We start from the raw sequence: 117,889 nt of genomic DNA, 5'->3' as shown, positions 1-117,889 counted from the left end.
GTAGTACCATTTGGGGTGTTATTCCTGGCCGCATAACTGCTAAACCTCTTTCTGATATATCCTTTTAATCCTTTCAATATATTCCGTTTCTAACTACTGTACCCAGAAGCCATTTCTTTTGCTTACACCTGAGTCAGAAGACTGACACAGCCTGCTCCAGCCTTGCCTTAATCCTGTGAGCTGGCCTGTATCCTTCCAAAACATTTTCTTTTGGTTTGAGTTGGCAGCATGAGGTTCCATTACTTGTGTAGGTGGCAAATGTGATGGCGAAGAGTCTGAGCTTCAAGTCTACCTTTTTCTTGCTCTGTGACCTTCAGCCAGTTACCCAGCTTCTGTGGGTCTCAGTAACCAACTCTAAGACATAAGAGGGCACTTCCCACTCTGACCTGCTCTGAAAAAGGGCTCATCAAGGAAGTGAGGCTTCTGCCAACGACCATTTGAGTGAGCTTGGAGGTGGATCTTCCAGCCCAATCAAGCCTTCAGACGGCTGTAGTTCTGGTCAATACTTTGACTTTAACCTCAGGAGAGACCCTGAGCCAGTACTACTGAGCTAAGCTGCTCTAGATTCCTCACCTTCAGAAATGGTGTGAGATAATAGATGTTGTTTTAAGCTACTAAATGTTGGGGCAATTTGTTATGCAGAATTGATAACTAATACAGTAGGCAACAAGCCCCAGAACATTAGATTATCTGTCTTTGCCATCAATAGAAACCACAGCTATTTTCATATCACATTAAAGTTGCTGTGGATATTTAAAAATATTTCTACTCATCCTTCAGAATTTAAGTATTATTAGATTTACTACTAGATAATACATGACTATGGTCTTCCATGTTTGTGTTATGTAGCTGGCCAGCCACTGGGCAATTCTGTACTGAGTGATCAGTGTGTTTCTCACATTGATATCTTTGCTGCTTTCGAGGAATTTCTATCGAAATTCCTCGAGGAATTTTTGTTGATCAAACAAAAACAAACAGAAGTACATTGTTTCCATTTTTGGTCCAGGTTTTGCAAACTAGACAGTTCAAATGAGAATTCTTAACTCTCCATAAGGCAGCTTGGCCTTGTGTAACATGAGCAAGTGTGCAGTCTAGAAGTGTGGACTAGGAATTTTCAAACCTAACAGTTGAGGTAACTGTTACAGGATATTATTTAAGATAATTTATTATTGCTGACACATAATACAGGCCATGTATAGAGTAACAAGTTATGCAAGTAGCAGAGGTTCTTGCTTTTACTTTTCCCTTTGAACTCTTTTTGCACATTATCTGTGTTTTGAAGTAAAGGCATGAATGAACACACAGTACTTGTACAGGCTATATTTGCATATTATTTTTCCTTAGAAAATACTGAGCATTTAAAATAAGAAAACTGGAGGCAGGACTTTCAGGTATGGCCAAGTGAAGAGATCAGCATATCATTTACCCCAAAAGAAACTAGGACAAAAGGAATAGTTGACATAAAGAAAAATTGACAAAACCATTTCAGTTCCCCAGAAACGAAACAAAATCATACAACAATCTGAGAAGCATTTATGCTTGAAAAACTGCTGAACTTCAGGTAAGAATAGTGAGCATCTGTGATGTTCTGGCCTGGGCCTGCTCCATCACACTCTCCCTCTGGTTATCTGACACAGAGGTTCTGAATTTTAGGACAGTCAGGACCAGCACCTTCTCTGCTGTGGTCAATGGGGGCTCACTCAATTTGGAGCAGAGGACAGTGGCCACACCCAACAGTGTTTTTGGTGAAAGTGACAATCTCAGAGGTAGAAGTGAGGAGGGCCAGTGGCACTGCTAGCTTGAGGTTGTAGTCTTGGGTGGGGCAAGCATGTTCCAGGCTGAGGCTGCATGCATGCACAGAGATCAGAGAGGGCCCAAGTCAGCGACACACTCCTGGCCACCCCTGAGGCTTTATGTATGTGCAGAGGAAATACAAAAGGATGTGGCAGAAAGTAAAAGCTGGATAAGACTGAAAATGGCCTAAACTATGAATACACTCCCCACCCATACACAGATCTGTCAGTAGAGAACAGAAGATTTACTGGCTTGAGGTGGCTGTAGACAAGCTCTGTTTGATCAGGATCATTGGCTGGCCACTAAGCTACACAATACACGAGGCAATCCTCAGGAAGACAGAAATAAAAATAAGAATAAAAAATAACAGGGACTTCACTGGTGGTCAGTGGTTAAGAATCGATTGCCTGCCAATGCAGGAGACACGGTTCGAGCTCTGGTCTGGAAAGATCCCACATGCCGTGGAGCAACTAAGCCTGGGTGCCACAACTACTGAGCCTGCGCTCTAGAGCCCCTGAGCCACAACTACTGAGCCCACATGCCACAACTACTGAAGCCCACGTGCTTAGAGCCTGTGCTCCGCAACAAGAGAAGCCACCGCAATGAGAAGCCCACACATGGCAATGAAGAGTAGCCCCCGCTCGCCGCAACTAGAGAAAGCCCGCACGCAGCAACTGAAGACCCACCACAGCCAAACATAAAATAAATTAATTTAATAAAAATAACAGAACAGAGACATCATTAGCTGTATACTGCAGGAGAGACAGATTTCACGGATTTAGCCCAGACAAGTTGCTAATCAGAGAAACAATAAAGAAACAAATAGCAATAACAGTAACCTGCGGGGGGGGATTAGAATTCAGAGTTGCTACAAGACGTTATCTAAAATGTCCAATTTTCAACAAGAACTACAACAACCACAAATTATAAGATACACAAAGAAATGGAAATGTGTGACCCATACTTGGGAAAATAGTCAATATAAATTGACTCTGGGGGACTTCCCTGATGGTCCAGTGTGTAAGACTCAGTGATCCCAATGCAGGGGTTCTGCGTTCGATCCCTGGTCAGGGAACTAGATCCCACATGCATGCCGCAACTAAGAGTTTGTATGCTGCAACTAAGGAGTCCGCATGCTGCAACTAAGAAGTCCACATGCTGCAACTAAGGATCCTGCGTGCCACAACTAAACATGCCTCAACGAAGATCCCGCGTGCCGCAGCTAAGACCTGGAGCAGCCAAAATAAATAAATATTTATAAATAAATAAATAAATTGACTCTGAGTGACTATAGATATTGAATTTAGCAGACAAAGACTTCAAAGAGGCTGTTATAATTATGTTCAAAGAACTAAAGGAAATTTTGTTTAAAGAATTAAAAGACGTTATGACAACAATGAGTCTACAAATAGAGATTCTTCATAAGGAGATGGAAATAGTAAGAAAGAAACCAAAGGATGTTCTGGAGTTGAAGAATACAGTGACTACCCAAAGCAATCTATACACTCAGTGCAATCCCTATCCAAATCCCAAGAACATTCTTTTTTGCAGAAATAGAAAAATCCATCCTAAAATTCATATGGAATCTCAAGGTACCTCATAGCCAAAACAATCTTGAAAAGCAAGTTGAAGGTCTCACACTCCCTGGTTTCGAAACTTACTACAAAGCTACAGTAGTCAAAACAGTGTGGTACTGGCATAAAGACAGACATATTGACCAATGGAATAGAATAGAGGGCCCAGAAATAAACTCTTGCATATATGGTCAAATAATTTTTGACAAAGATGCAAGAACCTCAATGGGGAAAGGACAATCTTTTCAACAAGTGGTGTTGGAAAAATTGGATATCCATATTAAAGAAAAGGAGGTTAGACCCTTACTTTACATCATCTACAAAAATTGACTCAAAATGGATTCAAGACTTAAGAGTGCAACTATAAAACTTTTTTTTTTTTTTTGCGGTACGCGGGCCTCTCACTGTTGTGGCCTCTCCCGTTGCAGAGCACAGGCTCCGGATGCGCAGGCTCAGCGGCCATGGCTCACGGGCCCAGCCGCTCCGTGGCATGTGGGATCTTCCCAGACTTGGGGCACAAACCCGTGTCCCCTGCATCGGCAGGCGGACTCTCAACCACTGCCCCACCAGGGAAGCCCTAAAACTCTTATAATAAAATATAGGGGAGAATCTCATGACATTGTATTTGGCAATGATTTCTTGGATATGACATCAAAAATATAGGCAACAAAAGAGAAAATAGATAAATGGACATCATCAAAGTTAAAAACTTCAGTTCATCAAAGGACACTGTCAACAGAGTGAGAAGGCAGCCTGTGGAATGGGAGAAATATATGCAAATCATATATCTGATAAAGAATTAATATCTGGAATATATAAAGAACTCCTACAACTCAACAACAAAAAACCCAACCCAATTGGAAAATGGGCAAAGGATTTCAACAGATATTTCTCCAAAGAAGATATACAAATGGCTAATAAGCACATGAAAAGATGTTCAACATCAATAATCATTAGGAAAATACAAATAAATACCATAATGAGATTGCAATATCACTTCATTATCACCCCCATTAAGATGGCTATTATGAAAATAAACAAAACCACTAAAAATCCCCAGAAAATAACAAGTGTTAGTGAGGATGTGGAGAAATTGGAACCCTTGTGCATTGCTAGTGTGGATGTAAAATCATGCAGCTGCTGTGGAAAATAGTATGGCAGTTTCTAAAAATATTAAACATAGAATTACCATATGATCTAGTAATTCCATTTCTGGGTATATACCCAAAAGAATTGAAAGCAGGGACATGAGCAGATACTTGTACACACATTTTCAAAGAAGCCTATTCATGATAACAAAAGTTGGAAGCAACCTGAGTTGCCCATTGATGGATTAATGGATAATTCCTTCTTTTCTTGACTGTCCTAAAAACCATGAGATTATAACACTGTATTACTATGTGATATATATGATAAAAACTTTGTGAAAAATCTGTGATGTAAAAAACAAGAACCATTATTTCTAGGAAGGCACAGAAAACCATTCAACACCATGTTCAACAATAGTGAGATTCTTGGAAGGATACAATTTTTGAGCTACTGCTGCTATAATCCATATATCTGTCTGAGGATTAAAAGTCATTAAAGGTGATAAAACCAGATAAAGTGTAAAACTTGCCATGTTTTATAACTTAGTATACATATTTTCTTGAATATCATTTTACTTAACATACAAATTACTCATTTATCTGTAGGTTCATAAAAACAATTTACTGAAAAACCATATAAAAATTGTGTCAAAAATGTCACTTGGAGCATTAAAATAAATAACAGTAATGTATAATAACCTAATGCTATTAAAACCACATACATATATACATACTTACATTAGGGAGAAGGAAGAGTTCTTACTTATAATAGAATGCCAACCATAAAATTCAGAAGGAATGATGGAGTTAGAAAGCCACCGTTTAGAAGATAATACGGTGAACATTGGTTTAGGCAAGAGTCATCCTCAGATGCTAAAACTAGTTGGTAAAGGTTTGATGAGGAACAGAACATGTATATAGTTTCAAAATACTTATTAATTGCAAAGGGAAAAGTAGTAACTTTACAGGGGAGAAACTTAGACATCCCCTTAAACAGCTGATCAAATTACTACCGCTAGTAATGGTACAGATTGACATCATGCCCCTCCCCTGCAATAAGAGGGGCACAGCAGTGCCATTTCTGTGCTATCCTTGCCAAAAGTTCATGATTCCAAGTTAATCATGAGGAAACCTTAGATTCCAATTTGGGAGCATTTCACAAAACAACTTTTTAAAAATGTCAAGGTTATGAACTACAGAGACTTAGGAACTGTTCTGGGTTAAAGAGAACTAAAGATACATTCCATAATTTGATGTATAATACTGGATAGGTCCCTAGACCAAAAAAATATTTCCAGCTTATTGAGGTACTATTGACAAATTAAATTGTAAGATATTTAAAGTATACAGTGTAATAATTTGATATATGTATACATTGTGAATAGATCCCCCTCCCCATCAAGTTAATACGTCTGTCACCTCATGTATTTACCCCTTTTTTTGGTGAGAAAATTTAACTTCTACTCTTTTAGCAAATTTTAATTATACTATATAATATTATCAACTATAGTCACCATGTTGTACATCAGATCCCCAGACCTTATTCATCTTATAACCGACAGTTTGTGTACCCTTTTACCAAGCTCTCCCTATATCCTCCACCCCCCATCTCCCAGCCCCTGGCAATCACTTTTCTATTTTCTGTTTCTATGAGATCGACTTTTTTCCCCCCTAAATTCCTCATATAAGTGATACCATACAGTATCTTTCTCTATCCGGCTTTTTTCACTTAGCATAATCCCCTCTAGTTATATCTGTATTGTTGCAAATGATAGGATTTCCTTATTCCTTTGTATATGTATATGTGTGTGTATATCTATATCTATATCTATCTATCTATCTATATCTATATATATCACATTTTCATTAGCCATTTATCCAAAAAAAATTATTTACTACAAAGGACATTATGGGACAATTGGTGAAATATAAGTAAGGTCTGCAGATTAAAGTAGCATATCAGTATTAACTTCCTGATTTTGATAATTATACTGTGGTTAAGTAAGAGACTATCCTTATTCTTATGAAACAAACACTTTAGTATTTAGGGATAAAGAGGTATCATGCCTGCAATTTACTTTCGAATGGTTCATAAAAACAGTGTGTTTATATAGAGAGGTAAATGTGTATGTATGTGTGTATAAAATGATAATAGAGAAAACTACATATATATAAAGAGCTGCATATGTGTATAAATAGAAAATTATAAAGTAAACGTGGTAAAATGTTAACATTTGGGGAATCTAGTCCAGGGTATCTGAAAATTCTATGTATTATTCTTGAAACTTTTATTTAAGTCCAAAATTATTTCAAAATAAAAAAATTAGGGGCTTCCCTGGTGGCACAGTGGTTAAGAAACCGCCTGCCAATGCAGGGGACATGGGTTCGAGCCCTGGTCCAGGAAGATGCCACATGCCGCGGAGCAACTAAACCTGTGCGCCGCAAGTACTGAGCCTGCACTCTAGAGCTGTGAGCCACAACTACTGAGCCCGTGTGCTGCAACTAACGAAGCCCGTGCACCTAGAGCCCACGCTCCGCAGCAAGAGAAGCCACCACAATGAGAAGCCTGTGCACCTCAACGAAGAGTAGCCCCTGCTCGCTGCAACTAGAGGAAGCCCACGCACAGCAACAAAGACCCAACGTAGGCAAAAATTTTTAAAAAATAAAGTAAAAAAAAAATTGTTTTCTTACTGTTGAATATTGAGAGTTCTTTATATATTGTGGATACAAGTATGTAGTGGGATATATGATTTGCAAATATTTTCTCTCATCTGTAGCTTCTCTTTTCATTTTTTTAATAGTATCTTTTACAGAGCAATAGTTTTCAGTTTTGATGCAGTCCAATTTATCAATTTTTTTATATAGATCATGATTTGGTGTCACATTTATGAACTCTTTGCCTAACCCAAGGTTGTGAAAATTTTCTCCTATGTTTTCTTCTAGAAGTTTCATACTTTTAGAGTTTATGTTTAGGTCAATGATCCATTGTGGTTTAATTTTTGTATCAAGGTACGGTTTAGTTGAAGATGATGGTGATAATGACAATTGCATATGGATGTTGAAATGGTGTTCCAGCACCTTATGTTGAAAAGACAATTCTTTCATCACTGAATTGTCTTTGTACTTTTGTCAAAAAGCAATTGACCACATTTGTATGAGTCTGTTTCTAAACTCTACTCTGTTCCATTGATTATGTGTCTATTCCTTTGCCATTATTACAATGCCTTGATCACTGCAGCTTTATAGTAAGTCTTTTTCTTTTAGTAGTAAGTCTTAAACATCAGATGGTATGGACTCTCCAGATTTATTCTTCTTTTTCAAAATTGTTTTTGGTATCCAAGTTCCTTTGCTTTTCCACATAAATTTTAAATTCAGTATGTTTATATCTACAAAAATTCCTTCTGGCATTTTTATTGGAATTGCACAAAGTTGATAGACCATTTAAGACTACTTGAAATCTTAACTATATTGAATCATCCAATCCATAAATGTGGTATTTCTCTCTCTATAGGTCTTTGATTTATTTCATCATAATCTTGTAGCGTTTTTTAGCAGATACATTCTGAACAAGTTTTTTAGACCATTTCAGTTTCTTGACACTTTTGTAAATGGTATTTAAAAAAATTTGATATCCAATTGTTAATTGCTAATATATAGAAATATCCACTTTTGTCTGTTGACCTTGAATTCTGCAAACTTTCAAAACTCACTTATTAACTCTAGGAACTTTTTGTGTAGATTCTTTGGGATTTTCTATGTAGACTTCATGTCGTGTGTATAAGATCCTCTTCTTTCTTCCTTTCCAATCATATGTCTTTTATCCCCCTGCCTTATTGCACTGGCTAGAACTTCCAGTAGGATTTGATTGAGCGGTGAAAGTGTTTATCCTTGCTTTGCTCCTGATCTTGTTACCAACTCCTAGCTCACACTGTCACCACATGACAGGCCAATAAATCAAGAGACGAGGTGTTGGGGCAAGGAATAGCAACTTTATTTGGAAAGCCAGCAGACCGAGAAGATGGTGGACTAGTGTTCCAAAGAACCATCTAACCTGAGTTAGAATTCAGGCTTGTTTTATACGAAAAGAGGAGGGGGTGTGGCTGGTTGTTGCAAACTTCTTGGTGCCAGCCAGACGCAGAGAGGATGTGATAATCCTTTGTTCTTGTAGTTATCCATGTAGGGTCTGGTCAATGATGTTCCTGTAAACCTCCAACAAGACAATGTTATTCTCTATTCTGCAACTTTTTATATGTGAATGAAAATTGTTATACCTTTAAAGGTCAAGCCTGGGAGGCAGAGTCTTGAGAAAGGGCTATTATGTATATTTCAGGCTATAGGCTGCATTCCTCTACAGATGTGCAGAGCAGGCAACAGAGCACAAAGGTTAGAGCTAAAGGAATATATCCAATGTAGAGGCAGGTTTGTTCTTCAGTTTTGTTGCAATCTCAGTGGGAAAGCGTTCAGACTTTCACCAATGTAGGATTTTATACATGTATGTATGTATATATAAACATACTAATTGTAATAATTAATACATGAGTATATATACCCTTCCCTTTTATCACTAGTTTTTAATCATAAATGGGCATTGAATTTTGTGAAATGCTTTTTCTGCTTCAATTAATGTGATTATGAAGTTTGATTTTTATGTCTGTTAGTGAAATGCTTTTTCTGCTTCAATTAATGTGATTATGAAGTTTGATTTTTATGTCTGTTAATAGGAATTACATTGATATTTTAATATTTAACCAGTCTTGCATTCCTGGGATAAACACTACTTGGCCAAGGTGTAGAATTCTTTTCATACATTGCTGGATTTGATTCACTAGTATTTTGTCTAGGACTTTTGTTTCTAATGTTCATGAGGGATGTTGGACTGCAATTTTCTTTTCTTTTCCTTTCTTTTCTTTTCTTTCTTTCACCCGTGCCATGTGGCTTGCTGGGTCTTAGTTCCCCAACCAGGGATCAAACCTGCACCCTGGCCAGTGAGAGGGTGGAGTCCTAACCACTGGACTGCCAGAGAACTCCCCAATTTTCTTCTATTGACCTTTTCTGGTTTTGGTATCAGAATAATGCTGGCCTCATATAACACTTTGGAAAATGTCCCTTTCTCTTTTATTTTCTGGAAGATATTGTGTAGAATTGGTATAATTTCTTCTTTATATGTTTGTAGAATTCTACAGTGAAGCCATCTGACCCTCAATTTTTTTGAAGTTTTTTTAAAAAATTAAAACTATGAAGTCAATTTAAAAAAACAGATATAGAACTATTCAGGTAATTTATTTCTTCTTGGGTGAGTTTTGGTATTTTGTAGTTTTTAAGGAATTGGTTCATATCAATCGGTCCATTTATATGTATAGAGATGTTCTCAGTATTTCCTTGTATCTTTCTAATGTTTGCAGCATCTATAAAGATACTCCCCATTTCATCCTGAAATTGGTCATTTGTATCCCCTTTTTTTTCTCTGGATGGCAAGAAGTTTATTAATTTTACTTACTTTTTCAAAGAACCAGCTTTTGTTTTCTTTATTTTTCTGTTTTGAATTTCATTGGTTTTTGCTTTCATTTTTACTACTTCCTTCATCTGCTTTCTTTGAATTTATTTGCTCTTCCTTGTCTAGTTTCTTAAGGTGGAAACTTTGATTGTTGAATTGTGACCTTTCTTCTTTTCTGATAGAATCATTTAATACAATAACATTTACTTCTAAGCATGATTTAGCTGCATTCTGCAATTTTTGATATGTTGTACTTTTATTTTCATTTTCTTAAAAATATTCTGTAATTTCCTTTGAGATTTCTTTTTGACCCATGGATTATTTAGAATAATTTCCAAATATTGGAGATTTTTTAGGTATCTTTCTGTTACTGATTTCTACTTTAATGCTATACAGAGAACTTACTTTGTTTGATTTCAATTATTTTAAATTTGTTAAGGTTGTTTTATGATCCAGGATATAGTCTATCTTGGTACACATGTGTACTTGAATGTGTATTCTGCTGTTGTTGGGTGAAGTGTTCTGTATGTGTCAATTAGATCCAGTTGACCAGTGATGTTGTTTGTTTTTCTATATCCTTGATGATTTCTGTCTCCTGTTCTATTGATTACTGAGAGATGAGGGTTGAACTCTTAAACCATAATTTTGGGGTTGTCCATTTTTCCTTTAATTTCTATCAGTCTTCACTTTTATTTCGAAGCTCTGTTGTTAACATATATATTTAAGGTTGTTATGTCTTCTTGATGAGTTTACTCTTTTATCATTATTGTGTCCCTCTTTCTCCCTGATAGTTTTTCCTTACTCTGAAGTCTACTTTGACTGATAATACTGTAGATTTTTAAGCTTTCTTTTGATCAGTTTTCTTGGTATATAATTTAAAAAATCCTTTTAATTTTAACTGACCCTTGTATTTAGTGGAGTTGTATAGGCAGCATATAGTTAGTTCTTGATTTTTGTAGTCTTTTATGACAGTCTCTTTTAATTGGTCTACTTAGACCATTGACATTTAATACAGTTATTGACGTGTTTGGATTTAGGTCTGCCATTTTATTAATTTTGTTTATTCTCTGTTTTTCATACTTCTGTTTCTCCTTTCCTGCCTTCTTTTGGATTATTTGAAATTTTAAAATATTCCATTTTAATTGGTATAGTGAGTTTTTTACTATATCTCTTTGTATATTTTTAAAATTCATACTATTAATTTTTAAAGTAGTAAATAAAAATACATCTTCTTAAGTTACCTCTGACTTGTTTTTCTGATTAGGAGACAGGGATGAGTGTGGCAGGGAATATAAGACAGAGAATTCTGAATATAATTTCTTTACTGTTTTCATTTGCCTACTCCCAAAATGAATTTGAAGCAGCCTTTACTGGGTGTTATATATTTCTTTGTGTGGATTCAATTTACTGTCTGGTGTCCTTTCTTTCAGCTTGAAGGATTCCTTTCAGTAGCCTGTAAGGCAGTTCTCATAATGACAAATAATCTGATTTTGTTTATCTGGGAATGTCTTTTTTTTAGACTTTTTTTTTTTAATGTGGACCATTTTTAAAGTCTTTATTGACTTCGTTACAATATTTCTTCTGTTTTATGTTTTTTTTTGGTTTTTTGGCCACAAGGCATGTGGGATCTTAGCTCCCCAGCCAGGGATCAAACCCGCACCCCCTGGATTGGAAGGTGAAGTCTTAGCCACTGGACTGCCTGGGAAGTCCCTATCTGGGAATGTCTTAATTTTTCCTTTATGACCCTCCTACCCCCACACAGTGATTTTTTTTTTTTTTTTTTGCAGGATAGTTTTGCTGGGTATAGAATTCTTAGTTGATGGTCTTTGTCTTTCAGCAATTTGAATATGTCATTCTAGTGCCTTCTGGCCTCCATGACTTATGATGAGAAGTCAGGTGTTAAACTTGAGGATCCCCTATTACTCCATTTAACCTTAATCACCTCCTAAAAGCCCCATCTCCAAATAAGTATCATTGAGAGTTAGGACTTCAACATATGAATTTTGTGGGGGACACAATTCTTCCCATTACAAGCCTCAGTAGTGAAATTTTCATATCAGTTACTGTATTTTTCAACTCCAGAATTTCTATTTGGTTCCCTTAAAAAAAAAAATTTCTTTATTGATGTTTTCTATTTGGTGAGACATTGTCCTCATACTTTCTTTTAATTCTTCAAACATGGTTTCCTTTGATTCTTTGAACATATTATAATAGCTGATTTAAAGTCATTGTCTACTAGGTTCCACTTCTGGGCTTTATCAGGTATGGTTTCTATTGACTGCTTCCCCCCACCCCGCTGTGTTTGGGTCATACTTTACCATTTCCTTGTGTATTGAAACTGAATATTTAAAATAATGTGGCAACTCTGGATATAAGACACCCACCCCCTTCCCCAGTTTGTTTTTGTTGCTGTTTTTCAGTGATTTTCCTGAACTAATTCTATATAGTCTGTGTTTTTTGTCATGCATGGCCACTGAAGTCTCTGCTTGGTTAGCTTAATGGTCAGCTAATGACTGGACAGATTTCCTTAAATGCTTGAAGCCAATAAATCTCCTAGCCTTTGTTGGGATGTGGCTTCAATGAACTAATAGGCAGTTTACAAATCTGCCTTAGCCTTCACCCCCTGCTTGTATAGAGCCTCACCATCAGTCAGAGGTGAGAGATTAGGGCATTCTCAGGTCTTTCCTGGGCATTTGCATAGCCCTGCACATTCATGTGGCCTTCTAGATACCCAGGAATATTCTGGGGCTTTTCAGAGATCTCTATGGGCAACTCATTTCCAGATATTCCTTTTAAGGTTTTTGTTATCTCCATCTGGTAATGATGCTTCAGGCAGCTGCTATGTTAAACAATTGCCACTGATTATTTTTGATAATGCCTTGCAAATAGAACTGTTTGCACAGAGTGACCTCTGAGTCAGGTAAAATAAGACAAGCCATGAGAATGGAGACTTTCAGCAAGCTGCCAGATAGGTCAAATAGTGACAATTCTCTGGGGATAGGGCTTTTGGGGAGCTCCAAACCTGTTTTATTCTCTTCAGTGGCTTCTAGGTTGCTGGTTTTCACAGCCACCATAGTTACAAGGCTGGTTTTCAAGTCTACCATGGAGCTGGCAATAAGGAGATAGGATTGGGGCAAGTTAAAATGCCACAAAGTGCATTGTTCTTACTGAAACAATTTTTTTTTTTTTCTTTTGCAGTATGCGGGCCTCTCACTGTTGTGGCCTCTCCCCTTGCAGAGCACAGGCTCCGGACGCACAGGCTCCGGACGCGCAGGCTCAGCAGCCATGGCTCACAGGCCTAGCCACTCCACGGCATGTGGGATCTTCCCGGACCGGGGCACGAACCCGTGTCCCCTGCATCGGCAGGTGGACTCTCAACCACTGCGCCACCAGGGAAGCCCTGAAACAATTTTTATTGAAGAAACACTCCTTGGATTTTTGCAAGTCTTTGGTTAATTTCCAGAGTTCTGAAAAAGTTGATTTTGACAAATTCGCCTGTGCTTTCATTGCTTTTATGAAGGACTGTATTTTCAGAGGTCCTTACTATGCCACTTCAGAAGTTGGAATTCCTGAATCTTTTTTTAAGAAGTTCTAGGAATTATAATATACATACTTAACTTTTCACAATCTATTTAGAATCAATATGTTACAACTTTCGTGGAATATAGAAACCTTATCACTGTATAGGTCTTTTTGCCCCCCCCATTTATGTTATAGTTGTCATAAATAGTATGTTTATATACATTGAAAGCGCCATCAGACAATGTTATATTTTTTGCTTTCAACTCTCATGTAAACTTTAAAGAACTTAAAAGAAGAAAAACAGTCTATTATATTTACCTAGATATTTTCCATTTTTATTGTTCTTCCTTCATTCCTGAGATTTCTGATGTGAAATCTACAGTTGTTCTAATTGTTGTTCTCCTATATGTGATACATGGTTTTTCTCTGTTTTCAAGATATTGTCTTTGCTTTTAGTTTTCAGCAGTGTGATTATGACAGGTGTGGGAATATATTTCTTTGAGTCTTTCCTGTTTAGAGAGTTCTAGGCATCTGGAATCTGTAAGTTTATGTCTTTTGCCATCTTTTGGAAGTTTTCAGTCATTATTTCTTAAAATATTTTTTCTGCACCAAGTATTTTTTCTTTCTTCTTTCATTCTGGGACTCTGATGACACGATTGTTAGACATTTTGGTATTTCTCCACAGGCCACTGAAGCTCTGTTCAATTTTTTCCCTCATTTTTTCTCTTTGTTGTTCAGATTGGAGTTTCCATTGATTTATATTCAGTTTCAGTGATTCTCCCTCTGCCATCTCCCTTCTGCTATTGATCCAATCTAGTGAAATTTTTGTTTTTCTTACCATATTTTTCAAGTCTAAAATTCCCATTTGGTTATTTTTTAATCTTTTCTTTCTCTGGTGAGACTTACTATCTTTCTATTCATGTTAAGAGTCTTCAGGCCTTCTATTAGATCGTGATTATAATAGCTGTTTTTTTCAATTGTGGTTAAAAAACATATAGCACAAAATTTACCATCTTAATAATTTTATTTTTATTTATTAATTTAGGCTGCGTTGGGTCTTTGTTACTGCACGTGGGCTTTCTCTAGTTGTGGTGAGCAGGGGCTACTCTTCGTTGCGGTATGTGGGCTTCTCATTGTGGTGGCTTCTCTTGTGGAGCGTGGGCTCTAGGCACGTGGGCTTCAGTAGTTGCAGCATGCGGGCTCAGTAGTTGCGGTGCGTGGGCTCTAGGGCACGCGGGCTTCAGTAGTTGTGCGCGGGCTTGGTAGTTGTGGCTTCCGGGCTCTAGAACACAGGCTCAGTAGTTGTGGTGCATGGGCTTAGTTGCTCCACAGCATGTGGGATCTTCCTGGACCAGGGATCAAACTCGTGTCTCCCGCATTAGCAGGCAGATTCTTAACCACTGCACCACCAGGGAAGTCCACCATCTTAATAAATTTAAAGTGGATAGTTCTAATTATAGTCATATTGTTGTGCAACAGATCTTTAGAAGTTTTTCATATTACAAAACTGAAACTCTTTACCCATTGAACAACAGCTTCCCATTTCTTCCTTTCACCAGTCCTTGGCAATTCTACTTTCTGTTTCTATGTGTTTGACTACTTTAGATACTTTAGGTACCTCACATAAGTGGAATCATACAGTATTTGTCTTTTTGTGACTGGCTTATTTCACTTAGCATAATGCCCTCAAAGTTTATCTGTGTTATAGCATGTGATAGAAGTTCCTCCTTTTTTAAGGTTGAATAATATTCTATTGTATGCATATACTACATTTTGTATATTCACTTATCCTTCGATGGACACTTGGGTTACTTCTACCTCTTAGCTGTTGTAAATAATGCTTAGGGAACATGGGTATGCAAATAGCCCTTTGAGACCCTTCTTTCAGTTCTTTTGGATATATACTCAGAAGGAGAGTTGCTGAATCATATGGTAATTCTATTTTTATTTTTTTGAGGAAACTCTGTACTGTTTTCCATAGTGGCCGCACCGTTTGACATTACCCCCAACAGTGCACCAGTATTCCAATTTCTCCACATCCTCTCAACACTTGTTATTTTTTATTTTTGTTTTTTTGATAGTGGTCGTCCTAATGAATGTGAGGTGGTAACTCATTGTACTTTGGATTTGCATTTCTATAATGATTTGTGATGTTGAGCATATCTTCATATGGTTGTTGGCCATTTCTATACTTCTTTGGAGAAATGTCTATTCAACTCTTTTGCCCATTTTTAAATTGGGCTATTTGTTTTTATTGTTGTTATTGTATAATATCTGTTAAAAAAAAACCCTTTGTCTTGGAGGATACAAGATAATATACAAAAGTCAATCACTTTCGTATATGCCAAAAATGAACAAATGGAATTTGAAATAAAAAATGCAATACTATTCATGTTAGCATTCCCCAAAATGAAACACCTGGGTATAAATCTAACAAAATACATACAAGGGACTTCCCTGGTGGTCCAGTGGGTAAGACTCTGCGCTTCCATTGCAGGGGGCATGGGTTTGATCCCTGGTTGGGGAACTAAGATCCTGCATGCCACACAGTGCAGCCCCCCCAAAAAAAAACAAAAAAAAAAACCTAAACAAAAAAAAAATATATACAAGGTCTATATGAGGAAAACTGTAAAACTCTGGTGAATTAAATCAAAGAAATAAAATGGAGAGATATTCCATGTTCATGGATAGGGAATTCTCAGTATTGTCAAGATGTCAGTTCTTCCCAACTTGATCTATAGATTCAGTGCAATCCCAATCAAAATCCAGCAAGTTATTTTGTGGGTATTGACAAATTGATTCTAAAGTTTATGTGGAAAGCGGGAATAGAGGGAATGTACCTCAACATAATAAAGGCCATATATGACAAACCTACAGCTAACATTATACTCAATGGTGAAAAGCTGAAAGCATTTCCTAAAAGATGAGGAACAAGACAAGGATGCCCACTCTTGCCACTTCTATTCAACGTAGTTTTGCAAGTCCTAGCCATGGCAATCAGAAGAAAAAGAAATAAAAGGGATCCAAATAGGGAAAGAAGAAGTAAAACTGTCACTGTTTGCAGATGACATGATACTATACATAGAAAATCCTAAAGATCCTACCAGAAAACTACTAGAGCTCATCAATGAACTCGGTAAAGTTGCAGGATACAAAATTGATAACACAGAAATCTCTTACACTTCTATACACTAACAATGAAAGATAAGAAAGAGAAATTAAAGAAACAATCCCATTTACCACTGCATCAAAAAGAATAAAATACCTAGGAATAAACCTACCTAGGGAGACAAAAGACCTGTACCCTGAAAACTATAAGATGCTTATGAAAGAAATCAAAGATGACACAAACAGATGGAAAAATATACCATGTTCTTGGATGAAAGAATCAATATTGTCAAAATGACTCTACCACCCCAGGCAATCTACAGATTCAATGCAATCCCTATCAAATTACCAATGGCATTTTTCACAGAACCAGAGCAAAAAATCTTAAAATTTGTTTGGAGACACAAAAGACCCCGAAGCGGGCTTCCCTGGTGGCGCAGTGGTTGAGAGTCCGCCTGCCGATGCAGGGGACACGGGTTCGTGCCCCGGTCCGGGAGGATCCCACATGCCGCGGAGCAGCTGGGCCCGTGAGCCATGGCCGCTGAGCCTGTGTGTCCGGAGCCTGTGCTCTGCAAGGGGAGAGGCCACAACAGTGAGAGGCCCGCGTACCGCAAAAAAAAAAAAAGAGACCCCGAAGCAATCGGGGTCTTTTGCCAAAGCAATCTTGAGAAAGAAAAACGGAGCTGGAGGAATTAGGCTCCCTGACTTCAGACTGTACAGTAAGTCTGCTACACATGAACCTTCAAGTTGTGAACTTTCAAAGATATAAACGTGTGTTCGCATGTCCAATCACGTAAGTTAGTTCATGTGTCTGGCATACATTGTCACACGTGTGCATCCTCTACAAGTGGTTGTACAGTACTGTATAGAGTACAGTAGTACAGTATCTTTATTTCAAGCCCAGGATGTCCAGAAGCAAGCGTAAAAGCAGTGGTATATAGCTGATTGTGTTAGTTGGGTACCTAGGCTAACTTTGTTGGACTTAGAACAAACTGGACTTACGAACATGCTCTCAGAACAGAACTCGTTCATATGTAGGGGACTTACTGTACTACAAAGCTACAGTCATCAAAACAGTATGGTACTGGCACAAAAACAGAAATATAGATCAGTGGAACAGGATAGAAAGCCCAGAAATAAACCCACCCACCTATGGTTAATTAATGTACGACAAAGGAGGCAAGACTATACAATGGAGGAAAGACAGTATCTTCAATAAATGGTGCTGGGAAAACTGGTCAGCTACATGTAAAAAAGTTAAATTAGAACATTCTTCAACACCATACACAAAAATAAACTCAAAATGGATTAAAGACCTAAATGTAAGACCAGATACTATGAAACTCTTAGAGGAAAACATAGGCAGAACACTCTTTGACATAAATAGCAACATAAGTGCCATAATGACATAAATATGACATAAATATCTTAATGACATAAATATCTTTTTTGAGCCGTCTCCTAGAGTAACGGAAATAAAAACAAAAATAAACAAATGGGACCTAAGTAAATGCAAAAGCTTTTGCACAGCAAAGGAAACCATTGACAAAACAAAAAGACAACCCAGAGAATGGGAGAAGATATTTGCAAATGATGCGACTGACAAGGGATTAGTCTCCAAAATTTGCAAACAGCTCATGCAGCTCAATATCAAAAAACCAAACAACCCAATCAAAAAATGGGCAGAACACCTACGTAGACATTTCTCCAAAGAAGACATACAGATGGCCAAGAAGCACATGAAAGATGCTCAACATCACTAATTATTAGAGAAATGCAAATCAAAACTACAATGAGATATCACCCCACACCAGTCAGAATGGCCATGAAAAAAAATCTACAAATACTAAATGCTGGAGAGGGTGTGGAGAAAGGGGAACCCTCCTGCACTGTTGGTGGGAATGTAAATTGGTACAGCCACTATGGAGAACAGTATGGAGGTACCTTAAAAAACTAAAAATAGAGCTACCATATGATCCAGCAATCCCACTCCTGGGCGTATATCTGTAGAAAAACATGGTTCAAAAAGATACATCCGGGGCTTCCCTGGTGGCTCAGTGGTTGAGAGTCCGCCTGCCGATGCAGGGGACATGGGTTCGTGCCCTGGTCCGCGAAGATCCCACATGTCGTGGAGCGGCTGGGCCCATGAGCCATGCCCGCTAAGCCTCCGCGTATAGAGCCTAAAAAAAAAAAAAAAAAAAAGATACATCCAACCCAGTGTTCATTGCAGTGCTGTTTACAATAGTCAAGACAGGGAAACATCCTAAATGTCCATCAACAGATGAATGGAAAAAGAAGATGTGGTACATATATATAATAGAATTTTACTCAGCCATTAAAAAGAATGAAATAGTGCTATTTGCAGCAACATGGGTGGGCCTGGAGATTATCAAACTAAGTGAAGTAAGTCAGACAGAGAAAGAAAAATATAATATGATATCACTTATATGTGGAATCTAAAAAAAATGATACAAATGAACTTATTTACAAAACAGAAAAACAGACTCACAGACTTAGAGAATGAATGTATGGTTACTGGGGGGAAGGGTTGGGGGGAGCGATAGAGTGGGATTTTGGGATTGGCATGTATACACTTCTGTATTTAAAATAACCAACAAGGACCTACTGTATAGCACAAGGAACTCTGCTTGATATTCTGTAAAAACATAAATGAGAAAAGAATTTGAAAAAGAATAGATACATGTATATGGGAAAAAAATGTAGTTGAATGCACAACAATGTGAATGCACTTAATACCATTGAATTGTACACTTAAAATGATGAAAATGGAAAATTTTATGTATATTTTACCCCTATAAAAAACCAAAAATATATTTGCAATAATATAAAAAAAAATAAATTCTCTGTGGATAGGCAAAAGATCCAGAATAGCCAACACATTACTGAAGAAGAACAAAGTTGGAGGACTGACATTACTCAACTTCAAGACTTACTATAAGGCCATAGTGATCAAGATATAGCAAAAGAATAGACAAATAGATTAATGGGCAAAATATAGAGCCCAGAAATAGACCTGCATATATATATAGCCAACTGATCTTTGACAAAGGAAAAATGGCAGTACAATGGAGCAAAGATAGTCTTTTAAAAAATGGTACTAGAGAGAGAAAAAAAAATAATACCAGAACAACTGGGCATTCACTCTTAAAACTCTTAGAACTTAATAATAAGATAACAAGGGACTTCACTGGTGGTCCAGTGATTAAGAATCCATCTTGCAATGCAAGGGATGCCGGTTCGATCCCTGGTCAGGGAACTAAGATCCCACATGCTGTGGGGCAACTAAGCCAGCGTGCCACAACTAGAGAGCCCGAGTGCCGCAACTACAGAGCCCATGCGCTCTGGAGCCCTCGCATCACAATGAAAGTCCCCGCGTGCCACATCTAAGACCCGACGCAGCCAAAAAAAAAAATAATAATAAGATAACAAACAACCTAATTAAAAAATGGGACAAAAACCTTAACAAACCTCACCAAAGATACACACATAATAAATAAGTATATGAAAAGATGTTCCACATCATAGGTCATCAGGGAAATACAAATTAGAACAAGATACCACTACATGCATACTAGAGTGGCCAAAATTTGGAATATTGACAACCCTAAGTGCTGATGTGGATGTGGAAAAGTGGGAACTCTCATACATTGCTGGTGGGAATGCAAAATGATACAGCCACTTTGGAAGACAGTTTGGCAGTTTCTTATAAAACTAAACATACTTTTAACATATGATCCAGTAATTGTGCCCCTTGGTATTTACCCAAATGTATTGAAAAATTATGTCCACAGAAAAACCTGCATATGAATGTTTATAGAAACTTTATTTGTAATGTCCAAAATTTGGAAGTAACCAAGATGTCCTTCAGTATGTGAATGGGTAAATAAACTGGGATACATCCAGACAATGGAATATTATTCAGTGTTAAAAAGAAATAAGCTGGGACTTCCCTGGTGGCGCAGTGGTTAAGAATCTGTCTGCCAATGCAGGGGACACAGGTTTGATCCCTGGTCCAGGAAGATCCCACATGCTGTGGAGCAACTAAGCCCATGCGCCACAACTACTGAGCCTGCATTCTAGAGCCCATGAGCCACAACTACTGAAGTCCGCGCACCTAGAGCCCATGCTCCGCAACAAGAGAAGCCACTGCAATAAGAAGCCCATGCACCACAATGAAGAGTAGCCCCCCGCTCGCCACAACTAGAGAAAGCCTATGTGCAGCAAAGACCCAACGCAGCCAAAAATAAATAAAGAAATAAGCTATCAAGCTATGAAAAGACATGGAGGAACCTTAAGTGAATCAAAGAAACAAAGCAAAAACCATGCGATTTCCTCCAGTTTCTCTGATCTATAGGGACTTATTTCTTGCTTCTGGGATAAGAAATAGATGGTTTCTTGGAGCCCTTTCCATCTGCACCCCTTGCACGTTCCAGGTTTCAGGCTGCCTTTCAGTCTTGGCCAGGAGATACCAGAGGGGGAACAACTGGGAAACTCACCCTGACTTGGTGGTTCTTTGACTTCTGTTTTTCCTTCCTCAAGAATTCTGCTGGGCTTCCCTGGTGGCACAGTGGTTAAGAATCCACCTGCCAATGTAGGGGACATGGGTTCGAGCCCTGGTCTGGGAAGATCCCACATGCCGCGGAGCAGCTGGGCCTGTTGTGCCACAACTACTGAGCCTGCGCTCTAGAGCCCGAGAACCACAACTACTGAGCCCACATGCCACAGCTACTGAAGCCTGCACGCCTAGAGCCCGTGCTCAGCAACAAGAGAAGCCACCGCAATGAGAAGCCCGTGCACTGCAACAAAGAGTAGACCCCACTCACCACAACTAGAGAAAGCCTGCGCGCAGCAACAAAGACCCAACGCAGCCAAGAATAAATAAATAAAATAAATAAATTTATTTAAAAAAAGAATTCTGCTACCATTTACTTTTCATAATCTTCAGATAGGTGTTGCATGCATTCTGCCTAGGTTATAAATTGCATTCAGTGGAAGAAATGGGATGGAATGTGTTTTCTCTATTTTGACAGGAATTGGAAACTTCTGTTTCTCTTTTTGTTGTTGGGTATTATATATTTTTTTGGAAATAAGTCATTTGTCAAATATTTGTACTGTGAATGTTTTTCTTTCAGTCTGTGGATTGCTGTTCAATTTCTTAATGGTGTCTTTTGATGAACAGAAGCCTTTTTATTTTGTGAAGTCTATTTTTCTCAATTTTTTTCTTCTGATTAATGCTCTCTGGGTCCTTTGTAAAAAAATATCTTTGTCTACTCCAAGTCTGCAAAGATATTTTTCTATGTTTTCTTTTTTTAAACTTCTGTTTTCCCCTGTTTTATTGAGATATAATTGATATAACATTGTATGTTCAAGGTGTACAACATAATAATTTGATATATGTATATATTGGAAAATGATTACCACAGTAAGTTAATATCCAGCACCTCACATGGTTATAACTTTCAAATATACAACACGTTATTGCTAACTATAGTCACCTATGTTTTCTTTTATAAGCTTTTTTTTTTTCTTTTCTGTTTTTGCTCTTTATTTAGGTCTGATCCATTTTGATTTAATTTTACATATGGTGTAAGGTAGGAATCAAGAGTCATCTTTCCCTGATATATTTATCTGATTGTTCCAGCATTATTCACTGGATTTACTCATATATATATATATGTATATGTATATATACATATATATATATAAAAGTAAATTTATCATTAATTTTCCTACGTTTTAAATGCATTCTCTCATTATTTAACGCTTTACATTAAAAGTAAACAAATCACAATTTAAAAGTAACTGTATTTCGGGGCTTCCCTGGTGGCACAGTGGTTTAGAGTCTGCCTGCCGATGCGGGGGACGCGGGTTCGTGCCCCAGTCCAGGAAGATCCCACATGCCGCGGAGTGGCTGGGCCCATGAGCCATGGCCGCTGAGCCTGTGCGTCCGGAGCCTGTGCTCCGCAACGGGAGAGGCCACAACAGTGAGAGGCCCGTGTACCGCAAAAAAAAAAAAAAAAAAAAAAGTAACTGTATTTCAAATAATTGATTTCCTTTGTAATCCTATACATTGTATATTATGCCCTTTAAATTATTATTTTGAGAATGGGTTCACAAGCTTTACAAGATTACCAAAGGTATCCAACACATGTTAAGAATAATGTCTTAACCCATGTTAAGAACCCCTGGTGAGGTGGAAAGACACAGCTTTAGAACCAAAGAAACCTGGGTTTAAATGCTCATTTGTTGCTTCCTAGCTCTGTGACCTGGGGCACATCACTTAACCTTCATTCATTTTCCATACTTCCACATATTCAATAAATGTCTATTGCATACCTACTACCAGCCACAATATTAAATCTTATGGATTTAATACAGACAGACATAACCTTTCCTTTACAAAGTTTACAGCTGAGTGGGGAGGCAGATGAGTCAGTGGGTCATTATACAAGACTGGTGAGTGCTTTGATAGTGAATGACAGAAGGCTGTGGAAGCTTAGGGGGACTCCCCACTCAGACTTGTGGGGTCAGGAAAGATTACCAGAGATAAGAACACTAAACAGGCCTCAGGATAAGTGGACATTAGCCAAGCAAAGAGAGGGAGAAGAGCAATCCAGGAAAGGGGATGAACTCTTTCGAGAGGCATGGCATGGTTGAGAAACCAAGGGAAAACCGCGATGGGGAGAACTAAGGGACCAGTAGCTCAAAGTATGACTGCAGAAGGAGTCAGATGGGAGGGTCTTGTATGCCATCCTAAGGACATTGGCTTCATCCTAAGAGAAGTGAGAAGCCATTGATGGGCTTTCATCATTGATGGGTGAAACAGGTAACAGGATCAAATTAGTTTTGTTTTTTGTTTTTTTAAAATAACTTTGATTTGCAGAGACTGCACTAGAGGGATCCCGACTGGAGGGACAATGATTTGGAGATTATTGGAGAAATCCTGATGAGAGATGGTGAGTGCATGGTTAGTGGCAATGTGGATGGAGAATGGATAGATTTGGGATAATTTGTAGGTAAATGCAATAAAGTATATACTGGAGGCTCTGGGGAATGAGAGAAGATTTCTGGTTGGACCAATGGTGGTGTAATTCACTGGAAAAAGAGCAGGCTTATGGGAGAATATAAGGTCAGACTTGAATCTATGGGTGTGAAGTGACTGAGGATGTTCGTCAGACTTTTGGCCATATTGGTCTGAAGATCGGAAGAGGCGTTTGGCAAAGGAAGTCATCTGTGTCCATATGGTAAAATGCCACAGGCGGCCTTCTTCCTCTGGACCTTTGTTCAATATCTGTAGAGAATGTACTGTATGCTGCGTGTTGGGGATACAGCAGTGAACAAGAAGACTGGGTTTCTGCCCTCAACCAGTTTTCCGTTTACCTCTCTAAACTTGTTACTTTTTTTTTTTTTTTTTGGCCGCGCCGGGGACCTTGTGGGATCTTAGTTCCCTAACCAGGGATAGAACCCGTGTCCCAGTAATGGAAGCGTGGAGTCCTAACCACTGGACCGCCAGGGAATTCCCTCTCTAAACTTGTTCTTAATCTGTAAAATTAAGATAATAATGAGAATAAGAGAGATGAGTCGATGTGATGGCACCTGGCGTTTTTTGTTTTTGATATTTGTTTCTCGTACCCAAAGCCGGAAGATACCTGGTTACTTTTGCTTTTGTATCCTTTCCCCGTTGGGTCTTCTGCGCAGGCGCCCTGGGCTGCTCAGGGGCAGGGGGTGGGGCGGGCCAGAACTACAGCGGTCTCCCCCGGGGCCAGGGCCCGGGAGGGTGGAGGGAGCTGGATGCCCTGACGTCATCAAGCTGCGCGTCCCGCAGGGCGGGACCCGAGCGCGACTACGCGGCCAGCGGACCGGGGCGGGTTTGTGGGGAAGCGAAACTGGGGGAGGAGGAGGCGGCTCTGGCAGCGGCAGGGCCAGGCCTGGTGGCGGCGGCATCGGCGGCCTGATCCCCCCCTCTCCGCTCCTTGGCAGCTCGCCCTCTTCCCTCAGCGTGAGTGCCGACGCGCGGCCCGGGGGGAGCGAGCGGGCGGGCCCGCGGGCTCAGTATCTTCCCCTTGGCCCCCCACGGGCGGTCGTGACCCTTACCGCCCTTTCTCTCTCCCTTCCTCCTTTACACCCTTCTTCCCCGCGCCCCATCCCCAGTCCATCAGCTGCCGCTCCCAAACGTTTCTGCGCACACATTCACACACTCACGTTATCTACAAATGAAAAGACTGGCCCGGGGAGATGTGAGCTCATCTCTTCCCTCTATGAATAGGGGTGGTAGTGCGAAACCGAGGCCCAGGTAGAGAAGACTGGAGAGGGGATTTGAACCCCTTCCCTGGGGGAGCAGCAGGTAGAACCAGGCCTTCTGCCTTCCACTTAGAAGTCCTCTGCCAGGGCACATTCTTTTGGATGTGTAGGTCACTTGAGCTGGGCACTGGTTAGCTGTGCGGCCTTCCCCTCTCGGGCCTCAGTTTCTTTTAGTGGAAAAGGAGAGGGTTGAATGAGGTGATTTGGAAGGCCCAAATCTAAGGTGGTTTGGGGAGGAGCATCGGTATCTCCTGCCTTTCGGACGCTATTTCCTCTCCTTTGTTGGCACCTACCTCAACACAGTTCTTGAGTTTCCTGTGCTTCCAGTCTCCCCCGGAGTAGCTAGGAATCAGAGGGCCCTTTTTGCTTACGTTATGGGCCTTTGGGGTGAGGGGATATTTAACACGGTAGTTTAAAGTGAAATGTGGCTCAGCCTGGTGTTGCTTTCTGTTTGTTCAACGCCTCCTGTTCTTCCTACTTCCGCAGGATAGCCCCTGCCTGTGCCTATAAGAGGCTGCCTCCTTAGGAAGGATGAGATTATGTGTTGGGTAGGCTTCCTCATCCTTGAGCTGGAGAGAAGTGAAACGTGATTCATGTTTGAAATCACGAGGGGATCAGTGGTATCTTTGGATTTCATCACTCTCTTGCTGCTGTGACCCATACTGTAAGCCTGTTCTTGTGCACCTGCAACTCCCCTTTCCTAAGGAATTGCAGCCCAGCTGAGCACCCACCTGTTTGCTCCTATTTTTGAGTACTTTCTCTTTTCTGAGTCCTCTTATAAACAACGGTTGTGTGTAAACCACACTGTATTCACTTCTACTCTTAATTGTTCTTTAATTTGATCATTCCTTAAGATTTCAGGAATCTCATAACCACTTCATTCCATCTCATTTTTTCCCCTCATGCTTGCCTCTCATGCTTACCCATGGGCATGGATGATGGTGACATGGTGCCTTGCCTGTTTCCATTCTTTTTTTGTGGAGGTGGGTTCTTGTTCTTAAACTTGTTTTTGTACCTGAGTCCTATGATATGGCTACCTCCGGTCCTGCTAACTTTCCCACTCTTCTGTTTTCTCAGTCCTAAGTCAACCACTGCGTCCATTCCTTACTCCGTTTAAAAACTTGCCCAATTCTCCCATGTTTTCAAACATCCTGAAGTAAACCAAAACCCAGCATTTGTATCATATTGTATAATCTCTTAATTGTCCTGGTGAAATAATAATGGTGATGTAGCAATCATTCTGGGATGATTTTTTCACCTTGGAAATATTTGTTGATATTCATCAGGTTTCATAATTAATTTCTAGTGTACATTGTTGTCACACATAGCCAGTGTTGCATCAAAAATATAGAATAACAAGTACGCAAGGTGTTTTTCCTCCTGTGGCTCGTGGAGTTGATCCATGACTTTTTGGTATCTGACACCAATGGCCCAGAGGCCGCGGGTCTGTGAGCACATTTTCCAGTAAAACTAACAGCTGTTATTGAAAACCAGAGCTTGGCTAGCATCCTTCCTGGACCTCATTCTGAGGAAGAAGCTATTCAAGTGCTGGCAATGGAAGCTGTTTGGAGTTGACAACTTTCATGCATTAATGGTTCATTCCCATTCTTTGAAATTCCTGCTGTGATCCTAGTGTGTCTGACAAGGGCAGCTGACTATCTGGATTTGTGGTTGCAGCAACAATGAGGAGGAGAAATGATTCAGAATGCACTGCCCCTCTCAAGAAACAGAAGAAAAGAGTTGCAGAGCTTGCCCTGAAGCTCAGCTCTACATCTGACGATGAACCTCCCTCCTCTGTCAATCATGCAGCAAAAGGTAAGCTTACCTATGTGGTCAGAGGCCACTGACCATCTGGTTATTTGAATCACTGATGCCTGAGTTGGGCAGAATACAGTTCAGTGCCTCTTGAGGAAGATTAGGCAAATTCTACAGAGGGATACTGGTTGTAGACTCTCTTCTCTTTTACCATTCTCCTCCTGGGAGTTGGGAACTTGTTTTAACTAAAAAATTGGAATTTTTACAGGTGTGCCTTAGTTCTGTTGTGGTCCTTCAGTAGGTGGCACTCTTTTGCTGCCTTAAACCAGGTGGAAGTAGCGGTGAGCATTGAGTGCCCTGTGCTTTCAGCTGTTAATGATCTTGGGGCTCTTTCACAGGGCTCGGCTCTTTGCTGCAGTGATCTGGCCTAATTCCTCTCAGGTTTTTGCATTCTGTTTCCTCAATTCCCTCAGCAGTTATGATCAGAAACACCCAAATGAATTGGAGCATCCCTGTGTTCGCTGTTTACTTTAAGCTCTAAGGATTTCACTGATCTGGTTGAAACTAGCATTTTGCTTTGCCTGCTTTTTAGGGTTACAGATGTTCACAGTTTCCACAGGTGCTTTCTATGAGAAATTGTGAAGCATCTCAGAGCTTGCCTGAAATACCAAACAATTAGAAGTAGTTCCATTTGCATTTATCTTTACTTGCCAGCTGTATTAATTTCCTAACAAAGTACCACAAACTGGGTAGCTTAAAACAATAGAAATTTATTCTCCACACTTCTGGAGGCTAGAAGTCTAAAATCAATGTGCCAGCAGGGCCATGCTCCCTCCCAAGGCTCTAGGGAAGAATCCTTCCTTGCCTTTTCTAGTTTCTGGTGGTTGCTGGTGATCCTTGGTGTTCCTTGGCTTGTAGCAGCATAATTCCAGTCTCTGCCTCTGTGTGTGTCTGTGTTCAAATTTCCCTCTTCTTATGAGGATATCAGTCATTGGATGAGGGCCCACCCTAATCCAGTATGACTTCATCTTAATTTGATTACATCTGCAAAGACCCTATTTCCAAATGCCATGTTCCCAGGTGCTGGGTGGACATGAACTTTTGGGCACTATTTAACCCAGTACACCAGCAGTCTTGCATTTTGTATCCTCTGCTGGGTCACTGGTAAATTGGAATGAAATATGGTGACAGATTGATGACTGAAAGAGTGTGAAGAATCCTTTGAGGGTGATAGAAAATACAGTTTATTCTCAACTGGTTGGCTAATTGAAGGGCGGTTACTCATCAGCTGTACTGAGTAGCTGGTCCAGAAAGGAGAAGCTTGACAGGCCTTACATACAGCTAATGAAGCCTTTGGGGCGGCTGTGATCCTGGCTGGATCAAGAGACTCTCTTATAACCTTGTGTGTGGAGATACGTGTGCCTTTAAAGTTGTCACAGTGTATTCCAGGGTAGGTGAGAAAGGCTGTATGTAACTGAGGTTACTAAGTGGGAGGGCAAAAATATATTGGGCGTATAGGTTCTAGGGCCTGTTGAGGAAAGGGAGTTTTGCTATCACCTGGGATTTGAGCAACTTGATGAAGGTAGAGTCTCCTTGGGCAGGGCTCTGGGGTAGTGGGAGAAATGGCCTGCAAGAAAGGGAGAACGTGCCTGGGGGAATAAATGATACTTAGGTGGTGGAGGTATCTGGTTCTAATCGGATCTTGGGGGACAACTGCTCTCAAGAGAATGGCTCCCAGGTAGAGGAAGGTGTATAGTTAAGGATCTTTCAAGGGAACCAGTCTAATTTAAATTTCAAGCTTTTAAAAATGTGACTGTGAATTGAGATTATCCTCCTCCCTCCCACCCTCCCACGAACTCACTTTAATTGTACCAAATGTCTTTAACCTTTTCTAGAAGTAGCACCGTATGACTCAGTCAGAATTGACTGTTGCTGTTGTTTGTACAGAATGGAAATCTAGAGGTGGCCTGTACCTTGTATGTGTCTGGCAATAGGCCATTTGGTCCCTTTCATTTGCATAAAAATGAGGCAGGAGGCAGAGGCAAACAAACATTGTTAGATTTCCCTGGGTCAGCTAATTTTAGGAAGGGCAGCTCCACATTGACCAAAAAACTCTGAGGGCTAGAGTCTGGTGTCTTCATCAGCAAGACTGCCCCTCCCCCTGCAACCCCATGCCTGGTGTGGAATAAATGCTCAGTAAATATTTACTGAATAGAACCAATGGAAGGCAGCAGTAGTATCTTTTCCAAGAAGCTTAAAATGCTTTGCCTCATTCATTTTGCCTATGTCTCCTCCAGTCTGCAGAGGATCATTTCATTAAGTACTTCGCATTTATATCATCTCTGTTCTGTGTTGGCTTCTCTCAGGCATCCCCTGGACAGTGTGCCCTCGTAGTTAACTATCTCGCCAGAAATTACATATCCCCTGAGATCTATATGCAGCTTTCCTATTCAAGTCATTGTATTAAAGCAGGTGTGTTTCCTTTTGCTCCAACCCCTTCTACCCGGACATACTGTTGAACAGATGATTGAAAAATGCTCTTTAGGGAGTACAAATAGAAAAAAAAAAAATAGTTGCTATTTCTGTCTGTCTGGGCCTTGTTTGTACTTTCTCTGCTAGATCAATGTGATGACTCATTAATAGAACTATTTAGTTTAATCGGTTTTTATTTTACATTATTGACAGGGTAGCTGCATTGCCAGTCAGAGTCTAACATCTGACCAGACTAAAGAAGAAAAGGGATGTTGTTGTCATGGCCACTGGGGCATCATATACTCTTTAGAGTATTTTAAGAGGAGTTTGAAGGCATTTTCAAGCCTAAATAAACTCTTGGAAATTTGCTATTAACATTTTGAAGCAAGGAGAGGCAGATGGAGGTCATTTTTTTCTTTTTGGTTGGTTGTCACAGAGAAACTGTGGTCTAGACCCCAAGACAATTTCCTTTTCTCTTCAGCTGTGCATCTAATGTGGGCTCCTGGCCCTCCCACAGCATGTTGCTTTGGAAGTGGCTGGGCTCCTTCACCGGCACCACACTGAAAGTGCCTTCCCCTCCGTCAGGTTTAATTCTTCGCTAAATAGGCCATTTTCCCTGAAACACCATGGTTTTCCTGTCAGCCCAGATTCATGACCTTAATCAAAAACTTCCTTTATTGGTGTCTGTTTAAATTGCTTTAACGAATTACCATTTGTCTGGCATGAAGGAGAAATGAGTCTTTAACCAGGAATGAGTGTATTCCACAGCAGTTGTTAGGCAGGATGTGGTGTTTATTAAAGTCCATAATTTATTCTTCTGCATCTGTGTGCTGCTCACCTTGGCCAGTAGTGGTTAGAGCTGTCCCTCCTTGTGTGTTGTCACTGTCATTTTTAATCTTGGCATGTTTGACCTACTGTTCTGTTACGGAAAATTTTGTCAGTAGCTGGGAAATCTCTGATTCTTCTATAAAGTGAACCTGTTTTCTTTAAACTGACTTAAGAGTAATGATTTCTATCAGGTAGAGGAGAAATCTTAAATGAAAGCTCTAAATAATGTCTTGGGCTCTCTGGTAGGTTTTAGAAGGGGAGCTCCTGGGGAGGTAAATGGGAATGCCACCCAATTTTGGCAAGTTCTTAATGAAACTCATGATTTTAATAGTCTGACCTTATTACTCCTGTTAATTTATATCCTCATCACAAGATTGTCTGCTCAATGTTTGCTAAATTCTTATCAGTCTCGGGAGGCTGAACTTCCTCTTTAGTTCCTGCTGCAGCCAAGACAGTTGTCTTCTTTTCATCTGAAAAGAGTGGCCCCAAAGGCCCAGGGGTGAAAATGAGTAGTGGCTGTGGCAGTCTGTGGACTCAGGACTAATCTAGGGAACTTTGTCTTAAATCATGTCAGGCTGAGAATTGGCTTTAAATAGCACATGAAATAAAAGAGAGAAGTAAGGCTTATCTGCTTATCCAGCACACTTTTTGGTCTCACAAAGAAAAGCCTAGTAGGGTGATATTTTAGCTCTTATCAACCTCATTCTCAGAACCTGGACAGGACAGCTATCTGTACATTAGGTAACACCTAAGGAAGAGGAATGGAGTGGAAAGATCTTTGTGCCAGAGTCTGGTGCTGGAATATTGCACCAGAGCCACCAAGGATTTGCCCAATGAGCCTTGCACCCAGATTTGGTTCTTCCTGTCATTTTGGTCCAAAAATGGCATGAGGACAAAGAAAACAAAAGATCTCTCTCTCAGATCTGAGAGTGGCAGGAACCCTGCATACCCAGGAATGATATTCATACCATTGATGGGTGCCCAGTGATGGATCCTTAAGCAAACCTAACAGCCTGGCAACCCCCTAGAGCTGGACCAAGGGCACACTCTCCTTTGAGAAGGACATCAGGTTTTCCTGACCTTTATATAGATAGACCTGTGAATCTCCAGATAGCTGGTGAAAGAAATAACAGCTGATTTAACATTGTAGTTTCTAGGTTAGTCTCTGGATTCCTGGGCTGCCCAGGGAAACTTTAGGGCAGTGCTCAGGGAGCTGCCCCCATTCCTGCACTAATCGGTACAGGTTGGAGGCATGGAAGCAACTGAGTGAAGAGACTCTGCACCTTTGGAAGCACAGTTCTTTAACATATGGGAGCTCTGTTGCAGAGCACATTTCTCCTTCACGTGGGCAATGAGAGATGAGAGGCCCAGGCTTAGTTTTAAGCTACTCAGAAGGTCTTTCCCCTCATATCTGCTGTCCTCTGAAGATTTCTCTGGAAAGGAACCAAATTCTGCACAAGGCTTAGAATGATACTTTATTTCTTTATAGCTTTTTTTTAAACCCTAATTTTCAAACTAATATATTCTTATTTATCACACAGAAAATGCAGAAAAGGCAAAACAAAATAAATATCACCTCACTTCTCAGTTTCCATGGTTACTCATTGTTAATGTTCTGGGTCTTTCTTTCTGAGTGGCACTCTCTGGCACTGTGACGTGTGCTGCATTGGTCCATGTAAGCAAGTCAGCTCCTTATTGAGGGAATTGAACAGCCACCTTTTTAAGAGGACGAAGGCAGATTTGGTGCCTCTCATTCAGGGGTATTCTCAACCAGAATTCCTCCTTAGGAGCCAGAATTTTGGTTTTAAGTTTATTCTAATTTTTTCACACATGTTCACCTGCCTTTCTTTTGCAAAATGTTATACCCTTAAAAATGCATATTTATTTTAACTATTGGGTTTTTAAGTTCTCTGGGGGTAAGATTGTTACTTTTGGATAGTATTCCATTGTATATAGCATGGACCGTTTATAAAACAGAGCATGGACCGTTTATAAAACAGGTCCTGAACCAAAGTTGTTGTCTGATCTGTTAAACAATATCAGATGTCCTTTTTCAGCCTACTGGGGTGCAGGGTGCTAAGTGATAGTCCAAGGGGGAGTCAGTTCTCTGCTAGGATATAGGTATTCCATCCTCATGCTTAAACTTTTTGTTGTTTTTGTTGTTGAACCTTAAAAAAACTTTTTTTTTAAAGACTTCTTTTTTTCTTTTAGAGCAGTTTTTAAGGTTCACAGCAAAATTGAAAGTACAAAGATATCTCCTACACACCCTGCCCTTATATGTACAGCCTCTCCCAGTAGCACCATCTCTTACCAGAGTGCTACATTTGTTACATTGATGAACCTGTGCTGACACAACATTATCAACCAGAGTTCATAGTTTATATGATGGTTCACTCTTGATGTTGTACACTCCATGGGTTTGGGCAAATATATAATGACATGTACCCTTCCTTATTTATTTATTTATTTTTTTGCGGTATGCGGGCCTCTCACTGTTGTGGCCTCTCCCGTTGCGGAGCACAGGCTCTGGATGCGCAGGCTCAGTGGCCATGGCTCATGGGCCTAGCCGCTCCGCAGCATGTGGGATCTTCCAGACCGGGGCACGAACCCATGTCCCCTGCATCGGCAGGCGGATTCTCAACCACTGCGCCACCAGGGAAGCCCCCCTTCCTTATATTTTTGAGGGCTGAATGTCTTCCACTGCATGTATGAGGTGTTGTAAGAGGAAATATCCTGAGGTACACTTAGTAGGTGCTTAGCAAAGATGACAACTGGGTGACAGTTCTTTAAATTCACTACAGTGAGCAGTTAATTTCTGTTAAATGCAAAGCCTTAGTCCAAGTGTTGGAGATAGAATGTTGGTTGTGGCAGAGTCCTTGCTCTCTAGGAGTGACCCTGTCCGGTGGGGTGGCATGTGACAACTAGCTCGCAGGAAGTGTGATGAGTGCTGTGCTGATGGTATGAATACTGGTGCTACTGGAGCACCGTGGAAGGGAGAGTCAGGCCTGGGGTGCTGGGGAAGACTTCGCTCTTCTCTGAATGTCAACCCTTAGTTTGTGTTCTCACTGGGAAATGGGTGGATCAGTGCAGACAGTCTTTAGAATTAGGATGTAATCCTCAAGTTATGAATACCTGTATAATGCCCATTTTGGGTATATATAAATAATTTTTTTACATGGCTGCCCTTTGTGCCTTTCCGCAAATACCTCCCACAAGCAGCCAAACTTTGAGTCAACATCTCTTCTCAGGGACTTCCTTTCTTCCTTAAAGGAATTGTGCTACATTGCTAAGTTAGTTTTTTTTTTTCACATTTATTTAAAATTTTAATTAAGATAATTAATATCTTTTAATTAAGATAATATATTCACATGGTTCATAAATCAAAAATATAAAATGATAGCCAATATAAACTCTAGTGATATAAAAATGTAAATCAAGTTTCACTTCTTCCACTTTCACTCGTTCCAGGTAATCATTTTGGTATTCTTTTTCCATGCCTCAACCCCACATGTGTGGATAATCACTTTTATTGGTCTTGTATATCTTTCCTTCCAAAAGCTCTTTTTGCAGTTACCAGAAATAAAAATTTATATTTTTATTGTCCCTCTTTAGTACACAAGAGTTAGGATGCCATGTTCATGAATATGGTCTAGGTCTTCTATCATTCAGTTGACAATGTGTCTCGGTGATCTCACGATTTCAATACAGAGGGAGGTTCCCAAGTTTTCTTGGTTTTTGGCATTCTTAGTGCTGCCTTAACTTTTTTCACCATGCCCTAAAAATACCAAAAGAAATACCTAACAGTTTAGTTTATTAAGTATTTAGGTCTAAATAACAAGCATTTATATCCTAACAACTGATAGATGTTTGTAAGAATAATATTCATAAATTGAAGAATTAAAAAAAATTTATTCTTAAATAAGCACAATTACTTATTAATGAGATTTGTATACTGTTGAGCACTATACAACTTCTCAAACCTTGGGATCAAATTGGATACTACCACACTTATTTCCTGTTCTGCATTCCTCCTGGCTTGCAGTTTAATACCATTTTCAATGGGAATATGCAGAAATTGTTTACCAGATTTTTTTTTTGCCACGCAGAGTGGCATGCAGGATCTTAGTTCCCCGACTAGGGATCGAACCCTCGCCCCCTGCAGTGGAAGTGTGGAATCTTAATCATTGAACAGCCAGGGAAGTCCACTGTTTACCAGATTTTTGAGATACAATCTATTTCCAAATTTGGGAGAGTTTTCCTTAAGAAACTACCTGAATAAAATTATATTGGGTTGAAATATCTTTTTTTTTTTTTTGCGGTACGCAGGCCTCTCACTGTTGTGGCCTCTCCTGTTGCGGAGCACAGGCTCCAGACGTGCAGGCTCAGCGGCCATGGCTCACGGGCCTAGCCGCTCCGCGGCATGTGGGATCTTCCCGGACCGGGGCACGAACCTGTGTCCCCTGCATCGGCAGGCAGACTCTCAACCACTGCGCCACCAGGGAAGCCTGAAATACCATTTTTTTTGGCCATGCCGTGTGGCTTGCTGGATCTTAGTTCCCCAACCAGGGATCTAACCTGGGCTCCAGCGGTGGAAGCACCGAGTCCTAACCACTGGGCTGCCAGAGAATTCCCTGAAATATCTTTAAAAAGAAAATAATAATTAATTAATTTTTGGCTGCATTGGGTCTTCATTGCTGTGCATGGGCTTTCTCTAGTTGTGGCGAGCAGGGGCTACTCTTAGTTGCAGTGCGCGGGCTTCTCATTGTGGTGGCTTCTCTTGTTGTGGAGCACAGGCTCTAGGAGTGTGGGCTTCAGTAGCTGTGGCATGTGGGCTCAGTAGTTGTGGCTCGTGGGCTCTAGAGCACAGGCTCAGTAGTTGTGACACACAGGCTTAGTTGCTCCGTGGCATGTGGGATCTTCCTGGACTACGGCTAGAACCCATGTCCCCTGCATTGGCAGGCGGATTCTTAACCACTGCGCCAGCAGGCAAGTCCTGAAATATCTTTTAAGTTAAGAGATTCACGTATCTATAAAAGATGGGGAAAGACCCAGTTACAGTGACTATCTAGACTGTGGATTATCCCACTTTTGACCAGGAGACAGGTAACCCACCACTTCCGGCAGCTGCTAAGGTGGGTCTTATTTGGAATCCTTTGGCAACAAGGTTGCTGACAATGAAGATAGTGGCTTGGCTCACTCAGGCCGGCAGCTCCCTCCTGGAGCCTTTAAGTGCAGCTCCTCTACTCTCTGCCTCTGTTGGTGTTGCTGCTTGAGCACCCCGTCTTCACTGTCCTCTCTTTTTCTTCTCTTTTTCCTTCCTTTCCTGTCTTCCCCTCCCCCTTCGCTTCTCCCTTTCTCTTTCCCACTTTCCACCTGTGAGCCGGCTCTTCTCTGGGGCTGTGCTGTATGTAGATCCACCATCTCACCTACAAGTTTGAAGGACTATGAAAACAGGAAACTAGGAGGTTAAACAATCAGAAACTGTTAGTCCTGTGATAGAATTGTTGAAAATGAAACCAGGTATCAGTGTTTGGAAATTGATTTTCAAATAATAAATAGCAGAAATAACAATCATATCATCAATAAATACATGTTATATCTGACAGTGTACTTTCAAATACATTTTTTCACTTAATCTTCAAACAACCCTATGAGGAAGATATTACCATCCCAGTTTTGTAAGGGATGGGAAAGGAAAACTGATATTTTGAACTCTTGTATGTCAAGTACCATTAGGAACCACAGTGACTTGCCCAGGATTACACAGTTTGTAAGAGGTAGAGAATACATTTGACCTGGGTCATTTAATGAACTTTATGTGTGCAGTGCATATACTGAACACTAGTTGAATAAATGAAACTTGGACTTCTAGAGGCTATATTGTGCCATAAACGCACCAAAACATCTTCCTTTTTTCTTTTCCAGCATCTGCTACAAGCCTAAGTGGGTCTGACAGTGAGACTGAGGGGAAGCAACGCAGCTCAGACTCTTTTGATGATGCATTCAAAGCAGACTCTCTTGTGGAGGGAACTTCTTCTCGCTATTCCATGTATAACAGCGTGTCCCAGAAACTTATGGTATGTCAGGGGTTGGGTTGGGTTGTGTTGGGTTTCTGAAGCTCTACTAGCAGAGTGAGAGAAGGGAAATTGTGTTGGTATGAGAAGAAGCAAAGTGAGGGCATGAGTTTTTCCTCTGCTTTAGTTTAGTAGAGAGCTGCTATAGTTTAGTAGAGAGAGTGTGACCCCTTCTTGATAGAAGTATCACATTTGAATCATCCATGGGAAGTGGCTGCTGACGCCTGCTTCTCCTGTCCTGTCCAGAGCTGAGTTCTTGTGAGCATATGTGAACACATGAATGTGTGTCTGTGGATAAAGAGGCTTCATGCTGAGATTTTTTTCCCTAGTGAGTGAGCTCAATAGAAATGACTAAAATCCTGCTCACTCCTAGGTACCTAAAATAAATGGGAGTAGTAGTCTTCTGTATTACTTCCAAAAGAGGGCCTAGTTTTCCTTAATAACTTCAGCACCCGCATTGGTATACCACAAGAAGGAAGGTGAAAAGGAAGATCTGCTACTTTCCTTATGAGACTTCAGTGTATGTGCAAAGGTTAGGGAAATCCAAGTTTGTCTTCTGTCTAGCTTCAAGAATATTATAGTTGACCTCTCCATTTTCTGTTGGATTCATTTAAGAATGAGAACTGCCACTTCTGAAGTCATAGGATTCTGGGTTGGGGCCAAAAACTTTGGGGAAGTGGAAGATGGGGAAGTTTGTGACTGAGTCAGACTCTTTGACCTGGGGAAAGATTTGTGGCTACTGTAGGAATTTCATCCAGCTCCTGAGCTGGCAATGCCCCTTCCATATGGAATATAGATCTTCTAGGGTAAATCAGATCTTCTTAGGATTGGAGTTCTTTTATTAGACAAGGGTGTGTGGGTTTTGGGATTCGGGTCTCTGGTTTGGGGGGTATGTAACTGGGCTCAGTAACTCTAGAGTTTAATGTAAGCTTTTTAGTTAGGTGTGACATTTAAAAAAATGTTTCTGTCCAGAGTCTTATAGTATCTCCCATACCTCAGTTTTACATGAAGTGATTTTTTCAGTTAATCTCTTGATTAAGTGGGCTCCTACAAGCCCTCATTGTCCTTGCCTAGTAAGGCTGTTTGACTGGTTAAAGGGTAAGGTTTAGAAGTTGCCGCTTGAAGCGGTTCCATTTTAAATTATGTTCTCTTTATCAACTTTACTCTGGATCTACTTCTCACCTAATCAGACAAATTAGCTGGAAGGGTAGTTGTGCAAATGTCCAGTGAGATTCATTATATACTCTTGGTGCCTTTAATTACAGCTATGAGGTCCCTTCTCTTTTATCCAACTTATAGTTGCGCTAGAGTTTCACCTCCAGAATAGACAGCCACTGGGCCCACAGTTAAACTGCAGTTATTTATTTATGCTTCTTTTCATTAGGCTAGAAGGAAAACCTTAGGCCTTACTCGTTTATATTTCTCAGGGTTTAACACGTCTGACACATGATAAGGGCTAAATAAAAGTCTGTTTATTTATATAAATGCACCATTACTTCTCTTTTTCAGGCCAAGATGGGCTTCAAGGAAGGTGAAGGATTGGGTAAATACAGCCAGGGTCGGAAAGACATCGTTGAGGCCTCTAATCAGAAAGGTCGACGAGGCTTGGGTCTGACGCTGCAGGGCTTTGACCAAGAGCTGAATGTGGACTGGCGAGCTGAGCCAGAGGTAACTGATATGGAGAGGAGGAGACAGGAAAGCCATTTATGGCTCTATGAAGCCATATTAACATTAACAAACTAGAAGTCTCCAGAGACAGTATGATCAGGGTGGTTAGTGGAGATTGGAACTAGTTTCTTATGTGGAAGATACTGGGGGTGTCCAAAATGGAAAACAGGAGTCTGGGGGAGATACGGTGGGATGTGGATTTGTTTCCTGTTGCTTCATATAGGACTGTCTAAGACCAGTGGGTATAAGATGCAAGAAGGCAGGGCTTCCCTGGTGGCGCAGTGGTTGAGAGTCCGCCTGCCGATGCAGGGGACATGGGTTCGTGCCCTGGTCTGGGAAGATCCCACATGCCGTGGAGCGGCTGGGCCCGTGAGCCATGGCCGCTGAGCCTGCGCGTCCGGAGCCTGTGCTCCACAGCGGGAGAGGCCACACAGTGAGAGGCCTGCGTACCGCAAAAAAAAAAAAAAAAAAAAGATGCAAGAAGGCAGAGTGTGTCTCCACATAGAACTTTAATAAATATATACAGCTTTCCACCAGTGACGGAGGTGCCTAATGAGGTAGTGAGCTCCCTTTGCTGAAAGGATTCAAATGGGGCCAAATGAGGACCTACTCTCCCATTGTGTGAATGACTGGATTAGGTGCCCTCCAAGGTCCTTGCACCTCCACAGGTTTATGACATCTCGGTATTAAATAGGTGTTTGTTTATGCCATATAGCTTTTCTGTTGTGGGTTTAGTCTGCTTATCTCCTTGGGCACGAGTTTGCTGAATACCAAAGGAGGCTCTATCCCTTTTCATGACACAGGTAATGTTGAGATTTTATTTTTATTTATTTATTTATGCCCTACCTTATTCCACAGAGGATTTGAAGTAGGTATAATAAAAGCACCTAAAAATAATGGTAAAATATTACCATTATAGAGTTGAAACTAGAGAAAATAGAGCACAGATATCTAGCCTTCCACATAGTTGCTGTAGTTGAGCTTCAGATGTGGGTCTGAACTCTGGAAAATTGATATTTTATTTGTCTCCTGAACTGATGTTTCAGTTCAGGAAAGAAGTCCTGGGAACCTGTGCATGATAAAAGCCTAGTAAGGTGTCAGAGTAAGATGCTGATAAGCCAGGAGCTAATGGGTTCTGGGGCTGGTCCTGCTGTGCTGCCTTGTAGTTATGAGGAGACGAGACAGGCAGAATAGGGCAAATATTTGTAACTGGGGCTAGATGTAGGTTTTTACTTCAGACATACTTGGTGCTTTCCATGTCCTCATTTGTGTGAAAACAAGTGAAGAGTCCCTATCCTCTCAATGGGGCAGAATTAGAACTAACTTTGCAAACTTAGAATCTGAAATTTGCTCATAAAATCTGTTTTTAATGTAGACAGACTATTGGGAAAAAAGAATTTTTTTTTTTGTGACCATGTCGCACGGCTTGCAGGATCTTAGTTCCCCTGACCAGAGATTGAACCTGGGCCGTGGCAGTGAAAGTACTGAGTACTAACCACTGGACCACCAGGGAATTCCATGAAAAATTTCTTCGAGGCAAAGCTGTCCTAATTATCATTTACCATAATTTACTTTTGCTCTTAAAAAAGATGTCCTGTCTTTTGGATAAGAATTTGGCTCAACTGTTAGTTGGTGGCCACTTCTTTAAGGTAGATGAGTCTGGGCAGCCTGAGGTGAACGTCCAGTTCCTGGAGTCACCACACGGAGAGTGCTCAGTGGCCACTGCAGCCCAGGAATATGGAGTGCAAGGTGTGAAGCTTCAAAGTCCACTTTGTGGGTAGCCTTAATGTTCAGACTTCCATGGGGAGATTGAGTCTGCTTTTCCTCTCCAAAGGGGCATCCAAAGTGTATATGAGCTTCTTTTTAGAGGTTATAATTCACAGCTATTTATGCTTAACGGGGGTGGATTTGACCAGGGGGAGAAACCATGATTCACTGCTAGATTCATCGACAAAATTTTCAGTAATTTTTCTTTTAAACTTTTTCTCTGTTAAGTGTGGTTGGCTTGCCCTCAAGACCTTGCATTGTGATACCATTTTATGCCTTTCAGAGCATGTAATATTGCCTTTAATCTCATCGCTTCAATTCACAGTGGTGAATCTCTTCTCCACACTTGCTTGGAGGGAATGTGTGGAGCTGCCAATGCAGGTTAGCCACCTGTTTAGGTTTTATAATCCATGTCTTTCTAGCCCAGTGAACTTAGTTCTGGCTGCATGTTAGAATCACCTGGAGACTTCTAAAAACATACTTATACCCAGTCCCCACCTCAGACCAATAGAATCATATACTCTGAGGGTGAGGCCCAGGCATCAGTACTTTTTAAAAGGTCTGCAGATGATCCTAATGTATAGCCAGGATGAAAACCACTGTTTTAGCTTGATAAGGAAAGTAATTGAAAAATTAAGAGGAAGCAACATTAGAGATGCCAGTTTCTGCTCTGTCTTGGAATGAAAGGTATCAGGAGGTGAGACTCATTGCACTGAGTCTTCCTGATGTAATTACCTTATCATGGACTTAAATCCTATGTTTACTTCTCTGTGTCCCCACTGCTCTGATTATAGGCCTCTTGAGTTAAGGACCATGTGTTTTTTTTTTTTTTTTTTTGGCCACGTTGCAGGGCACGCGGGATCTTAGTTTCCCAACCAGGGATCAAACCTGTATACCCCCTCCAGTGGAAACGCACAATACTAACCACTGGACTGCCAGGGAAGTCCCAAGGACCATATCTTTTTTTTTTTTTAACATCTTTATTGGAGTATAATTGCTTTACAATGGTGTGTTAGTTTCTGCTTTATAACAAAGTGAATCAGTTATACATATACACATGTTCCCATATCTCTTCCCTCCTGCATCTCCCTCCCTCCCACCCTCGCTATCCCACCCCTCTAGGTGGTCACAGACCACCTAGCTGATCTCCCTGTGCTATGCGGCTGCTTCCCACTAGCTATCCACTTTACACTTGGTAGTGTATATATGTCCATGCCACTCTCTCACCTCGTCACAGCCTGCCCCTCCCCCTCCCCATATCCTCAAGTCCATGCTCTAGTAGGTCTGTGTCTTTATTCCCATCTTACCCCTAGGTTCTTCATGACCTTTTTTTTTTTCCCTTAGATTTCATATATATGTGTTAGCATACGGTATTTGTTTTTCTCTTTCTGACTTACTTCGCTCTGTATGACAGACTCTAGGTCCAACCACCTCACCCCAAATGACTCAATTTCGTTTCTTTTTATGGCTGAGTAATATTCCATTGTATATATGTGCCACATCTTCTTTATCCATTCATCTGTTGATGGACACTTAGGTTGCTTCCATGTCCTGGTTATTGTAAATAGAGCTGCAATGAACATTTTGGTACATGACTCTTTTTGAATTACGGTTTTCTCAGGGTATATGCCAGTAGTGGGATTGCTGGGTCGTATGGTAGTTTTATTTGTAGTGTTTTTTGTTTTTTAATTAATTTATTTATTTTTGACTGTGTTGGGTCGTCGTTTCCGTGCGCGGGCTTTCTCTAGTTGCGGCAAGCGGGAGCCACTCTTCATCGTGGTGCACGGGCCTCTCACTATCGCGGCCTCTCTTTTTGCGGAGCACAGGCTCCAGATGTGCAAGCTCAGTAGTTGTGGCTCACGGGCCCAGTTGCTCCATGGCATGTGGGATCTTCCCAGATCAGGGCTCGAGCCCATGTCCCCTGCATTGGCAGGCAGATTCTCAACCGCTGAGCCACCAGGGAAGCCCTATTTGTAGTGTTTTAAGAAACCTCCATACTGTTCTCCATAGTGGCTGTATCAATTTGCATTCCCACCAACAGTGCGAGAGTGTTCCCTTTTCTCCACACCCTCTCCAGCATTTATTGTTTGTAGATTTTTTTGATGATGGCCATTCTGTCCGGTATGAGATGATATCTCATTGTAGTTTTGATTTGCATTTCTCTAATGATTAATGATGTTGAGTATTCTTTCATGTGTTGGTTGGCAATCTGTATATCTTCTTTGGAGAAATGTCTATTTAGGTCTTCTGCCCATTTTTGGATTGGGTTGTTTGTTTTTTTGTTATTGAGCTGCTTGTAAATTTTGGAGATTAATCCTTTGTCAGTTGCTTCATGTGCAAATATTTTCTCCCATTCTGAGGGCTGTCTTTTGGTCTTGTTTATGGTTTCCTTCGCTGTGCAAAAGCTTTTAAGTTTCATTAGGTCCCATTTGTTTATTTTTGTTTTTATTTCCATTTCTCTAGGAGGTGGGTCAAAAAGGATCTTGCTGTGATTTATGTCATAGAGTGTTCTGCCTATGTTTTCCTCTAAGAGTTTTATAGTGTCTGGCCTTACATTTAGGTCTTTAATCCATTTTGAGTTTATTTTTGTGTGTGGTGTTAGGGAAGGTTCTAATTTCATACTTTTACATGTAGCTGTCCAGTTTTCCCAGCACCACTTATTGAAGAGGCTGTCTTTTCTCCACTGTATATTCTTGCCTCCTTTATCAAAGATAAGGTGACCATATGTGTGTGGGTTTATCTCTGGGCTTTCTATCCTGTTCCATTGATCTATATTTCTGTTTTTAGGACCATATCTTTTAAACTCTGCATTCTGAGCTCTTAGCCCACAGTAGGTATTCATCAAATAATATTGGAACAAATGAAAGAAACTTTGTAAGTTGGGGAAGTTTCTTAGGATTCAATCCAGAATTGGACCTGGCCTTCAGAAGTTAAACTTTAGAATTCTGGCTCTTAGTTCTAATGTCTGACACTGCTAGTGGCCTCAGCTTCCTGGACCCTTTTCACTCTGAGTCCCTCTTGATTGTTTTGGGGAAGCCCTGGTGAGTTGGGGCATAGCCCTGAGGGTCTATCTTACCTGACTTACTTCCCTCTCTTTTGTTTGTAGCCCAGTGCCTGTGAGCAGGTGTCATGGTTCCCAGAATGTACCACTGAAATTCCTGACACTCAGGAAATGAGCGATTGGATGGTTGTGGGAAAGGTAGGATTTCAGGAAAATGTACCCTGAATTCTTGGCACTTATCTCCTGACTTTTCTCCTCCTCAAGTCAGTTGTGTACATCTGTGTACTCACAGTTTAAGAAAAATGTGAATCTGAGCATTCTGCATCAAGAGGGTGTGTCAGGGGCTTTACGGATATGCCCCTGTCAGATGAGGCAGACAGGGTTTTTCCTCCTTTAACTTGCAAGGCAGCACGAAATGTATAACTTCTGTCTTCCTCTTGGTTGCTTTTTAGAGTAGCTTATTATACATCTGTATATTCTGGTCACTGCTGGGCACTGTTTCAGGTAGATGAAAAGGCACTATCCCTGTCCTCAGAAAGTATTGAGGGAGTTGTTACGGAGGAAATTTAATTTCCTTCTGGAAAATTATAAGAATAAAGTAGATAGCTATACCAAGTCAGCATGGTCTGGAGAGCAGTTCTCAAAGTGTAGGGACCTCCAGGGATCTCCCTGACCCTTTCACGGGGTCTACCAGGTCAAAGTTATTTTAATAATGATACTGAAAAGTTATTTGCCTTTTTCATTCTCATTCTCTCACAAGTGTCCAGTGGAGTTTTCCAGTGACCATGACATGTGATATCACGACCAATTGAATGCAAATGTGGACAGGAGAATCTAGCTGTTGTGTATTAAGCCAGATATTGAGAGATTTGCAAAATGGAAAACAGGGCCACTCTTCTCAATAAATTTTTTTTTGGAAATGTAGTTTTTTCTCATAAAAATGTTATTTATGTTAATATACCATCTTCTTTTAAACTAAATTAGTAAATATTTAAATGTTTTCTCAGTTTTAACTTCTAATATATATACACATATCTCTTATATAAACAAAAGCTCTTTGGGGGGTCCTCAGTGATCTTGAAGAGTGTAAACCTGAGAACGCTAAGTTTGAGCATCACTGATTTAGAGGTAGCCTCACTCAGACATGAAGTTGGACTTGACATCCCCATGAGGCTCCCTCACCCTTGTTTTCTGTGACACTACCGGGTCAGTGCCTGGTATTCTGCCTTCGTACTCATCACAGAGCAGGAGGCTTCCTGGTTGAGGGAAAGGCTTCTGTCATTTGGGGCATTCCCCATCCTTCTGCCTCCACACTCTAGGGACAGACAGCTTGGATGTCTCCTTCCTGTTTGCTTTTCTCAGCCTCAGCATTCATGAGTCTTGTATGCATATGGTGCTCTAGTCAGAGTACCCACGGGGCTGCTTCATCTCACAGCCATCTGGACTAGAGCCAGAGGGATTTAGGATTTTCTTTTTCCCGCCCCTCAGGGATTGATGTTCTTTGGCCCCTTTTGCTCTACTCACTCAGAACCCTAGTTTCTCCATCCATCCCCCCAAATACAGTTGCTTGTGGTCATTATTGATTGTTTTCTTCTCCCTGTAGAGAAAGATGATTATTGAAGATGAAACAGAGTTTTGTGGGGAAGAGCTGCTTCACAGTGTGTTGCAATGTAAGGTAAGGACTCGTGGCTAGAGCTGGAGTTGAAGATTTTGTGTGAGGGGTTGTGCTGGGCTTTTCTTGTTCTTTTGAGTCAGTTGTGGGGAGGCTGAAGTTTAGCTAAGATTTTTCCTTGAGATCAGATAGGTAGCTTGGTACATTTCTGTGAGGTGTCCTTTTTCCTGGTAGCTCTCCTGCCCTGTAGTGTTGTGCTATCCCTGTGATCAGTAGCCAGGAAAGGAACCACTTAATTTCAGTGGGTCGGTTCATTGTAATCCTGAAGGGGGCCTGACATAGTGAAAGGTTCAGAATCATTGTGTAGCATCAGATAGAGCTGAATTCAAATCCTAGTTTAGCAGCTTTTTTTTTTTTTTCCTGTGTGACCTTGGGCCACTTGCTTTAGCTTCTCTGAGTTTGAGTTTCCTCACCTATAAATTGGGGAGAAAATACTCACTTCCCAGTGTTGTTGTAAAAATTAAAAGAAGTAGCTGGTGTTACCCTCCCCTTGATGTCTTTTGGCCTGTCTTTGGGTCAGGAAGTGCATTGCCTGGGGCAGAATGGGCCAAAGAAACTCTGAGGAAGAAATGGGTTGGAGAAGAAGCAAGGCCTCAGACTAGCTTCACAGAGCTTATTTTTCTGGCAGGCAGAGTGTTGGGAATATCCTTAAGGTGACTGGAACTCAGGTAAGGTGAGGCTTTCTTTTTTCAGAGAGAATATTAGAGAACAGAGAAGGGTTCCCTCCTGTGTGGTAGGTGCCCTCAGAAAACTCTGGTCTTGGTTTGTCTACCCTGTCTCTGGGTACCCTTCATATCAGAACTCTGGTCCCTTGGGAAGTTACTGCTGGGGTGGAGAAGCAGATTTGTTATGAGGATTACCAGTGCCAGGAGGTGACTCCGTGCCATTTATTAACCACTTAACCATGTGCCAGGCACATGCTTACTTCCCTTTTATTTTGTACCATTTTACAGGTGAGGTAGTTGAGGGTCAGTGATTGAGTGACTTGTCTAGGGTCACACATCTGGTCATTTCAGAACTGGGATACGGCAGGAGCCTAGCTCTTCAGAGGGCTGTGAATCAGGCCCCTCAAGCTCATTAAGACACCTGTTTCATCCCAAAGGGTGATGCTCACCTTCAGGTTCTGATTCTCTCTGGGCAGAACGTGTTTGACGTCCTGGATGGGGAGGAGATGCGGCGAGCTCGGACCCGGGCCAATCCCTACGAGATGATCCGAGGAGTCTTCTTCCTAAACAGGTTTGCTGACATTTCCTTCCCCCCCACCCCGATGTACACTGCTCTACCTTTTCATTTGAGCCTTAGCTCTCCATATGTCTGGTACTGAGGCACACTTTTCTGTCTTGCTTTGTTGCAGGGCGGCAATGAAGATGGCTAACATGGATTTTGTGTTTGATCGCATGTTTACAAATCCGAGGGACTCTTATGGGGTGAGAACAAGATTTTGCTTCTGAATTCATAGTGCCAAATGAGCTTGAGCTTCAGAAATTGCCATTTGTGCAGTGCTAGGAGAGTATTCCTGCTAGGTGATAGAGATGTATTTTGTGAAAGAGATATATTTTGCTTTGAGCTCTTCAGGTAGGGTTCCACAGTGCTTCCCTGTGGTCCCAGGAGTGCCCCAGTAAGCAGTTGTCTCTAGGGCTTCAGGCCCTGAGTCCCACCCCCCAACTCTGCAGACCCTGCTGCTCACTCTGAGTGGAGGCAGCAGGGCTTGCAGGGGTGGAGAAGGGGCATTCCTGACAAAATCAGCAGCTGTGCATCTATAGGCCTAGGGAGCAGGGAGATGAGGCCATGAGCTAGAACACAGGCCTCCCTCCTGCATTCATTAAACGTGTATTTATCAAAACCCCTACATTGTGCCAGGCACAGTACCAGGAATATAATTTTGAAGGAGATAGATGTGACCCCTTTCCCTGTGGTGCTTGTGTTCTGGAAATTCTGGTGGACTTGAGAGCTGATAAGGGTACAGCGTTGGGGGTTTGTAAAGCCTTTCTGTGCTCATTGATGTGTGGAGGCCAGTTGCCACCAAGGAGCTTTCCCCTGCTTTCTTCCTACCATGGATGAGGTAGAGTCTGAGTACAGTCAGCCCTCCGTGTCTGTAGGTTCTGCATCCACCAATACAGAGGGCCGACTGTACACTGCCATTTTATATAAAGGACTTGAGCATCTGCAGATTTTGGTGGCTGCAGGGGTCCTGAAACCAATCCCCTGCAGACACTGCGGGATGACTGTATACAGTCCTTACAGTGAGTGTTCCAAATTGAAACTTGTGACATCATCTGATTTGGTTGCTGTTTCTGATATGAGAGGGCAGTACTCTGGGAAACGTTTGAGTGTTGAATGAAATGTGGGTATCTGGGTTCTTTCACTGGTCTATTTAAAATCAATATTGTGTCTGAAGACCTAGACTGTGTTCAGTGAGGGTTGAGGGCGGGCATGGAGTGCAGCACTTAGTCGCAGGTGGTGTCACTTAGGTTCATACCTTCTTTGTGTCTCAGCTGCCTCATCTCTGAAATTAGCCCTACTAACCTGCCAGAGGGCTGGGGTAGGACCAAAAGACTCTTAAGATTTGTTCCAGCTCTAAAATCTGTGATTTCAAACATGGCCCCTTTCCCTTTCTGCCTCTCTGAACAAGCTTTATGTGGGATCATAATTACCAGTCTTTGGCCCTTCTCAAGAAGTGGTAGAGCAAAATGATTTTCTACTTTGCTACATGTCATTTTTCTGAACACAGACCCTCCATAATGATAGAGAAAGAAAAAAGGAAATTTCATTCTAACATTCCCTTCAGGGTTTCAAAGCATTTTTACCCAGTCCTAGAAAGTTAGTTCTCTCTGACAGTGAAGGGGCCAGGAGCCAGCTGTTCCCAAACCTGTTTCTGCTTCACTCACCCTCCTTCTACTAGGCCCCGATTATCCACTGCTTAAAGAAACTTGTTTTCCAAGTTCTTTAATGTTTCGGCTTCACCCTGACTACTACTTCAGTGCTGGCGAAACTGGTAGGTGGACCCCTCTAGTCTTTAGTTATTTTTCTCTCCCAGGTCTCCCTCCCCATTTTACAGTACCAGCAAGCTGCACAAAAGGGCTCTTGGAATTAGCATCTTGAGAAAATTCGGTTGATATAATGTTGATTTAATTTTTTGAGCTCCAAATGATTTCTTTTAAACCCCTGCCTGGCAAAGGAACTCTGTCAAGCCGCTGGGAAGTCACAGCATCACTTTGGGCTTTTGAATGTTAAACGCCTCCAGCAGCTGGTATCTGGTTATTTTCTTTCGCTGTCAGGAAAATGAAGTAGGCATCAGGGTTGTCCCATTGAGGTCGAGGGTGGAGATATTAGTTACATAGGAAAAGGCAGCCGTGTTTGTGATGCTTCAGGCAGCTTCTTGACTTGAATTGATTGATAGTGGCCATGGAGAATTGCCCTTTCAGAGATGTTCTTCTGCACTACACTATAAAAAGTGATTTCTCTTCAGCTCCTAGTGTTTTCTTCTCTCTTTTCACCTCTGTTTTCCCCCAAGGACCAGAGTGACAGCCAAGCCCGGCAGGCTTGGTGTGTTTTTCAGGCGAGACACTCTAGAGCACTCCCAGCAGAGCTGGGAGTGGTGGAAGCCCCAGGCACATGCCCAGGTTGGCTAGGTTCTCAGTGGCTCTTGCATCAGGCAAATTACAGAATAAGAGTGTGGAGAACTTGAAGCTTGGGAAAGTGTGAGGAGGTTGGAGGTGGGAAGCCAGAGGGAGGGTCTCTGAGGTTTTTCAGTGTGTTTCTGCTTCTGCAGGTTGTGGAAAAAGGAGAAAAGAGGCTAGGGTAGGGAAATAAAGAAATCATAAACAAGAATTGGAAGGGACAAGGGAAAGAAGGGAATTTAGATTGTTTGGGTATATGGAAGCATATTATAAACCAAAACGTTATGTGAGGGACTTGTGTGCTTGGGGTTATTGTTGAGGTAAGAAAACATTGGCTGTGAAGCGTAACAGGAGACAAAAACTGAATGTAGATCTTTAAGTTTCAGTGCTGTCTTAGAAGAAATTAGACAGCACTTACAAAGTGCCCACTGCATGTGGAGCACAGTGCTAGGCATTGCAAAGACGGAAGGATGGAAGGGACCAGAGTTTTGACTCTAAGGAGGTTGATCTAGTTGAATATAATGTTATCTTACATTTGTTTAGTATTGTACAGTTTCTAAAGGTCTTTGACATATGGTACTTCATTTAACCCTCTAATAGCCTTAAAAAATAATCTGCATTAGTCCCAGTTTACAGTTGAGGAAGCTCGAGCTTAAAGACATAAGTTACGGACTTGCCTTTGACTGCACAGCCAGTAAATGGCAGAGGTGAGAATCCCAGATGTCCTTTCTATGAAAGGACCTTCTGGCTGTGGCCTGTGAGGGTATGACACATCTTGAAATCACAGAACAGATCATATTTATGCCCTCTTCTTGAAGGTGAGATGCTTTCATTGATTCATTCCCCTTCCTTCTCCCAGTCTTCCTTTGGGCCATCTGCTTACCCAGAGAGACTGGAGCCTGGGGCTAGGACATGGCCAGTGGTGAGGAACAATGTTTTCACTCTTTCTAGCATGTGCAAGCCTTAAAATTGTGACCCCTGCCTCACTACCACGTTGCAGCCTGGGAAGTGCCGCGTAATATTCTCGGCAAATGCCATTAGGTCTTTCTTTGTGTGTGCAAATGAATATAATCCAAAAATATGAAAACTGATGGCTCAGGAACAAAAGTATGCTAGGGTGGAGTGGCAGGGGTAGGGGAGAAAGAACTGATATATCCCAGCATGCTGAATGGGCTTGTCACAGGATGATGAAGTTTATTTTTAGCTAAAGTCTTTCTCCTGAGACTTTTCCACCGTTTTGATAAAGGTAGATAACCATCATCAGAGGCAAGGCCCTTGTCACCTAGAAAGTGACTGGATCGTGAGCATCAGTATTTCCATTTCTTTCTTATAACTGTTTCCCCTGAAGCTTTCTGATCTTTATCTAGCAGTTAACAGAGCTCTGGACAAGCACCCAGCCATGCCAAACCTGTAGAGAGAGAAGGCTGAGCTGCCTTAGCCCCTTTCTGCTGGATGTTCATGAGGGTCCCCTGCAGTCACCCCCTCTAGAACTCAACCTCTTGTCACCAGTGCAGATGGTTTATCCTCTCTGCTGTGGAGGGTTGGGACAAGTAGAATTCATCATCTAGGGCCCAGGTGTGTAGAAGAGAAGTGTAAACACACAGTCTAGGTCTGCACGCAGCATACATTTTATTTTGTTTATTTATTTGGCCGTGCTGCATGGCTTGCGGGATTAAGTTCCCCGACCAGGGATCGAACCTGGGCCACAGCAGTGAAAACCGGGAATCCTAACCACTAGGCCACCAGGGAACTCCCAACATTTTAGATTAAGAGTTAAAGCCACTCAAGTGGCCAAAACTATAATCCAATAAAAATACAAATGATTATTGTAATTTAGTTATTCCTTAGGTGGGTGGGTGCTCTGATGGCTGCCCGGAAGCTGCACACCATTGTCTCCTGTTCTCTCTACCTTGTCAGCTCCCAGCTATGCACCACCCAGGCCGTGGCTAGCAGAGGAGCAAAGGCAGGAGAGGGAGGGGGTGCTAAAAAGGAAGAGACTCAATGCACTGTGGTATCTTGGATGGGGTCATGGAACAGAACAAGGGCTCTAGTGAGATCGGAATCAAGTCTGGACTTTAGTTAATAGTAATGTACCTGTGTCAGTTTCTTAATTTTGACAAATGACAATGTAAGATGTTAATAAAACTGGGTGAAGGGTATATGCGAACTTTATTCTTGCACCTTATCTATAAATCTAAAATTATTCCATGATAAAAAGTTAATTGGAAAAAAAAGGGACAGCCTCAGAGGTAGGGGAGAAGGGAAGCAGAGGCTATGATCTGGAAAGATAGGCCCTGTGGCTGAGAGGGGGTGATGTGAGAGCCCCTCAGACTTTGGTTGGACAGGAAGGCCTGCATCTAATGGTCAGGCTGATGGGATTCTGATTTAGCTTTGCTGCGGACTGTCTGTGAACAAGTCGCTTTGTGTCTTGGGGTCTCTTTTTCCCTATCTGTAATGTGGGGTTAGAATATTCTGCTCAGTGGGACTTTTGTAAGGCAGGATATGATGCTGAGAAATAATGCTGAGGAAAAGATGCTGAGAAATAAAAAATGCACACTTAGATGCCCATTAAGATGTTTTTATTAGGAGTCTGAGCTAGGCCTGGTGGGTTGAAAGGCATCAGGGGTGTTTGAGGTGGGGATGGGCAAAAACTTTGGAGGGCAATGATCACAGAGGACACATTTCTGGGCGCTTGTGGCTCTGGCCACAGGAACTCTGCATTGTGCTTGCTGAAAGGCTTATTTTACTCCCCCTGCCTTCTCTTTCCTGCTCCCCATTTAGCCATCTTTTTTCCCTTCCTCCCCTGACTTCCACTTGCCTTTGCAGAAACCACTGGTGAAGGACCGGGAGGCTGAGCTTCTATACTTTGCTGACGTCTGTGCAGGCCCAGGTGGCTTCTCGGAGTATGTGCTGTGGAGGAAGAAGTGGCACGCAAAGGGCTTTGGAATGACTCTGAAGGGTCCTAACGATTTTAAGCTGGAAGACTTCTACTCGGCCTCCAGTGAGCTCTTCGAACCCTACTACGGTAGGGATGTGGAGGAGGGTAGCAGGGGCTATGAGAGGCAGTTCTCTTTGGAGACTTTAGGTCAGAAGTAGTTATTATCCACTTGCCATGTTTTCTTTCCCAGGTCTCTGAGTCTGGGGTTCCCAGCCAATGTCATGAAGGTCTCGGTTCCCTCTAGACTGTCCCTTTTTACCCCAGGCCTGTGGGTACAGGTTAAATACTCCACTAAGCAAACTCTCACCAGAGCCATATTAATTCCTCCTTTCTTCTCTTGTGGTGACAGGAGATAATGAAACTGCCTGATCTCCGGCTGAGAACTGGCAGGGTTATTAACACATACAAACCCACACCCATCTCCAGCCAGCTCAGCAGCCCTCCAGCAGTTCCCTCCACTCTGGCTCGCTTTTTGTGATTTGGCAGCAAATCCTAAGTCCTTTGTTAACAGTTCTTATTAAGAAATTGATATTGGTTCCTAAATGTAGGTGCTTTAAACACAACTTTGATCTTGAGTATGAAGACCTTCTGTTTCAGTTGATGACTCTTGGCTGGTCAGCTCCTTCTGAACTCTGCTTTATTATAGCAGGGCACTGTTTTTGCCTCCTGTCCATCACTGCAAGGCAGCCTTGTATGATGGGTCCTTCAGTGAGTTGCTCCTCACAGGGGCTTTTCTCCTGGGCCTCGAGGTACACCTGGTACCTGTGTTCACAGCCCCAGAGAGCTTGTGTCCCAGCTCCAGGGATGCACAGGGCATATGAGCTAAATGTGAATCTTGTGTCTTGTCAGGTGAGGGTGGGATCGATGGAGATGGAGACATCACCCGCCCAGAGAACATCACTGCTTTTCGGAATTTTGTCCTGGATAACACAGATCGCAAGGGTGTCCACTTTCTGATGGCTGATGGGGTAGGTGACCTGCTCTTCATAGGGTGATGCTTTAGGGACTTATCATGTTAGAGGCTTGAAAATTGGTTTTGTTTGTTTTGGTTTGGTCCTTTAGCTGCCCTGGAAGGGCAGATAGTAGGGATGTGTGATGTATGTTTTTATTCTTTTCGTGCATCTTTTCAGTGGTAACTTTGTCAAGGCTGTGATGTTGTGGGCATCTTTGCTTGGAGCAAGTGGACCTTCTCAGCTCACTTCTTCAAAGGGCCTTGGCTGGCTATGAGACATGGTGAGAGGAGGGCCATGACTAAGATGAGCTAGGCAGAGCTGACCGGGAAGAACATTCCCATCATTTGTCACCTGGGTGCTGCTCCTGGTAGAGGCTGTCTACACATGGCCGCTCCTAAGCCTCTGGATGGGCTAATAGGTGACCGTATAACCGAAGGCAGCAGCTCAAAGGAGTCCTCCGGGACTCCACAGGAGGCTCGGTCAATCACTGGGCTACAGTGAATATTCACGTCGCCTGTTTCTTGGGCAGGTATTTGATGTATAGAGGCAAGTCCCCTGCAGCTTTCTCACCTAGTAATCTGATGCTGCAGGTAGTCTTTTCTGGAATGAGCCACAAATTAGTGTAGAGGAGGGTCAGAGAAGTCGCAGTTGCACCAGGGTCACATGGCCAGAGTTGAGAAGAGCCTCTGGAGCCCCTTGGGTAGCCTTTCAAGCAGTAGCCCTGTGGAGAGGTGAAGAAATGTTTAGGATATCAGCACAGGATCTGAACATGCACCTCGCTCACCAAAGCTTTGTGCACAGCAGGCGACAACAGATAGACAGGCTTGGGTGGAGGGGAGGGAGGGGCTGCTTCACCTGTGCTTGAGGGATCTGATAGTGCTTGGGAGGCAGGCAGCCTTGCAGTTTGTCAGCCAGAGTGGCAAACTCAAGGATTGTCCTTCTGGCTTAGGCAGCTTAGACTGGTGACCTGTGTGGCTGATTTATTTGTTTGTCTGTTTCCCCTATAAACAGACATGCATTTTAAGAAGCATCTGTAAATCTGGAAGACGTTGCTAAACATTTTTGATTCTGGAGACCTGGCCAGGCTGGGCCCAGCTTAATGGAGGCCAGCCTCTTTACTTTTCTTAATTATTGTGATGAAAAACACATAATGTAAAATTTACCATTGCAACCGTTTTTAAGTTTACAGTTCAGTAGTGTTAAGTATATTCACACTATTGTGAGACAGATCTCCAAAACTTTTTCATTTTGCAAAATTGAAACTCTGTACCCATTAAACAACAACTCCCCTCTCTTCCTATCACAGCCCCTGGCCTCCTTCACTTCTGTGTGAGCATGGCTGTCTGCTCCCTGCTGGGATCTCACAGAGAGGGAGACCACTCCAAGAATAGCAGTGTACATTCTTTGAACAAACACCCTGGCCAGAGACACTGCCAGCTGGAGGGAGAGGCTTCATGGTCTTGGGACAGGAAAGGGGGTTTTGTGAATAAATCCTTGGTCTGCAGAGAAAGAGATTACTGTGACTGTCAGAGTTATGCTAACTTTTCTCCTGTCACCAGATTGGGGCCTGTTCGGTGGTCAGCCCACAACTGAGCAAACCCATTTGCAGAGTTTCAGGCCACATGTACTCCCTGGATCTCACTGGATTCACCAGGGCATTTAGTTTCCTATCTTGTAGTTGGCCTGTGACTAGCGTATTTTGACTCTGTTCTGCCATACTCTTCCCTTGGATTCCCACGTGAGTTTTAAAATTTTCTGGACCATCTCCTTGGAGGAGCAGACTTGTTTCCATCCCCGGGAGTGATAGAGCAGGAAAACAGCACTGGCTCAGTAGTCAGGCCTGGGTCCCAGGTGCTGTCTTCACCACAGTGAGCCATGTGACCACGCCGAAGAATCTAAACACCGAGCTGTATCTTTATCGGTCAGATGGTGGAGATCAATGAAAACACTTCAAGAAATCTCACAGAAGATGAGGTAGGGGGTACTCTTTTCAGTCCTCATCACTTCTGTTTTCTACCCTGATCCTTGTGCTCTCATTTCAGGGTTTCTCAGTGGAGGGACAGGAGAACCTGCAGGAGATCCTCAGCAAACAGCTGCTGCTCTGTCAGTTCCTCATGGCGCTGTCCGTTGTCCGGACAGGTGACACTGCCTCTGCTGTCTCCCCACCCGGACCCACCTCTTAGAGGCCCTGTTGGACAAGAGCATGTATAGGGGTTGGCTTGGAAGTTAAAAAACAATCTGCTTATATTAGGTGACAGGTGGCTGAATGAGGAATTTAGGGGAAAAAGTGCCATAGAATCCCCAAAGTCCCCTCTAAAACTGAGTCTTCCCTTATATTGCCTGTGACTTTAATGGACCCAGCTGCTGGGTCCCTGACTTTGTCATACTCCCTGAGACTGCCTTACCCACCTTGTGGAATGGAAGCTGCTGACTGCTACTGGTGTTTTCTCTCTCATCTAGGAGGCCACTTCATCTGTAAAACCTTTGACCTCTTCACACCTTTCAGTGTGGGGCTCATCTACCTGCTGTACTGCTGCTTTGAACGAGTATGTCTCTTTAAGCCGATCACCAGCCGTCCTGCCAACTCAGAGAGGTGAGACTTTCCTGTCCATTTTAATCAGACTAGTTGGCTAAATGTCAGAACAGCAAATCCTGGTGCATCTCTGGCATGACCACTCAAGCTACATTAAAAACCTTGACTTAAAAAAAGTGATTGGAGCCAAGAGGAGTCAGGATTTGGATTTTAATGGTTCTTCAATGTACCCGTCAGCCTCTGCCTCCTTTTCCACAAACCTTATTCACCACACTTACGTGGGCAACCCTTGGCTTGGCCCGGGAGGGAGAAGGAGACCAATAGAACGGTCACCTGGAGGGACTAAGTGGGCCACTAGCCAGAGTCACTGTTGGTGTCCCAGGTGGGACACAGTGTCCATACACGATGTGAGAGAAGATGTGGCCAATCCGAATTTCTAAGTGGCTTGTTAAAAACACAGATTTCTGGGCCCTGTCCCTGGAGAGTCTGATTGTCTTTAACTTAACAGACTTCCCAGGTGACGATGGTGCAGCCAACCTGGCACAGGGCAGTTGGGAACCACAGCCATAGAGAGTAGAAATACAGCCCAACATAAAAAGAAAGGATTTGAGGTGAACTTTGCAACACACAGACTGTGCTGTTCTTTGTGCCTAGCCAAGAGCTTCACGACTCAGCAAGGGGATTGGGGAAGGGAAAAGTGAGGGAAGCCCTTGCTCAGTGGAGTGACAGGGTATCTCCTGCCAGGTATGTGGTGTGCAAGGGCCTGAAGGTGGGCATCGATGACGTGCGGGATTACCTCTTCTCAGTCAATATTAAACTCAACCAGCTGCGGAACACCGATTCCGACGTCAACCTTGTGGTCCCCTTGGAGGTGATCAAGGGAGACCATGAATTTACTGACTATGTGATACGGTCCAATGAAAGGTAAGCAAACCAATGTGTTTTTTTTTCTTTGTTTCTTTTTTTTTTGCTGGCACCACTGGGCTATCAAGAAAGACCAGAGAATGAAGGACTGAATGACCAGCTCTTTGTATCACTTTGTTAATTTTGAAAAATTGGTAACTGGGATTGGTCTGCTTATTCCAGGGCTCCCTGGGACTTTGGGTACCTTGAGGACTTTCATCCTGCTCCCATGCCCTGCCACAAGGGTGGCCAGTGGGAGCCTGGCTGGCATACCCCTGCCCATGGGAGCCTCAGTATGATAGTGAAAGCTGACAGAGAGCAGACTTGTTCTGTGTCCTCAGAGGAAGGAGTAATTTCCCTTTAATTGCTTCCATTTGTAAAAGGCCATCATAGTTTGTTGCCCTGTGAAGTCCCCTGGTTGGAAGCAACAGACGGCTGGAAAGCAAGTATATAACATGCTTTGGAAATTTCTGTTACCAAAGCTTTTGCCAGTCCATGAGTTCCCCAAATAGGCCATGTGAATGCTGGTTTTTGTTTTTTTTTTAACCTTCATTAATTGTTTTCCCCCTTCCCCGTTAGTGGTGATAATTTAAAGTTGTGACAGTTGGCTCAGTTTGCTAAGTGGGCAAGCCTTATTGAACAGTTTTCTAGATAGGCTGGAGAGTTGTATAGTGGCAATGAATCAATAGAAGTGCTTTCTTAGGGGAGCCAAACAGGTGTTGTAAAGGTCATTTCTAAGAGTACAATCCCAAGTCTCCCAGAGAAGTTCCTTCCATGTCCTGGCTATTGTAAATAGAGCTGCAGTGAACATTGTGGTACATGATTCTTTTTGAATTATGGTTTTCTCAGGGTATATGCCCAGTAGGGGGATTGCTGGGTCATATGATAGTTCTATTTTTAGTTTTTAAAGGAACCTCCATACTGTTCTCCATAGTGGCTGTATCAATTTACATTCCCACCAACAGTGCAAGAGGGTTCCCTTTTCTCCACACCCTCTCCAGCTTTTATTGTTTGTAGATTTTTTGATTATGGACATTCTGACTGGTGTGAGGTGATACCTCATCGTAGTTTTGATTTGCATTTCTCTAATGATTAGTGATGTTGAGCATTCTTTCATGTGTTTGTTGGCAATCTGTATATCTTCTTTGGAGAAACGTCCGTTTAGGTCTTCTGCCCATTTTTGGATTGGGTTGTTTGTTTTTTTGATATTGATCTGCATGAGCTGCTTGTAAATTTTGGAGATTAATCCTTTGTCAGTTGCTTCATTTGCAAATATTTTCTCCTGTTCTGAGGGTTGTCTTTTCATCTTGTTTATGGTTTCCTTTGCTGTGCAGAAGCTTTTAAGTTTCATTAGGTCCCATTTGTTTATTTTTTTTCTTATTTCCATTTCTCTAGGGGGTGGGTCAAAAAGGACCTTGCTGTGATTTATGTCATAGAGTGTTCTGCCTATGTTTTCCTCTAAGAGTTTTATAGTGTCTGGCCTTACATTTAGGTCTTTAATCCATTTTGAGTTTATTTTTGTGTATGGTGTTAGAGAATGTTCTGATTTCATTCTTTTACATGTAGCTGTCCAGTTTTCCCAGCACCACTTATTGAAGAGGCTGTCTTTTGTCCATTGTATGTTCTTGCCTCCCTTATCAAAAATAAGGTGACCATATGTGTGTGGGTTTATCTCTGGGCTTTCTAGCCTGTTCCATTGATCTATATTTCTGTTTTTGTGCCAGTACCATACTGTCTTTTTTTTGTTTGTTTTTTAAATTTGTTTTTGGCTGTGTTGGGTCTTCGTTGCTACGCACAGGCTTTCTCTGGTTTCAGCAAGCGGGAGCTACTCTTCATTGCCGTGCGCGGGCTTCTCATTGCGGTGGCTTCTCTTGTTGTGGAGCACGGGCTCTAGGCACGCGGGCTTCAGTAGTTGCAGCACGTGGGCTCAGTAGTTGTGGCTGTGGCCTCTAGAGCACAGGCTCAGTAGTTGTGGCGCACAGGCTTAGTTGCTCCGCAGCATGTGGGATCTTCCTGGACCAGGGCTCAAACCCGTGTCCCCTGCATTGGGAGGCAGATTCCTAACCACTGTGCTACGAGGGAAGTCCCATACTGTCTTGATTACTGTAGCTTTGTAGTACAATCTGAAGTCCAGGAGCCTGATTCCTCCAGCTCTGTTTTTCTTTCTCAAGATTGCTTTGGCTATTCGGGGTCTTTTGTGTTTCCATACAAATTGTGAAATTTTTTGTTCTAGTTCTGTGAAAAATGCCATTAGTAGTTTGATAGGGATTGCATTGAATCTGTAGATTGCTTTGGGTAGTATAGTCATTTTCACAATGTTGATTCTTCCAATCCAAGAACATGGTATATCTCTCCACCTGTTTGTATCATCCTTAATTTCTTTCATCAGTGTCTTATAGTTTTCTGCATACAGGTCTTTTGTCTCCTTAGGTAGGTTTATTCCTAGGTATTTTATTCTTTTTGTTGCAGTGGTAAATGGGAGTGTTTCCTTAATTTCTCGTTCAGATTTTTCATCATTAATGTATAGGAATACAAGAGATTTCTGTGCATTAATTTTGTATCCTGCTACTTTACCAAATTCATTGATTAGCTCTAGTAGCTTTCTGGTAGCATCTTTAGGATTCTCTATGTATAGTATCATGTCATCTGCAAACAGTGACAGCTTTACTTCTTCTTTTCCGATTTGGATTCCTTTTATTTCTTTTTCTTCTCCGATTGCTGTGGCTAAATCTTCCAAAACTATGTTGAATAATTGGACTTCTTTTTGTTGAGCCACGCTGGCATCTGATACGGGTTTGTGTGGATGCATGGCAAAACTGGACTTCTCAATGCTCCCAACTGCACAGAGTGTTTAAGCAACCTGTAAATTGATTTGCATTTTTATTAAGTTGTTGGAATTATTTATATATTCTGAATGCAAGTCTGGTGTGTTGTGAATATCTTTCCCCAATCTGTGGTTTGCCTATTCATTTTCTTAATGGTGTCTTTTGATAAGCAAAGTTAAAAAAATTTTTGAGTCCTTTTTTTTTGCAGTCCACGGGCCTCTCACTGTTGTGGCCTCTCCCATTGCGGAGCACAGGCTCCGGATGCACAGGCCTAGCAGCCATGGCTCACGGGCCTAGCCACTCTGCGGCATGTGGGATCCTCCCAGACTGGGGCACGAACCTGTGTCCTCTGCATCGGCAGGCGGACTCTCAACCACTGTGCCACCAGGGAAGCCCTGAGTCCTTTTTTTAATTGTAAAATATACATAACAGGTGGCTTCCCTGGTGTCACAGTGGTTAAGAATCTGCCTGCCAATGCAGGGGACACACGTTCGAGCCCTGGCCTGGGAAGATCCCACATGCCATGGAACAGCTAAGCCCATGCACCACAACTACTGAGCCTGAGCTCTAGAGCCCGCAAGCCACAACTACTGAGCCTACATGCCACAACTACTGAAACCTGCGCGCCTAGAGCCCATGCTCTGCAACAAGAGAAGCCACAACAATGAGAAGCCCGCACACCGCAATGAAGAGTAGCCGCCGCTCACCGCAACTAGAGAAAGCCTGCGCACAGCAATGAAGACCCAACACAGCCAAAAATAAATAAATAAATATATACATAACATAACATTTATCATTTTAACCCTTATTAAAATGTATAATTCAGTGGCATTAAGTATATTCACATTGTTGTGCAACCATCACCACGATGCATTTCCAGAACTTTTTTTTTTTTTTTTTTTTTTTTTGCGGTATGCGGGCCTCTCACTGTTGTGGCCTCTCCCGCTGCAGAGCACAGGCTCCGGACGCGCAGGCTCAGTGGCCATGGCTTACGGGCCTAGCCACTGCGCAGCGTGTGGGATCTTCCCGGACCGGGGCACGAACCCGTGTCCCGAACCCGTGTCCCCTGCATTGGCAGGCGGACTCTCAACCACTGCGCCACTAGGGAAGCCCTTCCAGAACTTTTTAACCATCCAAAGCACAAACTCTCTACCTGTGAAACAGTAACTCCCGTTCCCCTTATCCCCCATTCCCCTTTCTATCTCTGTGAATTTGCTTATTGCAGGTACCTCATATAAGTGCATTCATACAATAATTGTCATTTTGTGTCTGGCTATTTCACTTAGCATAATGTTTGCAAGATTGATCATGTTGTAACGTGTCAGGATTTCATTCCTTTTTAAAGGCTAATTAATAATTCATTATATGTACATACCACATTTTGTTTATCCATTCAGCTGATGATGGACATTTGGGTTTTCCCCACATTTTAGCTATTGAGAGTAATACTGCCATGAATATTGGTGTGCAAAGTAACTGTTTGTGTCCCTGCTTTCAGTTTGTCTGGGTATACCTCTGGAAGTGGGATTGCTGCACCATTTTACGTTCTCACCAGCAATGCACCAGGGTTCCAATTTCTTCATATCTTCTCCAACACTTCAGCCATCCTAATGGGTCTGAACTGGTCATTGTAGTTTTGGTTTGCGTTTCCCTAATGAGTAATGATGTTGAGTATGTTTTCATATGCAAATTGGCTGTTTGTATATCTTCTTTGGAGAAATGTCTATTCAAGTCCTTGGCCCATTTTTATTTTTAAAATTTTATTTTTTATTGAAGTATAATTGACTTACGATATCATATTAGTTTTAGGTGTACAACATAGTTATTTGATATTTTTATACATTACAAAATGGTCACTGAAGTCTAGTTACCATCTGTCACCTTAAAAGGTTATTATATTATTTACTATATTCTCTGTGCTGTACATTGCATCTTGTGACTTACTTATTTTATAACTGGAAGTTTGTACCTCTTAATCTCCCTCTCTGATTTCACTCATCCCCCCTCCACTCCCCTCCCTTCTGGCAACCACCAGTTTGTTCTCTGTATCTGTGAGTCTATTTCTGTTCTGTTCTGTTTGTTCATTTTTTTTTTAATTCCACATAAGTGAAGTCATACAGTATTTATCTTTCTCTGACTTATTTTACTTAGCATAATACTCTCTAGGTCCATCCATGTTGTTGCAAATGGCAAGATTTCATTCTTTTTTATGGCTGAGTAATATTCCTTTGTGTATATATACCACATCTTCATTCATCTGTTGATGGACACTTAGGTTGCTTCTGTATATTGGCTATTGTAAATAATGCTGCAGTGAACATAGGGGTGCATATATCTTTTTGAATTAGCATTTATGTTTTCTTCAGAAAAATAGCCAGAGTGGAATTGCTAGATCATGTGGTAGTTCTATCTTTAATTTTTTGAGGAGCCTCCATACTGCTTTCCATAGTGGCTGTACCAATTTACATTCCTACCAATAGTGCACGAATGTTCCTTTTTCTCCATATCCTCGCCAACATTTGTTATTTGTTGTCTTTTTGATAACAGCTATTCTGACGGGGAGGTGATATCTCAGTGTGGTTTTGATTTGCATTTTCTTGATGATTAGTGATGATCTTTTCATGTGTCTCTTGTCCATCTGTATGTCTTCCACAGAAAAATGTCTATTCAGATCCTCTGCCCATTTTTTAATCAGGTGTTTTTTTTTTTAAATTGAAGTATAGTTGATTTACAATGTTGTGTTAGTTTCTAGTGCACAGCAAAGTGATTCAGTTTTATATATATATAAAACGTGTATTATTTTTCAGATTCTTTTCCATTATAGTTTATTATAAGATATTGAATATAGTTCCCTGTGTTATACAGTAGGACCTTGTTGCTTATTTATTTTATATAGTTTATATTTGATAATCCCAAACTCCTAATTTATCTCTTCCCTCTTGGGTAACCATAAATTTGTTTTCAGTGTCTGTGAGTCTGTTTCTGTTAGTCTGTTTTGTAAACAAGTACGTATGCATAATTTTTTTAGATTCCACATATAAGTGATACAATGATATTTGTCTTTGTCTTACTTACTATGATAATCTCTGGGTCCATCCATGTTGCTGCAAATGGCATTGTTCTTTTTTTATAGTTGAGTATATTCCATTATGTATATATATGCACCACATCTTCTTTATCCATTCATCTAGGTGTTTGTTTTTTTTTTGATGTTGAGTTGTATGAGTTCTTTGTATATTTTGGATTATAACCCCTTATCAGATATATTGTTTGCACAGATATATTGCTGTGCAAAAGCCTTTTAGCTTTTGATGTAGTGCCATTTGTTTATTTTTATTTCCCTTGCCTAAGGAGACATATCAAAAAAAAATTGCTAAGACTGATGTCAAAGAGCATACTACCTGTGTTTTCTTCTGTAAGTTTTATGGTTTCAAGTCTTACTTATATTTAAGTCTTTAATCTATTTTAAGTTTATTTTTGTGTATGGAGTGAGAAAGTAGGCCAGTTTGATTCTTTGGCATGTAGCTATCCAGTTTTCTCAACACTGTTTATTGAAGAGGCTGTTTTTTCCTCATTGTATATTCTTGCCTCCATTGTCATAGATTAATTGACCCTATTTCCCTAGTTTGAAATTAGGGAGTGTTACACCTCCAGCTTTGTTCTTCTTCTGAAGGTTGTTTTGGATATTTGTGGTCTTTTACGGTTTCACACAAATTTTAGAATTATTTGTTCTAGTTCTGTGAAAAATGCCATCGGTATTTTGTTAAGGATTGCACTGACTCTGTAGATTGCCTTGGGTAGTATGGTCATTTTAACAATATTCTTCCAACCCATTGGAATCCATTCTTCCAATCCAATATTCTTCCAGCCAAATGGAAAGTATATCTTTTCATTTGGTTTTGTTATCTTCAGTTTCTTGAATGAATCAATGTCTTATAGTTTTCTGAGTACACATCTTTTTACCTCCTTGGTTAGATTTATTTGTAGGTATTTTATCTTTTCAATGCAGTTGTAAATGGTATTGTTTTCTTAATTTCTCTTTCTGATAGTTTGTTGTTAGTATATAGAAATGCAACAGATTTCAGTATATTAATTTTGTATCCTACAACTTTACTGAGTTCATTTATTCTAATAACATTTTGGTGGCATCTGTAGGATTTTCTGTATATAGTATATGTATATGTCATCTGCAAACAGTAACAATTTTACTTCTTCCTGTCCAATTTGGATAACTTTTATTTCTTTTTCTTGTGTGATTGCTGTGGCTAGGACTTCCAATACGATGATGTTGAATAAAAGTGGCGAGAGTGGGCACTCTTGTCTTGTTCCTGATCTTAGAGGAAAGATTTACGGCTTTTCACTGTTGGGTATGATGTCGGCTGTAGGTTTGTCATCTATGGCCTTTATTATGTTGAGATATGTTCTCTCTACCAACTTTGTTGAGAGTTTTTTTCATCATAAATGGATGTTGAGTTTTGTCAAAAACTTTTTCTGTATCTATGGAGATGATCATACGATTTTTATTCAGTTTGCTGATGTGGTGTATTATGTTGATTGATTTGCAGATATTGAACCATCCTTGCACCCCTGGGATAAATTCCATTTGATCATGGTCTTAATCTTTTTTTTTTTTTTTAAGATGTTGGGGCTAGGAGTTTATTAATTAATTTATTTATTTTTGCTGTGTTGGGTCTTTGTTTCTGTGCGAGGGCTTTCTCTAGTTGTGGCAAGCGGGGGCCACTCTTCATCGCGGTGCGTGGGCCTGTCACTATCGTGGCCTCTCTTGTTGCGGAGCACAGGCTCCAGATGCACAGGCTCAGTAGTTGTGGCTCACGGGCCCAGTTGCTCCACGGCATGTGGGATCCTCCCGGACCAGGGCTCGAACCCATGTCCCCTGCATTAGCAGGCAGATTCTCAACCACTGCGCCACCAGGGAAGCCCTGGTCTTAATCTTTTTAAAGTATTGTTGAGTTCAGTTTGCTAATATTTTGTTGAGGATTTTTACATCTGTGTTTATAAGTGATATTTAACCTGTAATTTTCTTTTTTTGTGGTGTCTTTGGTTTTGGTAGCAGGGTGATGCTGGCCTAGTAGAATGAGTTCAGAAGCATTCCTTTCTCTTCCATTTTTTAGAGTAGTTTGAGAAAGATAGGTATTAACTCTTCTTTAAATGTTTGTTAGAATTCACCTGTGAAGCTGTCTGGTCCTGGACTTTTGTTTGTTGGGAGGTTTTTTGTTTGTTTGTTTTTACTCATTCAGTTTTATCATTGGTAATCACTCTGTTCATATTTTCTATTTCTTCTCTTTTAAAAAATTTTATTGAAGTATAGTTGATTTACAGTGTTGTGTTTAATTTCTGCTCTACAGTAAAGTGACTCAGTTACACATATATATATATTCTTTTTCATATTCTTTTCCACTATGGTTTATCATAGGATATTGAATATATTTCCCTTTGCTATACAGTAGAACCTTGTTGTTTATCCATCCTATATATAATAGTTTGCACCTGCTAATCGCAAACTCCAATCCTTCTCCTTCCCTCCACACTCCCCCCCCCCACCCCCGGCAACCACAAGTCTGTTCTCTATGTCTGTGAGTCAGTTTTTGTTTCATAGATATGTTCATTTGTGTCATATTTTAGATTCCACATATAAGTAATATCATATGGCATTTGTCTTTCTCTTTCTGACATACTTCACTTAGTATGATAATCTCTAGGTCCATCCGTGTTGCTGCAAATGGCATTATTTCATTCTTTTTAATGGCTGAGTAATATTCCATTATATATATATATATATATATATATATATATATATATATATACACACATCACATTTTCTTTATCCATTCATTCAATGGATTCTATTTCTTCTTAATTCAGTCTTAAGAGATTGTATATTTCTAGGAATTTATCCATTTTTCCTAGGTTGTCAGTATAATTGTAGTAATTTTTAAATTTCCTTTGTATTTCTGTGGTGTTGGTTGTGACTTCTCTTTCATTCTGATTTTATTTATCTGGGCCCTCTCTCGTTTTTTCTTGATGAATTTGGCTAAAAGTTTATGAATTTTGTTTATCTTTTCAAAGAACCAGCTTTTAGTTTCATTGATCTTTTCCGTTGTTTTCTTCCGCCTCTATTTCATTTCTTTCTGCTCTGATCTTTCTTTCCTTCTACTAACTTTGGGTTTTGTTTCTTCTTCTTTCTCTAGTTCATAAAGGACATGTACAGTTAGATTGTTTGATATTTTTCTTATTTCCTGAGGTAGGCTTGTATTGCTATAAATTTCCCCTTTAGAACTGCTTTTGCTGTGTCCCATAGGTTTTTGGATCATTGTGTTTCCATTTTCATTTGACTTTAGGTACTTTTTTATTTCCTCTTTGATTTCTTCAGTGACCCATTAGTTGTTTAGTAGCATACTGTTTAGCCTCCACATGGTTGTTTTTTGCAGTTTTTTTCTTGTAGTTGATTTCCAGTTTCATACCTTGTGGTTGGAAACAATGCTTGGTATGATTTCAGTCTTTATAAATTTATTGAGACTTGGTTTGTGGCCTAGCATGTGATCCATCCTGAGAATGTTTCACGTGTACTTGAAAATAATGTGTATTCTACTGCTTTTGGATGGAATGTTCTATGTATATATCTTGAGTCAATCTGGTCTAATGTGTTATATAAGGCCAATGTTTCCTTATTGATTTTCTTTCTGGATGATCTGTCCATTGATGTTAAGTGGGGTGCTAAAATCCCCTACTGCTGTTGTGTTACTGTCAATATCTCCCTTTATGTTTGTTAATATTTGCTGTATGTATTTAGGTGCTCCTATGTTGTATGCATATATATTTACAATTGTTATATCTTCTTGTTGGATTGATCCCTTTATCACTGTATAATGTTCTTCTCTGTCTCTTGTTACAGTTTTTGTTTTAGAGTCTATTTTGTCTGATATGGGTATAGCTACCCCAGCTTTCTTTTAGTTTCCATTTGCATGGAGTATCTTTTCCATCCCCTCACGTTCAGTCTCTGTGTGTCTTTAGATCTGAAGTGAGTCTTACAGGAAGCATATATGTGGGTCTTGTTTTTTTATCCATTCAGCCACTGCATGTCTTTTGATTGGAGCATTTAGTTCATTTGCATTTAAAGTAATTATTGATAGGTATGTACTTATTGCCATTTTGTTCACTGTTTTCTGGTTGTTTTTGTAGTTCTTTTCCTTTTGAAAAAGAAAGGTTCCTTTCTTTTTCTTTTGCTCTCTTACCTTGTGATTTGATGACTGTCTTTAGTGTTATGTTTGGATTCCTTTCTCATTTGTGTGTGTATTTATAAAAGGTTTTGGTTTGTGGTTACTGTGAAGTTAATACATAACAATCTATATATATGTACGTGATTATTAAGTTGACGAGCTCTTACGTTTGAATGCGTTCTAAAAACCTTGCATTTGTACTTCCCTCTTCCCCCTCCCACGTTTAACATTTTTGACATCATATTTTATGTACTTATGTCTGTGTGTCCCTTAACTACTTATTGTGGATATAAATTATTTTACTATTTTTGACTTTAACCCTTCCTAATAGCTTTATAAGTGGCTGATTTGCTAACTTTACTGTATATCTGCCTTTATCAATGGAATTTTTCCTTTTTAATTTTCGTATTTATAGTTGTGGCCTTTTCTGCTTTGAGAAGTCCCTTTAAACATTTATTGTAAAGCTGGTTTAGTGTTGCTAAACTCTCTCAGCTTTTGCTTGTTTATAAAAATCTTTATCTCTCCTTCAAATCTGAATGACGTTCTTGGAAGGTAGAGTGTTCTCGGTTGTAGATTTTTTTTCCCCTTTCATCACTTTGAATATATTATGCCACTCCCTTCTGGTCTGCAAATTTTCTGTTGAAAAGTCAGCTGACAGTCTTACGGGAGTTCCCATGTATGTAACTAGTTGTCCTTCTCTTGCAGCTTTTAAGATTCTGTCTTTATCTTTTAATTTTTGCCATTTTAATTATAGTGTGTCTTGGTGTTGACCTCTTTGGATTCATCTTGTTTGGGACTCTCTGTGTTGCCTGGACTTCTGTATTTCCTGGATGTCTGTTTTCTTTCCTAGGTTAGGGAAGTTTTCAGCTATTTTCTCCTCAAATAAGTTCTCTGCCCCCATTTCTCTCTTTTTTCCTTCTGGGACCTCCATAATGCAAATGTTAGTATGATTGATGTTGCCCCAGAGTTCTCTTAAACTGTCCTCATTTTTTAAAATTCGTTTTTCAGCTTAGGTGATTTATACTATTCTGTCTTCCAGTTCACTTATCTGTTTCTCTGTATCATCTAATACACTGCTGATTCCTTCTAGTGTGTTTTTTATTTACATTATTATATTCTTCAGCTCCATTTGATTCTTCTTTATATTTTTTAACTCTTTGTTAAACTTCTTACTGTGTTCATCCATTCACCGAGTTCATTAAGCTTCCTTATGATTATTACCTTGAACCCTTGATTGGGTAGATTGCTTATCTCCACCTCGCTTAATTCTTCTGGGGTTTTGTCTTATGTCTTCACTTGGGATATATTCCTCACTTTGCCTGATTCTCTGTTTATTTCTATGTATTAGGTAGGTTGGTTACGTTTCCCAACCTTGGAGAAGTGGACTTATATAAGAGATGTCGTATGGGCCCAGCAACACACTCCCCTCTGGTTACCAGAGGTATGGGCTCTAGGGCTATGGGCTGCATGGGCCCTTCAGTTGTGGCAGGGTTGATTATTGTGGGTGTGCTGTTAGGTGGGGCTGGCCCCTGACCCAGTTGGCTGCCAGGCCCTACCTTGTGTGGTAGTTACCAGCTCGCTAGTGGGTGGGGCTGGGTCCCATTGTGGCTGACTGCCTGTCCCAGGAGGGTCCTGGGGCTGGTGCTCACACTCTGGTGGGTGGGGCCTGATCCTGGGGTGGTGGCTGTGGGGCCCTGGGGGACCAGGGGCTGGTGCTGGCTGCTTGTGGATGGGGCTGAGTCCTAGGGCAGCTGTCAGAAGGGGCTGGGGGGGTCTCAGGACTGGTGCTAGCCCATTGGTGGGTGGGCAAGCCCCCAGCACTAATAGGTAGAGAGAGGGAGGACACCAAAATGGCACTTGCACACACCACTGTCCTCATGGTAGAATAAGCTCCCCCAAAATGGCTGTTGCCAGCATCTGTGTCCCCAAGAGGAGTCCCAGTGGCCTCCTGTCTCTCTGGGAGACTCTCCAAGATCACCAAGTGGGTCTCACGCAGCCTCCTTTACAATTACTGCCTGAGTGCTGGGACTTGGGAGTATGTGAGAATTTTCATGTGCCCTTTAAGAGTGGAGTCTGTGTCTCCTACAGCCCTCCAGCTCTCTTGTAAGTAAGCCCCGCTGGCCTTCAAAGCCAGACATTATGGGGCTCATCTTCCTGGTGCAAAGCCCCTGGGCTGGGGAATCCAATCCAGGGCTCAGATGCCTCAGTCCTTGGGGAGAACCTGGGCAGTTGTGATTATCCTTCCATTTGTGAGTTACCTACCCAGGGGTGTGGGTCTTGACTATACCACATCTCCACCCCTCCTACCCATCTCATTGTGGTTTCTTCTTTATAGCTAGAAAATCTCTTCTGGTAGTCTTCAGGTTGTTTTTATAGCCAGTTGCTCTCTAAATAATTGTAATTTTGGTGTCCCATGTGAAGAGGTGAGCTCAGGGTCTTCCTACTCTGCCATCGTGGCCACACCTCCCTTTGCCCATTTTTTTTCTTTTTTTATAAATTTATTGTATTTATTTATTTTTGGCTGCGTTGGGTCTTCGTTGCTGCGTGGGCTTTCTCTAGCTGCGGTGAGCGGGGGCTACTCTTCATTGTGGTGCATGGGCTTCTCATTGTAGTGGCTTCTCTTGTTGTAGAGCACAGGCTCTAGGCGTGCGGGCTTCAGTAGTTGAGGCATGTGGTCTCAGTAGTTGTGGTGCACAGGCTTAGTTGCTTTGCGGGATGTGGGATCTTCACAGGCCAGGGATCGAACCCGTGTCCCCTGCATTGGCAGGCGGATTCTTAACCACTGCGCCACCAGGGAAGCCCTGCCCATTTTTAAATTGGTTTGTTTGATTTTTGTTGTTGTGTTATAGGAGTTCTTTATACATTCTGGGTATTAATCTGTTAATCAGATATATGATTTGAAAATATTTTTTCGCATTCTGTGGGTTGTTTTTTATTATATTGATTGTGTCCTTTGATGCACAGAAGTTTTAAATTTTGATGTAGTCCATTTTATCTGTTTTTTTCTTTTATTGCCTATGCTTCAAGTCCATTCCTAAATCCAGTGTCATGAAGCTTTTCCCTGTGTTTTCTTCTGAGAGTTTCATAGTTTTAGCTCTTATGTTTAGGTCTTTGATCCATTTTGAATTGATTTTTATAGATGGTGTAAAGTGAGAGTCTAACTTTATTCTTTTGCATGTGGATATCCAGTTTTCCCAGCACCATTTGTTGAAAAGACTATCCATTCCCCATGGAATGCCTTGGCACTCTTGTTGAAAATCATTTGATCATATATGTGAGGGTTTATTTCTGAGCTCTCTATTCTGTTCCATTGGTCTTGATACCAGTACCACACTGTTTTACTGCAGTGTCGTAGTAAGTTTTTTTGAATTCAGGGTATATGAGGTCCCCAGCTTTGTTCTTCATTTGCAGTATTGTTTTGGCTATTTGGGGTCCTCTGAGTTTCCATATGATTTCTAGGATGGATTTTTCTGTTTCTGCAGAAACTGCCATTGGGATTTTGATAGGGGTTGTACTGAATCTGTAGATTGCTTCGGGTAGTATTGTCATGTTAACAATATTAAGTCTTCCAATCCATGAACACAGCATGCCCTTCCATTTATTTATGTCTCTTTTCATTTTGTTCAGCAGTGTTATGTAGCTTTCAGTGTACGTCTTTCACTTCCTTGATTTAATTTATTCCTCAGTATTTTATTGTTTTTGATGCTATTGTAGATAGAGTTGATGATTTCATTTTCAGATTGTTCATTGTTAGTGTATAGAGATGTGACTGATTTTTGTCTCTTGATTTTGTATCCTGCAAGTTAGCTGAAATTTGATTATTATAACAGTTTATTGTGGAACCTTCAGGGTTTTTTGCATAAAAGGTCTGTCATCTGCGAACTGAGATAATTTTACTTCTTCCTTTTCAATTCAGTTGCCTAGAAGTTTTAAATTTTGCTGCTGAAATCCAGTTTATCAGTTTTTTCTTTTTGTTGGTGATTTTTGTTTTCTCTAAAAATTTTTCATGTATACTAAAGACATGAAAATATTCTCCAGCTTTCATCTAGAAATTTTATAGTTTTAGCTTATATGTTTAGGTCCATAATCCATCTGAAATTAATCTTTGTATATGGTATGATGTAGTGGTCAAAGTTCTTTTTTTCCTTATAAATATCCAGTTCTAGCACCATTTGTTGAAAATACTTTTCCTTTTCCCATTTAATTGCTTTGGTACCCTTGTTGAAAATTATTTGACTGTATATGTGTGATTTTATCCAGGGCACTCTGTTTTGTTTCCATTAATCTGTTTTTCTGTCCTTTGTTATGTTTTCTTGATGACTATACCTTGAAAAAAGTCATCTTGAGATCAGATAGTATATGTTCTCAATCTTTGTTCTTCTTTTTCAAGATTGTATTAGCTAGTCCAGGTGTTTTTTTTGTTTTGTTTTTCATTTCCATATAAATTTTAGGATCAGCTTTTCAATTTCTACAGTAGGCCTGCTGGATTTTTGATGGAGATTACATTAAATTTATAGGTGAATTTGGGGAAGAATTGACATCTTAACAATATTGAATCTCCCTATAAATGAACCAAAAAATAACCATTTATTTAGGTTCTTTAATGTTTCTCAGCAGTTTTATAGTTTTCAGTATAGAGGTGTTATACATCTTTTGTTAAATTTATTTCTAAGAATTTTATGGGTTTGGATGCTATTGTAAATTGTGTTTTAAAAATTTCCTTTTCTAATTGTTCATTGCTAGTATATGGAAATACAATTGATTTTTGTATATTGACTACGTATTTTGTGTGAATGCTTAATTTACTTATTAGTTCTAGTAGTTTGGTAGATTCATTAAGATTTTTTACATATATAACCATGTCTTCTGCAAATAAATAATTGTATGCTTTCCTTTCCAATTTATATGCCTTTTAATGTCCATTGACAGATGACTAAATATGTATATTCCTTTATATATATATATATTTAAAGGAATTAAAAAGGGATTAATAAAGGGAAATTTATAGCATTTAAATATATAGATATTTAAACAAGACAAAAACTTCAAAAGATTACAGATTTATAGATTAACACCCCTCATGAACATAGACATAAAAATCCTTAATAAAATGTTAGTAAATCAAATTTAGCAATATATATGTGATACTCGTGACCAACTGGAGTTTATCTAAAAATGCAAGATCTGTATACCTTTTGAAAATCATTCATTGTACCTCACTGTATTAAAGGAATAAAGAAGAAAAATAATATAATAATTTTTATAGATACAGAAAGACTATTTGACAAAATTAAACATCCATTCATGATTAAAAACTCTCAGCAAACTAGGAATAAAAGAAAACTTTGTCAGTCTGGTAAAGGACATCTACAAAAAACCTACCTACAGCTGACATCATACTTAATGGTTAAATACTTTATACTTAAAATCAAGAATAAGGCAAAGATGTCTGTTTTCACCCTTCAATTCAATATTATACTGGAGGAACTAGTCAGTGCAATAAAGAAAAAAACAGAACTACCATATGATCCAGCAATTCTACTTCTGAGTATTTATCCAAAAGAACTGAAATTAGGATCACAAAAAGATATGAGCCCCCCCGTCCCCCCAACCAATGTTCACTGCAGCATTACTCACAATAACCAAGATTTGGAAACAACCTAAATGTCCATTGACAGATGAATGGATAAAGAAAATCTGGTATATACATAAATGGAATATTTCCCTTAAGCCTAAAGAATTTCTTTTAGAATTACTTTTTTAGTGCAAGTCTGTTGGAGAGTAATTCCTTCAGCTTTTGTCTTTTGAAAATACATTTATTTCTCTTTCGAAGGATATTTTCATTGAATTTAGAATTTGAGGCATTTTTCTTTCAGCACTTTAAAGATACTGTTCCACTATTCTCTGCCTTTCTTGTTCTTGATGAGAAGTCAGCCATTATTCTTATCATTGTTTCTCTGTATGTCATGTGTCCTTTTTTCTCTGACTGCTTTCTAGATTTTCCCTTTATATTTTGTCAGTTAATCTATGACAAAGCAAGAATATACAAGAATATACAATGGAGAAAAGACCGTCTTTTCAATAAGTGGTGCTGGGGAAACTGGTCAGCTACATGTAAGAGAATGAAATTAGAACATTTTCTCACACTATGTACAAAATTAAACTCAAAATGGATGAAAGACCCATGTAAGACCAGAAACCATAAAACTAGAAGAAAACAAGGGCAGAACACTCTTTGACATAAAGTATAGAAATTTGGGGGAGGATCAGGTCCTAAGGCAAAGGAAACAAAAATAAAGAAATTCCACCTAATTAAACTTAAAAGCTTTTGCACAGCAAAGGAAACCAACAAAATGAAAAGACAACCTACCGAATGGGAGAAAATATTTGCAAACGATGTGACTGATAAAAGGTTAATATCCAAAATATGGAAACAGTTCATATAATTCAAATATCAATAAAAACAAACCATCCAATTAAAAAAATGGGCAGAAGACCTGAATAGACATTTTCCCAAGGAAGACATACAGATGGCCAACAGGCATATGAAAAGGTGCTCAGTATCACTAATCAGAGAAATGCAAATCAAATGAGATCACCTTGCATTTGTCAGAATGGCCATCATCAAACAACAAATGTTGGTGAGGATGCGGAGAAAAGGAAACCCTACTACACTGTTGGCGAGAATGTAAATTGGTGCAGCTACTGTGGAAAACAGTGTGGAGGTTCCTCAAAAAACTGATCCAGCATGTGATCCAGCAATTCCACTCCTGGGTATTTATACGGAGAAAACAAACACTAATTTGAAAAGATTGCATCCCACTGTTCATAGCAGCATTATTTATAACAGCCAAGATATGGAAGCAACCTAAGTGTCCATCAACAGCTGAATGGATAAAGAAGATGTGAGATATATATATATATAGAGAGAGAGATACACACACAATGGAATATTTATTACTCAGTCATAAAAAGAATGAAATTCTGCCATTTGCAACAATATGGATGGACCTAGAGTGATGGACCTTAGTGAAATCAGTCAGAGAAAGACAAATACTGTATGTTATCACTTATATGTGGAATCTAAAAAATAAATGAATGAATAATAAAACAGAAACAGACTCACAGATTTAGAGAACAAACTAGTGGTTGCCAGTGGGGAGAGGGAGGAGGGGAGGGGCAAGATAGGGGTAGGGGATTAACAGGTACAAACTACTATGTGTACAATATGTAAGCTACAAGGATATATAGCCAATATTTTATAACTTTAAATAGAGTGTAATATATTAAAATTTTGAATCACTATGTTGTATACCTGCAACTAACATAATATTGTAAATCAACTATACGTCAGTAAATTAAATAAGTAAAAAAACATTTATTGCTAATATACTTTTCATTTCTAAAGTTTTTATTTGCTTTTTAAAAATACAGTTTTTATTATTTATTTTAATTAATTTATTTGGTTGTGCCGGGTCTTAGTTGCGGCTCATGGCCTCCTTAGTTGTGGCATGTGGGCTCCTTTGGTTGTGGCAGGTGGGCTCCTTAGTTGCGGCATGCGGGCTCCTGAGTTGTGGCATGCAAACTCTTAGTTGCGCATGCATGTGGGATCTAGTTCCTTGGCTAGGGATCGGACCTGGGCCCCCTGCATTGGGAGCATGGAGTCTTAACCACTGCACCATTAGGGAAGTCCCCAAAATACAGTTTTTATATCTCTGCCAATATTCTCCATCTTTTATGCATGTTATACCTTTTCCACTAGATCCTTTAACGTGTTTTTCACAGTTATTTTAAAGGTCCTGTCTGATAATTCCAACATTTGGATCACCTCTGGGTCTTGTTCTATTGGACTGTTTTCCATCTTGTCAGTGGGTCACATCTTGCTTTATCACGTCTCACTTTTAAAATTAAAAGCCAGACGTTGTGTCTAAAAGAGTCATGGAGCCTAAAGTAGAAAGGGCAGCTGTTGGTGCAGGTAAGTCAGTTTAGTGTGTAGTTGAACTGGGTCTGCGCTCTGTTGTTGCTTTATTTAGCATCAGTTCAGAGAATTCCCTGGTGGTCCAGTGGTTAGGATTCCACGCTTCCACTGCAGGGGGCACAGTTTCGATCCCTGGTTGGGGAACTAAGATCCTGCAAAACTAAGATTCTTTAAAAAAAAAAAAAAGAATCAATTCACTACTGCTTTCAAATTTTTAAGGATGCTATCAGAACCTTCCTTTTAGCTGGACTTGGGATCTGAGTGTCTGGAGGGTTTGACTCAGTTCTTCTGCTTTACCCTAAGCCTTTATCAGGTACCTTAAGAGTATGGTCGAGGGGTTTCTCTTTTGACTCTCTAGCCCCTCCCTCAAACATAGATGGCCACTGCTCTGGCTAAACTTCTCTGTCCTGATGTCTATTGGCTGTCTTTTTTGGTAATCCTTCTGAGATAAAATCATTTTTTTTCTTCTAGCCATTGTAGTCTGCAGATCAAAGCTCTGGCCAAAATCCATGCCTTTGTTCAAGACACGTGAGTGTTGCCCCTTTCCAGAATTCACCTATTTCAAGGGAAGATCTTTATGTTTTGTTCCTCCTCCTGAGCTCTTTGTTTATTTCATTTACACAAACACTTAAAAATACCTACTTTTTTTAATCTCATACTTTGCTGTAGTCTGTGAAGGATGCCAGAGGAGCATATGGCATGAACCTTGCCCTCAAAGATTATGTTGTCTTTGGACAGACAAGGGTAAGCCAGGAAAAGGATACAGGAAAGTTGTTAACAGTGCATCAGAGGATGTAGAGTGGCATAGCATGCGTAGAACGTCTAACGTTCAGGGGACACAGAGTAAAGAGTGATCAAGAGAGGAGATGTAGGACTGGTCAAGGAAAACCTCTGGTAGGGGGTGAGCATAAGTTAATTCAGCTTTCTGGGACGTGGTGACATCCTGGGATGGACTCAATGTGGCCTTTGTCAGAGGAGCCAGCATGTGCCGATGGGTAATTGGAAGAAGGGTGTGTGGGGACCCTGACATCCAGGGTGGTCAGGAGGGTGGTCTCCTCCCTTCCCTTTGTGGTGGGACAAGGAGGCCATCTCACTTTGTGTATATCTGAGCTCCTGTCTCCAAGAGGCAGAGGCATGGGAGTCTTATAAGCACCCTGTGTAATGGCAACTTGGCCTCGTATGTGCATGTGCACACTGACGTCCTCTCTCTGGGGTTCTGATGGGTGCACGGGAGGCACACTCCTTGTATGCCTTTGACGTTTTAGTCATTTACTGGCTTCATTTTCCCAGGACACTGAGTGAGCCTCGGCAGGCAGAGATCCGGAAAGAGTGCCTCCGGCTTTGGGGGGTGAGTGTCTCCCCAGCCCATTTTTGCTCCAGGGCAGGGAAACTTTAAAGAAGAATGGGACTGACTCCCAACCCGGTCATCTTAGGGTTCCCCGCCCCTGCCCCAATGAAGAGATCTGCCTACCCTCACAGCACTCCAGAATTGGATGTCTCAGCATTGTTGGGAGTAACCTCCTTGGCCCTTTCACTGCTCGTTTAGCCCTGCAGGCTGGTTAGCAAGGACAAAGGTGGTGGGTAAACAGGCCTCATTTTCCTGCTGGTGGCCCTGGGTAGCAACACTGACCACAGAGAGCCCCAGAGAAAGGTAAGTGGCCTTTGGGGTGTGCTACCACAGGGCCTGAAAGGGAGCAGTGACTGAATTAGCCAACTCCACTCCCAGCCCACCCCAGCTTCCTTTGTTGTGTGCCATTTCCTCTTGCCCAGCCTGAGCCTAAGCCCTTGCCTGCGTAAACTCACACACAGCCTTGGTCAAAATGCGTTTGAAAACCAAAGCTCTTTGCTGTCTTGTTTTAGATCCCAGACCAGGCTAGAGTTGCTCCTTCTTCCACAGACCCAAAATCTAAGTTCTTCGAGCTAATCCAGGTAAGCTTGGTATCTGGTGAAAATAAAAAGTTAGAGAGGCCTAATTAGATGTAGTATCACTGAGACCCCCAGATGCCTGGCCTCCAGAGGGCTTGTGCAGGTACCACATGGGTTCCCGGGGCTGGGCTGAGGCCACCACAGATGGGAATTTTTGGTGTAGGGTGTTGAGTTCCCTGGGAGCCCATCAGGCTGCCTGAAGATTCTTGGCCCGAGATGTGTTCTGTTCAGCATTCCCGCTGCCCAAAGGGTGGTGCTGGCTCTCACTCCCTGGCAAGTTTAGGGTCCTGTGAGTGTGCCTGCAGGGGAGACATGAAGTATGGGATGATCTTAGGCTGGGGAGCTGGTCAGAGGGCCAGGAGGGGCTGCCAGGAGAGCTCACAGTGGAGCTGGCCTAAACTTAGACTTTCTGTTCTGTTTCTGGTGAGTGGTCCTCAGAATTCTTCTGCCCTATGTTTTCCTACCACCTGACTTCCAGCTTTTCCCTGGGCTTTATTTAAATCTGGCCCAGATCATGGGCCATTGTGCTGGTTAGGGACTGGAGAATGAGGTTCAAGATGGCCTCAAAAAAAAAAAATAGCACGTGTAAATTTTTCTGAATGGGTAGAGAGATTACTTAGCTGCTTTCAAACCAACTGCTTGCAAGTCTTTGCCTTCAGTTTTAGTGAAGGGGAGGCTTTTATATTCTGGTGACATTTCCTTATAGCTCTGGTAAATCGATCTGTACTCTGGGGACTCGGTGTTCTTTCCTTTCCCAGGCTCTCCTAATAGATCCTAAAGGAACACTCCAAGCAGACAGAATTAGATCCCAGTTAGTGCATGTGTAGGTAGAGCAGGGGGCATGTTTCAGACAGCAAGTGCTTCCTGTCCCTCCCCTCCCCCAGCCTGCCCTAACTCCCTGCCCCACTCCCCACCCTCCAGGCACCCGTACTGAGCGCCTGTCCCTTCCCCCAACCCAGCCGTGTTTTCTCTGACCCGGGGCTGCAGGGCACTGAGATCGACATCTTCAGCTATAAGCCCACGCTGCTTACTTCCAAAACCCTGGAGAAGATCCGCCCAGTGCTCGACTACCGCTGCATGGTGTCTGGCAGTGAGCAGAAGTTCCTCATCGGCCTGGGGGTAAGTCTGCAGCTGGCTTCCTACCCAGCTTGGGTGGTGGAAGCTTGCTGTCTGTCTGTGGGAATCTGGACAGCTGCCTGCCACACTTGGTGCACGTTCTCTTGGCACCAGGGAGCTGGAGCTTTGACTGCAGGGAAGGTATTTCTTGAAACTTCACTTCCTTTCTTCCTCTAAGTTAGCCAAATATCATTCATTCATTCTTTCTATCTTTCATTTATCCATGTATTTGCTTATTCACCTCCATGTATCGCTAAAGGGAACACTGCCTCCTTTCTTGTGATGTGGAGCTTCCTAGGCTAGCAGGATGGTCAGTAGGCTAAGCTGGCTTGAGCCCATGCAGCTATTTCTTTGCACCACCACCACCATCCCACGTCATCCCCTGTCTTTGGAGTCTAAAATGAGGTGAGGGAAAACCTTGGCAGTTCTATATCTTAATTGGGTAAAGTCCTCATTGCTCTTTCTTTTCACTCTGAGTTGTCTTTATAGTTTTATCTCTTCTTCCTCACTTACTTTCTCTGTGTCCTCTCACACTTTATCTTTTTTTACTTTCTCTCTGCTCTGCTCTGTTCTCCGGACCCTTCACCAAACCCACTTCAGACATACACCAAGCTGGATCTTTCTTGAGGGCCTCTGATCATGAACTCAGGCCTCTTGAATAGTGCCCTGAGCCTGTTCCCTCCCAGTGGGACAGTCAGAGCTCTCCTCTTCCACTGAGGCAGTGGAGGACAACACTGTCATTATAGTGTACGAAGTATAACTGACTAATCTCTCTGAGACCTTTTCTTCTGGCATTTCCCAGCCCCATCAGCTTGTAGCCACCAACTAAAAGCCCTTTTGAGAGCTGAGCTTCTCACCACTCAATGTCTTTGTCTGCCTGACCTGGCCCTTTCTCTCTGCCCATAGAAGTCTCAGATCTACACATGGGATGGCCGCCAGTCAGACCGCTGGGTCAAGCTGGACCTGAAGACAGAGCTACCCCGGGACACTCTGCTCTCTGTGGAGATTGTCCATGAGCTGAAAGGGGAGGTTAGAGGTGGTTCTGCTCACGTGTATGGCTCTGCCATCTGGGGAACAGCTGGGCCTGTCCCTTCGCCCCCATGCCCCCTGAGTTAACTGGGTTATGTGTATGTGGTGCCTGAGAGGGCCCAAGGCCTGGCGAATGCTTTGTAATTGTTCCTCCTCCTCGAGTAGTTGCTCTAAGCCATGGCATATTCAGGTAGGAAGGACCACAGTCTCCTTATGTTTAGGAGATCTTGATCATCTCTGTGTAGCAAAGTCCCTGGTGAACCTGCTGCATATTTTTTAGCTGCTGATTGTTATTGACCAAGGATTCCTTGGGAAAGAAGCAACTTGTTATTTCCCATGAGCTTTGGGTATTACAGCCATACAGATAACTTTCAGAACAGTCAGTGGGAACAGTTGGCCAGAGTGGGAAGCCAGGGCCTGCTGGAGCACCATGGCGGCAGCCTCACTGGGTTTGAGATTCAAGGGGGCTCATCACCCATCACCTCAGGCCTCTGTCTTCTCAGAAGCATGGGCCAGCCTGGTGCTGAGAATCAACTGGGAGGGAGGTGAGAGAAATATCCTGTGTTTAGAGCCCTTCCCTTCCCCCGGCTATGTGTAGAATGGAGGCCAGCGTGCCACCGTGGGCAGAGTGAGCCCCAGGCCAATTCCTGGCAGGGTGGGCAGCATACTTGTCCTTCTAGGGGAAGGCCCAGCGGAAGATTAGTGCCATCCACATCCTCGATGTCCTTGTGCTGAATGGCAGCGACGTGCGGGAGCAGCACTTTAACCAACGGTCTGACCTGGGCCCTGGGGGAGGGAAGGTGGGCCGGGGTGGGCCAGGGCAGCTCTATGGCGGCAGCCTCTGTGGCTTGGGCCTCTCCCAGGCTTTCTCTGCTTAAGAGCATCCTCAGAGTTTCCCTCTTCTACCCACTAGCTGGTTCCAAGGGCAGGGTGAGAAATTGGTGTTGACACTCCCAGTTACCAGGACTTGGGCCTTGATTTCATACATACTAGCACACTCTATTTTGCCTCAGCTGTTCAGATCAGAGGTGATGTTTGTTTTAAGGCTGAGCAAGAGGGTGACCTTATGGGGAAGAGGGAGGGTCTTCTCCTCTGAAGAATGTGTTCTGTTCTTGGTGGTCCCACTTAAGTCAGTTTATGGATCCCACAACTCCCACAGAGGTACTTTTGTTCGTGGATAGATTCCTAATCAGTCGTTTAAAACGGGGGTACAAAAAGGAGAGACATCTTACACCGCTATGGTGCTGAAGTCACTCCTAAGTTGGTTCATCTGAGTGGGTGTACTGTGGTATCTGTGGTTTGGGGTGAAGGAGCCGACGCACAGAATAAAGATGATGCTTGAAGTTCTGGTGGAGGTGACTGAACACAGCCGAAGTTACACTTCAGGGAAACCAACCAAGATGTATTGAAAGTAGAGGTCAGAATCCAGAGTGGGGGAGAGGGCGTTCATGACGACATCACTGGAGAAGGGCAAGGGTGGGCTTCCTGGGAGACATGAGTGCTGCCTCTTGGAGCAGTTTTGCTGCAGATTCAGGAGTGTACTCCCACTGGTGCCATGACAGTGCCCTGGGGCTGCAGGTGCTGGTAAAGATACCCTTACTTGCCTCTGAGAGACTCTGTTTGGATTGTAGAATTCAGCTTGCTGAGAAATTTGTGAAAGCTGTTTCCAAGCCCAGTCGGCCTGACATGAATCCCATCAGGTGAGCAGATCATCTCTCCCCCCAAATCCTCCTCTCCCATTGCTTCTTTCTGGCCAGTGCCTGCCTCCCTGTCCTGTGAGGGCTGGGAGGGCTCAGTGGAGGAGACCAGACCAGGCTGGCATTAGAGATCAGACTGCCATTGAGTGATTTGCTTGGGGGTGCTGGGTAGGTGACTCCTTTGCCCCAGAGTATCCCCCATTCCTGCCTGTCACAGTGGGCCAACCTCCACAGGAGAGGTTCGTTCCTCAGGTTTAAGGCATCCTCATTTAAGACACACATGCCTCTGAGAGCACTAACACACCTTGTGAGCCACACATTCATGCTTGAATATCATTAGCATATCAATCCTGGCCTTTTCATTTTTTTCAGGTAAGAAAAGGGTGCTGAGGGAATGGGAGTTTTTGAACATGAAAAAGAAAAGGTTGGTTTGAGGTAATGGGATCCTTGGTGCATGGAAAGAAGGCCATGGTTTGTTGCCACGTTAGGTAATGTAAAAGTTCTAGGCCTTTAGAGGGTAACAGTGAGGGAGCAGACAGATGGAACAGACTTTTCCAGTCTGGGCTGAGGTCTGAGGTTATTATCTTTGGGGCTTCATGTGACTAGAGACTGAGGTACATTTTATCAAAATAATTTTCATTATTCTTTTTAATACAGATTTACATAGGATTAAATCCAATAGTGGGAATGCACTTTTAGAAGTCTTCTGAAAGTCTAAAAGTAATTTTTTCTTGCACTTTAAAATGTCCTGTCTGCCGGTTCCTGAGAAGCAGCTTCCAGGGGTCCTGCCTCTGCTGCTTGTGACGGTCTGGTTGCTTGGCTTCTGGGCACCTTACTCAGTAGCAGTTCCAAAGGCGTGTTCAGGGGCCCCCAGAGGTGGAGGGCTGGGCATCAAACAGGAGCCTTGCATCCTGGGTAGGGGGGTCTCCTCACCCCTAATGGTAATAGGCCTATTAGGACGATTTGGAAGCAACTCTGTTACAGGAAGGCCTAAAATCCATGTAGACAGACCTGGGCAAGAGCCTGGCCCTTGGTGTTCTGGCCTCTAGAGATGGTGACGGTGACCCAGGGTGGGAATGCTGACAGGCACATCTTGGTCTGCCAGACCTTCCTCTTTCCCCCACCTGACTTCCTGAACCATAGCTGCGCTCCCCAGGTGCCCTGGGGCAGGCTCCAGGAGGTGCTTGGCAGCTCTGAAACCTAGGGCTTGTCTGTGGAGGGTGGCAGTGACAGGCTAGGGGTCCTCATTCTTGGTGGGTTGGGTGGTGCAGGGCCTGAGGCAGAAGGTGAGGATAGGCACAGCCTCCTGCCTACCAGCTGCTGCCCAGACAAGTGTCCCACCAAGAATCCTTTGTCAGCTCTTTGTCCGTCTGTCCACAGGGTGAAGGAGGTATACAGGCTGGAGGAGATGGAGAAGATTTTTGTCAGGTGAGTGACTCAGCCAGCGTAGCTCAGGATTTGAGAGGAGTTGGGGTGGGGGGCATGGCAGTGTCCAGGATTCGTTCTCTTTTTCTGTAGCGGTGGGTTAGGGGTGTGGTGGTGAGTTGCCCTGGTGGCTGCCTCTACCGCCCCCCCACCTCCTTTGCCTGCGTGGCTCAGCTGCAGCCAAGGGCCCCCCAGCTAAGAGCTGATTCAGCACTGTCAGGAGGGGAGCCGGGCGGGTGTGTGTCAGGCAGAAATACGGGCTCACTGATGCTGTAACAGTTACGAGGGGTGTGTGCGTCAGACAGAAATACCAGCGGGCTTGTTGATGCTGTAACAGTTACGATTGTCCCTGCTAGGGGCAGAGCATCAAGCTGCTTGAAACACTATAAATCCCAGCTCCTGGTGCTGACAGAGAGATTGAGCCTGGAGGGGTAGAGGGGGTGTAACTGCTTCCTCATAATCTTGGCGGTGTGCAGGGTGCTCAGATCTGAGGGTCTCATCCTGGGTGTGCCCCTGTGGCCACTGGAGCTGGGCTGGGTCTCAGTGCTCCCGAATTAACTCTTTAGTAGCCACACTGATGCCATGGGTGGTGAACTGAAGATCCAGTGGCACTCGTAGTCAGATCTTACCCTTACCGGTGTCACCCTGACACCCCGCAAACAGCAGCAACATAGCAGGGGCATGTGTCACTTCCCTGCCTCCATTGCTTAGTTGGGAGTTCAGAGCCTGAGTTCTAAACCCAGCACCGCACTCAAACTCACTTTCTGTGTGGCCTGGAGCAACTCAAGTCTCTGCCTCAGTTTCTCATGTTGAACTGAGGTAAAGTACTGTGGTTGGTTGGCTGATTTTGACATTAGCCAGAGACTAACGTTAGGGCTCTCTCTCTCTCTCTCTCTCTCTCTCTCTCTCTCTCTCTCTCTCTCTCTCTCTCTCTCACACACACACACACACACACACACACACACACACACACACTCACGCTTCCTGTTTGCATGCCTACTCTGGAAAATCAAGGTTGGAAATGAAGATCATCAAGGGCTCCAGTGGCACGCCAAAGCTCAGCTATACAGGGCGGGACGACCGGCACTTTGTGCCCACTGGCCTCTACATTGTCAGGACAGTGAATGGTGGGTGATGAGCCACTGTTCCCTAACCCCACTCCCTCAGCCAGGGCAACTGGCCCAGACCCTACTTGAGCCAGAGCTAAGGGCTCCCTACTGAGGTGGGCATTTCTTTGAGGTGTATGTTGAGCGGGACTGTGTTCCCTGAGCCTCTTCTGTTCTTCGGTGGATCCTGGGGGGGTTGTGCTGGGGCTGGAGAGAGGGGAGCCCAACTTGTATATGCACACGTGGTGTCCTCATGGCAGGAGAAGGGCCTTCGCAGTGGGCAACAGCAGATCCAGAAAGTCAAGCTTGGCCATTCGTATCACCTGTAGAATCCTTTTTCCTTAGTACCCTCTGGCTAACAGACTCCTACTCCCTCTGCCAGGGCCCGAGAGATGTTGCCCTGGTAGCAGGTTGGCGGGACTGGGGAGAGTTGTTGAGAATTATCTTAGTTGTCTTCCTGGAGCCCCTTTGGGCGGGTGATGAAGGCTGTGTCCTCACAGGCTCTTCTCCGCTGCTGTTTGGCGGGGATGGGAGTGGAGGAACGGGCGTGAAGGAAGGCATGCCCTTCACTGGACTGACCTGTCCCCCATGGGTATTTTGTGTCCTTTCTGGGCTTCTTCCCCCTTTCCTTCTGTCAGAGCCATGGACTATGGGATTCAGCAAAAGCTTCAAGAGGAAGTTCTTCTACAACAAGAAAACCAAGAACTCTACCTTTGACCTCCCTTCAGACGCCATTGCTCCATTTCAGTAAGTAGTCTTCTTCCAGGCCTGCCCCCTGCAGCCCCAGGTACTCCTGCTAGAATGCCAGCCTGACCTCTCGGGGCACACCCGGGTCCTGAGACTGACTGCTGCCCATGCAGGGGCTTCCCACGAGGGTATGGCTGTGATGGTTGGGGGTCCTGGGTGTGAAGGGCCCGACCCTGGCCGGGTGTGGGCTAATGCTGAGGTCCACAGTCTTGCCTTTGGACCCAGTGTGTTGCCGGATTGTTGGTCATAGGTTTCGACAGCAGCCAGTAGCCCTGATGTGCCTGTAATTAGCCACTGACACCAGTGTGTCACCACACTAATACTGTTCTATTAGAGCAGCAGAGACAGATAAACCAGGAATATCAGTAATTAAAGGATCCAGTAGGATGCAATTAGCAGCAGCAGCTGTGTGTTGAAAAAAGCTGGTTCTGGAAGGCAGGGAGCAGGGCCTACTAGGTACATTTGGCTGCCAGAGGGAAGACGCTCAATTGGAGTCATTAGTGAGACCTGCCCTCCCCCCTGCCCCCAGTGCACACACACACACTCTTAAGAACACCCATCCCCGAAGTCACGGGTGCCAGGATGGGTGGTGAGCTCTTGGTCCTGCTCCACGTGGGTACAGCCCTCTGACCTCCCTTCTCCTCCCCAGCATCTGCTACTACGGCCGGCTCTTCTGGGAGTGGGGGGATGGCATCCGTGTGCATGACTCCCAGAAGCCCCAGGACCCAGACAAGCTGTCCAAGGAGGACGTCCTCTCCTTCATCCAGACGCACAGCGCCTGAGGATGCCCACCCCTGCCGAATGCCCTGTCGTTCCCTGAGCCTGGCTGTGAGGTTGGTGGCCTCCTCTGAAAAGCTCAGTTGGGGCCTTCTGGGACACTTTTGGGAATTCCCTCCCCGGAGCCCTGCCTGGGAACTGTCTCCCCTGCTGGGACTCAGCCTGAAGGATGCAGCTCCTACAGCACGTTTGAGGTCAGGGCCCAGGGCACATGGGGCCAGTGGAGGATGTGTCTGTCAGAGGGCAGCAGGGCTTCGGCTCTGCCATTCCTTCCTGTATCCTGTAGACTCACTTTTCTGAGTTCCACACAGTGCCCTGAGGGGGCGGCCATGCTCCTGCTTTGCCCAACTTTTTATTGGGCCGACCCTGAGAGGCAGGAGGCCTGCTGTTGTGAGCTGGCCAGGAGCAGCTGCTATATAAATCAAGGTTTTGTTTCTTTGAACTTGCTCTGTTTTGATGCCAAGTTGGAGATTTTCTTGTCTCCTCCCCCTACCCTCTCCTGGTCTTCCCTGGAGTTTTTCCCAGCCCAAACCTCTGACCGTCCCGCAGGCCGGGAAGGGAGGCATGTGGACCCCACATCTCTGACACCACGTCAGGATGCAGGTAGCATTGTCTGGTGGTAGGTGCGACTGCTTCCTGGGGTTGTAGAGCCTTCCTGGGCCTCACCCCTTTTGATCCAAACCTCGGGCAGCTCTAGAAGGGAAGGAAGCAGCCTTGAAGACCTGCCATTTTCTATGCGCCAAACAGTAGTGGCCCCACTGTAACAGAGGTCCTGTTGGGTTGGGTTGCACTCAGTCCTCTGGCAATCATGGCACTCCCGTTTGTCCCAGCCACCTTGCCACCCTCCCCCCTCCGTTTTTTCATCCCCAGCAGGAGGCACAGTTGCTTTTGTTTGTCCTTTTGTGGTCACTCCATTTCCTCTATCTTGGCGGGGTGGAGGGGGAAGCTGGGCAGTAGCTTTGGGTGGGGGAGGGAACCTGTGGTTGTTTTTAATGGGAAATACCTCTCAGAGATGCTCCTGTGGGCTCCCTAGGGTCTCATCCCAGTGCTAGACTGGTTTCCATGGAGATAGAGGGCACTGAGGTTCCCCATGAGGTTGGAATTGACTCCACCTCAGGGGTCTCAGGCCAGCATCCCCCAGGCTGTCAGCAGCACCGCTGAGATGCTGTATTTCCACCCAATTCTGGGTATCAGTGTGTCTTGCAGAATCTTGGATCATTAAAGATAAACATATTTTTAATGCTTGTGTGGCTCTGTGCTGGGGCTTGTCCTTCGGTGCTTTGTGGTCTGGGACTTGCGTGAATGAAACAGCTTGGGCTGGAGGTGAAGGGGAGGAAGCTGTACTCAAGAGGGGAGAAAAGAGGGTGGGTTTAATCAGAGCCTTGTCCAAGCTCAGGGCTGCTGTTTGCTGCCAAAGAGGGGCCCAAGGAAGAGTCAAAATTATGTGGCTCCTGTGAGAAGCAGGGATTAGAGGATGAATGAACCTACAGCCCGGCAGGGCAATGTGACAATCCAGGATCAATGTGTGTGACTAAAATAACAGAGGCGTCAGACCAATTAGTGCCACTAGACGGGGAAGAGAGAAAGGGAGAGATGGTTTCGCTGACCCCGCCAACCTCCCCTGCTCTGCGTCTGCACTGGAGGCCGTGCGCGTGCTGATGGCGCCTCTCCCTCTCTGCTCTAGGCTAGCGTTTCTCCACCAGTCCCATCACCGGTGCAGGTTCTCCCTTAGAGCCCGCTGCCTACACATTGCTTAGCTCCTTCACCTGGGCCCCCAGATTCCTTCCTTAATGTTTCACAGCCTTAGTTTAGCTCGCAGGGCAACTCCTTTCCTTGCGTTTACTTACTTGGTGTGATCTCGGCTCCCAAGCCCCTTCATCCTCTTGGTTGCCCTACTCAGCCTTACTCCAGCCTCCCACTCCCAGCCCTCCTGGCCCCTGTGCTGGGAGTAGAGGGCTGTGCTCGGGGGCGGTGGAGGGAGGGGAATGTCTGTGTTTGCCGCTCCTGCAAACGCCGGCTGATTTACTGGCCACTCACCGTTAAGTCTGTGTGGTCATTACCGTGGCTCCGGCTGCCCACTGGCTCTGCCACACCTCGCCAGACTTGCAGCCTCTTGAAGATGGATTAACTCCGCACTCCCGTGGGACCACCACACGACCACCTCAAGTCCCCAAGTTGCCCTTTGCTGCACAGGCTGCATTTTTTCTGCCATAATCACAGGCAGTGGCATCGACTGGAGGGCAAGACAGGGTTTGGTGGGGGGTGGCAGACAAGTGGTGCAAGGTCTGCCTCTCAGCCCCAGCAGTGCCCAAGTCCTCGAGATGGCGCCCACCATGGTTTGCCTTAGGAAGCACTTTGCTAACGCCTTACTCCCCACCTAAGCTGGGGGCTTACCTTCAGGCCCCTCTCCTCCCTTGCATCCTGAATGCCACCCCACTGCCCCCAGCTGCCACCAGATCATGACATTTACTCAGCACACAGAAGCAGCCAGGGTGGTTTTTATTGCCTTTCCCTTGGGCTAAGCCAACATAAAGTCCTTCTGGAGACTCAAGCCCCACAGCAGGAATGGGAGGCAAGAGGGGCTGGGCCAACAGGAAGACCTGCTCTGATGTCTGGGTCAGGGAGAACTGGCCCTTGTACCTTGGTCCTCTTGGGGTTTGAAGGGCCTGCTTGGCCGTGACCACGGAGCTGAGGGGAAGCCTGTGCTGACTGGAGAAATCTCAGGCTCACAGGGTCCAGTAGGCGTAGATAAGCGTCAGAAGGAGGAAGATGGCCACAGACAGCAGCATGTTCTTCCGGTTTTCCTGCCGAAGCAACTCCAGCTCCTTCTCTGGGAGGAGAAAGGGTGATGGACAGGTGGTCTGGGCCCATCTGCCACTCTCATCTGCCCCCACCTATCCCACCAATGGGTACACACACTGCTGAGTGCAGAGGTGTTCCCTCCCAGCTGCCTCCTTATCCATAAAAATGACCGTCCTCCTCGATCTGCCCAGATTTGGCTACAGATCCTGGCCCAAAAAAGCCCCAACCCCCAATGCTGCTCAACCATTTCTTTCCAAATGTAGTTGAAGATGGACTATGTGAGGGAGTCACAAAAAGGCCACACCTAAAAGCCAAGCTAGGTGGTGGCATGGCCTCACCAGGTGAGCCCTCTGGCCCGTCACTGGGTGCCCCCATGGTGCTCCTCCTTCCAGGGTGTCTCACCTGGTCAATTAGAGACTGAGGGCAGCTGGGACCTCCTTGGGCCTGACACTGGAGTAGGGACAGGGTGGGCCCACACCACCAGTGCTCCTAGTCCTTCCCTGCTGGATGCCCAGCTCAGCAGGAACGAGGTATGCTAAGACGAGGTAGTTTGTGCCCACAAGGCAGGCAGGCCGCCTCTAGAGGAAGCCAGCCCTGCTATTCTACAGCCACACTGTATCCATTCATATGATACACAGGTGGTTGGTATTCTGTGAGGGCTGACCTGAGTGCTAAATGCTACAATTTTGTGTGAAAATTGCTAGGTTCGAGAGGGAACTGATGTCCCATCCCTCCCTGCGTGAGGAAGCAGGGAGATACCTGCAAACCAGCTCTGGGCAGGCCAGACGGGACCCGGGTAGGGGTGTGTGACAGGCACCGTGCTAACAGTGTTGATTCAGCCTGGTTCCTACAGGAGGCTCCCTGCCATATGGACTATTCTAGGGCTGATTCTTGGCCAGGCCTGGCCCCTCAGGGTGAATAGAACAGACAAGCCTGAGGAGCCTCTGCAGACCCATTTCCTCCTGGGCTGCTGGGGGCAGCGCCCAGCAGCCACCCTCTAGCTCCGTGCCGTCTGGGCTCTACCTGGCTTTGCACCCAGCATCCAGAAGGTGGCAGCATTGCTCCACTCACAGTAGCCCTTCACAGCACCCAAGTGGGAGGTTCATCCTCCACCCTGGACCCCAAAGACCCTATTCCCATCACTCCATTGCAGGGTTTTCCTGGGAGAGAGTGGAGGTCTGGGAGGAGGGGGCAGGGAGGACAGACCTCCCAAGTCAGGGTGGATGTGAGGATCTCTTCACCTGGCCACAGCCATACCCCTTCATCCCACAGGAGAACAGACCCACAGGACTCTCCATCTCCCTGGGAACAAAGGAACAAACTTGCTCTTCCAGGATGCTGGGCCTTCAGTTGGTGCCTGCAACCCCCTGGGGGCTGGCTCTCTCCCAAAGAATGCCCTTGACCCCCATCACTTTGTGGGCTCCCTGGGCTGTCTGACCCTTCCTGATCCTAGGACGCGAGGGTGGGGCTGGTAATGGCAGGGAGCTTTCTTACCATAGTTGGAGGCTTTGTTCATCAGGCTGCTTTTCTCCTTCTCCAGAGAACTCCTGTGAGGGGGAAGGGGTCAAAATGGCTCAGGCCCTTTTTCTTTTTCCCACCTGAGGGACAGCTGGCACACCAGAGCAAGGGAGACAAGAGGAACATGGGCTCAGGTCTCTGGTGGCAGGGGGATGGGAGGGGTGGCAGTTGACGGCTGGGGCCCCGGGACAGATAGGAAGGACTGGGGGATGTCGGGAGGAGCATTACCTGGCCTCTGAGCTCAGCTCTGCCCCACAGAGCCTGGAGTTCACAGCCTCCAGGTCTCTCCAGCATCGTGACAGCTTCTTCTCCAGCCCATCCATCTGAAAGACACAGCACACCCAGCAGGTAGAGATGGGTGGCAGAGCCTTTCAATTTTCAAGACAGCTGGGATCCTGGGAGCAGGAGGAGGGAGCCTCTAGGCGTCTTTGAACTAGCAGCCATGTTTTGCTGTCCTCTACCTCCACGTGGTGCAGGCTGAGCGCGCCTAGAAACAGCTTTGAGTGTTGCTCAGGGTCTCCAAGCTGCCCTGACCCACTGGGCCAAGCATGGGTTGGGGCAGATGGGAGCAGCACCCCCAGTCAGCTGTCTCCTCAGCACAGGCCCCAGCTGGGCCCCACGGCAGGAGCAACCAGAGCCCTGAATGTGGCAGGCACAGGCGGCTCCTAGAATGAAACGAGACGATGCAGGAAGCCTCTGCCTTTCCAAAGCATTCCACGTGTGATTAGACATCTAGGGGCCAAAAAGCAGAGGCATGTTTTCTCGTTGGTACACTTCATCTTAAAGTAACCCAAGCTGTAATAATATACATTTTTCCATGAGATTCAATAAAAGTTACTGACAGTACAGCTCAAAAACACTTCTGTTAGTTTCCGACTCGGTTCTTGCGCAAAAGCATTGACCATCATCAAGATAGCTGTAACTTGGGCGGGGGGGGGCGGGGGGTTGCAAAATAGCTAAGCTCCTGAAAGGCTGCGTGCCAAAGGTACCAGTTCTCCCATTTGTTTTGATTATAGTTTCAGAGATGTGTTCTTGGGGAAATAATTTGAGTTATGGGGAAATGTTTTATGAAATACTGGACTGGATCATCCAAGGTCCTGGTATCATGCATTTGGCTTTGAAAGTTCATCTGTGTCCATCTGTCTCCAGGTGTCTGTCTAATCGGCCACCTCTCTCGGCCTGGGCCTGTTCTTCTTGAACCTCTGCCCTGCTGGTGGGAGCCTAGATTTCAGTGGGTGGGAGTTCAGAGGGCCCTGTGTCCCTCATAGCAGCTGAATGAATAGTGCTTTGGGTCCAGCTAATGCTTGATTTTCCATATGACTTCACTCATTCTCACCACATCCCTGGGAGGGATAGCAAATACTGATACAAGCTCTATTTCACAAATGGGAGAATGGGTCCTCCAAATGGAATGATTTTTCTGAGGAGTCAGAGTGGAACACTCCTTTCCTTATCGGTCTCAGCCAGTTCTCTGCTCCAGTCCTTTCCGGAGTGGCCCCTGGACAGACGGTAATCAATGACCGCAACTACGAATCCCATCCCTGGCCAGTGTTCTGCCCCTCCCCCTGGCCAGTACCCATCCCAGCCATTCTGGGTCAGCTACTTTCCCTCATCCCAACGCCCAGCCCAAAGGACACACCATCTACCCCCTTCCCTGCAGCCCCAGCCTGCTGCCAACTCCAGCTCTGGAATTAGGGCCCGGTGGGAGGGAGCAACTGCAGAGCCTTGAGTTTAACTGCTTGGTTAACTGTGTCACTTCTCTGCTAACGGGCACCAAAGGGAGGGCTGTCCTGGGAAACAGCCCCAGCCAGGAGATGGGGCCTGTGCCTGGGAGGCCAAAGGCCATGCTGAAACCTGCACTGTAGGGAAATGAGCACTGGCAAGCCAGGCTCAGGGAACAGCAACAGCCTGACGTGAAGGTTAGTGGAGACGGAGCCGGGAGGAGCAGGTGCTTCAGGCCACCATGAAGCCTGCCCTTCATAGCAGTACCCCCAACACACACAGCCAGCCCCTCAGTACCCTAAGACTTGCTGTTTCTACCTCCTGGTGTAGAAACCACAGAGCACCAAATTCCACGCTGGGTCCCACACAAAGCTTGATTCTTGATGCTCTATCTCCTCCGTGAAGCCTTCTCTACGGCCCTTGGCTGGAGAGGTACTGCCTCCTTCCCCTGGCTGATTAACCAAGCCTTCTCTCATGAAGCTGAGCGCATACTGTGTCATCCAGCTACATGTGTCCAAACCTCATCTTGCCAAACTCTGGGAGCCGCTAGGGCAGATGATGTAAACCTGCAGCCCAGTGGTCAAGTCTAGCCAAGATCGGCCCATGCCACTTGTGTATGTGACTGCCTGGCCTCTAAGGATGCCTGACTTTGTAGCTCCTGTCCTAGAAGGCCTGGCCCACTGCAGTCCTTGTGTTTGTAGCCATGGAGGAATGAGTAGGGTTGGATGTGGGTGGGGCCCAGGGGCTGGGCTTCATGTGGCACTGGGAGTCTAAAATCCTCCCCTCATGCCCACAGAAGCTGGAAGAAGCTAGGAGAAGCAGCTGTATGTGCACATAGATTATGTACTTTGTGGATTACCCAGTGCAAGTATTAGTCCTAGGTTAGATTTCTGCCTGCCCCACCTTTGGCCAGCCCCTGGTTTGCATGTCATTCTGGGGAGGAAGTTGGGGGACTTCCATCCCTAAACACCTCTACAAGGCTACCAAGGGCCCAAACGGGATAACTGGGCCAGAGTGAGGCCAAGAACTCATGCTCAGCAAAACCTTTAAATTGAGGTTGGCAAACCACAAGTGGCCAAGCTGGTCGGCTGTCATGCTCTGGGCAGGGCCTGTGGAGCTGGCAGCTAGAGGCCTTTATCTGAACGAGCCCAATCTATCTGCAGTTCCATGAATACCCCCACTTTCACTTACCACTTTTTAATGAGCTTAAACAGACTAACACAAATCAAGGTTTTAGGGACTCAAGTTCTAACCTCAAGTTCTATGAATATTTATGTCCTGCTGCAGCTCTCTCTGATTCCCTTCTAAATATCAAGTTCTCCTCCTTTATAACCCAGCTGCTTGATATGGGCTGAGTGAGGGGGAGTCTGGGACTGTCAGGAGGCTCTTCAGTAGGCCACAGACCCAACCTCAGAAGGTGACCCCACTGACGGTTAAACACCCTGCAGCATTTGTTGATGCAGAAGCCAGTTCTCAAGCAGCTATAATAACGGGTGCCAACATTCTAGTGACCTACTGGCCGCAGATAAGGCAGGGAGGGAGGGTCAGGATGCATCTTTTAGTTGTGGCTGGGGTCGGGAGTGGTGGCTACAGAGCAAAGCTAGCCCAGCAAGATGGACCCAGAAATAGGGGAGAAGACCTAGGAAGTGGGCCTTAAAAGAAGCCCCTAGTTGGCTTTTCAGTCAACTCTCAATGACATGCACACAAATAATGCACTTCACAGACTCCCCAAAACAAATCTATAGTCCTTGATTAGCTTCCTCTCTGCCACCAGGCTGAAGGCAACAGAGGCCAAGATAGCCAGGACCAGGAGAGAAACACGGGTTAGGACCAGAATAAGGAGACAAATGTCAAGAAGATTCTGGAAGCATAAGGGTCAGAACTGGGCAAGCAGTTGGGAGCCCAAGTGCTCAGAAGCCTGAAATTGTAGTTCCTGAAAAGTGTGGTAATAAGGAGTGTGGGCTGTAATCAGATGCCTCAGCTGGCCGTTCACTTGCCGTGTGTCTAGGTGACTTCCTTAATTCAGTGCCTCAGTTTACTCATGTGTAAAACAAAGATAATAATGTTTCCTATTTCAAAGAATTGTGAAGATGATATGAGGCAATACGTGTAAGATACTTAGTACCTAACACACGGTGATGGTATAACAAGTGTTTGCTAGCATTATTATCAGAGAATGGTTTTCATTAGATCTGTAGGGAATAAAAAGAAAATTGAGTTAATATGTGGCAAGAGTAAGAGGAGATAGAAGCAGGGGTGCGTGATGGAGAGTACTCTCCATTGGTCACTGGCTGGCAGCAGCAGGGAGGGGAGCCCCTCTGGCTCAGATATGGCCATCCTGATTCTATGGAGGGGTTCAGCAGGAGTGGGGCCTGCAGGGTAGACCATCACAATAGCAATGCCTCTACAGGCCAGCCTCTCCAGCTGGCTCGGGACACAGCATGCTGGGAACCTCATGATCCTGCCGGGGGTTGAAGCGCTGGGGTAGTGTCTGGAGCTGGTGCCAAGTTGTAGAGGCTCGGCCTGCTGGAAGCTGAGGATGAGAGGTCTAGGGCAGTGTCTAAGGGCAGAACAGACTCAGGTGTGGTCTGGGCCCTGGTGGGCATCTGAGGAGACGCGGAAAAGCAGGTGGAGCCTAGCAGCTGGAGTGCAGGTTCACTGACGCCATGGCTCTACAGCGCCTGGTGCCCAGCTAAGCTGGGAGCAGGAATGCAAAGCCCCAGGACTAAAGCAGAAAGAGGCCCCATCAAAGAGATCCGACCAACTCCAATGGGAAGAGGAGGTTACACTCTGGAGGCCAGGGAGGCCCCCAGGACTCCTGCCCAACAGGCTGGATAGTGGGTCAGTTGGCAGGAAGGGCACGGCTGACCCAACTGGTTCAGTTCTGGGACTTCCCTAGAGCTGCAGGGGGCAGCACTGCTGGCTGTGACTGTCACAGGTAAAGTAACAGCCAAGGTAGGGACTGAGACTGGCACTCATTCAGGCACAGAGTCGGGGCAGAGAGTGGATGCCCTTGATGTACAATAACATGGACACAAGGAGTGTCCATGCATTACGTTTATACTCAGAAGACCAAGTGTCCGTTTTTATACAGGAAAAAAGAACAGTGTGTCTAAGTCACTGAGATGACAGTCAGTAGGTGAAACGGCTGCAAAGGGACCTGAGGAATCAGCAAGGCAGTGGTGTGAGCTCCATACCAGTTAGCCAGATGTGCCTTCTGGCACATCACATAGAGCTGAGGACCTGGTAGGTGTTGTGTAAACCTGTGTGCAAGCAGTTCAAGGGACTGGGAAATAGGTGGTGAATATGCAGGGTGTCCTGGTGGGAAAGTCTACTCTTGACCCCAAGACCAGAAGTAGCTAAAACCTGCCCATGGAGACTGCTGGTCTGAGCCTCGGCAGGGAAGAAGGGAGGAGAAGAAAGGGAGGCAGAAAAGATACATGGGGCAGGGAGTGGAAAGGAGCAACCCTCAAGTAGGAGGGAGTTGAGGGCCCCAGGGGAGGCCCTGGAGACAGGATCCAGAAGTTTGTACTTTAACAGGAAAGGCCCACGAGGGATTCCTCCACAGTCAGGATGGGAACCGCTGCCTTTCTTAACCAGGCATGGACTGGGGGATCGGAGCCTGGTGGGTGGCTTCAAGAGTGGGCAAAGGAGCAGGCTCAGTGAGAAGTATAAGACCAAGAATTCTCCACAGAGGTGGGGATGTTTCCTGCAGAAGAACTTGAAGTTCTGAAGTTAGACTGACAGTCAAGGTCAGCAGAGGCCCCAACCCCAGCCAAGTGGGGCCACTGCTCCTGCTGGTAGTCATCATTGCCAGGGTCTCTTCCTGCAGCCTTCCTCCAGGACCCCTCCCTCAGAAGCAGCTCTGAGCACTCAGCTGGCAGTTCAGTAGCCCTGAGCCAGCTAAGCAAAATCACCTCTGCTACCTGACTTGGGGAAAAACACCCTATTCTCAGAGCTTTAGGGAAGTCTCCCTGGAGTCCTATATGCCATAAAATCACTGTGTTAAGAGAAACTGTAAAATTCTCCCGGAATCCCTGGGTGGCGTCTTTTCAGGAATGTGGAGCCTCCCAGTACGGAAGCCCAAAATGAGGCCTCTCTGGGGGCGGGGAAGGTGAGTGCCATCTCGCACACAGATAAGTGCCCAGTACCCAGGTTAGGCCAGGCCCGCGGGGGGCCAGCTCCAGGTCTGGCTGCTGCCAAGGCCTCCCAGCAGCTTTTATTCTGCCAACAAGCACTATTGAAGGTGGCTGAATGGTGCTCCCACAAGCATCTTGACAGCCTGGGAGGTGGCTCCCTGCCCACTCCCTAAGGAGCCACTGTCTAGGGCCCAACTTTCTTCTGGGAAAGGGCAGAGGCACCCTTGGGGCTTGGCACTGCCAGGCAAGCCACTGTGCTTTCTGGTTTAGGAAGTTGTTTCCGGTCTTGCTGGCCTTGCTCTTGGGAGATTCTGGGCTGTGAGTGACAAAAAGGGGCTGGCAATGAGTTAACCTCAGGAGTCAAGCAGCGGTCATGGGGCATATCCTGCACCTGCCTGGCCGGGTCCTTGCTGGGCACCAAGACCTAATAAAGAGCACGGTGTCAAGGTACCTGAGCCCAACTCAAATCATGGACTTTCACATGTCTGGATGGCACAGCACAAGTCAGAACAGTCTCTGGAAGCCCAAAGTCCACAATAATACCAGTAGCAGCCAACACTACGGTAGCAGGCATATGTGCCAGGCACTGCTCTAAGCACCTCACATGACTCCCTCACAGGACACTCACAATAACCCTGGCAGGAGAGGAGTAGCATCAGTATCCACACCTTGTGGATGAAGAAACTTGGGCTGCGGGGATGAAGTAACTCGTCCAGGGTCACGCAGCCAGTACCCGGGGGAGCAGGCGGTGGGAGTCGGTGCTGTGAGCTACCAGCACACATGGGGGAAGCTCAGAGGCACCAGCCCAGAGCCACTCTTAGCTCCTGGGCATAAACTCCGCTCCTTACACCCTGGGCCATGCAGTTTGTGGGCAGCTTCCCATATGCTCCCCAATGTCTGCAACAACTCTGCAAGGAAGGGACTTTTTACAGTCTCCCTTTTACAGAGGAGCAAACTCGCACATGGAGAATTTAAGCAACCTGCCCTAGGTCGTGTCACTGGGAAGTGGCAGAATTGGGGTCTGAATCTGGGTTTTTCTGCTTCAGAGCTTATGCTCCTTCCACCTCTTCAAGCTCTTTCTCCAAAATCCCTCATGAAAACATTCATGACAAAGAAGGGTTCTGTGGAACAAAATCATTCCACATCCCAGTCAAAACCCATTTAAGCTTGTTGATCTGGCTTTAACAGATTCTCTACTCTGAATAATCTTGTATAAGGGCTTTGCTTGCTTTCTGTCCACATAACAGATACTCACTGTGAGGGGAGAACCTGATTGAAATCTGTTTGCTTGGAGACAGTGAGCGTCTCCAAGCCCAGCGTCTGTCCTCACATTGAAGGCAATTACGCTCTAACTCTGGGCTTCACGGACATCCCAGGCACCCTCCCCCAAACCGCCTACGCTGCCAAAGCACCCTCCAAAGCACACACAAAACAGACCCGGGTTTGAGAAGGAAAAAGGTGGGTTAGTTGGGCCTGATAAACCCTCCTTTCCCCAAAGTCTTTCTTCTCACTTGCTAATAACTCACAGCCCAGAGAGTGGTGTCAGCTGTTTCAGCTCCAGCCCCAGCAGTCTAGGAACCGGATTTCTGGAAATCCACTCATTTTCACATGTCAGGGAAGCCCCAGAATGTTTATTATAATGGGTAGAGAAGCCGGACCGCCTGCCCAGATGGTCTCTGGCAGGAGAGCAGGGGCTTCCCATCTGGGGCCTTGAGGCCACACAGCCAAGTGACATGGGGGTCACGGGCCTTGATTTTCCAGGTGACTATCCTCAAACCCCAAAGGACCGATTACCCTGATACGGCTTAAGGGATGTGCTTCTGTGGAGGAGGCTCTGTGAGGGCAGAAAACAAAAACCTCCGCCATGGCTCCCAAATCATCAGAAGTTTCTCTCCCAGGCTGGGCAGATGAAGACAATAAACCTTCCCAGTTTTTAATCAATGAACAACTTCCAGGAAAAGCAGAGAGCCAAGGGACTTGTCATTTCTCTGGAGAGTCACCTCCCGCCCCAGGTCAGGAACGTGGAGGTCCTCTTGAAGCCCGCGCAAGCTCCGAGGGCTTCTGGTCTCTGAGAGGCTCTGCAAGCAGAGGCACGTCAGTCCTCACCTAAGCCTTCAGCTGTCCCTGGGCCAGAACGTTGTCTGGGGTTTCTTTTCTCTTCTTTCCCCCAATATATATTTTTTGATAAAGTAGCAAAAGCTTCTTCATCGCTGAAAGGCTCAAAGCACTTTTCAAGAATTGGCATCCACCCCGTGCCTTATGAATTCATTAATTAAGATGCTGGCAAACAGCCACTCCACACATGCTGACATCCAGCCGTGTTAGGTAATGAGGTTTTAGTCTCCTGACCCCCATCAGATGGAGTTGAGCCAGACGCAGGCTGCTGAGAGAAATCACCTGCCCAATGGCGACCTGTCGCTTGTGCCTGGCAGCAGGTGAAGCTCATTTAATGGTCAGCCGCCCTTGAACTGTGTCTGCAGGCCTCAAGCCTTTCTCCCAGCCCTGACTGGGCAGCCGCCAGCAAGACAGTGTCCAGCCGCCTGCTCCACTGTGGCCTCCTGATCTCTCACCAATGAACCACTCAACTGGGCCCAGAAGTCAAGAGTGAGGGTTCAAGTGCCTCCTCTAGCCTCTCAAAACCAATTCAGTAAATATTTACGGAGAGTCCACTAGGCTGCTTCTATCCCTTGTCTTAGAACATCAGTAGGTTCCTGTCAGCCTTGTAACAGCCTGTTCCAGGACTGAGACTGTCTTCATCCCCACTTAGTGCTCCTCCCTGCCCCCAGGGAGCTCACAGTGGTGGCTGACATTACACAATCACAAGTGTCCACACTCCTCTCTTCCTGGTGCTCATCCTGCTTTGGCCATTTTCTCCACTCAAACTACCACCTACCCTTCATCGTCACTGATCCTGGCCCCTTTTTCTGATAAGAATTCCAGTGAATTTTAAGTAACTCCCATTAGGGCTTCCCTGGTGCCGCAGTGGTTGAGGGTCCGCCTGCCGATGCAGGGGATGTGGGTTTGTGCCCCGGTCCGGGAGGATCCCACATGCCACGGAGCGGCTGGGCCTGTGAGCCATGGCCGCTGAGCCTGCGCGTCCGGAGCCTGTGCTCCGCAACGGGAGAGGCCACAGCAGTGAGAGGCCCGCGTACAACAACAACAACAACAACAACAACAAAATGACTCCCATTAACTTTTATTCCCTCTAGCAGATACTATTAGTTGCCCAACACAACATTGATTCCCTACCCCTCCCCCTTTGCCTGCCTCCACCACAGAAGTAAGAAAAGCTCAACAGATGCTTTCCCAGCCTCACTGCAGCCAGAGGTGGTCATGACCAGTTCTGGCCAACGAGATGTTCCAGAAGTCGGCTGGGAGACGACTGAGAGAGCTTATGCTTTGCTGATAAAAGGGACAAAGATTGTTATAGTTCCTTTTTCTTTTTTCCCTGACTTAAAGTTGAATATGATGACTGGAGCTGTGGCAGCTATCTTGTGACTAAGAGGAAACAGCTGAGAGAATGCAGAAACACCAGCCCTGACATAGCTGAACCTTTGAACCAATGCCAGTAGCTACCTCCCTCCAAATTTCTTGTGATGGGAATAAAAAGTATCTTCTTGTTTGATTAGGTCACTGAGGTCAGTTTTCTGTAACCTGTAGCTAAAACCTTTCCAAACTGACAGATTTTTGTACCAGGGACCAGATCCAACCAAGTTATCCCCTTAAAGATGTCAACTAAGGCACTGCACATCTGTTAACTAAAGACCAACTGGCTGTTGAAACATTTAAGACACTAAGAATGGTCCAGCTGTGGAGGAAAAAAAGTACAATGACCAAATAACAGCTCATTACTATCAGAAATTAAAAAACAGGTTTTACATCAGCCAAAATCCTATCAGTTTAGACTGAAATGCATCCTTTCTCTCAGCCAGAATCCTCCTATCAGTTTAGACTGAAATACAACCTTTCCCTCCTCTCACACAACTTGAAAATCAGTACCAGAGCTGGTGATTTCTCACCTGAACTATAATTCTCTCTTGTTATTCAGAGTAAAGCTCATAGCCAGTTTTCCCCAAATCTGAGATCTCACAAGGTGGCAAATGAGCTGGATAAAAAGGCCTTGAAAGGAGCCACAAGTTGGGAAGGCTGGGAGGTGCCTTGGTGTCCTGGGAGGTGACTACCCAGTACAGCTGGCCCCAGCCAACCCTCAGGGGGAGTGCTCTGTAATTGCTTCATTACAAGTGGAGGCTGTTTGCAGGTGCTGAGATCACTCACTTGTGGGAGTTTTACTGCACTCGTCAGATTAACATTTTTGATTAAATCACCACTTCATTGGCTTTGAGCACACGACTTTTAATAACAGGACAATATCTACTGCTACTGAGCACCAGAACACATTCAGTACTCAGATCCGCAGGGGGCAAAGGAGGAACAATGTGAGGAGATGGCTAGATGCCAAGTTTTTTCTCAGGTGCACAGTGGCAGAGCTCAAATCTTAGAATATCCAAGCAAAAGGTAACCTAGACATCAAGATGGCCAATGTAAATATCTATATTGGTATTGATAGGTTAAAAAAATAAAGGGGTGAAGGTGACTGGTATACGGCCCTAGGAGAGCATGTACCCCACCAAATTCAAAACACTTTTAAAACCCGTGTCAGCCAAACAAAAGACATCTATGATCATCTATGATCTATATGTGGACCACAGTCAGCGAGTCTGTGTCTGTAACCCCTGGTGAAATTCAAGTCCTTCATGTTACAGATGAGGAAACTAAAGTCCAAACAAGGGGGCTGACATAGCCATGATGGAAGGACGTGAAAGAACTACGAAGGCTACTGATAAGAAAGCACTGTTTGTTGATTATCCACCCTGTGCCGCACATGCTAGGCACTTTACAAATATTGTCTTATTTAATCCTCAAAACTACACTGTGAGGTAAGATGGAGTCTGCTGAGGAGAATTGGGCTGTCCACTAAAATACACTCTTCTTCCACAGCAATGGAGCTGTAGTTGGGCACGTGGCCTCCTAGCTGATGAATGCATTTCCCAGCTACCCCTTGCAGGTTTTGCATCTTAGCTGCATCTTTGCCAATGGAAAGTGGGCATTCTGGGCCCAGAATTCTTAAGACAGTGGGTGTGCTTTCTCCACTCTCTCTTTCCCACCAGTGGATACCTCAATGGAGTGCAACCTAGTTTCATTCATGAGGTGACAACAGGCCCTGGCCCCCAGCAGAGCCACAGGATGGAAGGAATATGGCAGAACCAACACTGTCCTGGTACTCTAGCCTAGGGGTTGACAAACAATGGTCTGGGGGCCAAATACATTCCATGACTTGTTTTTGTAAATAAAGTTTTATTGGAACACTCTCATTAATTTATGTACTGCCTATGGCTGCTTTTGTGCTAAGACATCCTATCTGAGTACAGCTGACTCTCATTATTTGTGGTAGTTATGTTCTATAAGGTTGCCAACAATGAATTAGCAAATACTGAACCAGGTTAGGTTCTGGTGAGCCTCTGGTCACATTTTTATCAGCTGATCAATACAAAACCTTGTTTTGTGTGTGTTTCTGTTTAAAGAGACCTTATTTAATACATATTGTTGATTAATTAACACTGAATCACATCCCACAGGACTATAACTCATGCCTGAGAAAGCTTATCTAACACACATATTTTCTCCATAAGGCATGTCACAGCCTTCTTGCACTTTGGAAGACTAAACAAGCACTTCAGCACTACACTCAAGGGCCATTTTAAACAGCAAAATCACCAAGAAAAGCACAAAAATGCAAGAAACTTGGCAGTAAATAGATCAGAAAAAGGACACTTGTTTACAGCACACAGAAGAGCTGAAAAATAAGACACAGCATTGCCTTGTTCCACCTTAACGAGACACATGGGCCTCAGGTGAATCAAATATTGACGCTTTGAGTCAGCCTGTTAATTACTACAAAAGCATTTCAAGGACTGATTTGGGGGTTACAAGTACATTTTAGCAAGTAGACAAATGCACAAATACGGAATCTGTGAACAATGCAGATCAACTGTAGTTGCAACAGAGACCATGTGGCCCACAAAGCCTAAAATATTTACTATCTGGTCCTTTATAGACAACATCTGCCGATCCCTGCTCTAGCCTGTCAGAAAAAAAAAAAACTTTCTTGTTCTTGAAGCCACTGAATTTGGGGGTTTCTCTGTTATAGCAGCTTATCATGTTCTAATACAGGCTATAAAGTCTAGGCTAGTCCCATTTCAGAGTGCCATCTCATTTTAGCATCTATAGTCTCTCTTACAAGGAGATTCACATTTCCATCGTTTTTTTCCCTACCAAGTTGGCCAATATTTCTCAAGGGGTGGTACTAAAACCTCCTGCATAAACACTGGTGTAGCTTGTTAAAAATACAGATTCTTTGTTAAAAATACACACCAAGTCCTACTGAATTACTCGGGGTGGGGGAGATTCAACTCTCCATTTTTAAGACAGATGATTCTTAATGCGTTCTTAAGATTGAGAACCACTCAACTGGTAGTAAGCTCAATAAGACAATTACCCAGTATCTTTCTTGCAACCCCAGGGAGGGTGATCTAAGGGAACAGTAACACAGGAGAAACAAGATGCACCAGAAGGCAAATCACCTGTGCTTGATTCTCGGCGCCTCAACCGTTTCAACGGTTGGGCTCTACTTGAAACCTCAGGTTCCCCATCTGTAAAAATCTCACAGGCTTGTAGTGAGCGCAAATAAAGTAACAAATAGCAGCTGCATCAATTTTCTTTCCGTCCGTATGCAGTCAATTATTTGTAAGCTCTTTGCGAACATCACCATTCCAGAATTCTCTACAAATTCCCACAGGTTCCCAAAGTAATTTTCAAGCTTCATGCTTTAGTACCCCGGAGGAAAAATTCCCCATCTCAAGGGACAGTTAAGCCACCAGTAATACATTAAACAGTATGGGGGTCCCTCACTTCTGAGGGTGCCCTCATCTACAGGTCTCTAACCCTTTGGGATCCCCTCACCTGCGAATACCCAACCCTTTTGGGTCCCCTTCACTTAAACGTCTCCCCTCAGGGCCTCAAGATTTCGGTGTCACGCCCTCTTTGGTGCTCCCCTTACCTGCCTGTCTCTTCCTCTCTGGAGGTCCCCTGGCCTTCTGTTCCCAGCTCTCGTGGCCCCTCGGGCTCTCCAACCTTCGGTTCCCCCAGCGGGCCGTGTCCCAAACCCACATCGCCCTCACTTCCTCCCCTCACTCCCTCCTCCAACCTGCAGCCGGGCCGACCCACTACCCCGCCACGGGGAGAAGGCAGTTCACGACGTGGCCCAACCCCCATTTCTCCCCCTCACCTCTTGCGCGACGCCCAGATTCTCCCGCTTCTTTTTAGTCATGTTACTTGCCGGGTTCCCGGAGTCGTTATTGGACTCGCCCACCAGCGGCGCCACGCATGCGCAAACCCCTGTGATTCTCCCTCATTGGCCGCCGAGAAGGCGGGAGGTGGGACTACTGGCGGTGTCCATCTAATTGGGGGCGTGGCCAGCTTGGCGCGGCCATGTTTATGAGGGGCAACCGCTCTGAGGCTTCAGCGTAGCGGGTGGTGGGAAGAGGATAACTAGATTGGCCCGGGAGGAACGATGGCCCACCCAGGGGTGGAGCTGGCCCTTTCCTTACGAATCAAAGGCACTTTACAGCCCAGAGAGGCTGTTTCTTCACCCCGTCGTCTTCTGTACCCTTCTTCCTTTTTGTGACCACCCTGCCCAGTTTGAGGCCAGCTCCCATCCCTTCAATTCTGTCAAGTTCTTTCTGACCTTCAAGGCCCATCCTGAAGCACTGATCCTCCATGAAGCCCCATCTTGAGTCTCTTGGTCCTTTGGGAGCTGATCATGACCTTCTGTTGTCATTCCTCCTTTTTGTCTGTTCTTACTTATTTTTCTTGTTTTATTGTAACAGAAACAGACTACAAACGTCACAGAAAACTTTTAAGTGAAAAGCACCATCCTTTATCCTACTGTTCTTAATACAGTTCCTATATTTGTTTCTGTATATTCCGACCCAATGTCTGTATATTCTGACATTGTATTTTATACTGTTGTAATCCTACTGTACAGTATGCTGTAGACCTATGTCCTTTGAAATGGTTTGACTGTGATCCAATGATTAAAAACTACAATTTTGTATCATGACCCAGTTACCCATATAATTGAAACCAAATTTTCCTGATAAACACCTTTACCACCTTTGATGCACTCAAATATTTTCTAATCTAGTCTATTTCATTAAAAAAAAACTTGGTGGCAGGAGACCTATTAATTTTATTTCATGACTCATTAATGGATATTGAACTGCAATTTGGAATAAACATTTCCCCATGTTTTGAAATCATTTGTGAAGGCCGTATATGCCCCCAAGTGAATACATCCCATTCTTGTATTGGACATTATTTTATTGGACGTTACCTCCAAATAATACTAATACTAAAGCAAACATCTTTGTGTACATAGCTCTGTCCTTCTGAACTATTATTTTTTTTTGCCTTTTATACTGTAATTTATTATGGATACACTGTTAGTCCACAGATGTAATCTCTTTGCCTATTATATATCACACACATAAATATTAGCATACAAATAATATATTCTTCATTTTGAGATTTTTTTCAGTAGTTTCTATCTTTATTTTTTACCTTTTGGTTAACCCCTTACCTTCTTCCATCCTCACGCATTCACGCAATACTACACATCAGCTCCCTACCCCTATTTCAGCCAGATAACCATCTGAATTATTTCTTTAAGATAAATTCGCACAAGTGGAATTATGGGGTCAAAGACTATGAGATGGGAATCGAAGCTCCTTATTTTCTGACCAGTTATCTCTCTGTTGGAGTCTCTGTTTCTGTGTGTGAATAATAACCCTGATGCAGTGTTTGGGTGAAAAAAAAATGTTTTCAGATCTGTTTTGTCTTCTTGATAGAGTCATTGAATGATGGAGCAGGAGGGGACCTGAGATACCATCTCGCCTGGCCGCCTGACTGAGGCCACAGAGGGAAAGTAGTAAATTCTGTCTGAACAGGAAGCAGGCTGCTCAGAAGTTGTTTAGTGCAGTTCTTAGCTTAACACCCAGCCCAAGAAAAAACTTACTCAAGAACATTGTCCATCAGCTGTCAATCAACAGCATTTATTGTCAGAACACTCTTCATATCATTGATTCTGATCCAGAAAAACCAGAGACTGTGCTTCCCAATTGTCACAGGCACAGGCCTAGGGAAGGTGAGAGGAGGAGGAAAAACACTATGTTCTTTTAAAAGTGGTTCCTTCTGCATTTGTTTGGCACCAAGAAAAAGCCACGTAGATCTGGGTACGTCTCATGTTAGTTCCTTGTCTCTCTTCCCCATTCCCTGTGAAATGATGCGTGAGCTGTCATCCTTCTCCCCAAAGAGCCTTGGATTCTCCAAGCCAAACCTTGTCCCACGGTTCTGCTAATGGGACAAAATACTTGAAGTGGGTCTGGAATGAGAGCCTATGTGGGTTGGAGTGAGGCCGACTGGGATTACAGTCCCAGCTCTGCCACTTAGCAGTGGTGTGATTTGGGGCAAGATACTTAAACTTGCTGAGCCTTAGTTTCCATGACTAAAACAAGCTCATTGTGTCAGACTTATAGGGTCATTGTGAGAATTACTAAGTGGTTGGTACTGTGGCTTGTGAGTGACCAGGAGAGACTCAGCAGAACTGGTGCACCTGCTGCCAGCTTTTCATTACAGGGTTTCGCTTAGCAGTTGTTGCCATTCATATATTTTGTTATTGTTTTGATATCAGTTTTTATCAGCTTTGACATTATTGTAAATGATCTGTCGTTAGGAGTTTGGGGCAAATACTTGGGTTGTTTCCTGCTATCAAGGATGCATAGTTTACTGCAAAAGGCAGCCACTAACATACACAAGTGTCTCTCCACAGAGAGGAGATGCCCTCTTCACCTCTCTACTCATCCTTCCTACTGAGACCATCGATTTTGGGTTTCATGTGCCCAGACACTGCAGATGGTGGTGATCCCCATGGCGTCGGGGAGGCTGAAAGAGCCCCAGGTAACCCACCGCATTCCTTTCATCCCCGGATACATGAAAGACCAGCTTTGGGGCTTCCCTGGTGGCGCAGTGGTTGAGAGTCCGTCTGCCGATGCAGGGGACATGGGTTCGTGCCCCGGTCCTGGAAGATCCCGCATGCTGCGGAGTGGCTGGGTCCGTGAGCCATGGCCACTGAGCCTGCGCGTCCGGAGCCTGTGCTCCGCAACGGGAGAGGCCACAACAGTGAGAGGCCCGCGTACCGAAAAAAAAAAAAGACCAGCTTTGATTCCCATGGGGGCTGTTTGCCGAGCCTAACGCAGCTTAGCCTGGCTTCATGCTGTAAATTCTGCCCACGCGCAGATGGGTTACTGTGAGCCAGCTGTCTGTCTGTCTGTCTTTGTTCCAGTGAGCTGTGGTCCTGAACTGTCTGGGAGTTTTAGAGCTAGGTTTTTAAGGAAAATCGAGCACTGCACTGGAAGACAGGAGAAATGGGTTAATTCCTGGCTAGGCCAGGTTCTCACTGCATGACCTTGGTCAGGTCAACCCTCCTCTTTGGCTCTCAATTTCCTTGTCTGTGAAAGGCACAGTGGAAAAACTAGACAGCTTAGATACCCTAGGATTCTATTTTTAATGGCCTTGTTATTTGTAAAGTGCCCAGATGTAAGGCACCCTCACTGGCTGTAAGGTAGACATATAAAATAAGAGCCAATCATTACCCTCAAGATATCTTCAGTCTAGTTAGAGAGACAGACTGACAACATGAAATAGTGAATGCCAGACGACATATAATTAAAAGCCAGCTGTCTGGTACTTACTGTTGATGCATTAGGAGCTCAGGGGGAAAAAAGAATGCTGTGAGTATTGGGGGTGGCTTTGGAGGCTATGAGTCCTGGAGGATAGACGAGACTGGGTCAGGTGAAGATGGGGAGAGGACACTCCAGAGGGGAGCCCAAGGGCTTCTTGTGCCTACAGGAGGTGCCCTTTTCAACTCTGCACGAAAACACCGTATAGGCTAGCCACAGCCCTGGCTTATTTGTCATGGAGACACTTAGGTCAATTTTTCCATCCCTTGTCCCATCTTGGGCTTGCCTGACCCATGGGTCCCAGACCTGGACTCCTACCACTGCCCCGAGGGCACCTTCTCAGAGCGGGAGTGGGGGAGAATGGAATCATTCACTGTCAGAAGCATTTCAGGCAGGAAATGAAGAATTTCGTAGGTGGTTAAAATTACAGTGGAGGCTGATTTATGTTTGAATTTTGTTCCAGGACAGCAGATTATAGCCCAGGTTCTGAGGCAAAGGCAGCCGTGTCTTTATGGCCTGCTTGGCTCAGTTTTATGTCTTAGTGGTTTTTATATATTTCAGCTAAGCCAAGATGCTCGAACTTTTTGTCTCATACTTCACTGGGGAACTCATGTACCACTCCTGCACCCAACCTCATTTTCCCATAAATAGAAAAAAAACAAAATAGATGAAAATAATGTTTTTGCTTCCTACTTAGTTGGTATCCAGTAATTTAAGCTAAATTAAATCAAATCATAAATAGATGATGAATCCACATGACATCCTGAAGTAGATGTCAGGGAACATCGTGAAAATAAAAGGATAGAAATCTAAATATTGTTGAATATGCAGATCACTCCATCCCATAATATTTTCTTGATAAGAAGAAATTTCTTTCTTTTTTTTTTTTTTTTGCGGTACGCAGGCCTCTCACTGCTGTGGCCTCTCCCGTTGCAGAGCACAGGCTCCGGACGCGCAGGCTCAGCGGCCATGGCTCACGGGCCCAGCCGCTCCGCGGCATGTGGGATCCTCCCGGACCGGGGCACGAACCCGTGTCCCCTGCATCGGCAGGCGGACTCTCAACCACTGCGCCACCAGGGAAGCCCCAGAAGAAATTTCTATCAGATATTAGCACCAAGAAAAGCTATGTGGCTCTTCCTGGCATGCTAACAGGTTTTTACCTCATGGCTACTCTACCTTTTGTAACTGATCATGCTTCACACTTTTTTTGCTCATGATGAACCTCAGACCTGAACCCGTTCAAGGATTTTGAGCAGAGGTTTCCACGTACTAGCATTCTCCCTGGCTTTATTTTCTTTTTCTACCCTTGCTTTCACTTTGCTCTATCACTTTATCTATTTTTATCCCACTGTATTGTGTGCATTTTGATAAACTACCTCAAATCCTTTTTTAGAACACAAAAGAGCATAAATAAATCAATAAATACATCCTGTGTTTGTAAATATGGCACTTTGATCTTTCTAAGGCAAATTTTCACATCCATTAGCTCTGTGGGTCCTCACATAGCACTGTAAGGAAAGTTAGGCAGGCTCAGTCACCCTCATTTTGCAGACAAGGAAGCTGAGGTACATCCATGAATAAAATGGTTTGCAGAAGAGGACAAACCCACTCTTCCACCTGTATACAAGATCACCAGAACCCCTCTGAAGAAGGAGACAGGAATATGAAACAGCCCACTTCCCTTTTTCTAGAGAAGCGGATTGAGAAGGAGGAAAGGTTGGAGGTCACCACTGTAGAGGACACAAATTGGGGTGACCATTGGCTTCAGAGATTCCTCCAGAGTCCGTATCTGTGTTGCCATTTCTACCGCCTCCTGCCTTTTGATAACAAACCCACTCCCACCTGTCACATGGGTGGCATATAACTCAAGCAGGGTAGCCAGTCATAGAACCACATGCTCCTGGCCATAGTGATTCGTTCAGACAGGAGAACACATGACCCAAGCTGGGCCAATAGGAGTTCTTCACCGAGATTTTTAATCTCTAACTCGGAAATGAAACCTCATCTCAGCTCTGGTTGCAGAGCTGTTGAGATGTGATCCTGGAACTGCTGATGGCTGTGCTCCCTTCCAGGAAAAGAGGCTCCTGAGGGGTATAAGGGGAGGCCGGCAGCATGAATAAAGCAGCAGCTGTGAGAGGTGGTGGGAGAGAGTGACTTGTGGATGTTTGGAGCTGAGGTTCCAGACTCCTTACCCTTGCCCCTCCCAGGATGGAGGCCAATACATCCCCTTTTTTGAGTAAGCTAGTTTGAGCTGGGTTTCTCTCACTTACAGCCTAGAGATTTCTGAATTCATATAGTTTGTAGACTGAGTTTGTTTTTGTTTCTGAGGGAACCCTGAAGTTCTGCTTTTCTGGAATCCAAATTTTGGTCTCCTTTGTCCACACAACCGGACACTCAATGTTTAAATCTCAGTGTTTAGCTTATGCAAGGGAGCTTAGGCCCTGGGAAGTAATAATAATAATTACCAGCCCATTGTCATGCATCTGTCACTGGAACATAAACAAAGGCAGCAGAGCTTAGTGGTTCAGAATGTGGTACCTGGCTCTGCTGCTCATCAACCGTGTGACCCTAGGCAAGTTACTTAACCTCTGAGTCTCAGCTCCCTCATCTGTAAAATGGGGATAAAATAGTAGGCACCTCATAAAATTCTTGTAAAGATTATATTCAAATAATCCATTTCAGCACATAATGCTGTGCCTCATACCTCATTAGCACACCATAAATGTAACTCAAGTATTTTGGATAATTTTACACGTACTATCCCTTGAGAACTTCTATGAATAAAGCAGAACAAATATTCTCATATTCGTTTGGCCGATGAAGACTCTGATGTTCAGAGGGGTTAAGTGACCCATGCAGGCCACATAATAAGTGGAAAAGTCTGGATTCTTGATATTGGAGTCAAACCCAGGGTTCTCTCCTTTGGACCACGTTACCAAGTGGCGCTGTGCTGGCTATTGTCAGGAAGCCAGTTTAGCAGCTTATAAAGGGCACTATCCCTCCAGGCACAGAGTCCATTAGCAAAGCCAAATTCTGTCCAGGAGGCTGCTTGCTGAGGACAGAGGATTGGCACTGGAAAGATGCCCACAGAAAAGGCTGCTTAAGTTGGCTTCCCTGGTCACCTCCAGCAAGTGTCTATCTATATTCCTCTTCCTCTTCTTCCTCCCTGTCAGCTCCCAGCACCCACACATCTCACATATAAGAATTCTAGAAGGCAGACTACCAGAATCAGAAAGTAATATAGAGATTGCTCGAGTCCATCCACTCATTCAGCAAACATTTGTTAAGCTTCTACTATGTGTCATGCATAGTAGATGTTATGGTGAACAAGACACAGATCAAATCTCTCATTTTACAACTGAGAAAGACCAAGTCCTAGGAAGGAAGATGGTTTCCCTAAGGTCTACAGTGAGTCAGTAACTTTGTTAGACACCTAGATGTATCTGCCTAGCTCACAGCAGCACCCACTTTTCTGAGGTTTACGTGATCTCGCCTTCCTTGTCATAGCTGATTGGACCAGGGGAAAAAAAGACACCTGACTGAAGCTAAGCCAGCCAGATTTCATCTCCCAGGAATTTGACCCTGGTATGAGATGCTGATTTCAGCCCAGAGAGAAAGGAACAGAATGAATGCATGGTCCTATCAATAGTCTATCTATCCCCCCTTGGGTGTTCTACCAGTACCACCCATCCCTTATATCTTTCCTCTTCATTTTTGGAGTTTTGAATGTTTTTTTTTCTTCCTGCAACAAATAAATAAATAAACTAAACTAAGACTGTGTTCAAACTTTGATTAAAACCTAAGCCTCCTGGCTCCCAGACCTGTGTTCTTTCCATCACGCCAACTGGCAGCAGAGATGCCTTCCCTAGGATCTCTCAGAACTCTGGCCTTTGGATTTGCCAAACAAAACCATGCCATCCAAAGGGGTTCTCAGCGTTCAGAGAAGGGGTCTCTGGGAGAGGCCAGGTCCCTTGATCTCTAGAGCAATTGCTTTCGGTGTGTGTGTGATGGTTTCCAGAACAGCAGGAGAGGATGGTGATTAAAAGTTCAGGTCTTGAAGCCAGACTGCCTGAGTTCAAATCAATCCAGGTCCTCCACTCATTAGCTGTGTACCTTGGGCAAGTCGATTTTCTCAGTTTCCTCCTCTGATATTTACCCCCATGGGGTTGTGGTAAGGCTCCATATATGTATGAAGTGCTTGGAATAGTGTACAACAAATGCTAGCTATTTACTATGCAAGCAGCCTGCTTTTTAAGATTGCATTTGCTTACAAAACATTCCCAGACCCTTAGGGTTTAGCTTTCACTCACTTCTCTAGCTACTGCTAGTCCCCTGAAATCCACCTTGGTCTGATCACATTTTTAGCATAAAAACAAGTAGCATCCAAAGCCCAGGTCAGATACACACATGAAAAGCAATCAGTCTCTGACCTTTTACACACATTGATGTGTGTGTTGTACCTGTGATGAGGTAGTTGTCTCAGCTAGTACACTCCCCTAGGGCAAGAGCTGACCAGCCTGATTAAAGTTTCTCATCAAACTTCATTCAACAATTATTTATTAAGTGCCTACTATGTTCTGAGCTCTATACTGGGGCTGGGGGACAGGGGCTCTCTGTGTGGTGACAGACTAAAAGATAAATACAATACCATGTTCCCAGCACTGTGAGAGAGGCAAGCATAAGGATCTATGAATGCGTTGAGAATGTGGGCCTAGCTCAGACTGGGGAGTTAAGGAAGCAGGCTCAGAGAAAAGGAAAGATGAGTAAGAGTTAGGCAATGCAATTTCACACCCATCAGGTCTGCAGACATCTGACAAAACCAAGTGTTGACAAGGATGTGGAGCCATGGAAACTCCGATACATTGCTGGTGGAGTGTAAATTCGTACAAAACTTTGGAAAACAAATCAGCATTAACTAGAAAAGTTAAAGACGCACTGGTGCACCAGTTGACATACTACAATCATGTACATTGTTGCAATAGCAAAGAATTGGAAACAACTTAAATGTCCATCATATTAGTCAGCTACTGTTGCAATAATACTGTGTAACAAATAATCCTAAAAATATCTCAGTGATTTACAACAACGAACATTTACTTCTTGCTCACAGGATTTCAGCTGGGGTGATTCTGCTTAGGTTTGCATCTGCTCCATATATCTCTCATTTGGAGACCCAGGCTGCAGGGATAACAGTTTGCTGGGAGCATGCTCTTCTCATGGCAAATGGCAGGAGGCCAAACTAAACCATTTATAACCTCTATACGCATCACATTCTCTAGCATTCCGTTGGTTAAATTCCGTTGGGTCAAACTCAAAGTCAGTGGAGCAGGGGTATGTTCTCCATCTACTCTACATGGCAAAGGATGTAAATGTATAGTTCCATATAGTCGTGGAGTAAAGAGTTGGGAACAATAATTCAATCAACTATATCCATCAATAGAAAAATGGGCCAATAAATTGTAGTGTAGACATACAATGAAAAATTATACAGCAATGATGGTCTAAAGCAGGGATAAGCAAACTACACCCAATCCAGCTTGCTGCTGGATTTTTTTTGTAATTACAGTTTTTGCAATTACACTTGTACTGGAACACAGTCACACTCACTCATTTACATGTTGTCTATGGCTGTTTTCACATTATAGTGGCAGAGTTGAGTAGTTGCAACAGATTGTTGAGCCTGCAAAGTTTAAAATACTTATTACCTGTCTCTTCCAGAAAAGTTCGCCGACCTCTGATCTAGAGTTACGCACATCAACACGGATGAATCTCACAAACATAGTGCTGTTTGAAAAAACAATTTGCAGAGGAACATAAACTATATGATACCATTTCCCTAAAGTTTCAAAACATGCAAAATATTCAAAACAATACTCTATATTGCTTTAACTACTCAAACATATGCTGTATAAATAGTAAATGTCCAAAGCAGGCTAGGCATTTCCCTGGCAGTCCAGGGCTTCCACTGCAGTGGGCGAGGGTTTGATCCCTGGTCTGGAAACTAAGATCCCTCATGCTGCTAGAAGGCTAGAGATTATCTCAATAACTGGGGAGATGGATGTGACTGGGGACAGGTGCTCAGGGGATTTCTACTGTTTTGGTAATGTTTTACCTCTTAAGCTGAGTGATGTTGGTCATATAAGGGTAATAATTTTATTATTATTCATACCTTTTATGTAAGTCTTGCATATTTCATAAAAGAAAAAAAAAGAGTTAGGGGAGCACAGAAGATGGGTGAAGGGTGTTCTAGGCCCGGGACCCAGGATGCAATGATGGAGGCATGAGGAAGACTAGAATGACTGAAGCATGAAGTGCATGGGGAGAGGAGGCTGGGAAGATGCGGTGGGGGGCTGGTCTTTGGACCATTCTGAGGAGTTGGATTCTTTACTGAGGCAGAGAGGAGTTCCTGGGCAGTTCTGGGCATCAGTGGCACTGTAATCAGATTCGTGTTTTAGAAGCGTCAGCTGGTTGCAGTGTGGAGGATGGTGGGGAGCTGGGCTGCCCCACATCTTGCCCCCCAGGTGTCTCGCTTGCCTCAGTTTACTCCCAGCCCTGGTCTGGAAGTGGGTGAAACTGGAGGCAGGGACAAGGTTAAGAGGCTGTGGCAGTGGTCCAGGGTCTGAGCCAGAGCAGTCACAGTAGGGATGGGAAGGAGCTTGGAGAGCTATGAAGAAGGTGATTAAAGAGGGAATGTGGAGAGTAAGTGAGGGAGAGAGTCTAGGAAGCCACCCACCTTTCTGCCTCAGACAAATGGATGGTGTTGCCATTTGCTGGGACAGGAAATCCAGGCAGAGTGGCAGATTTTGGAAGAACAGTGGTGAGTTCAATGGAGTGGGGATCCAGGATGTAGCTGGAGGGATGATAGATGGAGTGGGAGGGCAGGCAAGTGGTTGAAGGACCCTGAAGTTCTTTGTTTTCTTTGTGCTCCAGGAGGGGAGCAGTGGGAATTGGGATGGGCATGGCAGATACTGTCCATCACCTACCCCCCAGCATTCCTCCTCCTTTGCTAGGAGAGCCCAGTTTTCTCCAGGAGTCAATGTGTCCAGCCCCCAGATTAATCATGATTGGTACAAATCAATGATGACCATCTATTTCTCTCTTCTAGTAATTGGCTTAGGAATAGACATGTGACCTCATTCTGAAAATGAGACATAAGGAATAATATGCTGGGACTTCTAGGAAATTGTTTTCTTCCATGATAAGAGACATATGTGTGAAGAAAGTCTTCCTGTCTTCTCATTCTACACATACATTTTTCTCTCCCTGACTCCTTCATTTCTACTTGGGAAGCTGTTGGGGAGGGGTGTGAGGCTTGGAACTGCAGCAGCCATCTTGTCACATTGAGGAGACACATTGAGGATGGCAGAATGAAAAAACAGGAAGAGCCTCTGGGTCCTTGATGACATCTGTGAACTGCTAAACTAGTTCTGGGACCTGCTACCTTCAGATACTTGTCCAGTACATAATATATGTCCTTATGTTTTGAGCCACTGCCAGTTGGTTTTTCTATTACTTGTGGTCAATTACACCCTAATCAGTATAGGGGATTTGAAATTCTGAAATAATTGCAGTGTGGCTTGAAAGAGGGAAACCAAATACAGTGTTGAGGGTTCAGCTGAGAAAGAGGATCTTAGGATAGCCTACAAGGACCTCCACAACTGGGTCCCCCCCACCTCTTATTACTCTCACTTGCTCAATCGACCCAGCCACACTGGCCTTTTGCTATTGCTCAAACATGCCAGGCATGCTCCCACCTCACAGTCTTTGTACCTGCTGTTCCCACTGCCTGGAATGCTCTCCCTCCAGGTGACTACATGGCTCCCTCTCACCTCCTCTAGGTCTTTACTCAGAAGTCACCTTCTCTGTGAGATCGTCTCTGGCTGTTCTCTTTAAATTGAACCCCCTCCCAAGTCTCTTTCCTTTTCCTCCATAGTACTTACTATGTATTTTGCTTATTTGTTTTGTTTATTGTCTCTCTACACTAGAACGTAAAACTGGGAAATTGGGTGGGAGGAGGCAGTGCTGGAAAGGTCAGAATTCACTGATGTATCCCCCAGGGCCTAGAATAGTGGATATAAATAGAAGCTGTTCAATAAATATATATATTTTTAAAATAAATTTGTTAATTTATTTATTTTTGGCTGTGTTGGGTCTTCGTTGCTGTGCGCGGGCTTTCTCTAGTTGTGGCGAGTGGGGGCTACTCTTCGTTGCGGTGTGCGGGCTTCTCATTGCGGTGGCCTCTCTTGTTGCGGAGCATGGGCTCTAGGCACGTGGGCTTCAGTAGTTGTGGCTCGTGGTCTCAGTAGTTGTGGCTCGCAGGCTCTAGAGCGCAGGCTCAGTAGTTGTGGCGCACGGGTTTAGTTGCTCTGTGGCATGTGGGATCTTCCCGGATCAGGGCTCGAACCCGTGTCCCCTGCATTGGCAGGCAGATTCTTAACCACTGCGCCACCAGGGAAGCCCAATAAATATTTGTTGAATGAGTGAATGAATAAATTTATTTGTAGGGACTCCCAGACTGACAAGAAGATATCATTTTCTCTTGCTGACATCAGCAGCCTGGAGGGTGAAAGCAGATGACTAGATGGATTCAGGGATGAGGTTTTGCTCAGAGGGGGCAGAGAAAGGGAACAGGAGGGGCAAAGGTTTGGAGAGGATTCTCTGGGTTAGGGTCTCCACATCTGTGGTTATCAAGTCACGTGGTGTGGTGTTTGAGAGCAGGGACTCCAGGACCCGTATCTGGCCCTTCCACCAGCTTGCCCAGCACGCAGAGAGTTCCCTGCCCTGCCTGTTCCAGACTCCTGCTTTTACTTGGTGACTCCTCTCACCTGGAATTCTGACATTTTCCGTGCTGGCTCCCCCGGCCCTATTTCCCCCTTCTTGGAATTCCTATATATATATACTACCCCAAAACCCTGCCTGTCCCTCCCAGTGTTCTCACGTTGTTTCATGTCTGTGTTTGTTTGATCTCCAACCCAACATCCAGCCTCCATCCCCTCCTGTGCTCCAGGAGCCCACAAGACGGGGTGCCCGTGAAGACATTCAGAAAACCCTTAGGGGGTGAGGGAAAGGTCCTGTTATTTCAACAAGACACATTTAGAGATGAGTTCTTCCTTTTCGGTATTCCATCAAATGGCCCTTGCCCACCATCCTCCGTTTCTTCTGGGGAGGAACATGTGCTTTCACACGTGTGTCACATTCACTTCTCCAAGAACCCCAGGAAGTGGATGTTATTATTGCCACTTTCCAGAGGAGGACACTGCGGCCCAGAGAAACGCAGGATCCTGCTCAGAGCTACTCAGTTAGACAGATGCAGAGCCGGGTCTGAGTTTTCGCAGGGAAAAGGGAGAGAGAACCCCTTCCCCCCCTTTCCCCCGCCCCTTCCCCCCTCACTCCACCTCTCATTCAGGTCTCCCCTTCTCCGGAGGAAGCGAAAACCTGATCAGTGTTGTTTTGCAGTGAACAAGGCTTGGAGCTCTTCCTAAACGGCTTGCTGGAGGTACCGGTGTTTTTATATATGGCTTCCCGTCTCCCTCGCTTCCTCTCTTTGAGGTTGTGTGGAATCAGAGAGAGCGAGCATCCCTCCTCCTGCCTCCTGCCTGGATTCCCTTTGGTGGCTCCTGCCTGAAGTTAGATCACGGATCACTGCTTAGCTGCCTACCCTGCTCTGCCTGGGGCGAAGCGCAGACGTCTTCCTCTGACATTCCTCGTGCTCCCTGGGATGTGAGTTTTCAGTGCCTTGCTCCCAGGCCTGGACGACTGCCTCTCTGGAGGTATCCAAGGGCTCCCTTGCCCTCTGGCTTCCAGTTGGGCTTAAGGAAGGGAGGGGAGTGAGGACAGGGAATTTATTACCCCAGCTTCCTCCCTGCAAGGTCACCACTGGTTGGCCATGTCCCTCTACCCGTGATTACCCACCATCAGGCAGCCCTCCCCACACTGCTGCTCTCTCAGGGGCTCCCCACTCTTGCCAGCCCTGGGTGCTGCAGCACCCTTGCCAGTTTCCCTAAACCCTGCCTGCACCTTCGCAAACAAGCTCTTTATTAAACTCTCCTCATGTCATCCAGGGTGAGGCTGTCATCTCATTGCCCCCAAGACCCAGAACTAATCAAGTACCGGCCAGTTGAGAGTCAGCTGAATCCGCAACAGGAAACAGGACCCAGAGAGACAGCCTCACTGAGCCGGAGGGCGCTGTCACCACCCCCCTGGCCATCAGTCTCCCAGAGGGAAGAACCCCTGGTAAGCCACAAGTGGGAGTCCAGTCAACTCCACCCTGTAAAGCAGACTATCTAAATGCCTGCTGCTTCCAAACTCTGAAAACTGCTGCCTTTGCTTCTCCCCCAGGAAGAGGAAGACTCCCCTGATGGGTCCTGATCCACAAATGGGCACCATACTGTGCAGTAAACGGTAATCTCCAAATATTTTGATCACACATCCCTGTGGGTAAAACATATTTGAGGATGTGCCCGTATATTAGTCAGGGTCTCAGCAAGAAACAGATGTCCTGGGCTTCCCTGGTGGCACAGTGGTTAAGAATCCGCCTGCCAATGCAGGGGACACGGGTTCAAGCCCTGGTCCAGGGGGATCCCACATGCCGCGGAGCAACGAAGCCCGTGCGCCACAACTACTGAGCCTGCGCTCTACAGCCCGCGAGACACAACTACTGGGCCCTCACGCCACAACTACTGAAGCCCACACGCCTAGAGCCCACGCCCCTCAACAAGAGAAACCACCGCAATGAGAAGCCCGCACACTGCAATGAAGAGTAGCCTCCGCTCACCGCAACTAGAGAGAGCCCGCGTGCAGCAATGAAGACCCAATGCAGCCAAAAGTAAATAAATAAATTTAAAAAAAAGAAGAAGAAACAGATGTCCTCTTTATGTTAGGGTAATTCAAGCAAGTTTATTTACAAAAGATTCTTTATAAAGGTGTGGGTGTAGAGGCACCATAAGGGGTAGTGCCGTAAGCAGAGCTGTGACCATCCCTTGGTCCATAGGGGAGGGGAGAGAGTGGTACACTCAGATTTGGAGGGAGACAGCCAACCTGTGAGGAACTTCCCAATAAGGGACACAGCCACCTGAAGTGGCCCTGCAGGGAAGGAGCCATCGGAATAAATTCCCCAACTGCAGTTTCCTCTTCCCATTAGCCCTCCCATTACCCAAATCCCACCTGACTCCGCAGGGCAGGGAGCCTAAGGGCTGGGCTGAGGAGGGCTGAAGGGACAAGCAGGAAAGAGTAAGCTTATATCCCCCGCAAATGTATGTTTATCTATTAATAAATTCTAAACATGCACAACTCTGCTAATATATTATGTACATTATAAAGTACATACAAGGAGGGAAATTGAAAAGGACAAGATAGAAGAGATAGAAGTTGTGCCCCAATCGATTATTTCCTGTCCCCTTGGAGGTGTGGGCTCCCTGCTTTGATGAACACTGTGTTGAGGACCAATGTCCCTGAAGGAACATTCTGATGTGATAGAAGTGTGTAAAAACCGATCAGGCTGGACACTTGAGATGAGTGCATTTGCCTGTGTGTAGATCTCTCTCACACACACACACACATGCACATGCAAGTCTGTGCCCCATGGGTTCCCACTTTTCTCCATTGTTCGCTCAGGAGGTTGGAGCAGGCCTCTTGTTCCTGGGCTACTTCTCTCCCTTTCTCCTCCTCTCACTCGTGCGGTCCACCAGCTGAAGTGGCCCAGCCCAGGGCACCTCCCTCTGGGGGAGGCTGACCCCTTGTTCTCTCAGGGTAATAAATGAGTCACACTTACAGGCTCTTGCCACGAGCTGGGAGCTGCTCCAGGCACTTAATATGCACTAACTCATTTAATCCCCACAACAACCCTCTGAACACTGGTACTATTTTTTTTTTTTTTTTTTTTGTGGTATGCGGGCCTCTCACTGTTGTGGCCTCTCCCGTCGCGGAGCACAGGCTCCAGACGCGCAGGCTCAGCGGCCATGGCTCATGGGCCCAGCGGCTCCGCGGCATGTGGGATCTTCCCCCACCGGGGCACGAACCCACATCCCCTGCATCGGCAGGCGGACTCTCAACCACTGTGCCACCAGGGAAGCCCTGAACACTGGTACTATTTTTACCTCTTTTTTCCAAATGGAGAAACACAAGAGGCACAAAGAGGGGAAGTGACTCACCCAAGGCCACACGGCTAGTGAAGGGCAGAGCCAGGATTCAGCCCCAGGGTCTGTGCTCTGACCCAAAGCTGTGTGGCTTCTCTTGGCTTCCCCGGGGCCAAGAAGCAAGCAGACTCAGCCTGTCCCATCAAAGCTGATCTCCTTTTCTCTCTCACTTTCTCCAATTTCCTCTCATGTGGTGATTGGTATGGGAGGGAAGGGGGTGACAAACGAGCAGCACCTGAGGGCAAGTGGCCTGGGAGGCCGCAGTCAGGGCCTGGGGCTGGGCCTCCGTGCTTTCACCCAACCTGGAAGAGGGAGAGGTGCATGTTTGCCCTACACCCTCTCCCTCCAGCAGGCTGACCTCCTTTTCTCCCTCCCTGGCTGACTGGCTCCTCCTGACCTCTGCCTTCAGCCAGCCCCCTCCCCACTCTCTGCAATGCACTCCTGCTCCCAGCCCAGCTGGCCTTCCAGGCTCAGTTGAGGTCCCACCGTCCCTCTAGGGATTATCTCCCCCCTCCCCCACACCCTAACCCACTTTTTGAATCTCAGAGCCAGGCCCCCCTCCTCACTGCCAGCTCAGAGAGGGTAGGAACCACATCTGTCTTGCTTACTGTCACCACCTGGACACCTTCCCCAAAGGTGCTTGGGACAGCCAGAGCAGGCACCCAGGGATTGCTGGAATCAGCAAAGGAACGTAGGGCTGTTCGTGACTTCTGACGTTGTTTTGGGCCATCAATGGGTCATCAGAGGGTTTTCGGCACGTGCATTTCATGATCAGAATTCTCCAAGGGTCCCGGAGCATTTAGGGGGGCATCTTCCCCCCTTTCTGGAGAGTGTTTGCCAAGAGCTGCGGCGGCTTGGGAAGACCCCTCCCCGATGACCGCAAAGGAAATGGTGGGCCCAGTCTCCTTAGCAGCACGAGCCGTGGGCAGCCAGACAGGGCAGCGCCACGAGGCTGGCTCTGCTGACTACAGGCGCCATTCGTGCCCAGCCGGCGGGGGAGCCCGCCTGCATGGGCCTCACGACAGCCTCGTGTCAGAAAGCCCTGGGCACCTGAACTCTGTCGCCTCACAAGACAGGTCACTTCCCTCCCCAGCTTCCACGTCTTTACCGGAGCTGTTTTCTTGTCCCTTAACTCTGGTGGTATTGAAGTCTGGGCAGCCTGACAGCCCTGGCAGGCAGCCCAGAGGCCAGGGCCCCAAGCAGACACTCTCTCTGCCTTATTATTCAGCTGTAGCGGGCTGCGATTGGGTGGCATTTGTGAGCACAAAAGAGATGACGAGGTCATTCAGGAGACTCTCAGAAAAGGGCACCACAGGCCTCCTGGCTGGAGGTTCTCCTGGGGTCCGGTTGAGTCTATTTTCAGCTGTCCAGGCATTTCTGTTCACATCTGACCCTGGCCCCTGGGCCTCTGCATACCCGGGGGTGGGGGTTGGCATGGAGATTTCTTCTAGGACCTCCCTGCCTAGAGAACCCAGTGCTGGCTGCCCCGATCTGAGGCCCTGGGCACTCTACTTGCCCACTCTCTCACGAATGGGATGATGGGGGTGGCATCCACAGGGGTCAGTTCCCTACCACAGGCACCTGCATCCACCTGGCCTCCCTCCACTTGCCAGACCAGCAGAGAAGAGAGCAGAAGCAGCTGTGCTGCTGCCGCCACGGCCCTGTACTTGCGAGTCAGCGATAAAGGGCCAACGCCCTTAATTGGTGCCTCGTGTGATTCGTGGCTCCTTTTTCACCCACAACATCATTCCTGGTACCCAGATCAAAG

The 117,889-nt window shown here is 44.4% G+C and overlaps 2 protein-coding genes across 9 annotated transcripts; one reads left to right on the top strand and one right to left on the bottom strand.

The window, feature by feature from the left end:
• Positions 1-24,434: 24,434 nt before the first annotated feature.
• Positions 24,435-84,190, top strand: CMTR1 (cap methyltransferase 1). Of its 8 annotated transcripts, none has more exons than XM_067753113.1 (24): positions 24,438-24,600; positions 26,580-26,717; positions 35,883-36,034; positions 37,541-37,699; positions 42,573-42,665; positions 44,071-44,142; positions 45,242-45,375; positions 45,494-45,566; positions 50,586-50,784; positions 51,547-51,665; positions 53,693-53,789; positions 54,111-54,243; positions 54,928-55,107; positions 73,599-73,655; positions 74,418-74,475; positions 74,988-75,056; positions 75,975-76,172; positions 77,076-77,198; positions 77,879-77,970; positions 78,830-78,898; positions 80,276-80,323; positions 81,335-81,447; positions 82,065-82,173; positions 82,823-84,190. In XM_067753113.1, exons 2-24 carry the CDS (start codon positions 26,585-26,587, stop codon positions 82,953-82,955), a joined length of 2,613 nt encoding a protein of 870 aa, XP_067609214.1. In that variant the 5' UTR covers positions 24,438-24,600; positions 26,580-26,584; the 3' UTR covers positions 82,956-84,190. The 8 variants fall into 8 exon arrangements, with proteins under 8 accessions (XP_067609222.1, XP_067609214.1, XP_067609217.1 ...); XM_067753114.1 differs by having other exon boundaries at positions 24,439-24,600; positions 45,281-45,375; XM_067753115.1 differs by having other exon boundaries at positions 24,440-24,600; positions 76,041-76,172.
• Positions 84,191-85,434: 1,244 nt separating this feature from the next.
• Positions 85,435-100,583, bottom strand: CCDC167 (coiled-coil domain containing 167). The gene is made up of 4 exons (XM_067753122.1): positions 100,477-100,583; positions 87,499-87,593; positions 87,247-87,299; positions 85,435-85,780 (listed from the first exon to the last, which is right to left on the bottom strand). The coding sequence occupies exons 1-4, from the start codon at positions 100,516-100,518 to the stop codon at positions 85,677-85,679; spliced, it is 294 nt and encodes a 97-aa protein (XP_067609223.1). The 5' UTR covers positions 100,519-100,583; the 3' UTR covers positions 85,435-85,676.
• Between the last annotated feature and the right edge of the window lie 17,306 nt (positions 100,584-117,889).

The sequence above is a fragment of the Pseudorca crassidens genome, chromosome 10 (genome assembly GCF_039906515.1).
Source record: "Pseudorca crassidens isolate mPseCra1 chromosome 10, mPseCra1.hap1, whole genome shotgun sequence".
NCBI classification, from domain to species: domain Eukaryota; kingdom Metazoa; phylum Chordata; class Mammalia; order Artiodactyla; family Delphinidae; genus Pseudorca; species Pseudorca crassidens.
The sequence above is the reverse complement of the archived record's forward strand: the minus strand, read 5'-3'. Positions and strand labels throughout refer to the sequence as shown.

Bases quoted from the DNA above. Each gene is read 5' to 3' on its own strand.
- CMTR1 (XM_067753113.1), top strand. From the start codon at position 26,585: ATGAGGAGGAGAAATGATTCAGAATGCACTGCCCCTCTCAAGAAACAG. The intron at 50,785-51,546 runs GTAGGGATGTGG...GTGTCTTGTCAG, and splicing joins GCTCTTCGAACCCTACTACG to GTGAGGGTGGGATCGATGGA. The intron at 80,324-81,334 runs GTGAGTGACTCA...TGGAAAATCAAG, and splicing joins ATGGAGAAGATTTTTGTCAG to GTTGGAAATGAAGATCATCA.
- CCDC167 (XM_067753122.1), bottom strand. From the start codon at position 100,518: ATGACTAAAAAGAAGCGGGAGAATCTGGGCGTCGCGCAAGAG. The intron at 87,300-87,498 runs GTAATGCTCCTC...TCCCCCTCACAG, and splicing joins GAGCTGAGCTCAGAGGCCAG to GAGTTCTCTGGAGAAGGAGA. The intron at 85,781-87,246 runs GTAAGAAAGCTC...TTCTCCTCCCAG, and splicing joins GAACAAAGCCTCCAACTATG to AGAAGGAGCTGGAGTTGCTT.